The sequence below is a fragment of the Gadus morhua genome, chromosome 20, assembly GCF_902167405.1.
Source record: "Gadus morhua chromosome 20, gadMor3.0, whole genome shotgun sequence".
Taxonomy (NCBI): Eukaryota; Metazoa; Chordata; class Actinopteri; order Gadiformes; family Gadidae; genus Gadus; species Gadus morhua.
Window position 1 is genome coordinate 21,767,230 of NC_044067.1, and position 144,179 is coordinate 21,911,408.

The 144,179-nt window shown below is 44.6% G+C and overlaps 3 protein-coding genes across 5 annotated transcripts; all 3 read right to left on the reverse strand.

Moving 5' to 3' along the window:
- Positions 1-5,468: 5,468 nt before the first annotated feature.
- On the reverse strand, positions 5,469-102,476 carry man1a2 (mannosidase, alpha, class 1A, member 2). Of its 2 annotated transcripts, none has more exons than XM_030343324.1 (14): positions 102,221-102,476; positions 99,902-100,418; positions 70,428-70,689; positions 59,988-60,084; positions 34,126-34,247; positions 29,283-29,363; positions 25,000-25,094; positions 23,834-23,957; positions 23,061-23,154; positions 19,432-19,547; positions 13,203-13,422; positions 10,946-11,118; positions 8,927-9,042; positions 5,469-8,005 (listed from the first exon to the last, which is right to left on the reverse strand). In XM_030343324.1, exons 2-14 carry the CDS (start codon positions 100,213-100,215, stop codon positions 7,870-7,872), a joined length of 1,950 nt encoding a protein of 649 aa, XP_030199184.1. In that variant the 5' UTR covers positions 100,216-100,418; positions 102,221-102,476; the 3' UTR covers positions 5,469-7,869. The 2 variants fall into 2 exon arrangements, with proteins under 2 accessions (XP_030199184.1, XP_030199185.1); XM_030343325.1 differs by having other exon boundaries at positions 102,270-102,457.
- A 5,979-nt stretch (positions 102,477-108,455) lies between these two features.
- On the reverse strand, positions 108,456-120,972 carry trim45 (tripartite motif containing 45). Its single transcript, XM_030343964.1, has 8 exons — positions 120,207-120,972; positions 119,540-119,828; positions 115,614-115,759; positions 114,106-114,422; positions 111,762-111,891; positions 111,280-111,394; positions 109,916-110,042; positions 108,456-109,534 (listed from the first exon to the last, which is right to left on the reverse strand). Exons 1-8 carry the CDS (start codon positions 120,737-120,739, stop codon positions 109,377-109,379), a joined length of 1,815 nt encoding a protein of 604 aa, XP_030199824.1. The 5' UTR covers positions 120,740-120,972; the 3' UTR covers positions 108,456-109,376.
- Positions 120,973-121,074: 102 nt separating this feature from the next.
- On the reverse strand, positions 121,075-124,130 carry vtcn1 (V-set domain containing T cell activation inhibitor 1). 2 transcript variants are annotated; one of them, XM_030343966.1, is made up of 5 exons: positions 123,924-124,130; positions 123,700-123,764; positions 123,065-123,433; positions 122,519-122,617; positions 121,075-121,498 (listed from the first exon to the last, which is right to left on the reverse strand). In XM_030343966.1, exons 1-5 carry the CDS (start codon positions 123,953-123,955, stop codon positions 121,377-121,379), a joined length of 687 nt encoding a protein of 228 aa, XP_030199826.1. In that variant the 5' UTR covers positions 123,956-124,130; the 3' UTR covers positions 121,075-121,376. The 2 variants fall into 2 exon arrangements, with proteins under 2 accessions (XP_030199826.1, XP_030199825.1); XM_030343965.1 differs by having other exon boundaries at positions 122,366-122,617; positions 123,924-124,126.
- Positions 124,131-144,179: the final 20,049 nt, after the last annotated feature.

A 144,179-nucleotide genomic window follows, 5' to 3' on the forward strand; every position in this document is an offset into this window, starting at 1 on the left:
GTTATCTGATGTTCTCTCTCGTATCTTTATCATCTTGGAGCAGCTGAATGTTCATTCTTCTCTCTCAAAACCTCTCTCTCTCTCCATCTCACCACCGCATATGCTCTCTCTCTCATTTTCACAGACCACACTGTGGCTGGTCTTCCTTTGATGGGATCTGCCCTGCCACGATCTGAAACGTGTGTGTGTGTGTGTGTGTGTGTGTGTGTGTGTGTGTGTGTGTGTATATGTGTGTATATGTGTGTGTGTGTGTGTGTGTGTGTGTGTGTGTGTGTGTGTGTGTGTGTGTGTGTGTGTGTGTGTGTGTGTGTGTGTGTGCCTGCATGTGTGTGTCAGTTGCTGTAATTTGTGGTGTTCCACAAAAGGTCAGACCTCAGTCCCCTCCCATTGACCTATACATGTTCCACGTTGAGTGGATGAGATCTGTTGGATCACCTCATCACGTGTCCTGGTGGACCATCAGCGACCATCAGCATCTCCAGACACTAATCTGGAGATTGAAGAGCCCTTGTTTAACACCAAGATTTGATTGTTTTATCATTTGAAATCACCTCTGAGCTTCTCCCAATCCCACAGGTGTGAGACTCCTCAGAGTGGAGGTTGAAATCCTCCTGTTGGTATCGGGGTATCACAGAGGAGTTGCCCTCTAGAAACACCAAGCATCAGCCTCGTGGCCAAAAAGTCTCGCTATCCTCAACGTTTGCTTTTGCAAAGCACAGACAGCTCCCAGTCAGACTGTCTGCTGCAGTCTGCCTCATAGCATCTGTTTTTCAATGAGCTCATCACAGTGGTCCACCAACTGTATTAGTCACTTACTCACCGTGCATGCCTGTGCATGTGTGCGTGTGTGAGTGTATGTGTGTGTGAGTGTTGGGTTTGCATGCTTTTGTGTGTGTTTGCCTACGTTTGTGTGGGGCTTTGTGTGTGTATGTGTGTGTCCGTGGGAGAGTATTGGTTTTGCATGCTTTTGTGTGTGTTGCCTATGTTTGTGTGTGTCTTTGTGCTTGTGTCTTTGTGTGTGTGTATGTGTTTGTGTGAATGGATATTTGTGTGTTGAGTCAGAGAAGAAGCAGATTGCATAGTAGGAGACATATTCCGATGTCCCTGAACAACATTAAATCACTACATTACACCCACCCACCCCCTCATACACACCCACCCCCTCACACACACACACACACACACACACACACACACACACACACACACACACACACACACACACACACACACACACACACACACACACACCCCTTCCCGTTCCCATCCACTTTGCCTCATTTTGCAACATGTAGTATCATTTAACAGAATATGTCAGAAGAACATATTTCTTCTTACGACCAATCCAAACATAAGTAGGATGTCTTAAAGACATTATTAATCAAACTGAGATAGCCTGCTGTGAAGGACGTCTGTGGGCCGGAGACAGGCCCGTGGGGAAGAGACACCGACGGCCCCCTAAGGTCAACCAGACACACCTGTGGGTAATTAGCTGTTATCTGTTGACGTGCGTGAGGCTCTGACAGAGGAGTCTTTTTGACCGTGGACAGAGCAGTTTAAGGGATGTGTTCCATGATGTTATTATCCCCAAAGGAAGCTTAACTCTTATTGGAAACCCCTGTTACGAAGTCTGACGTCTGACCGCCCCTGGGCAGGGATGCTTTCTAGAGACTTTAGTGAGGTTGTTCTAGGTTTGTCTATTAGTTTCTGATAAATGGTGCATGGTTATTAGTAGAATGTCTTTGGGAAGTTAAAAGGACGAAGAGCTACAAAGGACAACGTAGAAAGCATTGAAGAAATTGACTCAGAATAGAATTCCAGTTTTCTAAGATGGTGGGTTTTTATGTGTCCCCTCCCAAATTCTAACCTCACAGCTGCATGCATCTTCATGTGGCTTTCAACACACACACACACACACACACACACACACACACACACACACACGCACATGCACACGCACACGCACACGCACACATGCACACACACAAACACACACATGCATACCCACACTTTAGTGTGCTGTGATGTTCCCACTGTGTGTTAGTTGTGAGTTGTTGTGTTGATGTTTATCTCGTTATTTATGAACAGACTCAGATGCCATTGGGGCCTGTGTTTGGAGCCTGACAGGTGAGTATGCTCCAACTGAGATGGTCTGAGTCATTTTGGATGGGGAAACTCCACCAGGTGTTTGGTACCGCTGTGTGAGTCACTGGCTCACTGCACGTCCTATTTGAAGAAAGAGACAGCGGATCCCAAATATAGTACAGTCATCCCTCTCTCACCGTCTCTCCCAAACTGTTTTCTTTCTGACTGTGTGCTGGCTATAAGATTGGATAATGTGTGGAACTCTGCAGTAGATTGAAGTGCCCACCTTTACTTCCTTACTGTCCTTACTCTAGAGGAGGGTCATGAGTCCCTCAACCCTTCCTGTGGGAGAGGATTATTGAGAAGAGGAGGAGGAAGAGATGGAGATTGGAGACAGGACCAGCTGTCACTCAAAATTAGTCAGCATCAGTCCAGTTCAACCTCGTCTCAGTGTATTTCATCATGAGGCAGTGGATCGCAGATTGTGCCGATTTTTGTAATTACTGATGTGTGGTGGAGCACACCCTACCCTGCAGTGCCTCTTGAAAACATCTGAGCTCCACACACACACACACGCACGCACGCACGCACGCACGCACGCACGCACACACACACACACACACACACACACACACACACACACACACTATATAGCCTGTGTGTGTGTTTGTGTGTGTGTGTGTGTGTGTGTGTGTGTGTGTGTGTGTGTGTGTGTGTGTGTGTGTGTGTGTGTGTGTGTGGGGCACTAGACACACACACACACACAAGCAAACACATGTTTCTTAAAATACTTTACAGCAACCAGGAAAAGGAATAAGGTTTGGCCAAAATTAATATGTACCGGACAAAATTATGGTCCATAGAACATTGTTATTTATATAGACAGAACACTCACACACAAACATATGCCACATGTATACACACGCACAGACACAAACACACTAGGATTTATTTTTTTAGGGAACACTTGGTCAGTACAGTCCAGTAAAACTAGGTCAGCCAAAGTACAAAACTGAAACAGACAAGCTTGAACCAAAATAAATGAACGCACGCACGCACGCACGCACGCACGCACGCACGCACGCACGCACACACAGGGTTGGGAGCTCAACAATGTATGTCTATTTTTCCAGGCAGACCATTTTACTTCATCTAGGGCCTCCCAGTAGGATGGAATATTGATTAATAGTATCTGTCTCAGGTCCATTGCTTTACTCCTCTAGAAGATTACTTATGGTCTTTAGTAAACTGAGCGCAGAGGAGCCCTTATGAAGAGTACTAGAGTGCACTGTCCTAAAGCACTCTCCCCACCCGTGTCTACAGCACACCAGTGCTCAGCAGCACTTCTACAGGGAGCCAGCCTACAGCTCGGCTGTCGGAGCAAGTGGGGAGCCAAGGATTTGAGAATGCTTTCTCTTAGCCCGGAACACAGGCGCGCCGGGGTGCTCCCCACGGACAACATCTGACAAGCTATTCATACGTTGCTTTTCACTCTCTGGAACCATATTCATTCATTCCACTTTCATTGTAAATGTCTTAATCAATTTAAATGTGTGTCTCAAAAACTTTTTTTACTTTCCAGGTGAAAACACAATTTCAGGATACAGTTCATGCAGTTCAGTGAAGTTTCTTTCTCTCTCTCTCTCTCTCGCTCTCTCCCTCGCTCTCTCTCGCTCTCTCTCTCTCTCTCTCAGGACAACCGCTCAGAAAGGCAAACGTAACGGGATATGAGGTGAATATAAGAGGAATATGAGTGTTAGACAGTGATGGTTGAGTCAATCGTCATGTATCCCCTCGCCCTCCCAGAAGAGGTGAGGGCTAAGACATTCCTCCAAGGAATCTAGAATAAAGCAAAAGAGAGGGACGGCCGAGGCCGATGTAAACCAGAGAGCTCGCTCAAATGTAAACCACCTCAGCTCTTCATAGACAAATATCTAACAACGGAAATGACGCAAGATGATGTGTGATTTCATTGTGTCCTTGACCACTAATTACACCATTCAGAGTTTATTCCAGGCACATTCTTATTTCAGAATTACAATGGAGGGAGCCATTTCAAAGGAGGCCGTGGTAGAAGTGTGTTTGTTTCACATGACCTATTTAGAGCGCTCCACCACTATGTAAACACGGGGAGATGCAGGGATTCACTCTCAGCGGCCGGCTCGCATACACCGACATGCCTCCTTCTCTTGAGTCGGTCAATTGGGTATTGATTCACAACTGTGGCCTTGATTGTTCATCATGTCTACCTCAACTGTCTGTCTTTGATGCCACTCTCATATGGTGTGTGGATAGGCCGTTATTTTCAGTACTTATCTTTTGCAGTTTTGACATTTAATTTGCTTGACTTTCTACTGTGACTGCAGTCTGACATCCAGTTATCTCATCTGGCATCTTGTCAGAGTATTCCTGTACTCTACTCTTAACTATACCTCAAACTCAATGTCAGGGTGAATAACGCTGGTCAAATCATTTGTTTGCTTTGCCCCCACATGAACAGATAGTTTTTACACTCCTACTTAGTAGTGACTGCATAATGTCCTCTTATGACGTCAAAGGACTGCAACTTAAACAAACTCCCAGGCGATGGCAGGAGCCACAGCCAGGGCAGCTCTTTACTCACCTGCAGGTCTGCATGTGAACAATAAAAACGAATAGATGTTGGTTTTCCTATCCACATAACCTATTGTACCTAGCCTGTTTCAACTCTGACAGCTGGAATGGCCATCAATGATCATTATGGAAATATTTCATAAATATCCACACTAAAATTCCTTGGACGATAACTTTCCCTCTCTGACACACACACGTGTATAATTAGAACAAGGTGTGAGCAGCACAATGCCGGTTAGCTCAGCCAGAGCCTTAGTCTGCCTCCCCTCCCCAACCACCTCACATTTAGTTCCACATCTGTTTCCCAAACCTAGCATGGGGCCAGGGAGCTGGGAACACTTTATAGGTCATGCGTGTGTGTGCGTATGTGTGTGTGTATTTGTATTCAGTAGACCTCAGGTTGAGATCATAACTGGAAGACAAGCCAATCCCAAACTTACGAGAAGTCTATCCAATAATGTGGCCAAGAAACACAACTGCACACATCACTATTGAACAGATACATCTCTTCAGTTGGAAATGATTTACTTTCATTCGTGTTTCTTTCTCTTTCATGTATTTCTTTCAAAAAACTTCTCCTGCATATAATATGAATATGTGCTGCCACCTACTGACAAACAGATCAGGGTAGAAAATTAAACTGACATGATTTTGCTTTGGCCACACATGTATAGGGGTGATTTCATTTTATAACAGTAACTGACATGTTGACAGTGGTTTGTGTTTGGCTCATCCACATACACAAAAGCACCACAGGGCAACACAATCTCTTAATCTGTTCACTTTTGATAACATCTTTATTGAATCTCTGCCTCGTTTTAAACATATGTACAGGTTCTTTTAATATTGTTCAGTAAAAATACAAATACAGAACACTCAATTTTTCAAAATCACCGTCGCTCCTAGCGACCACCCTGGGATTGGGGTGGGGGATGTGGGGCCGTTCACCTGGACCCGTCTCCCCATTGGTTACAGGTGATGACATCAGCATGATGCATGTCCTGTGTTTGGACATGAAGCTTGTTTTGTCCGTAGCCACAGGGGCCGACAGATAGAGAGAGGGCAAATTATGGAGTGATGATGAAGGAGGGATGGAGTGCTTGTGTGTGTTGTTAATAGTTCAGCAGAACCAACTCAGAACCAGTCGCACTATATGGTTTTCCCAAGAAACAACCCCTTGTAGAGGCGGAACCGCATGGACACATTAAGATGCACACATGAACAGGTGAAGCCTTGCTAGGAGCTCAAACTTCTGTAACCCAGGGTTCAACTCTAACCCTTAACTTAATTATAAAACCCTCCCTCCTCAGCTCGTACTCATACATAATGCCCATCAACCGCCGCAATGTGTCCACTCATCAGGGAATATTACATGTGAACAGGATATGCCTCCAAGTATCTCCGTCTCACTCTCCTGAAGGCCCCTCAAACACACACACTGAAACCTTTCCCCAAAGTCATGATATAGAGAGAGACCACATGGCGCGCATAGCGCCCGAGGTCTCACACAAAACTTTTTTTGTGTATTTTATACAATCAACGTGATCACAGTGAGAACAGAACAAACACCATAACCCGCCATTGGTTAAAGGCCTTGGACCCCGTGTGGTCATGATATGATCAGAGCGCTGGGGTTGGTCAGTGTGGGGGAGGAGGGGAGGGTTAAGGAAGGTTTCTGATGAAGGTCACCATGGCGATTGGGTCCATCACTCTGTTCATACATGGTCCAGTGGAACACTAACCCAGAACCCAAAGGAACCCTACCAAGAACTCAAAGAACCTTAAGAGACCCCATACAGAACCCTATGCAGACATATACCCTAGAACCAACACAGACAGAACCCTTAGACCAGGGAGAGCACCTACAAAGTCCCCACAAAAACCCTTGAGGAAAAACCACAGGACCTCCCAGACACTATAGACCCTGGATAGATTTAGACTCCATAGTATAGAACCAAAGACCAAACATATCATAAAGAACTCATTCAGAACCCTCTAGAACCTCAGTGGGAGCTGCTCAGAGAGCTAGAGGCCGTCAGGGGAGGTTCTGTGTGATCACTGGAACATGAAGAGGAACCACCCTACGATGCTAAGGTGAGGGGGATCAGAGCTTTAGCTCAAGGCGTCCAAATCAACACATCAAGTAAGGCTTTAAAGTAAATCACATGCTCTCATTAAGACTTGTCCCAGCCACGGGCACGCACACACGCACGCACGGACGCACACACGCAAGCATACACATGCACACACGCACGCACGGATGCACACACATGCACACACGCACACAAGCTCATGAAGGCAGAGGATGACGAGGCAGGGAATGATGTGAGTCGGAAACAATAGCAAAGAAACAGAAATTAATGGAAACAGTTACGCAGAGAGAGAAGGCGAGAGACACAGAGCTGGGGGGACTGGAGGGTGAAGAGGAGGAGGGGCTGACAGGTGATCAGGAGTTGTCCGAGGGGCGTCATCATCATCACGGTTCGTACTGTTCCATCTCTCAACCAACCCGAGCGGCGCTAGCGTCTCCCCGCTGGCGGTACCCAAAAGGTCCATATACAACCCCAGGTCAGAGGTCATGTGACCGGAGGGGGGGAGGGTGGGGGGGGGGAAAGGAAGGCCGTGATCCGGCCCCCGCCGCAGGTGAAGGAGAGCTGATAAACACCAAAGAAAAGGTTTGGAGGACGGCCCCCGAAGGTCCCCGGGGCCGTCCATCCGTCTGTCTGTACAAGAAGCACTAAACGCGCCACGGTCCGCTCAGAGGACAGTTTGGTCAACTTCATGATAGTAGAAAAACAAAAACAATCAAACAACATAAGCTTGTTTGAGCCTCCTGATTGGAGCTCGGTCCGACAGGTAAAAAACTAAAACAAAAAAACAACATCATCAGCCAATCACAGGGCTGAGTATCGCACCTCACTGTTCTCATGGTGTCCTCAGTAGGAAGAGAGAGGAAGAGAGAGAGACAAAAACACAAAAGAAGGTGGGTGTGTGATAGAGAAAGATAGAAAGGGACAGAGATAGAGAGACATTGAACCAGAGTGGGAGTCCTTGATGCTCTGGGTTTCCTCTCTCTTAACTCCTCCCCTCTCTGCAGTCTGGGAGATGCCACCGAGCGCTCCTCTCCTCATGAGCACTAACGTCCCCCCTGTGGAGGTGGTGGGGGGCGCTCTAGCGCTGGGCGGGTTGGCTGCCGGGCAGGGTGATGTTCCCCAGGTGGAGCACGGGCAGAGGGTGGGCCTCTGTGTTGAACACCCAGCTGTCCAGAGGCAGCAGGTCATCACTGGAGAAGAGCAGGTACAGGTACCTGGAGCCGGGGGGAGAGGAGGGAGGAAGGCAGGGGGAGAGGGAGAGGAAGGGAGGGGGGGAGAGGAGGGAGGGGGAGGGAGGGAGGACGAGGAGGAGGAGAGGAGGAGAGGGAGGGAGGGAGGAGGAAGGGGGAGAGGAGGGGAGGAGAGGGAGGGAGGAGAGGGAGAGGAGGACGAGAAGGAGTAGAGGGAGGAGGAAGGGGGAGAGGGAGAGTAGGAGGGAGGGGGAGGGGAGGAGAGGGAGAGGAGGGGGAGGGGGAGAGGAGGAGAGGGAGGGAGGGGAGAGGAGGAAAGGAAGAGAGGGAGGGAGGGAGAGAGGAGGAGAGAGAGTGCATGAGAGAGTGCAAGCAAGCTTCATTCACAGTTCCTAACACTGACCTATAACTGACCTAAGTGTTCTAACTACTGTTGTTGAGTGGCTTCCCCAGCAGGGGCGCGAGAGGGAAGGGCTATATGTGGGCCAGCTGACGGAGCTCTAGCGCCCTCTACCTGCCACCGATGATATCCAAACAGCAGGTTACAGGTGGAACAAGATAATATATAGACATTTACGATTGATTAATATCATGCTAGCTATGTTGATGCAAACAGTCGAGAAAATAAATGATAGTTATGTTTTGCAAGACAAAGTTTAAGTTTCAATGGTCCAGATAATTTATGATTTATTAATAATAGCACAAATATTGTTATACTGAATTCAAGCTGGAAGCATTCGGCTGTTAAATATTAACGCCTGCCTCCACCTTGCATCAACAAGTCTTTAAACTCACTGCCCCGCACACAGCCAATCAAATCCATCCGAAGAGCACCAGACACTTGCTTTGCTTACCCACAGCCAATCAAATCCACCCAGAGCACCAGACCCTAACTTCCCTTACTCACAGCCAATCAAATCCACCCGTAGAGCACCAGACACTTACTTCAGGGTCTCGGCCAGGAAGAAGCTCTGCTGCACGTCGTCGTAGGTCGGGTTGGAGGAGTAGACGTCCTTCACCCCCGAGAAACCCCCACTCACCCTGCAGTACTTATCGATAGCCTGGACACACAGGGACAGACAGACAGAGTTAGGGTGAGACACATGGCAGTACTTATGTATAGCCTGGACACAAACAGGGACAGACAAGAGTTAGAGTGAGACCCCCTGCATCATTATCTATAGCCTGGAAACACACACACAGAGGTTGCCTCATTTACTTTTTCATACACATATTTATTAGTTCATTAATTGTTTATTTGAACTCAAATGGCCTTCTATCTCATGTGATGAATAGGAAGCCAGAAGCAGGAGAGAGGGAGCAGGAGAGGGATAGACGGAGGACATGAATACAACCAGGAGCCAGAGGGGGGAGGGGAAGAGAGAGGAAAGAGAGAGAGAAGAGAAGAGAAGAGAAAGAGAAAGAGAAAGAGAAAGAAAGAGAGAGAGAGAGAGAGAGAGAGAGAGAGAGAGAGAGAGAGAGAGAGAGAGAGAGAGAGATAAAGGCAGGGGAGGCTTTAATGGGCTTACAGCAGCATGCTTTAATTAATGTCATTGCTTGTTATATATGAGACGAGGTCCTGAGGAGACACACACACACACACACAACACTGGGCAGAACAGAGATTACACTAACAGCCTCAACAACACCATCACTACATGACACACCACTTCTATAGAGTAGGGGGCTACAATGTTCAAAAGAGCCCAGCAGCACCAGACGTCTTTACAACAGAGAAACATATGATGAAACAGACATGGTCGATGATGGCCAGGTCAGAAGGACTACCGGAACAGACCTCCCAGGGTTTAGTTTCAGTGAAGACCTTCAGAATGCCTCACGTGTTAAGCTCATTTATAGCTCACCAACATAGAGGAGTAGTATAGTCATTTAAATATTCAGGGGAAGGCCAAATAACGAAGAGAGTCAAGGGTCCATGAGGACGAAGGCATAATCATCATCATCTTCATCATCCAGGCTCTAGTCTATGACAGGCTGGCTGTGCCCCACAGAGCCCCGGTGACGTCCCCCTGACATGGATGGCTACCAGGGGGTCCAGAGCCAGGAGGCTGTGGACTGGGGGCGGGGGGAGTTGAGGGGAGGTACGCTTTGTAAATAGCTCCGTGAAGCCCAGACGGCGGTCTCAGAAGAGGGGTTCCTCATTGAGCAGATGGGAGGAATCCATGAGGGGGGAGGGGAGTGGTGGTTGGAGCGGGAGGGAGAAGGCTTTCCCCCTGTTGTTATGGTTACGCTCAGCCCGAGGTGATGAGAGCCCAGCTGGTCCTAGTGTATTTACTAACGTGTTATGAATTCATGGAGAGGATGTGATTTAACTTCTAGAAGGCTTTTGGAAGAAAAGAGATCAGCTCTGTGTGATCAGTCACAAAGCACAACGTGATTACGTTTACGTCTTCATCATCTCTCTTTCTCCTCCCTAGGTCCCTACTCTCTCCTCTCTAGGTCTCTACTCTCTCCTCTCTAGGTCTCTACTCTCTCCTCTCTAGGTCCCTACTCTCTCCTCTCTAGGTCTCTACACTCTCCTCTCTAGGTCTCTCCTCTTTCCTCTCTAGGTCTCTACTCTCTCCTCTCTAGGTCTCTACTCTCTCCTCTCTAGGTCTCTCTGCTCTCCTCTCTAGGTCTCTACTCTCTCCTCTCTAGGTCTCTACTCTCTCCTCTCTAGGTCTCTCCTCTTTCCTCTCTAGGTCTCTACTCTCTCCTCTCTAGGTCTCTACTCTCTCCTCTCTAGGTCTCTCCGCTCTCCCCTCTAGGTCTCTACTCTCTCCTCTCTAGGTCTCTACTCTCTACTTGCTCTGTTTTGGCTCTTTCGCGCTCATAGCTTTAGTCCATAGTGTCTAGGTCATTGTTTGTTTATGTATTATGTCTCTCTCCGGTCTGGCCTAGTTGTTCAGTCAACATTTGCTAAACAGGGCGCTCAGCCTGGGACGCATTATTTAGTGACCTCACCTGCGCAGCCTCCCAGCCCCACTGGCGGTACTTGGGGTCGTGGGTGAAGCGCCACATGTACCAGTAGGTCTCGATGACCTCCGGACGCAGGATGTAGTACTTCTCGTTCTGTCGCACGGCAACCGCCTCCAGGCCACTGTCAAATTTAAAGGCCTCTGGTCCCAGCTTCAGCACTGGAGAAAGAGAGCAAGAGAGAGAGAGAGCAAGAAAGCAAGAGAGCAAGAGAGCGATAACGAGAGCGAGAGCGAAAGAGAAAGAGAAAGAGAAAGAGAGAGAGAATAAGGAGTAGAAGAGAGAGAATAAGGGGAGGAAGGAGAATAAGGAGAGATTGAGGAGACAGAAGAAGGGCGATTTAGTGTTTGGGATAGGATGCGGAGAGCAGGAGAAAGTGGAAGGAGTCTTGTGTGTTCAGTTCAATGTGTCTATAGGCCTGTGTAAAGTAAATATGTGGGTTGTGTGTGCCTGTGGCTGTGTGTTTGTTTGTGTTTGAATTGAAAGCCTTTTGCCTTTCAATTCATTGATTTTCCATGGCCTTGACAGTTTTTCAGATTTCTTGTTCGTTCAGTTTTATTCTCAGCCAATAATGTTGGTTTTTGCCAATGAAGACTGGCACTACGGCCAGATGGACAGACCTGGGCCCCGTTTCCCGAAAGCGTCGTTAGCCTAAGTGGATCGTGAAGTGCGTCGAAAGGGCATCGTAGAGTTTTCACCGCGTTTCCCGAAAGCATCGTTGGTCACGAACGTCTTAAAAAACGCTCGTAGCTAATGAGTACTCCAGGGGTGCGCGTAGGTACTCGTAGTAGCTAAGAGCATCGTCAGCTATAGCCTCAGTGGCGTCACCATCGGACATTCCGTATATTGGATGCGTTTTATTAAAACGCATTGCGCCTTTATGTTCTTAGTTTGGTAATTAATAAAGATTATTAATTAATTTATTAATAAAGATGTTAAAATGGCCAAAATAAAACGGGACAGTCCAGAAAATGTTTGCGCAGGCAGGGCACTCAAAATGTGTGAGAGAAAGTGGGGGGATTTGTGCAGACTGACATAGGCTACTCATAAAACGTAGCATAAAATAATGTAAAAAAAAAATTAAATTAAACAAATTTTAAAAAAATAAAAAATAACGAAATTAAAGAAATTAAAAAAAATAAAAAATAAAGAAATAATTTTTTTTATAAAAAACAAGCAAAGAAGCAGGCAAAAGGCTGGGATATGGTGGGGATTGGTCACGTTGACGGGAATGTTAAGTGACATGAGGGAGGGTGGAGGGGGTTAAAAAAAAGTCTCAATCACTATTCGACGCACATGAAAACCAGCCGCGTAGTCATGAGGGAGGCCGTCCTCACACCGATCTTCCTCATCGTCATCGTCCTCAACGTCCTCCGGTTCAAGCAATGCCACCCCAGCCTTAGCTGCAATGTTGTGCAACATAGCCGTCACACATATCACGGCGCATGACTTGGCCGGCGAAAACTGGAGCCCTCCGCCTGACTTGTGAAGGCATCTAAAGCGCAACTTCCACCTCCCGATCGTGCGCTCAACGATGCACCGGGCCAGACGGTGGGCTTCGTTGTATTCCTCATCATGGACGTCTCCCGGGTTATTCACAGGTGTGAAGAGGAATTATTTCAGGGGGGAAAATGCCGTGAAACGCACAGTGCATTCAGGATTAGGACTGATATATGTCGGTTTAAGCCTAATCAATTGTGTTTTAATGTCTTTAGCATTCATATAATTGCAGTCTATTTTTTTTTGTAGGCTACTCTGCTGTTGTCCTTGATGGGGATATATTTTAACCCTTTTTAACACAATTTTCCTGCGACATTCCTGCGTCTCCCCCTCCTACGGAGCCCATTTCAGCACCGTGTCAGTAGACAGTTACAATCCTACGACGTCGTGAGTGCAGCGAATGCGCGTTCACGTTAAGAGGAGTTTCGGGAAACGCTCCAAAGAAATTGACGATGGATCGCAAGATCCATCGGGAGAATGATCGTACGAGCGAAGATCCATCGTTATCGGGAAACGGGGCCCTGGTGGCCCATATAGGATAACACCGGGGTCAGAGTGGACAGAGTGCTCTCCTCTTGGACACAGCTAATGGCTAGGTTAGTGTGTGAGTGTGTGTGTTGGTATGTGTTTTAGTATGTGTGTTAGTATGTGTACGTGTGTATGTGTACGTGTGTGTGTGTATATGTGTGTGTGTGTGTGAACGTGTGTGTATACATGTGTTTACATGTGTACGTGTACGCGTTACCTGTGCGGTCGTAGGACTCGTGGCAGGTGTGTGCGATCTCGGCCCCCAGCTGCAGGTAGTGGCCGGCCTTGTCGTCGGGGGAGCCGTCTGCGCCCAGGGCGAACATGCCCCCGGCGAAGCAGGTCAGGTGACCCATCTTCCTCTCCAGGTGGCCGTTCTTCCACTCGCCGATGAAGGTCAGCCCGCCGTTGGACTTACGGATCAGGTGGCGCTCGATGGCCTGGAGGGGGGGGGCATGTGGGGTCAATATGTATGTACATATATATGTATATGTGAACATGTGTGTACACCAGAGATGGAAATTAACTTTTTTGCCCACTTTGGCCACTGTGACAGGTAGATTTAAAAATCGACCAGCCACTTTTTTATACGCTATATATTTTTAAAATATATGCGTACATTTTAAACAATATAATAGTAACAATAGATAAGAAAAATGTTTTTCTGATGGAAAAAAAATGTTTTTTTTTCCATCAGAAGTGATTTTTACTGTAAGTAGGTGCTACCAAGGAACTGAGTTGAAAACGTTACACTCTTACTGCATATGATAAACAATATACAGGTATCTACCATGTTAAGTCATGTTTATTTCAAAGGTGTTACGATGACAAGTTTGGGGATAATTCATCTTTACAAAATATCTTCAATAAAAAACAAATTGACAACTTAACAATAAAACAACATGCATGGCTACACCATCATAAGTCAATGGGATTTTTTTTTTTTTTATATTTACATGTGACTGCATACAAATGTATCAACAGACATGGTAACTAACGCATGATAGTAAGCATTATTGGCCCTTAACACTAATATTCAGAAAAAACATTGCCTCAAAAGGCTATTGGCTTAAGCAATACAGGTAGAGGCATATACTTGAACTTTATACCCTGAACTTTTGAACGTTGCAAACGTGCAAAAACATAATTATATATTTATGTGGCATTCAGTCCAATGCTGTGGTAAAGTATGACCAAGTGTTTCTTTCTGTTCAATAGATACAACTTTATCAATCCCCTGAAGGACAAATTTGTTAATGTTTGTTCCTATAAAACAATAATGGTAAAAAAATAAATACAAAACACGACAGTAACTGAGTAAGTCAAACCGTCCAATCTGAAGAGTCTACTTAACCACTCCCCCTACTCACTTCCTCCAATGCAAAGCGAACAGAACTGAGTAGGGGAGGGCGTAGCCTAACTAGTTTGTGAACGACCCAGAGAAACGCAACGCAAATTCAATGTGAACATGTATGAGGCTTTAATAAAATCCCGGACAAAAACATTTTTTTAAAGTGTCTCAAAAAGAGGGCATGTCCGGGCAAAATAGGACGTCTGGTTGCCCTACGTACGGGAAACCCATTTGATTCCTACCTGTAACACTATTAAATAGCGGCCCAAATTGGTGGGCGCTATCCTGGTAATTTCTCTGCGCGAGAAAGAAAGTGTGGCGTGTGAGCGTGTGCATGGGTTGAATTGTGTGCGTCTCACGCCGAATGCGTGAGACTTGAGAGCCCTGTTACCGGTATATTATCCCGGATGTTGACAGCCGCAGTTCAGCAAAAGAGGCGTAGAAGAAGGGGACCGGATGTTGACAGTAATGGTTGTGGAACTGTGCAGCGCCTTATGACGAATGTATTAAATATGCAAATTTGATCTGGGCCCCGTTTCCCGAAAGCATCTTTAGCCTAAGTGGATCGCAGAGTGGGTCGTACGAGCATCGTACAGTTTTCACACCGTTTCCCGAAAGCATCTTTGGTAACGAACGTCTTAAAAACGCTCACGAGTCACGAGTAGCTAACGAGTGCTCCAGGGTACTCGTAGGACGCTAAGAGCCTCGTTAGCCAAGTGTAGCCTGTGGCGTAACCAGCGGACATTCCTAGTATTGGATGCGTTTTATTATAACACATTGGTAATGGTGTATCACGTGCGTCTGAGCCTAATGTGGGCCATTATGTTCTTAGTTTGAGAGAGACAGTCGGAAATGTTTGAGCAGGCAGGGCACTTAAAATGTGTGAGAGAAAGTGGGGGGGATTTGTGCAGACTGACATAGGCTACTCATAAAACGTAGTCTAAAAGAATGTAAAAAAAATAAAAATAAAAATATTAATTATACAAATATTGAAAAAAAATGCAAAGGAGCAGGCAAAAGGCTGGGATATGTTGGGGATTGGTCACGTTGACGGGAATGTTTAGTGACATGTGGGAGGGTGGAGGGGGTTAAAAAAAAGTCTCAATCACTCTTTGACGTGCATGAAAACCAGCCGCATAGTTATGAGGGAGGCCGTCCTCACACCGATCTTCCTCGTCATCGACCTCAATGTCCTCCGGTTCAACCAAAGCTACCCCAGCCTTAGCTGCAATTTTGTGCAACATAGCTGTCACACATCATAGCGCATGACTTGGCCGGCGAAAACTGGAGCCCTCCGCTGGACTTGTGAAGGCATCTAAAGCGCAACTTCCACCTCCCGATCGTGCGCTCAGGATTAGGACTGATATATATGTCGGCCTAGGCTTAATCAATTGTGTTTTAATATCTTTAGCATTCATATTATTGCAATCTATTCTTTTCGTAGGCTATTCTGCGGTTGGCCTTGATGGGGAGATATTTTAACCCTTTTTAACCCCATTTTCCTCCGACATTCCTGCGTCTCCCCCTGCGTCATAGCCCGTTTCAGCACCATGTCAGTGGACAGGTACAATCCTACGATCGTCTTGAGTGCAGCGAATGCGCGTTCACGGTAAGAGGAGTTTCGGGAAACGCTCCAAAGAAATTATCGATGGTTCGAAAGATCCATCTTTCGAACCATCTTACGAGCGAAGATCCATCGATATCGGGAAACGGGGCCGTGGCGTGTGGCGGGTGTTAATTTCCATCCCTGGTGTACACATATACATAGGCTATGTGTACACACAGATATGTGTACACATATCTTTACATATATGTACACATCCCTTTTTTAAAAACAGTGCTTTTATTTAAAAAAAATTATGTGCGTACATATATATTTATGATATACGTATATACGTACATATATATTTATATACATGTATATATATATACTTTATTTTTTTCATGAAAACTCCATAAAAAAGCCTTTTAACACAGAAAGCAAAACATTGTTCCATTAGAACACAGGAGTGATGGTTGCTGGAAATAGATATTCCATTAAAAATCTGCCGTTTCCAGCTAGAATAGTTCATTTACCACATTAACAATGTCTAGACTGTATTTCAGATTTATTTTATGCTATTGAAAAAAACAATGCTTTCCTTTAAAAAAAAAAGGACATTTCTAAGTGAACCCTATGTACTTATGTACATAAATATGAACACATATAATGTATGTACGTGCATAAATATGAACTTATATGTATGTACATATATATGTATGAAGGCTGCACGGAGCGCGAAGCATGCTTCAAAATAAGCCAATATTCTCTCAGCGGGCCGTGCCCTTGTTTTAAACGCAATGCGGTTTTGGGGGGAGTTTGAGGGATCTCCATGGAGACGTGAAATCAGAATTCCAATTGCGGAATGAAACTAAATAAGTTAGTACAGTACAGTTGTTAAAAATAAGTACGATGCCTGGTTAAGGGGGGTGCTTGTAGGTGCATTACATTACAGTAGTGCATGAGCTGGTTTGTGTGCAAGCACATAATAATGGTTGTGGCGGTACACAGTAGGCTTGGCGGTATCCATTTTTCATACCTTCCCTTCCTTTCACTGGAGTATACGGTATATGACGGCATTTGTGTAAATAAATAAGAACATCAAAGCTGAGGTGCTAGAAGTATAAGTCATTGCAGCATGTACGACATTGTCTCGCCTACAGTAAGGTTTGTCGAAGATGCAATTTGCCAACTTCGACAAGTTTTGCTCGGTTTAAATAAAGTGCCCTTCATGCATCGATTCAGTCCAAATCTCAATGAGTACTTGGAATGTACGCACCATAGAATGTGGAATCTAAATTGCACCTGTATTACTATACAGTCTATGTTAAATCAGATTAACCTGGATTATATACAGTCTGTGTTTAATCAGTTAAAACTATTATATACAGTGAGTCAGTTGAACCTGTATTTTATACAGTAAGTCAATTCAACCTGTATTATATATAGGGTTGCAAAGGGGTGGACAAATTCCGGAAATTTTTCGGTAAATTACCATGGGAAGTTAAGCTTGGGAATTTTGGAAATATTAAAAATCAGAAAATTATGGGAATTAATTGAAATTAACTAGGAATTTAGGGTATTTTTAATCGAACTGTATCATATCCAAGCATATATATATATATATATATATATATATATATTTTTTTTTTTTTTTTTTTTTTGGTTATAAGTAGTAGTAGTAGTTGTAAGTAGAACATTTACAAGTTCTAATTATTTTATTCTTTCATTGGAGAACAAAAACAAGAATTTTGAAAATTTTTAAATATGCTCTGGACTTAAAACTGTGGTCCAAGGTTCCAGAAGTCATCAGGGCACATGTGATGAGGATTGAACAGTGCATGTAGGGGGTGTGGTCTCAATAGCCCTGTAGCATTGTGCTAGCGTGATTGAGGAATAGGATAGATATTCAAGTTTACTTGCATGAAATCTGGTTGTGTTAGTCAAGATTATGCTAAAATATATATATTTTCCTGAACTATATTTAAGTCCCCTGTTAAGAGCCAACCTTTAATTTTGAAAATTCCCGGTTTATTCCCAGAAATTCCTGTTAATTCCCATAAATTCCCGTTAATTCCCACGGAAAGTTTCAAATTTAGAAAATTCCCGGAATTTTGCTGCCCTGATTATATAAGGTCAATGTTAAGTCAGTTTAACCTGTATTACATACAGTCTATGTTAAGTCCTTTTAACCTGTATTATATGTACTATGTGAAGTCAGTTTACCTTTATTATATACAGTCTACATATTAACTCAGTTTACCCTGTATTATACAGTGGTAAGAATAAGTTTATGCACCCATGCTAAAGTTGACTAAAAATAGGAATAATAAATCACCTTTTGGAAATCTTAATGCCTTGATTAAACAAATGAAGAAAAATCCAACCTTTTAGGCCACCAATTTTCTTTGTGAATGAATAATGTATTGTAAATAAATAAATGTTCTTCAATCAAATACAGGGTGCAAGTATAGGAACTTTGGAATTAAAATAGCCCCACATCATCACATAGCCTTCACCATACCTAGAGATTGGCATGGTTCTTTTGCCTATCTCTAGGTATGGTGAAGGCTATGTGATGATGTGGGGCTATTTTAATTCCAAAGGCCTGGGTGACTTTATCAGGATGCATATTATCCTGGATCCATGAAATAAATGGCCTTTAAAAATAAAAACCTGCCTGCTTCTATGGGAATTTAACATAGGGGTTCCTATACTTGCACCCTGTATTTGATTGAAGAACATTTATTTATTTACAATACATTATTCATTCACAAAGAAAATTGGTGGCCTAAAAGGTTGGATTTTTCTTCATTTGTTTAATCAAGGCATAAAGATCGATTTCCAAAAGGTGATTTATTATTCCTATTTTTAGTCAACTTTAGCATTGGTGCATAAACTTATTCTTACCACTGTATACAGTGTTACACCTACACCAGAGCGCCACTGGCCATGCAGGATACAATTCTACACAGCAACATTAATCCATTGGGGATATTTTGAAATGTGATATGCGTCTGAGTAAATGGCATTTTAGTTAGGCTATTGTTTGAGGCAGGGTACTTTGTAATGCGCCCATTGTGTAGAACTAATGACCAAACGATGGCTCTATTGAGAGGATTCTCCAGGGCAGGTATACACCGTCTGCTAGACACATGACTCCTACAGGACCACGTCTTTAGTTCCCTGCATCACCTCACTGGGATTCATGAATATCTGTTTGAGTATCAATATCTTTCAGATTTATGTGTGATTATTTTAATCCACCACCCCAGCAGCAGTATGCTAAAAATAAATGTCCCTTTCAGTTTTAATGTTGGGACATTCCGGGCGGGAGAGCTTGTATTTTTGACGGCATTGAATCCTTCGTCTGTATTTCTACATACCCCAGTACAACCTAATCCCACCAGAGCCTAGTCTACAATATGTGTTAGATTGTGGGTCAAACAATGGGTTAGGGCCTGGTTTTACCCATTGATCAACATAGGGAATAACACAACCCCTGGCAGTATTGATGCCTTGCTATAGGGTAAAGTCGGCGTTATGTTGGACATGCACCTCGATTGCGTCGTCGTAGGTCTTGCGGGCCTCAGTGTCTGTCTTGTCGGACATGAGCCAGGCCTTCAACAGGTACTCATAGAAACTGTCTCCAAGACCCCCCACCGATGTGTGATCTGGAGAGAGAGATGGAGAGAGAGACAGGGAAGTCAAATAAAGATGTCACAGTAAAATTAACAAGCACAGAAGAGGCCAGGCGTGCACATTGAAGATCAAAATGATCCATCTAACATGTATTATTAGAGTGGACCCCTCAGTCGCAGTAAGCTCATTTATTATAAGCTGATGAAAAATGATTCAGCAAAATATGTCTAAATGTTTCAAGAAAAAAAGTTGACTTATTATTCAATTCAGAGAATGTGCTTTAACAAGCAATTACCCTCATCATGGTCTACATAGCTATTTGTTGATTAGAATTAAAAATATATATTACCACTGTTTATACTGCTGCTAATGATGTGTTTGTATGTTTCTATGGATCACGTTGCTAAAGTGAGATTCCATTAATAGGGTTTATTGATCAAGAGGTTATGCCTTGAGGAAAATGTAATTTATTCAATATAAATAATATATTATTATTCATTGAATTATGAACCATTAAATCCAATTCCAGTGTGCCCAATGATCCAATGCTAACATGAGCCATCCTAGCTGGGAGGCTCAAATAACTGTTTAAATGCAGATAGTCTCTTTTGAATGTTTAACAATCTAACAGGGCCATGTATGAGGCATAAAGAAGAAAAAAAAAAAAGCCATCTAGAGATACAAAGAGCGAGATGGAGGTACTGAGACCATGTAAAGGCAGGTCACAGTGAACCAGACCAGGGTTGGTTAATCTTCATCATGCTAATGTTACTTTCCACTGAGTCAGAGTGACGCAGACAAATCACTCACACACACACACCATCTCTCTTTCTCATGTATTCTCTCTCCTCCTTTTTCCTTCACCCTCTCTCCACCTATGTCCCTCTCTCAGCATCTGTAAGTGTTAATTAGGCAGCAGTTATCTCTTACTGATTAACACAGGGGCCTAGAGGACAAGGTGGTGCAGAGAACATCCCATAATTACTGTGGTCTTCATTAAAACATACCAAAATATCTGGACGCACGCACGCACACGCACACGCACACACACACAGACACACACACACACACACACACACACACACATGCACCCAGGCACACGCACAAAGAGAATGGTACATGACAAAGTGAAGAACAAACAGGCAGAGATACAAGATCCATCACCAGCTGTCAGGATGACTCCACACCTAACGATCCATCTGTTAATGTAGTCTGCATGCATCCATCACTCTGCCATGCTCTCGCTCTCCTTCACCCTGCAGTCCACCCACTGTCTGCATGCTAAGACAACTAGCTAGCCAGCCAACCAGCCAGCTAGCCGGCCGACCAGCTAGCCGGCCAACCAGCCAGCCAGCCGGCCAACCAGCCAGCCAGCCGGCCAACCAGCCAGCCGGCCAACCAGCCAGCCGGCCAACCAGCCGGCAAGATTCAGATTCAGAAAACGTAATTGTCTGTCGTAACAGAAAATCATCTTTGACTTGGCTGGACATACAAACAGGACAATGTACTGATAGGCACTCGTACAACATTGATTTCTGAGAGCACACATATTGTGTATTGATCTTAAAACAAGTATAAATATTAAAAACTGTAAAAATAACCAAGACCAAAGACAAAAGCTGTGGCTATGTTTGAAGTGTAAAGTGACCATGCGTCAGGGTTAATTTGTCCATTGTTCATTGTTTATTTAAGCTGTTTATTGCAATGGGTATGAATGAGTTTTTGTGTATGTTTTTCTTAGATAGGGGTACTCTATATAGGCAGCCTGGTGGCAGAAGTTGGAAGGACTTGTGCAGGGGGTGGCTGGGATCCTGTGTAATAAGGTTGGCTTTTCTTTTAACTGCCTGGCTGTGGAGTACTGGTAATTGATTTTGAGTTTTGCCAGTTTTTTTGCTTCCTTGATTGATGATCCGGGAAAGCTTTGATTTGTTTTTGACAGAGGTGAGGGTGAACCAGGATGTGATGTTGAATGTGAGTACAGAATATATGAGTGATCTATAGACAGCTGTTAAGATGTCCTTTGTGACATCAAAGCTCCTGAGTTTCCTAAGTAGGAACAGGCGTTGCTGTGCCTTTTTCTACACAGAATCTGTGTGCTGGGAGAAGGACAGGTGGGTGTCGATATCTGTGCCCAGGTATCTAAAGGCCTCTACCTGCTCACTTGTCTGCCCAGCCAGCTGGCCAACCAGCCAACCAGCTTGTCGGCCAAACAAAACCAGCTCATCTTTCAACACTTTTTTAACTAACGGACAGACAGACGAGCAGGCAGACAGAATGGAAATGCAGAGAGACACAATAGACATAGAGAGGTATAGAAGAGACATACAGATAGATAAGAGACATGCAGAGAGTTACAATAGACATAAGAGTGGTATAGAAGGGACATACAGATAGATAAGAGACATACAGAGAGTTACAATAGACATAGAGAGGTATAGAAGAGAAATCCATCCTCTGCATCTATTCCTCTGCATCTAAAGGTCAACTAAAGAAATTACAAACTGCTCAGAACAGGGCTGCCAGGTTAGTATTACATTGTCCCATACGAACAAACACTATCAGTATGCACCATCAACTCTCTTGGTTAACGGTAGAGAACAGGCTGGTTTTCAATACGACATTTTTCAGGAACATTGTCTTCTCGTCTCAACCCGTTTTCTTATGTAACCAAATTGTTAGATGTAGTCAGGTTCAGTCTCATTTTACTAGGTCAGCCGATGATGGCCAGATGATATTACCAAATCCAAAATCAAATGCTTTAAAGAGAAGTTATTTAACGGGCCATCAATCATTGGAATAATTGCCCACTGAATATACGTCAATTTAATAACAAATTCTCTTTCAAATATCGTTTGAGAATGCACTATTTAAATTTGCGAGTAGGGAATTGTCATACCTACTGTATGAATGCAATGATTGTAATACCCATGAATGCAATAACTATATCTGAATAATTTGTTGTTGAGGATGTTGATAATGATTTACTCCCTTTATATTATCATTGTTAGCTGAATTATGATTTGTGTCTTGTGTATTGTTATGTTTTGTGTCTTTATGTGTGGACCCCAGGAAGACTAGCTCATCCCACTTCGTTGACAGTTAATGGGGATCCTTTTAAACAACAATAAACAACAATACCGATAGATAAGAGACATGCATATAGAAAAAATAGACAGAGAGGTATAGAATAGACATACATATAGATAAGAGACATGCAGAGTGAAACAATAGACAGAGTGGCTATAAAAGAGATATACAGATAGATAAGAGACATGCAGAGTGATACAATAGACAGAGAGGTATAGAAGAGACATACAGATGGATAAGAGACATGCAGAGAGTCACAATAGACAGAGAGGTATAGAAGAGACATACAGATGGATAGGAGACATACAGAGAGATACAATATACATAAAGAGGTATATAAGAGACATACATAGATATTAACAGTATAAATACAGAGAGATAGAAGAGACATAGATATATAATAGACCGATAAAAAAAAGAGAAGAGAAAAAGAGAGAAGAGACCCAGGGGGTACTCACGCTGTCCCCAGCGCCCGGTGCGTGGGTTCAGGTAGTTGGGGTACAGTCCGTTAGGACGGTCCATCTTGGCCAGCAGCTTCCTGATGTGCATCACCTATGAGGAAGCAGGAGTGTGTTCAGAGCTCTGTTCAACCTCAGACCTTCACCATGTGTTCAGGTCTTCCAACATTCTGGTAGTAGACGGGAACAACACTCAAGACTTTCATCATGTGTTAGGCCTTCCTACATTCTGGTAGTAGACGGAAACAACACTCAGACCTTCAACATGTGTTAAGGGCTGATTATGGTTCCATCTCGACACAACGCAAGGACCACGCAGACGCGTGAACCTGTTTTGGTTCTGCGTTGGGTTTTAGTGAGCGGACCAATCACAGCCCTTGCTTCTGCGTTGCCTCGACGCAAGGATAAAGTTGTTTGGAGGCGCAGGCCCTTGTCAGGCCCTTGCGGTGGATGCAAGGAGCAGGGCTGATAGTAAGTGAAATTATCTGTGCCTGAAATTATCAAATACATTTGAATACACCATATAGAATTGCCTTTCTTGACAACAACAAAAGGAGCGGAACTTGCACACCATGTAGCCGATGCAACAATACGTTTTTGCATCGGCAAAAAAAACGTATCGGCAATCAGTCAATGGTAGCAGATGGTAACAACACTCAGACCTTCATCGTGTGTTTAGGTCTTCCTACCTTCTGGTAGTAGATAGGGTCTTCCTACCGACTGTTAGTAGACAGGGTCATCCTACCTGCTGTTAGTCGACAGGGTTCTCCTACCTTCTGGTAGTAGACGGGGTTCCCGGTCAGGTAGGTGAGGTGGACGAACTCCATGTGCAGCGTTCCGAACTCGGCCAGGATACTGCTGCCTGCAGACGCCCAGCCCCAGTTACGACCCACACCACTGAGGGAAGGGGGGAGGGAGGGAGGGAGGGAGGGAGGGAGGGACAGGGTGAGAGTTATAGAAACATTGCATATTCTGAGACACAGGAGTTGTGACCAAAGAATCCAATGTAAACTCAAGTTGTTTGGACTCCTGACTTGTATTGCTATATATACGTATAACTAATAATCCACACACAATACCCATGCAGACCTTGACAGAATACATTGGGTCACTGACTTTTAAAGTCCAGTGCATTTTCACAGCAAGAAGTAAAACAAAGGCCAAGTCAGGCCCTAGTTCATCGGCTGATGGTTCGTTTTTGTGTCGATATTCACTGACAACGTGACCACAGCCTTAATAGCAGCAGAGGTTTCCACTGTGCTGTGTTAGTGAGAAACAACAACCCTGAATGGAGACCTGCCCCACAAAGCGTGATAGTTGTTGCATGAGATCTTGGGGATTGTCGACCCCATGGCAAACAGTGGAACAGTTGGACCATTATGCAGATACTGCCTCTACTTCTGCCCATTGTCTCGTTTGCTTACCGCCAGTTGGATGCATCAAAATGAATGGAATTACTAGAGAACTAATGATACCCACCCTCCCAACCGAGTGGGAGGAGTCGGCCTGTGGTTTAATGAAGTCATTTGGTTATATTATTTATTTATTCAATGGATAAATAAATACAGAGCACAGACAGCCCTGGTGAGAGTAAAACACACATGTACACACACGCAACAAGCACCGGTAAATTAAAGAGGATCATAAGGCCTAATGAATAGGGACAGAACACATTACATTTTTATAACATAAAATATTATGTTTTCCCTTTTTTTCCCTATGCATGGTATTTTATATTTTCATTCACACATCCCTGGTCATTTTGAGTAAACTTATTTTAAAACTTTATAGTAACTTATACCTTAATTTTAAACAATGTTCTTGTTCATTTTCCCTAACCCTAACCCAATAAAGCTCTGAATTTTAATTAATTCATTAAGAGAGTGGGTGTGTCTCTGTATGAGGTGCATCATGGGTAATGTAGACGCTTGCTAATCACCTCTTGAGGTTTACCATGGCCCATGGGATTCCAGTAGGAGTGTTGAAGGCTGGCAGCAGCTTCTCTGCAAGCTGCACGGCCTTCAGCTTGAACACCTGGAGAGCGAGAGGAAGATGAAGAGGGACAGAGAGAGAACATTTGTAAATACAGGTTGTGTCTAGCATCCCAAATGGTATCAGAGCTCGCTACCAGAAGCAGGTGCCAGGAGCGATATTGCCGCCATTACTTCCTAGTACACCTACATAGTACTATCAATGTCGGTATGGAAAATGCAGAATTAGAGTTCAAAGCACAAATTGCAAGGAAGCACGCTGTCAAGCACATACTGATAGTTAATATATCCAGAGGCCGACAGAGATGAATGAAGAAAACAAAGACAGGAGACAGCCTGATGTCTGTGTGGTCATAGCCAGACTGCCTGGGGACCCTCCGTCTGTCATTCAGATGATGTTATTGAGACAAGATGTAAACCTGACTCATCAGTAGGACTTTCAGAACCTCCCATCAACTGGTCACACTACTGTTGCACCGCTCAACTTTGCACCGGGAACTGTTAGTTTGCTTTGAAGTACAGAAATACGGTTACATAAGGTAGGTTTGGTCTTTGTAAGTGGCTTTATAATAGTGTTTTTACATAATGCAGCCGATAAATAAGAAAAATAAACATGAACAGGAATAGTGAACTCTGTGGAAGCATCGTCTGAGCGTTTACTCCATGATTGTAGATGAGGGAAAGAAAGAAGAGGGAGAGAGGGGGGTTGATAAAGGAAGCAATAGACACAGAGAGAGGGAGAGAGAGGGGGAGAGACACAGGAAGAAGGAGACACAGAGAGAGAGACACAGATAGAGGGAGAAACACACAGGAGTGAGACATAGAGAGAGGGAGAGACACACAGAGAGGGAGAGAGACACAGAGGGAGAGAGACAAAGAGGGGGAGAGAAACAGGAAGGAAAGAGACAGGAGAGACACACAGAAAGAGGGAGAGGGGGAGAGACAGAGAGGGGGAGATACACAGGAAGAAAGAGAGGCAGAGAGCGAAAGAGAGGGAGACACAAATAGAGGGAGAGAGACCCACAGAGAAGGAGAGAGACATACATAGGGAGGAGAGAGACACAAAGAGAGAGGGAGAGAGACACAGAGGGAGACAGACAGACATAGGGAGAGAGAGAGAGAGAGAGAGAGAGAGAGAGAGAGGGAGAGAGACAGAGAGGGGGAGAGACACAGGATGTCTCTCCCCTTCATTATAAACTGTCATTGCATGAAACCGTGTTAACAGTCCAACAGGAACCCTCCTTATGCAGTGAGGAGAGATGAAACCAGCGACCCCAGTCTAGTGGGCTCAGTAAAACCAGGGCTGGGTTCCTGTAACCAGCGACCCCAGTCTAGTGGGCTCAGTAAAACCAGGGCTGGGTTCCTGTAATGGGCGTCAGCGGACCGCTCGGTAGCAGAGAGCGTAGGGGGGCACTTGAGCAGGGAGAGGAAGGTAATAACACCACTAGATGTGACGGCAGATCTCTGAGCATGTTTAGGTGGTATAATCCTCCATCTGGCTCAGTACAAATCCATCATCTCCAATGATCCTCAACAGAGAGTCTACCCCAACACCGCACTGCCAGGCGGGCGCGCTGTTCTCCAGCAGGGCAGGTTGAAAACACACTGAATCAGCTCCAGCTCATCATTCTGTCCTTTTAGACTGTATTTCAAATCTATTTGTCGTTACATAAGACATAGCCAGTCCCGTCAACAAAAAAAACGCTACTGGGTCGGTTCATGGGCCCCTCCCCGAAATGGTTTAAATGAAGATAGTTAGAACAGGAGGTAGACAGCAGCTGAATCATCGGAACATCTGTCAGGGCTTTGAGGCGTGTGTGTTTGAGTGAGTGAGGCAGACAGGGCTGTACAGCGCCACCGTTTTGAATGCATATGCTATTACTAATTATTGTGTGCGAAGAGAACATATGGATAAACTAAGGGTGGGCAGATTGATCCCAGAATGTCAATACTACGGATACTACGTCTCATTTTCGAAGCTAGGTAGTAGCGTCAATAGGATCGATACCAGTTTCAGTTTCTCTTCTCTACGTTGTGCCCATTTCATAAAGAGTAGAACTGTCTAATCTTTTTTGTTTCACATCTCACGGGCACCGTGAGGTGTATAGGAAAGCTGTGAAAGGACTCCATTATTACTGAAATCTCTAGCTACTAAATATATTTTGGGGAAAGGGAGGATCATAAAATCATCTTCACTTGAGCGTTGAATCCATCCGTCTTTTTAACCGGCACAATTATTATTGGAAAATGCCGCCCAGGGAAATCTCTGCATTCCTGCTGTAAGTTCCCTTGAGAAAGGTTGTAACATTGTATTTACATTTTAAGAAGCAAACGTATCCCTCTCATCTAACACATAGAAAACACACAGAAAAAGGGTTGTTCAAAGGTTGTGTAAGTAACAGAAGATGAGAGACTAGAGTAGATTGTTTTTATGTTCAGTGTCTGATTCATGAAGCTGTTGCATCTAAGCCATACACCACAAGAGTGTACCTTCCCTTTGTCCAAAGCGATGAGTCGGTTCTATATCCGGCACCATCATAATTTTTGTTGCATTTCCTTCTGAATCAGTGCAATATTTTTTATTCAAAGCTAATCTTGAGAGAATTCCATAAATTGATAAATGCCAAGCAAGAACCTTGTGATTCTGATTTAATCAAGAATCATGCATCCCTACAGGGGCGTCTATTACCCTAATCAAAAACGTATTCCCAATCAGTTGCCCCATGCGACAGCTGAGTGGTAGCAGTTGTCCTGTGTAGAGGTGATGATGCATTGACCTCAGAAAATCATGAAACACAGTTCTCCCGAACATGAAAATGCACATGCCGCTTTGAATAATGAAAAGTATCAGTATACAGTATATAGCGGCGACTGGTCCATTGTTACTTGGTATCGGTTTGAGATAATGTTTGCAGTATCACCTGCCCTTCGTTTAAACTTGCACGTGTGCATGTGGAATGTGCTGTCATTATATCTGTAAAAATTGGCGAAAAAACATAACCTTTTCTTGTCCTGGACAAGTACCTGCATCTTATTGGAGTATTTGAAAAAAGGGTTTACTCTCCATTCCAATGCAACTAAAAACGACATATCCTGGTGATCGCGTAAACTAAACACTACTGTAAACGGCTAGCATAGAAGCTGCAATATACAAGCGACAAGCAGGATATATAACTAAATGTTAAAAGCCTCAAAGTCATGCAAAGTTGTTGAGAGTGTTTGCCAAGTTAAACAATTTACATAATGACCGACCACCAGGAACAACCCAACATCCAAACTGAAAGTCAAATGTAATAGAGCTGCTATGGTGGTGTGTCCCCTAAAAAGCCACACCTATCAACCACAGTGTTTGCGAAGGGAACAATGTTTTTAGAATGATAGTGTATATAAAACAGATCCTCCTAATTAACAAGGTGACACTGTGAACAAAGACAAGATGGCAGGTATGAGACCTGTGTGTCTAGCGGTGTGGTTCTATACCTTCCCAGGAGACGTACGGGCAGCAATCCTCTCTAAATACGTCGATTGGTCCTTATTTATATACAATCAGCTAATTAAAAAGTACCCTGCCTTAAACAATAGCCTTAATAAAATGCAGTTTAACCGATACGTCAGCTCATTGAGAGACCGGAAACCGGTGAATTAACCTTTTGGACAGCCGCAACTTCCTCACTCTCATGCAATTGGTTAGTCGTATATAAGAGTCATGAACAGGTAAACAGGAACATTATATTTGTTACCTGAACTTCCTCTTGCTGATATTTTGTCCTGTATGTTGTTATCCTGGACTAAACCTTTTTACCGTTTTCAGTAGCCTATAATCTGTCCATCTTGATATTTATTATCATTAATTTCATTATTATTAACAATAAGCTATAAAAAAAATTAGTATTTGGTCTACTGAAGTCTACCAGCTAATAAATATGGCGTAAAGCCCTGGATGGTGAGGAATCTATTTAGATGGCGGCATTGCCGACATATGAGAGCGGGAGAGAGATAGAACAGGAGGAGGGAGGAGAGAACCGACAGGAGAGTTAAGAAACTATCGGCCGTAATGATATATTGAGAGACCTAAAATCATGTCCTTCCAGAGCAAATACGCTGACTTGGCATCAGCAGACACACACACACACACACACACACACACACACAAACACACACACACACACACACACACACACACACACACACACACACACACACACACACACACACACACACAGGAGGCTACCTCCTGTCCAGAGAGGTAGTAGGCAGCCAGCAGTCCTCCAATGAAGCGGATGTTGACCTCAAAGACGGACACCTCGGCATTCTGGGGAGGAAACAGGAGAGATCAATGAGACACAGCGGAGTCACTGGCAGGACACGCCCACAGATGATACAGAACATCTTTCCCAAAATAAGACGCAAACCTCCACCTTTCTATGCGCTACAGCCCTGTCTCATCTGCTAGTCAGCTGATGTTGCCAAGAGTGAAATTATCATGATGTGACAATTAATGCAAGGATATTTTTTCCATGACCCCAGATACATTTGTAAACTTTTTGAAATGTTGATGTCTTTAATGATCATCACAAAAGTAGGAAGTGATTAGCAAACTCAAGAGTAGCAAACTAAGATGTGTATATACATTTTTGAAAATCACGCATGGAAATGTACATAAAATCTTTTGTTGCATCGAGATGCATTGATAATCGTTTTAGAATCGAATCGTTGACCTAATAATCTGAATCGAATCGAATCGTGAGGTGCCAAGAGATTCCCACCCCTAGTGTGAGAGAGAGGGTGTGTGTGTGTGTGTGTGTGAGAGATAGATGCTGGTTTCATCCTTTACATTCCCCAAGCTGCACTACATAAATATGGTGACAGTTCTTCAGGTCTGAAGGAAAACAATTTCACAAACTGTCATCCAAGTGGCAGCCATCTTAAATGTTTAATTCTGAATCTCCTTGTCACTCAATAGGGGGTTAAGACCAAGAGCAGGGTAAACAGAGAGAGAGAGAGGGGGGGGGGGACGCCTTTACCTTGAAGAGACTAATCATGACTAACATGACAGGTCCTGCCGTATGGGAGCAGCCATGCAGGACCGGGGGAATTTCATATCAAAATAAAATGCAGCCAGATAGCCTGTCACTGGCTTCTCCCCCATCTCCTTTATGGCTGCCTTCTGCCTCGATTTGTGGACATGTCACATATTCAGCCAAACACAGCATCTAGTTTCACAGCATGTAGGGCACGGCCATACTGACTAAAATATGAAACGCCATTTTCTTGCCACAGCCAAATGTGTTGATATGTGAGCCCATAGTCAGTGCTAAACTGCAACTGCAATCGGCCTGAATACGACCCGCCCAGCTGAACGCAGAGCAATATCAGAGCAGCACATCGTTTTCTACAAGTTTTGCAAGACTTCCCTGCTACCTGTAGTGGTCACATTTGGTCACAGACAGAGAGATAGAGATGAAGACAGAGAGAGAGCTAGAGGGAGAGAGAGTGAGGCATAGGGAGGGAGAGAGAGGGAGAGAGGGATGACGAGAAAGACAGAGATCGACAGAGGGGAGAAAGACACTGATAGTCTTTCTCACAGAAACAGAAACAGAGACACAGAGACAGAGACAGAGACAGAGAGAGAGAGAGAGAGAGAGACAGACAGAGACAGAGAGGGAGACCGACGGAAGAGGTCCATGCAGCCTTCCATCTCCTCTGACAAAGGATAAAGGTTTATTAATGCTCTGACGAATGCACTCAATTCATTCAGCTTGGTCCTCTGACCATGGTGACAGATACCCAGACCCACTGCCATCCTTCATCAGGGGCCCCTGGACAGTCCAACACTGACTTATTGCTGGATTAAATAAGACAAGGCAGGCCATTACATTTTAAATAACTGTGTGTGTGTCATGAAAATAGGTACGTGTGTGTGAACACAATGTAGTATGCATTTGAATGTGTTAGGGTATGTATTGTTGGATACACATGCATGCATCTGCCTTAACAAACATAAACACAAATGCCAAGACATTAAACATAGCTAAAACCAATTTAAGGTCCTAATGTTTTTCTTTAAGGGACCTGTAAACGCTGTAAAAACTTGAATGGAGCCTGAGAGTATTGGCAGCACAGGTTAAGCTGGAGCTGCTCACTGTCCCTTCTAACAAGCTTGTTAGAAACACCTTAATCAGTTGGGCTGGGAGACACATCTGACGGCATTGCGCAGGGCCCTTAACCAGCGAACAATGAGAGTGCCTTTTCTGATTTGTAAGACGATTCAATCCGTTCTCACAAATGTTTTACAACACAAAAGTGAGTTCTGACGGGGGGAACAAAAAATGATAATAGTTCTTCAAACTATCAAACCAAAGATCGTTTCGATCGCAGCAATCGCTTCCCTGTCGTGATTGTGTTAAACCAGCCATTAGCGCGCAAGAGGGAAAAGGTGATTGGTGATTAGCTCCAGTAAAAGGGGATCGGAAACAGAAATCGCCGGGAGAACGGGCTGGGGGTACCCAGTCTAACACCGTAATCTATCTAAACTATAACCGCATTTCACATTAATCACATCGTTTGCTGCGTTACCAACGTTGTCTATGCTGACCTAGGGTGCGGAATGTTCAATATCAATAAGGTTGAGTTCATAAGGGTAACATTATCTTTTCTGAGTCAACAATAATTTTGGCCAGGTGTGTTTGAGCACACATTGTTAAACTTCAGATGTCGCCGACCGTCTTCATTGTGCCAAATATCCCGCTGCTACGGGTTTTCCTTTGTAGGCGCGTTGAGAGGAGGAGCAGGTGAATCAGCTGTCAGTGCGTGTGCAAGTATCAGTGATACGCAGGTTGATCCAATAAGTGGTAGTGCATACCCGCGCACCATTGGCATGTATGCGCGCTTGTCTCTGTGTGCGTGTGCAAACGAGAATGACAGGGAGAAAGAGTGCTATGCGGAGATGAATGAACAGAATGATATTTATATTTCAAAAACGCGCATTAAAAAAAAAAAAAAAAAAGAATCAATTTGTGGCGCTCTGTGTTGTTTCTGTGGCGATGCGCCACACATTGGTCTATGTATGGGCAACACTGTGAGCTACAGAATGCAAGTTATTTTTGCTTGTACGATGTCGTCGCTCCGACTTCTCTCTGGGTGACAAGTCTGCCAGAAAACGTGAATGCTTAACGGTCCGTTTCCTGTTTTGGATTAAGATGAATCATTGAGATCATGAAGAATGAATGCCATCTGTGTGACCCCCAGGCCAGTCTGGGGTGTGATGGGTTGGTTGCCATGGTAACCTTACAACTGTGCCTATGTAACAAGTGTGTCCATCAACCGCAAATGAATTCCCTAGTAGCTGATTGGATGGAAATAACATTTTCAAATGATTGTTGTTTTAAGAATGGTTTTCTGTCCCCCTCTCTCACCCCATCTCTTTCCTTTGTTGTCTTCACTATTCTCCATTCCATGGCTGCTCTGCTCCTGAATATCAGTTCCTCCCCTTTCTCTATTCCCTCTATTCCTCTTTCACCACACCATCAATTGGCCGTTTCTCACCCTTGTCCCACTCTCACTCTTCTCCTCCCTCTTGTCTCTCTCCCTTTTACTACAGAGGTTAATGAGCTGTCACAGCCTCAGCCAGAAAGCCCCCCCTGCCTACCTCCATCACCTCTGCCTGAGTATAAGTAGACCAGAGCATCAGAGAAAGCTGGTGATGGGGGAGGGCTGGCCATGGAGGAGAGGTGGTGATAGGGGAGTATCAGAGAGAGAGAGAGAGAGAGAGAGAGAGAGAGAGAGAGAGAGAGAGAGAGAGAGAGAGAGAGAGAGAGAGAGAGAGAGCATGCAGAGTTAAGAGGGAAGGTTGGAACGAGGGAAAAGTGGAAGGTCTAAAGGAGTAATGAGTGTCAGAATGAGGGTATTGAAGAACAAGCGAGAGAAAGAGAGGGAGTAATAACAGGGATAGAGTGAAGGGAGGAAAGATGATAACTGTTTAGGGCTCTATTCCTAGAGTAAGGCATATACTATATAAAAGTATTAACCCTTGAATGACTGAACTGACCTGACGACGAATGAGGTTGGTTTAAACATGGCCCCTAAAGTAGTCCTAAGGCCTCTTTCCATGAAGCTGTAGCCTCCTGCCTGCATGGTTACCATTGCGCCTGCATGATTACCATGGCTCCTGCTTTGTGTCCCGGTTACCACAGCAACCCTCCTTTCTGTCAATACTAAGGATCAAACTCAAGGCCGAACGCTCACAGCTTTGGGAAATGATAATACATTTGTGGCAGCGTGTCAGGGAGCGTGCATCCAGGTAAGAATGAGACAAAGAGAGAGACAACGACGTTTGTGTGAGGGAGAAAGGGGGAGGGAGGGGGAGGGAGAGAGAGAGAGAGAGAGAGAGAGAGAGAGAGAGAGAGAGAGAGAGAGAGAGAGAGAGAGAGAGAGAGAGAGAGAGAGAGAGAGAGAGAGAGAGAGAGAGAGAGAGAGAGAGAGAGAGAGAGAGAGAGAGAGAGAGAGAGAGAGAGAGACTCTCTCTACCATTGAAGTGTGTTTAGGAGGATCTAGTTTGTCCTTCTATCCCTCAGGGGGCCCAAAACTCAGGCTTGGCGATATGGCCACACTCTTAAAAGTTTCATCAAGAACACCTGTTAAAATTGTTTTGAATACAGTTGAGCAGTTATAGGTCCAGTCTTTGTGGCTGGAGTTATATTCCGTTTTTGCCAAGTTTGAAATGGAAGGTTTTACAGTTCAGATTTTTCAGAATGATTTGAAATCAGGCAGCAACTGTTAGTAACTCTAGTCTGGATGAATGTTGGACAGGATGGTGTAGGGTGTTGATTCCCAGCTGGTTCTGTATTCAAAGCCCATGCCCCGTTAAGCCCGGAGAGAGGTCCCGATGGTTTGATCACCCACACTGCTCCTTATTCCCGTGTGCTTTCATCTCATTCTATTCTTCTCAATGGGGGTCGTGATTCTGTATCTGTGCATCATATCTCTGTCTCTGAAAGCTTCTGTCTGTCAGTTTCTTGGATCAAGCTGTGTATCTGGAAGGTTGTCTGAAGCAAAGGTCAAAGGGCTCTACTGACCACACCGGTGAAGTCCAGGTTCTGCTCGATCCACTCCTGCCCATCCTTAAACTCCTCGTGTAGACCCATGATGTAAAGGGAGTCCAGGGCATCCACGATGGTGGCGCCCATCTGGGAGTTACCTGCAACACATAGACACACACTCTCAACTGATTATCCAAACAAACTGCATAGGGTCTCCAGGAGGCAGGACACTGTTGGCTGAAAGGCATTAAATGGAGATAATGCTTCATCTATTAACATCAGCTCAAAAACAACTGGTGAAGACACCCATTAGATAGGCATTACTAGTGTATTAGTGTAGTGGATGTGTTACCCGGTAACCAGCGTGAGACGCTGTTTCTAAAAACTGGAAGGTTGTCCTTCTTTCTCTTTCACAAATTCTTTCACCAACTGCTTATAGGAGCTCATAAGAAGCCCACACCAAACATGCCTGTTCCTCTCTACTGCTTCACTTATCCGTCGCTCTCCTCTTTTTCTGTCCCTAACTTCAATGAGGAAATAAGGCCAGGTGGGCTCGCGCGCGCGCGCTCTCTCTCTCTCTCTCTCTCTCTCTCTCTCTCTCTCTCTCTCTCTCTCTCTCTCTCTCTCTCTCTCTCTCTCTCTCTCTCTCTCTCTCTCTCTCTCTCTCTCTCTCTCTCTCTCTCTCTCTCTCTCTCTCTCTCTCTCTCTCTCTCTCTCTCTCTCTCTCTCTCTCTCTCTCTCTCTCTCTCTCTCTCTCCAGCTGACAAGAGGCAAGGGGCGTTGAGTGCGTGTGATGGTCTGGCGTTAGCCAGCTAGGCAGGGGGTAGAGAGGAAATGCAAAGAGAAAAAAGCAGAACAAGGAGAGGACAGAAGTTGAGTAGGACTAGGAAGTGATACAAGTAACAATCATTCTGCTTTAACCAGAAGCTTCTCCTCATCTTACTCAAACTGCTCTACTATCTCACTAGTTATTCTGATCAATACGTCCAGGGCCACCAAACCCAATTGACTAAGCACTATTGGCAGGGGTTACTTTCTCACACTTATAACTAATATGGAGCAATTCTACCTCGTCTTTAAACGCCACTAAATTTGCCATTTCCAGAATTGAGCTGCATTCAAAATGACCCCATAAGAAGTAATGGATAGCCGGGGAGGCCCGGTGTAACAAAAGTATTTAACCATGGTTGACATACGAAACCTGAAACCACTACTGTGTCCAAAGCAGAAGCCTACAGTCTCTTCCGAGAGAATAATCAACTCAAACCACTTTTTGAGTTGACTATTCAAACACTCTTAATCCTGTGTTCTATGAAGGGCTTACTGAAGGTGTTCATGGGGTCCCCATGGTTTGCACTTTTTCATTTCTTACTTCGCTTTAAACGTCCCCCGGGTATTGGACTGCACATGCTCACATTGGACTGCACATGCTCACCAAATACACGGATGTGTGTGCTCCTCTCGGTTCTACCTTATGTCTCTGACACATCAACAGAACAATCAGTGAGATATAAGGTGCCATTGGAGGATTGCTGCTTGTATCATTTCCCTGTCCTGCTCCTGTTGGACTTTAAACCAGCCCCCGCTCGCCCACGCACACCTCCATCTCCTCCTTGATGGCCTTGGTTGACCAGCCGTAAACTCACACGCCATCATGTGTGTGAAGTCCCGGGGGACAGGGGGAGCGAGGTATCGGATACAGGGGTTGATACGGGGGATGGCATACGGGGGAGAAGCAGTGGGGGGGCTTTTATCACTTCTCAGCACACACTTGTCACTGCCGTCATCCACCTGTATGCTTTTCTCACTTGACAAGCCCCATACTAACCCTACCTCCCCTTCCTGAGCCAACCAGAAGGCATTTCAAACGTCGCCAAGCCCACTGCAAATTAGCCCGAATTGGCACTTGGAGCCGATTGGCTGAGAGGTGGCAGGCGCCGCTAATCGGAGACGAATTGGCTGGGATGAGGTTTGTTTACTCTGGGTGTCATGGTGGAGCCAACGCAATATCCACAGAGGTCCATCTCGGCTGGGGAACTTAAATCCTGTTATTACTCAGTCTTGCATCATTTATCAGGCTCTCTCCTTCCCCATCTCCTTCCTCCAACCCCCCTCTTCCCTTACAGGTAGCCCTTAGCATGCCACCTCCACAGGCTCAACAACCTTTTCCAGTGATAACCATTATTTAAGCCGAGTCCCCTTTCTATTGTTGGCGTTATCAGGCCCATATTCAGTAGTCATTTGAGCATGTCCCTAACCCTTGGCCAAAGAAACCCTCAAACGAAGTGAGGGGTGATGGGCCAATGGGGAATTACTAGGGCTGTAACGATACGCGTATCAAACCGAAAATCGCGATACTCAAAGCCACGAACCTGTCTTGCGGTGTGAGAAGGCAGAAGCGCGATATGCCCTTTCTAACTCTTCGGCCAAATTGTCAGATTGAAATTTGCTAATAATTTGTCTAAATAATAGTCTGCTGACAGCGCCCCCTCCTATCGATGCCGTAAATATGTGACGAGATGCCCTCTCTTTGATCACAGCTCTCCGTGGCTACGGAGGATTGCATTTCTCCACAGCCGTCGAAGTCCTCATATGCGATATGAACGACATTTGTCCAGAGTGGGCCAAGCGCGAAAAAAATTGCCTGTGTGATCCTGTCTCTATTGTTTTGTGTGATTTGACTGGCAGTTTGTCTGCTTATAGGTCGGAATGAAGCGGCCACCGATTATTGATGGGTACTTTATTCTACCGGACTTCTTCACTAGACACACGCGCTACCGCTCGCTCTCCTCGCTCGTCCACTCACTCGCTGACGTCACTCACACACGCATACGCACACTGCCATTCTCGCGCACACACATATGCTACTCGTAACACTATGCCTCGTTATTGCGACGTTCATGTTTTTCCTCATCTATTGAAAGTTAGGCTATTAAACATGTTGCATTCTATACGGCCTGATTATGTCATTATTTAAGCTACATAGCCTATTAAGAAGCGCTAATAAGGATATTTGAATAAACCAACCAAACAGTTAAAGGGGCCCTATTATGCCTACCAGCAAAAAGCATCCTCCAACTGCAATCTTTGGTTATTTCTTTATTAATTTAGCTATACTTTAATAGTATTCTTTCGGTTCAAATCTGTTTGTTATTAAATGTTACATTAAGATAATTGGTATTTAAGTGTTGTTTAAATAAAATGCTTTTTAAAATTAAAAGAATCGTGGGATGTATCGAACCGTGGGTCAAAAATCGTGATACAAACCGAATCGTGAATATGTGTATCGTTACAGCCCTAGGAATTACAGATCTTCAGATTTTGTGGAATGATGAGAGTTGGTGCTAACCCAACCGACATGATGATTTTATCTTCTGGGGATGATTATATAGTGCTAATGCTCAAACCTTATTGGTCCAGAGAACCAGTGATATCAGCAGTCGGGCCATTTGGTATATCCTCCGTTGAGGAATCAGACTAGGAAGACTAGTTTCCTATGCTTCCTACTGCAAGGAAACTCGTCCACTCATATCCCCTGACATTACTGCAAATCTAGGAAGCATCCTAGCTAATGAGATACAGTTCCCCACACACACAATGCACCCAGCAACTACACACACACACAACCTCCCCGCCCCCCGTGGCTTCTCAATCTTCTTCTCTCTCGCTGCTGGCAGATCAGCAGACCGGGAGAGCGGAGACTGAATAGTGATATCAGCACGTCTCCCCTTGCTGTATACGTTTATACCAGACAGCTCATATACTTGTCACACACACACACACACACACACACACACACACACACACACACACACACACACACACACACACACACACACACACACACACACACACACACACACACCTATTGTCTTAACAGGATACAATTTTGCAGTGAAACGGGACAGAAGACCTTCATCGTTGATTCTGTTGGTTCTGCACACGTTCTCTCCCTCCCTCCCTCTATCTCTTCAATGTCTTGCATCTCCTCTTATCTCCCTCCAAAGCCCAGACCTTCAACCTCGTCATTTTAGAATCTCCTTGAGCAGTTGAACGGTACCGTTAGTAAAGTGGTCAGGTTTGCCTCAACTACCTTATAGGGGTGTAAATCTCTGGTTTCATCACGATACGATATTATATCGATTCATTGGACAACGATATGATATTTGCCGATATCAAAAGTCTGCCGCGATACGATTTCGATTCAGGGGCATGCGACCGATATGAGACGATATCATATGCCCATTTAACACAACCTCTTACAATCACATCAACTCACATCAACTTAATTATAATTTCATCATTTTATTTCTTTGCTCTTCCGGATATTTAAAACAAAAAAATCAATTTTTAATACAAATAGTAAAGTGCCACATAATTGCATTTAAGTGCCAAAGGTTTTTTATGGCTTAAATTAAAGAGCCTGTAATGATCTTTCATTTTGAACGTAGACCATTCCCAACCTATCTGTGTGGATAGTTTTCTTCTAAAAACAAAACATCCCTCGGGATCATCTTGGCTGTTACGCCTCGTTTCCACATACGTACATTCTCGTATGCGATCCAACCGTCTCCGACCGAAAGTCCATTCATTCCTTTGTGATTCTCCGTAATGTCCGTTTTTCCTCCGAGACTCCTCCCATCCGTAAAATTTCTGTCTGGTATGTCCGTAATATACGTTCAAAAAAGTTAACATTCGCCGTCGTTTTACGGAGATACCGTATGAAAGTTTTCATGTTTTTCACAAAACATGTAAGTACCTGGCAGGCCAAACTCCTTGCCGATCTCTTTCCAAGTCTGGTTCGTTTTGTTTTTATCTCTGTATATGTCGATCCTCATGTTCCAAAGTACCGGTCTCCTATAAACGGCCATTATCATACGCTCCCCCATCTTTTGTCCGTAAATAAATTCATGTCCGTACGTAAAACACTAGCGACTCCTTCCGTAAATTTACGGTAGCACAGATACGAAAAACATACGTATGTGGAAACGAGGCGTTAAGATAAGCCGTCCGTGTTGCCAGATTGGGCAATTTTTTCAGCCCGATTTGGCTACTTTTAATCACGTTAGGCTGGAAAAACGGGACATATGCCCAATCTGGCAACACAAACCGAAACTAGACATCCTCGCGCTCACACATGTGCTCGCTGTTGCCTCGTTTAACCGGTGAATGGATACGAGCGGCTTGGCGCTTTGCGCAGAAATAGTTTCACAAACACCCGCGAAAGGAGATATATAATAATAAAAGGGTGTAATACTGCGATATGCATCGATGTTTGGCCGTTGCATCGATGCAGTTGGATCGTTCGCCAATCAATCGATGTATCGATCTACATCGATGCATCGTTACACCCCTGCTACCTTAGTATCCCCCATCAGATATGTTTTTGTCTGGAGACATGAGCAGATCTGGAGATCTGCTCATGTCCCTCCTGATAGGCTTTAAATAAAAGACACTGGAACAAAGTAATTACCAATAAGCTGACAGCAGAAGAGTGGGAGAAACTATCTAGGCTTTAGTACGGTCTGGGCTCTACTTTATATACTGCTAAACCAGAGACGGTGACCATCCTGTGTCCCTTGAAAAGTGTGTACCATGCTCTTCTGAAGTGGTAAGAAGATTACGTCAGTGTGGCTGCGGGAAAAGAAGTGGGCTAGACTGAGAGACTTAGGGGAAAGATTCTCTGTGAAACAGTGAAACCTTTCAGTCATTTCTTCGCACTTTCCAACAGAGGTCAGTAAATATGAGCCTAGCGATGGCTACGTTCAGGGTGTTGTAACCTGTATAATCACCAGCCTTGACACACCAACCCAAACCTGGGCGTGAGCATCAGCGTCTTTTAAGATGTGGAGGGGGATTGGAAATGTTTGAGGGTCCAGAACAGGCTGTCCTGCTGAACAAGGCTCCATGCTGGGCTGTCTGAGCAGCGCCTCACAGAATTGCCTAATCTTGAGGAGAACACTCTGTCAGCTCATCAGTGTGGTCCAATTCAAACTACGAATGAATGCGGTTACTTCCTTGTTTGGAGATCTCCCCAAAATAACCCAAATGCAACAAAGCACTAAGTCCTGAAAGAATGGATTTCAGTCTTAGTATTTAAAAAACAGGGACCTTTTTAAACCACATTTCAATCAAAGGAATCTGTTTGCAAACCATACACAGTTTATGGACAACACGACATCGGGAGTGAATGTATGGTCACCAAACAATAGAGTGGATAGGAGAATTACCAGATAGAAATTGTAACACAACCAAATTATACAAATACTATTAACCCTCTGGAAATAAAGTGAGTTTTAATGATAACATTGATGTAGTCCTACGCCTAGAGCAGGCCTAGAAAACAATTGACCGAAGGAAGATTGATGATCTTCCATCAATGCGATAATTTGACTATGCTGTTTATTGCTCATTCAAGTGACGTCATGACATTATTTTGTATTAGGGATGGGCACGAGTAGTAAATTCCAAACTCGAGTGATCGAAGGAATTCCTCGAGGATCAATCGAGTAGCCTACTCGTTAAATCAGGAATAGGCCTGATGATGAACGGCAATATTACCAACCAAACATGTAATGCTTATTCTCCATCAGAACAGTCAGAGTTATCAGAGTATTCATTATTTATTTTTGCAAACGTTCAAAACACATTTTCCTTACAAAAATAAATATGCGTCCCACAATTTAAATCACGTCGAACCAAGGCCTGTAACGGTTTAAAAAAACCAAAACGAAACAAGTAGCCTAACCATTGCAAATAATTTAAAGCTGCAAATAAAACGGCAGCAAATGGACTATGGAAATACTCAGCGTTGTGATCTTCTCTACAAGCCCGGGATTACAGATGCGTCTTGCGGCGGTGAAAATAGCCGACACACTTGGTTGCTGCGGGTCTGCTTTCCCGAACTCACCGTTGTGTTTCAGGAGCATATGTTGCCGCATAGTACTTTCTGGTAGCTCAATTTCGCTTGGCATATTTTACATTTCACCTTATGATCTCCTATTTCTTTAAAGTATTTAAATTCTTCGCTGCGCTTTGCTCTAACCGCCATCTCTTAACTTTTTGAATTCTGGCGTGCCTGCACACGGCACGGAACGCGCCATGGAAATGGATGCATTTAATTTTCTTTGTGCCCAACGTCATGCGTTAGTGGCGCTGTCACACTAAATTTGTACCGGCTGCCAAATTTGTACCGGGCGCGTCATCCATACGTAATCCATTCCAAACCTGCCTGCAACAGATGATCGCGTCGTCCGTTGCCGGGCAGGTTTCAAAAAACATTCGCGCTCATGTTGCCAAAGACTAAATAACATAGTACAGTTAACGGATCGCTAGATAACACTTATTTTTACTTTATATTTGTATTGTATTTCAGTTTTTAATCAAATTTAGCTAGTAAACTGAGTGTTTAAAGTGGGTTTCAAAAAACATTTGCGCTTATGTTGCCAAAGACGAAATAACATAATACAGAAAACGGATCGCTAGATAACACTTGTTTTTACTTAATATTTGTATTGTATTTCATTGTTTAATCAAATTTAGCAAGTAAACAGTGTTTAAAGCAGGTCAAGGACGAAATAGCACAATACAGATAACGGATCGCTAGATAGAAGGTTCGCGAATGTTCATGAACCTTTCACGTCATTCGACGCGATCGTCCGTTGCCAGGCAACGGACGACGCGATGATCTGTTGCCGGGCAGGTTTGGAATGGATTACGTATTGATGACGCGCCCGGTACAAATTTGGCAGCCGGTACAAATTTAGTGTGACAGCGCCGACAGAAAATTGATACATTTGCTTCAGAAAACTTTGTTTGTGTGTGTATATGCAAACTCAAGTTTGCCTGTCCAACAACCAAGTTCATTTGTAACGAGGAGTACTCGAGTAATCGATTCCTCACGCCCATCCCTATTTTGTATTATTTATTTTAATGTGCATTGAATCACTTTGAGGTCATTAAGTTGATGAAAAGTGCGTCATAACTAAAATGTATTATTATTATTATTGCAATTGAAAGGGGCTGCAGGCCGCATAAGGAGAAGGGAGCATTTTCAGACAATGCAGTGTCCAAGTCCTATCCACCCTCAGGTTATTGGCTACTAGCCCGTTTCACTGAGAAACAGGAGATAAAGCAGGCGTTTCCAGGCTCTCACTAAGTAGTTTGATGCCTGCAGTGCTTGACAGCATCATTGCTATATGAACAGTACATTTAATTTGTTTCCATACACCACTGCATGACAGGCTGATATAAAGAGGAACTTCCGAGACAACACTTCCAAACATCAAAGAAGTGATAGACCATCCCATCAGGCAATGAATTCAATCATGTAAATAGAAAGGTTATGTACAGGCCAATGATTCTGGTAATGTTCATCTTTAGAGGACTTGGTCAGCCTCACTTATTCACCCACCAATTCGGCCAATGTGGCGAAACACGCATTCTAGAGCTTGATTTTATTGTGTGGGTTAGAGGGACTCTCTGTTCATGGACACACACGCTCACAGGCAACCTCCTAGAGTTTGGAAGGGAGCTTAGAGTCTACAAAGTACTTCTTTGATTACGATTCTGTCACAAATTCCATCTCACTCTGCGATAAATGTAATTTACTCGTTGGATACAACAATTGAATTGTCTGTTTCTATTTGTCATAATCATTCACCCATTTCCCGTGGAATTAAAGGGGATGTCTTGTGACCATCTATGGTCATTTATGGGTGTAAAAGTATGTAAATGAGCGTAAGGATAAAAAAAAGAAAAGTATTTATCTGAACGACAATTTTGTGGTACCTACATACATTCAAAATTGTATGAATACTATAGGATTTATAACTAGGATTTAGGCCCAGAGTAGTGTACAGCCATCTATGTAACCCTTAAACCTAAAAGATTGCGGGACATGATAAACAAAAATAGAAATGTGCTCGAATCTAAACCACTGGATCTCATTAGCTGTACCCTAAGCAACATTGAGGACAGTGAAAAAGTTACAGCGAATAAACCAAAGTTGAGATGCAACACCTGGAAAGTAATATTCGGCTCAGCCTAGCATTGAGAATGTTATTTATTCAATTAAAGCACAAACTTAAGTTGACATCTTTTCTACAAGAGATAACAAAAATGCACACAAACACATTTTCTTGGCAAATGCCACTAGAGCATATGTTGGAATACTGCAGTTCTATGCTATAATAACCATGCTAATAATTTGGTCTTCTTGATAGAGGTAGTGCGATGGGGTTTGTGTGGCTGATTACAGATGCAGTGCAGTCTTGTTTTCCCAGGCGCGGGCAGAGTCGTGCCGGTCGCCGTCAGAGGCTGATGAATATTTACCAAGCAATGGCGTACTCCCATCGCCCAGATCAGGGACGAATCACCAGGCTGTGCCGCACAGGGACCATCCCCCGGGGCACACACAACAACTTTTTTTAATATCTAAATAACCCACCATGCCGCTGGAGAGTGGCCCCCGCATCGTCTCAAAGCAGCTCCTTGGAGCCAGTAATAGCCCATTTATATCAACATTAATACACAACCTCACAGCGCCCGTTATGCTAGATGGATTCTTGGGTGATAGCTACAACTTGGCCGGTCCCAATTAGTCCGGACTATCTCTTCCCAGTTTGGGCAGATAGGGTTTCACAACAGAAGGGTTAGTGACTAACAAGGTAGCCTCAACTCTTGTCTTTGAAGGGCTTATTCACATTCCTGCAGCTCTCGGCCAATCCTCCACTTTCCTACCCTCCGATTGGGCGCTGGCAGCCATGTTTAAGCCTTAAATTGGTCGGAAAGCAGCGAATGACGACAAGCCAACGTGAAGTTTTAGAGAGTTGCGACCCTGTTGGAAGTGAGCCTTCCATTCACTGAATCCAGCCAAAGGGCTGCGATTAGGGTACAACTATACGCCATCATGCCTTTCTCCGGTAATTAAAAAGGATGGGTTTGGCTATTGGATTAATGATGCTTACATTTGGGAAAAAAGTTTGCTAAATTCTGGCTAATATAGCGAAGCAACTGTTGAGCAGAACACCCCAACAGAGACCGCTCCCAACAAGCTGGCTCAAACTACTGTCTGCATGCGAATGTGGATGTACATGGGGTTATGGGAAGCAGAACATGGATTGGTTTCTGAGTTGGCACAGGCACTGGAAAAGCGTTTTTTAACTGCACTTACAGCGGCATGCAGCCTCAATGTTATAATGACACAAAGACAGAGTAGTCGCTTTAACTGTGCATCTGCACAGTTTTCTCCCCCATTAGTCAGAATAGCTCCAGAGCAATTATAAACATGCTTATATCCCAAGCAGAACCATCGCATGTCTCTCTCCCTCTCTCTCGTAACAGGCTGCTTCAGGCCCTGTGGCATTTGCTCTAACCTCTCCCTAATGTCTAATCTCCCAGCCCCCGAAAGTACTCCATTCACGGCTCTGCTAACAAGCATATCTGCCTCTGTACAGAAGCTTCCGGATACTTCCATACTCTCAGTTTACCCCCGGATTTAGCGCGAACCTGTTGTTTGGCACGGAGTCACTGTCATCGAAAAGCAGAGAAGGTTGGCTCTGTGCAACCCCTCTAACAAGGGAAATCAACTCTTTCATTAAGATGATATTAACCTCCCGGGGTACACGACTCTGCAATTCACCGTGAGGATACGTGTGTGCGTGCGTGAGCGTGTGTGCGTGCATGCGTGAGATTTTATTTTTGCACTAGCGAAGGGGCTGAGGATAGTTTGGTGCACGAAGTGAAGGGGGAGGTAAGTGGTAATAAAGGGGGCGGATTGTGGTAATGAGGTTATGGAGCGATCAGGTGGAATTGGCACCCAGGCGGAGACAGAGTTTCATCTAGCCATTATCCCCTAGCGATCAAGGAAGAGGAAGGATCTTAATTGGCTACCAGGAAACACGCTACTGCTTAGGAATAAGCATCCCTTCTTGAATTAGGGGGTCTTCTAGAAAGTGGCATCTCTTGAATTGGGTTCAGTTTAACAATTGGTTTCAGTTCTAGTGTTTACGTCAGCTCTACAATGATCTGAATAAGCTGAATTGTCGGTTCATCACAAAGTGGTTCTCTGCCTCCTCATTCTGCAGCCCTACAGCTATTGAATACACATAACTCCCTTCTAGGAGAAGATGCACAGGCTGGGCTAGAGCCTAGAAGCTATGTTTCACACTCAGAACCTTTTCAGCTCAAAACATTACCTGGCTGGCTTCCATTTATAGATCCTCACATGAAATCACACACCCTCCATCTCTTTCTCTATCTCACACCAAACCCCCCCACACTGCTCACTCCCCCTTTCTCTTCTACCTCTCCTTTCACACTATTTTACCTTTGTTCTCTCCCTCTCTCTGGTGGAATCAAGGCTCTCTCTCTCCCTCTCCCCAGGTTCAGAAACACACACTTTCCTTCTGGCCTCCATACACATCGTCTCTCTAATGCTGCCACCAAATCATCAGCACAGTGCCGGGACGCATTACCATGGTGACCGCTTTGTCAAGCCTGGTCCTGGGTTTCCCAGAATGCACCACTACTTTCTGCCCTGGCAGGATACCACATTTAGATGTAGCCTAGATATTGATAATTAATGAGAACAACAAACACACTAATATTGGCAATGGTAGTAAAAGCAGTGTGTATGTATGTCTGTGTGTGTGTGTCCGTGCGTGCATTTCCACTACTACTAGTGGGTTCATATTGATGGTTGGTGGCTGGTGATCAAAGCTGTGTTTCATCATCAGGTGTTTGGGGGGTTTGTGGACTACAGTGAGAATGTGAACAACACTAGTCGAAAGCTTCATACAAATCAAACTATCATGGAATCTATTCCTTGCTTCAATGACAGCAACAGGCCTGCTTGTGTTTCTATGGTCAATACACAAGGCTTATTTGTAATTTGACCATGACCATTTGTCCTAGCTTGGTACCACCTGCTCTCCAACACAGCCCTGGCTCACCTTCTGTGATGGTGTCAATAGGGCTAGAGAGAGGCTATGTGGTGTGGGATGATGCTGCTCTGCAAGGTAGAACTGAAACCAGGAGATAATCCAGGAGACAGGACAACAACGTATACAGCTGCCAAAGCCATGCACCGACATGTCAGAGCAGAAGGTTTTAGAAGACTTAACACTAGAACTCCCAATGATTTCAGTTGGCTGAATTTAATCCACTGAAAGTAATCCAAGAAAAACACTCTAAAAAGGTCACAGATTAAATTCTTCAGTATAATCTTATTTAAAATTACTCCGTTTTAATAATACATCTTTAAGCTTAAAGCACATGGTTCAAAGTGACTCAATTAACCCACGTCAGAACCTTTCATGGTTGTGCTGTGAATGAATCCCGAAAACAAGTATTGTGGGGATCCCAGAGAAGGTGGCTTGGTCTGTCGGACCACAGAGGAACAGGAAGGAGAGAAAATAGTGACAGAGAACAGTGTGGGCTTACAAGTCTCACCGTATACTATAGATCTATGAAAACTGACCCGCTCCCCTGAGAACGTTTTTCCAGGAACAGCACATTGTGTGTAAAGGCCCTGAAACATCAATGAACGAGCTGCCATGCATAGGGTCACCCGTTTCTTGGCCAAAAAGTTTCTCTAGAACACAGCGCAAAGACTACAGCCAACGGCCAACTAGCAGGTAGGCTCTGCGCCTGCGTGAGAGGAAGTAAATTTCCATCCCAGCAGGTGCCCTCCTGACTAGGGATGGGCATGATTAATCGATGATCGACTAATTGATCGTTAAGAATTTCGTAGATTACGTAAATGTTTCATTGATTAAACTAATGCAGTGTGCAATTAAACATTTTACTACACGGGGGCAATATTTAAATTTGCGGCTCCTCCCCCGCAATAAACATCCCGCTTTGAACGGTGAACTCTTTACGCCTAGCAGGTGTAAAAAGCTATAAAAACTATAAAAACTACAAAATGACTATTAATGCAGGCTATGTGGAAAATGCGCCGACTTTGGCTCAGCCCTCTTCCGCCACGTAGCTAAGATGGCTGCCGTTGAGTACGAAAAGTGTAAATCGCCACACACTTCGCGATTTGACCGTTTTCAGTACACTTATTTTCGCCCGATCTGAATCGAACGCCCTACGTACTCAAACTTAGACTAGTAAGTACGGATAGTATGGATATTGGAACACGGCGATGTAATCATGAAGCGGACGAGGCCACGGCCAAGTCCGTAGACTGGTTGGTTAAGTTATAACATGATTGTTTTTTTTATATTATTATTGTTATTATTTTGGGATGAAACTAGGGTTGTGTTTATTTTTTGAGCACTGGCTTCGAGCTGCATGCTCCGTTGCTTAGAGCAGAGAAGCGCATAACTATTGAACGGATCTGGTTTAACTGAGTTGTTCATCTAATAATGAAAATCCCAATGAGGAAAACACGTTGCATTTGTATTTATTTCATTTTGAATATAATATTTTTTAATTTTAATGTAAAATATTAACGATTAATCGACTAATTGATCGTTAATTCTCCCGACGATCGACTAAGACAGTTTAATCAAATGCCCATCCCTACTCCTGACCTAGTCGTTTGCTGCTTTGCCCAATTCCGCTTATCTTCTCGTGCATTGATTCGCTTAAGCCGACAGCCAATCAAAGTGATTTCACCAATAGGCAGCTTCCATTCCCGACTTCCTGAATCGGCCGAAAAACAAGAGCGGGAAAAAAAACGCAGACACAGACTAGTGCCATAGGTGTGGGGCACGCCGCAGAAACCCAGGCTAGATGCTCACCAGAGGCCCCAGACGGTCACCAGAGGCCCTAGACGGTCACCAGAGGCCCCAGACGGTCACCAGAGGCCCTAGATGGTCACCAGAGGCCCCAGACGGTCACCAGAGGCCCTAGATGGTCACCATAGGCCCTAGACGCTCACCAGAGGCCCCAGACCCTCACCATAGCCCCCAGACACTCACCAAAGGTCCCAGACGGTCACCAGAGACCCCAGACGGTCACCAAAGACCCCAGACAGTCACCAAATGCCCCACATTGGAGGCGCGCCGACAGTCGGGCCGGTGCTTCAAATGCAGCCTTCTTTTCCTGGATTTGAAGGATCCACCGGCTGGATCCTTCACGGCCCAACGTATCCCAAGATTCATTGCGCGTTGGAATGCGCAATGAAATGGCGTCGGAGAGAGCGGAAGCGGCAGTTGCAGCAAATTACATATTTAATGTCAAAACATTTTTTTATATTAAATAAAGTTGGGACTATTTTAAATTTGTAACTTTATCGTCAAAGTTCAATGACATTAACACGAGCCATATAACGTTAAACTAATTAACGTTATATTTTATATAATTATTATGCAACCATAATTCTCCTCCGCCGTCCGGTTTGAACCGCAGCTGTCAGGGTTGCTAGGTGACAGGAGCGGCGCGTCGTCACGCAAGGTAAAGGGTGTTAACGTCTTGTTGCGCCAACTTGAAATGCTCCGTAGGCCAGACCGTTTGTTCAGCCTTCACGGTCTACAAAGGCCACACCTTCATAGACCTCGTCCTTCAAAGGATGCGTCCCCTGAATTGAGACACAGCCTCTTTATACGCTATATTCGAAATGCAATGACAATTTATTGTTAATTCTCCCACGTTTACATGGACACTTCTGGTCCGATTAGAAGTGGAAGAACAGCTCAATCGGAATAGAAAATGATCATTTATACGGCTAAATCGGAATACACGAGAATGCGCGAGAGACATACGGACGTACGCTGACCACTTTTGTAAGGGCCATATATACAGTACATTCGGATTGCATGATAGGAATACATCTATTCAGATTATAAATCTAAATCGGATCAGAAGTGTCCATGTAATCACGGCTAATCGGAATACAAATCTCTGATCGGAATAGAATTCCATGCGGAATAGAATAGAAGAGGTAGTGTAATCCGCTATAATCGACAAACACACTTATTCCGATGGTTTGGGGTGGGTGCGGCTACTATTTAACTTCGAGAGATGGCATCAGCAGTTGCAGTAGTTCGCAATTGGTCCGTCGGTACTTTTATGCACACCGAACTGGACCACTGACAAGGGAAGTGGATTTTTTGCCTGATTTCTTCTTCTTTCTTCTCACTCTGCAAGTAGTCTGGTAAATTATCAACCCCAGTGTGTCCGGTCGCTAAGCAACAAGAGAAATAGTCCGCCTTTGGCGGACTATTTCTCTGCTGAACAACACTAAGAATGGTAATTGTAAAAAGATATTTTTAGTAATAGTTTTTTTCGATGAGAAATTTACATCTATATATTTTTTTTGGTTTTTCTTAATTTTCTTAAACACAAAACAAAACATCAATCAAAACAATCACAAACCTCATAAACATACATCACAAGATGATAAAACTCACAGGACATTACAAGACAAAAGTAATTTTTTAATAAATTCATTTAAATGCCCAGTTTCTCAAATACAGCCTTATAAAGTTTTATAAAAATCCATAGATCTTCATCCCCACGGTCAAGATCATTGTCAGGAGATACATAAGGTCTTTTAACCAATTGTCAGTGTTGAAGCAATTTGGTTCCAATTCATCACAACGATTTGTTTAACCGACAAAAAGGCTAAAGCTATAATGTGTTGCGTAAGAGTTGACTCGATATTTTCTACTCTACTGCCCATAGACGAAATTCTTAATGATCAATTAGTCGATCGTCGATTAATCATGCCCATCCCTACTAGAAACCTAGGCTCACGGCGCAGGTCAAATGCTTTCAAGATGGATCAATGGCAGCTGATCAATGACCATCACCTCAGTGTAAGAAAAGAGTGAGAGCATGTGTGGATGAGCAGGAGTTTCTACATCAGACGCCATGAGATTATGAGAATGGTTGTAGAAGTCTTTTATCTGATCGATCACTGAAATGTAGGCCACACAATATGATCAAAGGCACACGTAACAGGAGACATAAGACCTTGTACAGATGGCCAGCGTGTCCCGTTAGTGAGGTCAGACCAACAGCGATTATATAGGAAACAATCACTCTGAAATAAACACCACCTGATTTCCAAACCAGCAATGTACACTGTAAAAAATGGTTGTGAAATTTACATAAAAACTATGTAAAATCCCTACAGAAGAGTATAGTAAACCCAAAAATATATATTTTTCGTAAATCACAGTGAACTTTTGTAAACTATTAAACAAAATGTTTTTGTTATATTTACAATAACAATATGTGATTATAATCAAATTTATTTGTTAAAACTACAAATATTGGTAACAAAAACAGCGAAATACTGTAATACTCTTAACAAAACAATTATGTTAATTTGACATGCAAATATTGTAGAAACTACAGTTTTAGCCAGTTGATTTAAAAATACAAAACATATATGTAATCATATATACAAGTCTATGCTGTACTTTTAACATGATCTTGATGAAACTATGCAAATTGAGATAGGCCTAATAAAAATTCTCACTGTGAAAACAATTTCATTGTGAACCTCGAGGTTGCCTATATATTTATAGGATACATAAAAATATACAATTATAATTCCAATGTTTTTTTTTTATCATGGCTATTTGTAGCCAATCTGGTGCTGAGCTTCATGATGCAGGTTTTATATTGGTGATATTGAGATTTGGTGAGTGAGATTGGTGAGCCAGATAAAAACATCCATGAATATTGGGTCATTTACGGAGGAACTGCACCTGTTTTTCTTTTAGCAAGTTTGATAAATCCGCCTAACTTTGAATTTAAAAGTGTGCAGCTCGTCTCTGATTGGATAATGACGTTAGGGCGGGAGGAGAAGCACGAGCTCCTCGTTCACGGCTTGACGTCACCAATGAGCCAGTAGTAGCGCCGCCGCGTCTGAAGAGTGGAGAACGCATCAGAAATCTTCGGACTACCGGACTACTTTGATTCAACTTCTTTTGGACAAATCCACGATTGGAAGATCCGTGGCTATTCAATCGGTGCTATTGCAAAAAAGTTTGCAAGGTAAGCTTAAAATGTCGGCTACTTTTCCTACTTTTTGCTGAAAGCACATGGTGTAAGCTAGCACCAGTTGATATTTAGCAGGCGCTAGCAACAGTTGATATGTAGCAGGCTAAAGACTAATAGATTGATAACTCAATAAAAATGATCACCTGCGTCTTTTGTAGAAAGATATTGGTTACATTAAGAGGCTATGTACTACATTGCAGAGTGCATAGGAATGAGCCTCGTTGTCTTTTCAAATGTGTTGGCGCCAACTGTAGTCAAACATTTACCACTTATGCAGCTTTCAAGGGGCATTTTTATCGCGTGCACAATGCACCTGAACCGCTAGCCACTCCTAGAGCTGTTGTTGCAGATTTAAAATGCGCAGTTTCATTATGTGCCGGCCATTTTCACGCAGTGAAAGAGCTAGTGTCTCACTTAAATGATCATATTGGAGAGGGCAGGTCTGTGTCATGTCCAGTAAGTGGTTGTAAGCACATGTTTACAAAAAAGTCATCATTTACTTCTCACATGTGGTTCGTACAGATGCTTGAAAGTCGGGAAAATGCTTGATTTTAACCATAGTGTTTTCAAGGTTTGAAATGTGCTTGAAATTTGAACACTCTGCTGGAAAATGCTTGATTTTCTCTATATTGATCAGTGTTGTATTTTAACAAATAGGCTACAAAATATTTTTATTCTGTACATTTTTTAAAAATTAAGTCGGAATGTTTTTTTCTCCGCCGTCTGCTCCCCCTGTTTTCTTTCCATGCGCATGCGCCTCACATGGCGATCACTTCAGCAATTATCCAGAACCACGTCGCTGCTCACAAGGACCTATCGCTCCCGAAACCACCATGCCAGGTTGCCGTTTCAATGCTCACTGGCTGGAAAATGATAAATATAAAAATTGGTTACGACGAGGACCAAATGACCGGCAGGGATACTGTACGGTCTGCAAAAAAGATATCAAGCTGTATACAATGGGGGAATCGGCACTTACAAGTCATGCGAAAGGTAAGTCAGTTGAGACAAAGTTTTCGTTCAATCATATCGGACAATTTCACTTTGGTTGACTGTTCATTCATGTTCTCCTTTGTAAGTTACACCAAATTCCGAGTTTGTGTGTGTTATTGACTTGTCGATACAAAGAAATAGCTTGCTAAATTGACGCTCTAATCCGTTAGCAATTAGCTGGTCAGCTGGTTCTGATTCATTGCATCAAAGTCATGTTGTTGGCTAGATAAGGTGTCATCCCTATGTTCCCCGCTCGGGGAACATAGGTCCCTTTTTCAGAAAAAGGGTCCCATGTTCCCCGGACAATGCGGTTGGTAACATTAGTTGCAGAACCAAGATCCAAAATGTTAATTTTGTGAAGTTGTCGAAGTCGAGAACGGTATTTGCTGGCTGAGACGTTGCGGCGTGCTGCCAAAAAGTGAATTCAGTCCACGGTCCCAGCACCATGTTAACGCTATGTCGGGCCCAGTTATGTGTACCGATGCTTTATTGGACCAGAGCCCACTTATGGCGCATTTCCACTAGCGCGGCACTACACGACACGGCACGGTATTTGCGTGTTTCCACTAGCACGTAGTACCTGGTACCAGGTACTATTTTGGTATCACCTCAGCCGCGGTTCCAAGCCAGCCGAAGCGATACTAAAACGTGACGTCAGCCGACTGCCTTCCACTGATTGGCCGACGAGTGTCGTCACTGGAAGCGTCATAAGCGCGCGACAACCGACTAGACTAAATAAATAAACACGAGACTCGACCACACCACTTTTTAAAACCCCGCTTCTATACGAGATGTCGCAGAAAAAAAACACGCCATGGTCGGTCGAGGAGGTCCAGACGTTCCTCTCTTTGGTGGCCGAAGAGAGTGTTGTTGTTGTTCTGGTCTTCCGGTTTTGTGCGTGGCTTGGCGCGGTGTAAATGACGTCACGGCAGCTTTCGCGCAGCCGTATTATGACGACCCCGCCCACGTCGAGGAGGTACTCGGGGGTACTCCGTTGTAATGGAAACACACCCGAAAACTACCGTGCCGTGTCGTGTCGTGTCCTGCCGTGCTAGTGGAAATGCGCCATTAGTCCCGTGTACGTACTGAAATCATGGACGTATTATGGCTAAAATACCTTTTTGGAAGAGGATCACTTTTTGGCAATACACCGACATACACAAACTATAACCTAGCAACCTAGCACTATTAAGAGTTTATGGTACAAGAGCTACTTGTAGCTCTTGTAATTTTTGCATATAATTTTTTTACATGCAATTATTCAGCCGGGAGAAGAGGGACTCTGTGCCAAGGCTTTATTTGCCCCTAGTTATTCTTGAAGTGTGACTCACACAAACACACACTCACACTGTGTGTGTGTGTGTGTGTGTGTGTGTGTGTGTGTGTGTGTATTTTTGTTTTGTTTTTAGATTTCTTTATTTAGAAAGGACAGCACACATTAATAAACATGAGCACCAAAGTTCAATGTGTGTGTGTGTGTGTGTGAGAGAAATAAGTTATTAATTAGCAAGTATTGCCTACAACTATTGATTATGAGTATGGCATTGATATAGTATTGCATACATCTAGAGCTATTGATTATGAGTGGTATAGGTATAGTCATGTTGTTATTAACCTGATAGATGGTAATTTTGCTCATATGAACTAAACTGATAAAGGCCTGTTGAGGGCCATACTCTTGAATTTGCTTCTCTCAATAACATTTGATTTGTTTTTCCCTTTTCTCAGGCAGGAAACATCAAGACCATTTAAAGCATAGGTCCGGTCCTTCCCTGGGGGCTTATTTCCAACAGCCACATACTGCATCTAGCAATGGAGACGTGACCTGCTCAACTTCAACATCAAACGGTGCAACCCAAGCTACTACAGCAACAGCCAGTTGTGAAAAGGACACCTCAGCAAACACCATGAGACCTTTCATTAGCACAAACCCAGCTCTGATGGCTGAGATTTGTTGGACGACAAAAATGATAACCAGCCATTATTCCTACAAGTCATGTGAGAATATTGGAGCGGTTTTCAAAACCATGTTTCCTGACAGTGAGGTTGCAAAACAGTTTGCTTGTGGGGAGAAGAAAGCAGCATATCTTTCCACGTTTGGGATAGCCCCTCATTTCCTGTCCCTGATGAAAGAAAAAGTCAAGAAAGATCAATACGTGCTTCTCTTTGATGAAAGCTTGAACAGGGAAATGAGGAAAAGCCAGCTTGATGTGCACGTGCGGTTCTGGCAAGATAACCATGTTAAAACAAGATATCTAAGTTCGGTTTTCATGGGTCATCACACTGCGGTACAAATGTACGAAAAACTGGATACTGTTTGTTCAGAAATTGGGTTCCACAACCTCATGCAGCTTTCAATGGATGGGCCCAATGTGAACTTAAAGCTTTTGAGACTGTTGCAACAAAACATTAAAGATCAAACAGGAAAGAACATGGTGGATGTTGGAAGCTGTGGTTTACACATACTGCACAATTCCTTCAGAGCAGGCTGTGCAGCAACTGAATGGGAGCTTGGAAATGCCTTGTCTAGCCTCAAGTGGTTATTTAAGGATGTCCCAGCACGCAGGGAGGACTATACAGAGGTAACTGGTTCCTCATCTTTCCCCCTTAATTTCTGTAGTCATCGTTGGCTAGAAAATGTTGAGGTGGCGGAGCGTGCACTACAGATCTTGCCCTTCCTGAATACATACATAAGTGCTGCAAAACAGGGAACTGTAGCAGAGCCATCCACCAAGTCGTTCAAGACTGCAGAAAAAATTGTTGGAGATGACCTCTTCCCGGCAAAACTCAACTTTTTTCTCATGGTTGCACGGGAAATCACTCCATTCCTGAAGTCGTACCAGTCTGATAAACCCATGCTCCCATTCATGAATGAGGACCTTGCCAGTCTGCTGAGAGGATTACTCGAAAAATTCATAAAGCCAAGTCTTGTCATGCAGAGTGCTACCAACACACTGAAACTCTTACAGGTTGAGTATGAAAATGCAGAGAACCATGTTGAAGGAACAAAAATCAAAGCTGGATTTGTGACGGAGAGAGCACTAGAAGAGCACAGAAAGAAGCACCCAAATGCTCAGAGGCTGAGGCTGGAGTTCAGACAGAACTGTAAGCTGTTTTTGATGAAGATGGTCTCCAAGCTATTTGAGAAGGCTCCAATCAAGTATCCTCTTGTGAGACATCTTTCTGTTCTGGACCCAAGGGTGCTCATCTAAAACAAGGGAACGAGCACAAGGAAGCTCACCTGTGTTCTTCAAATTCTTGTGGAAGCTGGACGCATCCATGAAAAAACATGTGATGAGGTTCTGAAGGAGTTCAGTCAGTTCTATGACCACAGTCTGAAGTCTGATTGTTTCAGGAGCTTCAACCCACAGAGTGAGAGGTTGGATGAGTTCTTCCATGAGATGTTGTCCACCAAAACAGAGTGGTGCCATCTGTGGAAGACAGTGAGGGATCTATTGATCCTTTCACATGGCCAAGCCTCTGTTGAAAGAGGTTTTTCAGTGAATAAAGTAGTGGTGGTGGAGAACATGCAAGAGCACTCCCTCGTGGCCCAACGTGTCATTCTTGACCATGTGAAGAGTGTTGGGGGATTGCAGAACATAGCCTACACTAAAGAACTACTACTTTCAGCAGCTTCTGCTAGACAGAAGTATCAGCTTTATCTGGACGAAAAGAAAATGTTACAGAGGGATGAGAAAAAGTTGGAAAAAAGGAAAGGAGTAATGGAGGAGATAGCAGCATTAAAAGCAAAGAAAAAGCGGTTGGTGGAAGACATCAGGTTCTGAGCACGTCTGCTGATCGCAATGCAGAAAAAGCAGAGACACTTGGAAACCTTAGCTTTGTTTCCAAGTCGAATGGACTTGGGCTGCAAAAGAAAAAGAGAGGTCTCTTGAGACTCTGGAGAGTCAGTTAGGAGATAAGATTAAGGAGCTGAAGGAGTTGCCATAGGATTGAAACAGTAGGCCAGTGTTGACCAAAGTCAGGGTTGTGTTGGTTCTGATCATAAATTAGCCATAGCCATGCATTATTTTGTTATCTAAATGCAAAGAAGGGTGTTATTGTCCCTATACAGTATGTTTTCCCATTTAATTGTGTTGCAGTGACCTATATTATAGTGAAGATAAGTGAATGTATTTTTTATTTGTTAACTGGGCATTATTTGCACTTATCCAGATTTTTTATGTTTGATTAATGTGCAAGTGAATGTACATGTGTTCTAACTGTAGAGAAAGGTGCTATTGTGTCTTTACAGTATGTTCATTGTTAACGGACTGTTTAATTAGTTTTTCGACCGAAAATGATTTACAATTGCACTTATTCCTTTGCCCATTGAATTTATTTTGAACTATTTAGATATAGTGCGGAATGTGATTGTGTGTGATCTATTTTTGGTGAATTTCCATTATTTGCACTTGAGTTCAATTACATATTGTTTAAATTTTTGCCTAATGTGCAAGTTAATTTACATTTGTTATAACTTTGCATTGTTTGCACGTAAAGTACATTAAATGTACATGTTTAATTCATGTTTGCTAAAAAAGTTGAAAGTAAAGAATGAATGAACTTAAAGTTATTGTGTTTGTTTATCATTCATAGAGGAGTTTTCCCTTGCTATGTAAATTGTTGTCATTTCTGCAAAAGAGCAACAGACAAATAGAAATGAAGGTAAACAGGGAGGATTATTTGTCATGTATATGTATATATAGTCTATTTAAAGCTTCAGGTTCCTTGAAAAGGTTCACATTTTATCTTGAAAGTGCTGGAAAAGTGCTTGAATTTTACACTTAAAAAGCTGTACGAACCCTGTTATGAAGCATAAAGCATGCTCCCCTGATGTGAGTGCAGTGCTTGTTAATAAAACCTGTTAAATAATTTGTTCATAGGACAGTCCTGCTATTCCTCAACAAGGTACATGCTGAGTCTGGATCGGAACCTTGTCAACACAAACATCTCCTCCTTCATTTCTGCATTGTGCCTCATGTTCGGGAGCTACTACATTTTCAACATCCATTATCCATCTGAGCTGGCTTCAACTCTGGAGTTCCTTCAAAGGTGAGTAATCATGGCTTACTAATTTCTCAGACCTGAGACTGTGGGACCTGGAGTCTGGCTCAGAGGTTCCCGTCTTAAAGGAGAATGCCGGCCGTTTGTAATCAATAGCCCTGTTGATTTGAGGCTACAAGTGCTGCAGTAGGAAAAATAACGTGAACATTTGGCTCAATATTTACCGAGTATCAGAACGACAGCTAAAGCAAACCTATTGGGCCAAGCTCCATTAAGTTTTACTTTTGGTTTGCTTGCCCCCATAGGTTTGCTTTAGCTGCCGTTCTGATACTCGGTCAATATTGTGCCAAATGTTCTCGATATTTTTTCCTACTGACAGCACTCGGTAACAGGGCTATGGGTTAAAAACGGCACGCATTCTCCTTTTAATCCAGACTTTAACTAACTGGGTCTGTCTCGGCCTTGGCTCTATAGGTGTGGCCTGAGTCTTGTTCTTGGTTCTTCTTGTACTTATTTTTTTAAATGATCAATTAATATGCTTTTTTTTTTTACAGGTGTTTCTTCTCGATAAACCCAGAAAAAGGAACCAAAGTAGAGAGTAAGAACAACAAGCGTCGTCTCAACCTGAACCCTCGAGTCCTCACCCTGATACAGGATCTCTCCGATCACGAGTGGCGTCAAGCCTAAATATGAACTCTATGTGGACTCTGACTGTTTGTTTGAGAAGAGGTACTTTTAGTTTTCGCTTTGTTAATCCTAAATGTGTATTATGGTAATTAAGGCACACTGTGTAACTTTTCCTGGTAGAGGGTCCGCCACATGCTTTTTTCATTATTTTATTGCTTTGTAGTTATGTTCCAGGTTGTTGTTTTTTACGGTGTCTTACTGCTGTGTTTCTAGATGGCTTGTTAAGGTTTGTTTCCTTACAGGTGGTTTTCCCCCGATGTGTTCTATGTCCCACGGGCACGGACGTGGTGACATCCTATACAGCAGGGTGCATATTGTATGGGGACGATTCCGAAACATAAATATATGTAGCTATCTTCTCAAGTTAATGCACGCACGCACGCACGCACGCACGCACGCACGCACACACACACACACACACACACACACACACACACACACACACACACACACACACACACACACACACACACACACACACACACACACACACACACACTCCCAGTGTGTTAGTCGGGACACTTCCAGTGCCATAAAGCACTGATAATTTTCGGCACATTAGGCCACGTTTTAGAGGGATTTAAGCCTAAATGTGGACTCTGTTTGTTGTGAGAAGAGGTACTGTTAGGTTTCGCTTTGTTAAATCCACAATTTGTATTATTGTTAAGGCAAAATATGTCATTTCTGTTTTAAAGTCTTGCAATATGTACAGGTGCATTATGTAATTTTTATCTGACACCTGCTTGTTACCATTTTGTATATGTTGGAAAAAAAAATCATCCAATTGTTTATTGCCGATGGCTGGTAAATAAATTTCCCAAAAGGGATTTTCCTCTTGTCTTTTCTCAAAATGTAATTTTGCATGTTTTGCAGTAGGAGTATTAGTAATAATTTTACAGGTGTATAAGTACATTTTACATTATAACTTGATTATTAAAACATAAAAATACAGCATATTATAAATAGATTTTATGTATAATATACAGAACAGCACCATTTAAAATACAAAGTTTTACTGCTGTTCTACCAGTTTAAATTTGTTTTCTGTATGATATTTCCCTGTTAAATTTACTAAAAAAATACAGGAAATAGTCTTTATATATACAACACTGTAATGCAAAATTAACAAAACAATTTTGTAGAATAAACAGTTTTTTAATGTGATTCAGCCGTGATTCATTTCACTGTAAATCAATTTACATATTTCGTTGGTTAAGTTATCTACTGTGCTGCTGTATTTTTTACAGGAATTCTCTGGTAACCACAGCTGCCAGCGATTCCCTGTAAAAAATACGATATTTTTTTTACAGTGTACTGAAGCCCACGTTAATCGTGGATTGGTTGTAGAATCACATTAACTACATTTTACAAAATAAGCAAATCAATCATGACTTTTTCTAAAGATGTACTAGGTTAAAATGTTAAAGGGTTTTGGTCTTCCAGAACCTGACTTAACCTTGCCTGTTCAGTGCATACCACCTCAAAAACAGACACTGTTATGATTGAGTAACGAGCATTGAGTAGGCGGATATAATTTTCTGACAACCATATTGTAACACTGTTAGGGCATCATCTGAGTACAAGCGCTGTTCAAAATCCAATTCCTCTATGCTAGCTATATAATTACCCCTGTAAGTGATTAGAGGAAAGTGTTGATGAACATGAAGCAGTCTGTTTCTATCTTTTCGTCTCGATTGTCACGCTCCACAACAAGAACATTGTGAAAGACTCATTGAGTATTCAAGTGCAATCTGAGGTCGCCTGCAAGAGCGAGCATAAACTACTTAGCTGGCACTGCCTGTCACTGTGTAGGGTGGTCCTGTCTCTGGTTCCCTCTGGTTTGATCCCTTCCTTCCTTCCTTCCAAGGAGATGCCTTATATCCTGTGCTGAATTGCTAACAGCTAGCTCTCTAGAGACAATGGCTCAGTTTATATCTGTCCTCCACATCAACATTATTGCTCCTCCAACAGAGGAGAGAGGGAAAGAGGAGAACGAAAGAAGAAAGAGAGAAGAGAGAGGAGATAGTGGGAGCCTGGTATCACTGAGAACAGTGACCAACACCCCTGGTTAGCATTCAGCCCACAGTGCTGCGACATGGGGTCCCAGGTAACCAGGGACTAACCCCCCAGGTTAGCATTCATCCCACAGTGCATGATATTTGTGATATTTATTTAATGGTACGATATCCAGTCAGATATCAGCTAGAAAAATGCATGAATTCTCTGTCTGTGTGAGGAAGTCTTACCGAAGATATTGGTGGTGTGTCCTTTCTTAGCCAGGGGCTTCAGCTCGTTGTGACCCCAGCCGTACTGTCGGTAGCTGTCCCAGGCGTGCTTCATCATCTGCAACACAATCACACACAACACTTGAAATGCAACTACTTTACAAAGAATAGACCCAGCCGCACATCAACACAACACGTTTTCAGTATGGGTTTGACTATAGTCAAAGCTAGTTGAACGTACACGCGTTCGACTAGGCGCCATGCTCATTAACATGCAAAGCACAAAGCCAAAGTGTATAAAGTGAAGAGATAGAACTACCTTCGAACACTGCCGTTAAACAGGGCACAATTCGGCCTGTCCGTCTCTCTTTCTACCTGCCTATGAGTTTGTGTTTCTGGCCTCTTCTTGGCCAAGGCAGCCATGTTGAAAATAACCTCCAGATCTCTCTCCCCTCTCCCCCCTCCCCCTCACTCCCCCTGCGGTGGGTGGCTAGTCGGGCTCACAGGGATCCGTGCCCGGGTCTCACTCTCTTCTTGGCGTTGGCATTTCCGTGACGTCCGCAGCGTGAACACTGAGGTCAATAAATCACGTTTACACAGGCTGGGACATGGACACGACACTTAGGCACGTGCTGCTACCCTTTGATACATGTTGATTGGACGCCTTATCAGACTCTGAGAGGGCCATATGCGGAGGCCCTGTGGGACGGTCCTAGCTTTGAGGATGTTGACTGCTCGGCTACAAGGATTTTGGCAGACTAATTGGACATTAACGCAGGGAGAGTGCGGAGAGATCTTGACAGCTCCTCCTTGCCATTGAGGCGTATTTGAGAAGAGGGAGAGGAACTAATATCATTTTTGTCCACTAGCCAAAGTGACAAGCTCTTTCCATGAGTCACTCATTAACCTGTCTGCTCCATCCTTAAAAAACAAGATGGCAGCCAAGATGAAACCATCAACGTCGGATTGCAATTTAATTAGATGGGTGTTTCAGATTAGATTTGGTTTAACAGTAGAAAGTTATCTCTACATATTCAAACTCCGTCAGAATAATGCTGGTGACGTCATTAAAATAACCATGAACACACATGTAGTTTGGTGCTTCAATGGCCTCTGAATCAGTGTGACAAAATATTCCCATGATGCAGTGTTTTCTCCTGGATCCTACTGTGACTTTAACAACGCAAAACCCTTACCTGAACTGAACCATCTTTAACCAAATACACAAAACTTATCCTAAACAAAACATACAACAAAGAAAAGGGATAATTCAGTATGGGAGATCACCACTGCAGAAATTCACAATCAAAAGAATACTGCTTAGCGCACACCGCCCACTGATATATGTACTGCCACCATTATCCACTGGGTCATAAAAACCTTCATCACCATGCCAACAGGGCCTACCGCATCACTCCTGTGGCGAAGTGTTCCTAGAAGCAGTCTGCATCAGTAGAGTTACAGTCCGCCCATCTAAATATAACCATCCAGAGATAGGCATCCGTGTGGTAGCCCAGGTTTAATGGTCTAATAGACGGTATGACCGAGCATACCCCAAAAGGGGGACGTCAAGAGCCTGCTGGCAAACCACACTGCCATCTGATAACCCAACGGCTTCCACTACAGCGCGTATGCGGAGGACGCCCGGTTGCTTGGTGACAGAAGCATGGAGCCGCTTAAGCCAATCCCACGGGCCGGGGGGGGGACAAAACAGAAGTCTCGGGAGTCACATGATCACACATTGTGTACTTTTACAACGGGAAAACTGAAACCATACGGATTCACATGGATAGGAGACCTACAAAAAACATCATGACACCTATCATGAGCTCTAGTGTCTAGCCATCAAGTGCACCCAAGAGCCATCTCTTCCAATTATTGATTATTAAATCTTTTGATACCCGAATCACTGCATAGTTGTAGATATCCAGCATAGCTTCAGGAACGCCCGACCACGCCCCTATCGAGTTGGCCACCTCAAACAGTGCCTTCACATCCATGACGCTGGCTGTACGTCGGTCGCTGGGTCGTGTATCACCCTGCTTGGTGGTGGCAATCTTTGGGCTTCACTTAACAGCCAGTTCAAGTATAGCTTCATCAGATGCTTTGTGCAATTATCTTGTTGGATATGGCAACATAAAATGTTATCATAAAGGGCATACAATATTATTTAAAAGAATGTGACATTGACTACCATTTGTGTTCAAGTAAGGAGTTTGTTTACAAAATGATAAGATATCTGTCCCTGTTGAGCATGCAATTAGTTTCACAGGGAACTTAATAGGAACTAAATTTAAAAGACATCCCACAGAACATTTGGCTCCAAGCTGCTCAAAGCAAGCTACATGTTTAGCCATCCTTCTATCCATACATCCATCAAACGATTACACATCTAGTGTAATCAGCATTCTGCATCTCGTTTCATTAAAGCTGATTACAGTTGGATGGATATTTCATAAGTAACTGCTTTAGATGTGCATTATTTGTGTGCATTATTTGCTTCACTTACATAAATAAACCACACTTAAACCTAATCACATTAAAAGCATCCTCACTAGAGGCAGTAGTAGTAGTAAACTGTACTATATATTTAATACTATATTTAATATTTTATAGAAAGGGCAGAACAGCTGGATACATATCTGTATATTATTTTTCTAAGCCGAAATTTCAAAGTTCTCAGTTACGTCTTTTTTGGGAGAGACATGCTGAATAAATACAACATGTTTTCAAACTCAAAAATAATTGTTTGAATAATCGTGATTTTAATATTGACCAAAATAATCGTGATTATGATTTTTCCCATAATCTAGCAGCCCTATGTACTATGTACTAACTATACTGAGGTCTGTTTCTGCAGACTTCCTTTATCATCTGGTCCGTCTATCTTTATTAATTTCATTGAGCCGACTGTTGATAAAACCAGGGTAGACGCAATAATCATGCAACATTATATGTTGTGCCTCGCCTTGGAATTGCCTTAAATGGACCCAAGTTATTAAGACAGAGTCTTGCTCTCTATACATCTCTGAGACTTAAATAAACAAAAACTAGAGCTGTGTTGACTGCATGCATGGCTCAAGCCTGGTAAAGGTCAGTGTGAGTTTAGCACATGTTATGAGTTGACCAGGTTGGCTGATGCATGCAGAGGGGAGCTGATGCAAGCTACCCTATCCTCTCAATTACCTCATTAACACTGAATGGCTATGGAAATTCCAGTTTAGCAGCAGTAAACAGGTTGCTAATATTACGCTGCAGAAATCCTCTGAATCAAAATCCATTCATCGTAAAGAGAACCTGTTGATCACCCGTCTGGTTATGCATTCCCATGCCATCCTTGGGCTTTAGCACTAGAAGGTAGAGCGTGGTGAAAAGATGAGTGCAGGCCTGCAGAATGCCCTGGTGGATGTGGAGCAGACTAAGGGTCCTGTCAACCGGAAATGCCATCAACTACCGGACACCTGGAGGGAGGGGGGGTTGTGTACGCTAGGAACTATGACCTTCTCAATGCCAGCCAAGTGCCCGTCAAACAGGTACCCGCTGTCTGTCCGTCTGCCGGGACTGGCACACAGGAGGCCTGATGTGACACCAAGCCATCCAGCCTGAGAGGGGAAAAGAACAGTAGGGATTCCCACAACCTTATCCTGATGCACCAAGGTCACACACACACTTGAAATATTCATAAGGAGGCTTTGAGCGTGCTGAGAGTGCGGCCAATACGTGTGCCACTGAGAAACGAGAAAGAAATCAGCTAGGCTCCCCGAAGCATCCATCTTAGGTCTGCAGGAGCCTTCTGATTGGCTGAGTGAAGCTGCTCTGCCCCGATTGACCTCCGCAGTCAGCCTGATTGATTTAAATAACGCCACCTCAAGCCCCCCTTTTCTCCTCTCTCTTAAAAATACGCCACCAACACCCTTACCTCCCTCTCTCCAACCCATAGAGTCTGCAAAGATGGCAGCTGGAATACTTACTTACCGCTTTTCTACCTTCCGCGATGCATGCCCCACATTCTCACACACAAACATAAACGCACACACGCATACACACACACACTGAAGAGGTTGCAGGGCTGAATACTGCCACCATTTATCATGTGGATGCCAGGAAATTTTTTCCTAAGTCCCATTGGTGCCAGTGAAAGAAAGGATATAGATTTATTGGAATAATGCTTTGAAAATCAAAACCTAAATTTCAAGTAAGGGCTGTAACTTTGGTGCCACGTCCCTAAACCACTGCTTTATCCTTTGCACATGCTTCTACCCTCTTCAGAGCTTTGTCTGCCGTTTGCTGTCTCTTATGTTAGTTTATTTTACATTATTCAAACAGCATCTCCGAACTGTTGATTTGTAATTGGACGGCCCTTTATGATGGAGGCCAATGCCATCACTTGGAAAGTGATGGCATCGGCATTCTTTTTCTCCGTCTTCCAGGCTGTCATCATCTGAGTAAACGTGTCTTGTTCCTTTTTACGATTGCCTGTGCTAGGGGTGGGCAATATGGCAAAAATGACATCACGATTTCTTTCAGGCAGGATCACGATCCACAATCTTATCACAATTCTTTTTCATGTTGGTTTTTAAGACTATTTTGCAAGTAACAGTATCACCAAAATTATTTCCCTATTTAAAAAAGTATAGCCCTACAAGGTAACAAAACTGAAAGAATAACAGACCATTTAGGCCAAAGTTTTTTTTCAAACCGATTTCAATCAATTGTGCATGTGCAATTCTGCAAAGTATGAACATTCAACAAGAATGTTGACGTGGTTTAGACTTGTATTCAAGTACAATCAGAGACTTTTGCATAACTCCCAAAATGAACATTGGTTTCAAAAGGTAAACAGCAAGTAAAGTGCACTCTTGCTGCATAACATTAAAACTAAATCTAGCATTGGTAGGAATCGTTAAATCAGGTAGCTTATTAGACACAATTCCTCAGCAAAAAATAGGGGGAGGGGATTCAATCCAAGGCACTACTTACTGTTTGCTATTATTGGTTTATTGGTTTGTCTCTCTAGGGAAGCCGTGTAACGGTCTAGCAAATTGTGTGATTTAAGATTAGGCTGAGAAAACAACTTTGGATGCGTGCATGAGCCATAGAACTGCAATAGAGTGTGGAACGGTCTGCATTTTTCTGTTCGAGCCCCGCCCGCGTCCGACAGAGAAGTAACCAAGCCCGACCCGAGCCCGACAGGCATCAAGATAAGTCCGAGCCCGACCCAGGCCGACAGTTGAAGTCGATTTTTCTCGCACTAGTATTGACACGTTTACGTTTGTACCGTGAAATCACGCCTATATTAAACAAATGCAAGGCGTTTTGGAATTGTCAACCGATCAGCGCAACAAGCGTGCGTTAACTGCAAGCACATGAGGCTAAATCTTAACTTCATAAAGTCACAAAAAAGGCCACGATAACTGAAAAAAATCTGACGGCGCTATTCTCTAATTTTTCTTAGTATCTTCTTAACGTCCTCAATCGCTCTCTTGCATTGCGTTGTCACATATAGTAGTCACTGAACGTGAGCTTGCGCATGCTGTGTGTCATGTGTGTGACACAAAAAATATCTATTAACTGTTGTAACGCCTTATCGCGCAGATGTGTCCAAGCCTATTGCCGCTTGTACAGGCCTTCACAACATCTTTTAGTTTTAGCAAAGACTGACGCTTGCATATAGGCCATATGTTCCTTCAGAACAACATCTTTTATTTTTAGGCGACTTATTTGACACTGCATACAAGGGCCTCATAGCTCTGGACTGGAAACGTCCCCCATAAGGGTTCTCAGCGCTTGGCAATAGACCCACAGCCACGGGGATGTCAGAGCACGGTGACCAGTGGCCTGTCAGCAGCAGTGAGCCACTTCCTAAAGGACAGGAGGAGTAGGGGGCGACCGGTAGAGCTGGTGACCTTCTTCTTGAGAGGCACCTCCATCTCCAAAGCAGCTGCTGTAGACCTGCTCTGCCGGCTGATCACATGCATTGTGGAGCCTTGTGTTACAGGGATCAATCCAAGTGATGTATCAGAGCCCTAGACAGCTGCAGTAAGGAGTGACCTCTGGAGGTCATACAGCTGTAAACACCAACCCCCCACCATGCCTATGAGGCCTGCCAGTAAATCAGTCACGACAGGAGAAGAAGAGTCTCTTAGAGAGTTGAAGTCACACTGGAACGAATGGGCTCAGGATTCCACTGGGCTGAACCCAGTACAGCAGAACAGAAGATGGAGCAGCCATACCAAACCCTCCGGCACCATTCCTAGCATCTGTCCCTGTAACCCGCGTTCCTGTTACCAGCTGACTCTTTCCCACTACCGTTTGGTTCAGTTAGTGGTAGCATTGGAAGTTTGCAGACACTCCCTTGGCGTTCCAAGAGCAACAGAGCCATGACTCTTCTTTTAAAAACACACGTTCCTTCCAAGCTGCGCTCTACCACCCTGCCTCTGAGAACAACTGAGGAGCGGGTGAGTCATGTAATATTAAGACTACCTAGCATAACGCCGCAACGCTCTCCCACCGAGCTCATTAAAAACTAAAATAACAGATGATTAAAATAGTGGCGCTATGGAGGATTCCCACAGAACACCCAGCCAAGACCTGTTCCGGAGCACCATACCAGACCTGCTGTGATGGGATAAGGCCGTCACAGGTTGTTACAGAGCAACAACACACTAAATTCACCTCTATTCATAAAATCCTCCCTTGTGCAGTCCATCCCAGCATAGGCTCAAGAACACAGCATTACCAAAGAATTGAGTTGAACTGCGTGCATCCGTAGAATTAATCAATATATAAGTGTTCAATCAGTATAAAATAATTCTGACTCATTTGGATCCCAAACCATTAGCAGTAGAGGTCATTTCAGCAGTAAAACACATGACGTGTCACCTACTGACGACAGACTTTCTCCATGGATAGTGGCTGTAGCTTTAAACCGTTATAGCGACAGTATACAGGTTACTTTTTAACCAAAAGGAACAGGACGTTGTAAACAGCCCAGGAATCATATAGGCCTACAGCTTTTTAGACATAAATGTTGGAAGCCTTCCAGTAAACTCCTTCTCGTGTGTATTATGTTGTATATTAACACACACACCCTCACACACAACCACACCCACCCAGCAGACATCAGTAAAGCAGGCCGCTGTGTGTTTAACAGTTACCGTGGCAGAAGCCCAGGGAAGGAAGAGCTTGGTGGGATGTGTGGTATGCTAGCTTCTCTGTTCCAGCCTCCCACTCTCTTCCATCAGCTGAGAACCAGCCTGGGCCTCAGCCAACGAGGCCTCAGTCGACATGTCCATCGCTCAGCCCCAGCCTGGGCCTCAGGCTGGGGCTGATCGTTGGGCCTCAGCCCCAATCGGGGCCTCAGACCCGGCCTGGTCCTCAGCCGACAGGTCAACCGCCCACGACGCAGCAGTGGCACCTGACTTGACGCAGTCATCACAGCGACCTGGAGGGGTGTGACTTGCTTATCTGGGTATTTGATAAACCGAAAATATGCTAGGCAGTAGATCACAGTAGCTGACAAACTTATTGTGCCTGCTGTATAAGTAAGCCACCATGCATGCAACTGTTCTTAACTCATCATATATTAAAATGGAAATGTTCTTCAACTCCATCATAAAATATATTTATTTATTGAATATTTATTTATATTTTATTATTTGTGTGAGAATCTGGTTAGCACTAGCATGCTCAAGTGTAAATAATATGGATTTACTATGGATGATATTTTGGAGTGTACCCTAACCTACTGTAAATGTATTTAAAATCCAGCTGATTAAAGCATAATATGGCAACCAACCCGTAATAAACGGCCTCATCGTATCCTATTAAAGCAGCTCCCCACGGGTCCTCTGATCTCCTTCTTCATAGAGCATCGTTTGATGTTAGCCGGGTGGAGCCATTCATTTGAACTTTCATTTTCTCTACATTTATGTACCGTGCTTTTCAAGGCTTTACGACCGCTTAAAGAACTTAAGAATTCCTCGCTTTGTGCTCACCGTCCACACACACACACACACACACACACAGACACACACAGCAGTATTCAGAATACTACATGAGTCGGGTAGAGTGCCAGATAGATATGTGGGACAGGTGGGTTGAAAGAGGCGGTGAGGGGGGTGAGAGCGAGACATTAGGGAGAGTAGAGAGAATAGAGAGATCAGCATAGAGGAAGAGCACAATAAACGGGATTAGAGCCAGGGGCAAGGTGTAGCGGGAGAGAGTGGCAGAGAGGAAGCCAGAGAGAGGGGGAGGAATAAGATGGAGTTAAAGCTGAGCTCGGCACGCACACAGACTACATGGCACAGGACCATAGCGAGGGCGAGAGAGGAAGAACGAGGGCTTATTGCCTTCTCGGCAGATTCTGTGCTTCCTCAGGGAGTCTGTGTCGTCCCTTTATGGGCTCGTGCATCTGTAGCGCACACGCGCACACACACACACACACACACACACACACACACACACACACACACACACACACACACACACACACCCCTGTGAGTCATGTAAAGTGTTTGGCTTGGGTATGCAGGGTTGTGGTTGGAGAATATAGTTACCCTTACGGTGAACTTTAAGGTAGGCCTCGGAGGGCCATACTGGTGGTCTCTTTATTTCCTCTACATCTTTAAAATGCATGTTTCTGATTTCACACTTGGTTACCCTGGAGCTCTTTTTTAAGTGGGCAGAATGTGTTGTGAGATGTTGTATGGTGGTGGTTAACCACCAGGAGCAGTAGAGGGTCAAAGCGTTGTCGTAGCGGAGCTTCTCTATGGGGTAAGAGGGCCCTGGTTCACAGGTAGATCTCACAATGACTGTTGGCTTGCGGTACTTTACGCAGGAAAAAGCCTGCTTGTTTGTCAAAGTCCATCTTGTTCTGCGGGCCTTTTTGCTATAGTTGATTCCATCCAATTACACTCGATTTACGCAGTTGTTTACCCCTGAAACAGTTTATTTACAAAAAGCACTTTATCCTAGCATGCCTTCCCCCTATTAGCGTATGCACTATCTCTTTGGACACAAGGCTAATGGTGGCTAATGGCTACTAGCAGCAAATGGATGGTAATGTGTGTGGTGTGTGAAAAGAAAATTACATATAGCTCTGGTCCAATGGATGTCATGAGGGTAACATGTCATTTTGTTCCATTCGGTCACTGAAATATATACATTACAAGACATAAGATGAGGCTGGAGGAGGATAAGGCTGGAGAGGCCTTCTAGGCCGACCAATAGAAGGCTTTTTACACTCAATATAAAGAGCATGCTTAACCTAACAAGTGCACCTCACTGAACTAATCAACTTGAGCACATCTAATTACTTCTTCTTTTTCCTGCCGATGCTATCATCGTAGATCATCATCATACTATACTCCTGGTAAACGTCTGATGCGACAGAGAGCACCGATGCTGACGTATCACAATGACATCACATGTGGAAGACTGTGAAACAACACGTGCGGTGTGCGTCTTGAAGCCGCTCGGTAATGAACCTACACCGCCATGCTCCATCGAAACATAATAGAGCTAATGAAACCCACGCCTCTGGCAGAAATATAAATAACAGGGTTGTTTGCATGAAAAACAATGCACTTTTGTACAGCAGCCTTGTCTGTTGATGACTCTTGCTGTGCAAAGCAACCAGGCCAACCGTCATGCCTTGCTGCAGCCGGTGTGCTGCTAGCTTCTGCGTGGTTTGGGGAGAGTGTAGCTCTCTCTTACTGAAGGACAATTATGACGGGAACAAAGGGTTTGTTTACAGACAGAAGGACGGGGAGGTATTCTTCTTGGGAATGCGATCAGCACTCACGCGTGGCCCCATAGCGAGACGCGTACATGATGCGAGGTAGTCACATAGCACCTTTTAGATGCAAAGGAACATGGGGTAGAAGCATATGGCTAAGCTCATGGAGATTTTGTCTGACACTCGCTCGCACACTCGACTAATACTACTAATAATAATCAGGCATATTATCATTCCCCCTGCGTTCCACACACACACAAACATGAATAAATCTAAAACACCTCAGATGAAAACAGCTCTCTCTCCCCAAGCCTGGTTCAGCCCTTCCCTCCGACCTGGAGACGAACAAACCTCCCACTCCTCCTGAACCGTGCTGACACACCCAGAGAGGGCTCCAGCACACTGCTGAACACAACATTCATCTGCTTTAGCTCGGTTCAGAGGTAATTGCAGTAGTCCTGCTGATTATGAAGCGTGGCTGTAATCTAGACGAAGTCTACACTGTACAGTCATGGTTAGCAAGAGATGGAAGGTTAATGAAGTCTGTTGATCATATTGGCCCAGCCTTCATACAATGCCACACTGCAACAGCCTTCACTCCCTAGATATGATTCCACCCATCAAGTTGCTTGGGATCGAGGATTTGTAAGAACGTGTGAAGGCCCAGAGTGACACATACCATCCCCCCCCCCCCCCCACAGACCCTACATCAGGGGGCTTACCTCTCGGATCTTGTCCCTCTTCTCCTTGACGGCGGGCTCAGGCGGCTCGCCGTCGCTGACGCCCACCACTTTGGGCATGGGGACGGGGGGGAGGGGCCTTGGCCCCGCCTCCTTCTTCTTCAGCTCCTCCACCACCCGCACCTTCTCCGTCTGGATCTCTGCTTGCAGCTCCGCCCGCGACTTGCGCAGCTTCTCCTTGGCCTCCTGCAGGGCGCGCTCGTGGTCGGCGCGGATTTTGTCCCGCAGGCTCTCCTCTTCCTCCCTGGGGGACAGGAAGTATGCAGGGGGGGGAGCGGACAGGAAGACGTTAATATCTCAGCATGATAAAAAAAATTCTTCATCATACTATTATATGCATGAGGTGGATTCAGAAAAGTGTTCCCAGTCCAGGTTTTTTGCGCAAATCCATATTTTGGGGGGGGGGGGGGACCTTTCTTGCTCAATCTTTGTAACAAGATTCTTTGCCATCGTACAAACAGCTAACTTGCTCGAGATCTACAGACTACACTTTATATTCTGTTCACTAAACCGAGGCTGTGAAACACAGATTATAAGGGGATAACATGACCCTCTTTCTGTCGTCATCACTAACCATCCTAATGAACCCTCAGCTCATCCCTGAGTCGGGGAAGTGCAAAGTTGAACAATAACAAACAGAAAGCTTTTTGTTTTCTCTACAGCCTTTAACAGTTAAAGGCTGTAGAGAAAACACAATGAGGAAGACTACACGTCTCGTATGTGCCGTCACGCTCCCTGCGACTGGCGTGGACAAGACTGACAATCTCCCCATCGGCATAACTGAAACTCTCCACATGCCCCGACTTATAATGGTTTTCACCTCTTTTGCTGCTTTTATCCTCCCTTGGAAAAAACCTAACATTATCAAACTTCTTCACGAAAATGGTTAGTTTTCTTTGAATGAAAAATTATCATTTAAATCCACAAACATATGTGTAATCCGGGGCATATAAAGACTGGGACCAGAAGATAATTACTTTCTCTCCATTGAAACCCATTCATATTTTTCGATCTCATAGGTCCCATGGGCTCTACCGGAAGGGGTGTGACTTTGCCACTCTATATCTAGGGCTGTACGGTACGGTATGGACTAAAATATATACCACAGTATGATTTGAGGCATAGATGGTAACGGTATTATATCCCAGTATGTTAATGTTATCTACTAATTTCGTTAGAAATGCTACTGAAGGGGTAAAATACTGGTTAGGCAGCAAAACTGCATGAAAAAAAAAAGCTAAATTACTTTAAAAAGTTACTTCCATCTCTGAAAAACACAAATGTTTAATAGTATGCATTTCTTTCTCCACTTGCTTGCGGACCTTGACGTACAGTTTTGACATCTCAATTTGGCTGAAGTATGTGCGGGCAGGTAACGCGTACCTAGGATCGAGTGTTTTGACCATCTCTTTAAAGCCCTTTCTATCGACATTTTGAAAGGGAACCATGTCCTTACACAGGTAAACAGTGACGGTGTTTGTTATCTCGTTCCAACGCTGGCTTTTTTGGTCTTAAGCACTGGCTTTGTAAAATGCCTGCGGAAGCGATGTCTGTGGAAGAGATGCAGAGACAGCTTCACGCTACCAGCGTCTGTCTCGTATGGGGTCAGAACAGTCTCATTAATAATGAAAGGATTCAGAAATGTATTTTGTGATTTATATATAAATGACTCTCTTCTCACAAATACATTTCAATGCACACACAAATGGATATCGCTATGTATAAATGTAAAATGTATCCATAAACAAAAATAAGTTTCACAAACACATTTCTGATCCACACACAAATGTACCTTGTTTTAAATAAATGTAAAATCTATCCATAAATATATGAATAAAAAAATATTATTTGCAATTTTCCTATTGCAATGTATTTGGATGTTGTTACATTTATATACAAACTGTAAAACTTGAAATTACAAGACTTCTTTCATTTGTGAACTCTTTTGCATTTGTGTGTGAACTGGTCTGTATTTATATGTGGATTTTTGACGTCGCTAGATTCACAAATGCATTTTTTTTCAACAAGGAACTCTCTGTAGCCAATCAGATGCCTCCCTCGTTTTCAGCCAATCACATGACTGCAGTGACTGGGTTTTTACATCGTCGGTGAAGTTTACTTTTAAAAAATGCATTTGTGAATCTAGCGACGTCAGGAGAGTCTCAAAGATCCACATATAAATACAGTCCAGTTCACAAACAAATGCAAACAAGTTCACAAATGAAAATCGTCTTGTTAATTCAAGTTTAACCGTTTGTATATAAATCTAACAACATCCAAATACATTTTTAATTAATATATTTATGGATTTATATTACATTTATTTAAAACAAGGCACATTTGTGTGTGGATCAGAAATGCGTTTGTGAAACTTATTTTTGTTTATGGATTTATTTTACATTTATACATATACCGATATCCATTTGTGTGCATTGAAATGTATTTGTGAGAAGAGAGTAATTTATATATAAATCACAAAATACATTTGTGAATCCTTCTCTGTGCATTCATTATTAATGAGACTGTTCTGACCCCATAGTCTCGTACGGTGTGGAATGTGAGCTTGTGAAGGGACTATTGCGCCTGTGTGCTTGCGCAATAGCATACTGCCTGAGAGGGCAGTATTGCTGTCAAATCTGTCCCTGGGAAAAGTAACGTTGCGCCGAATAGAAAAAGGAAATACGTGTCGTTACCTCATCTTCAGTAGTTGCGTGTAACTTTACTTTTTACGCAAAATAGTATTTACGTTGCTGCATTAACGTGTTACTTACTTTGTAACGTGTTACACACAACACTGTCTACCGGTCACACGGTAACGTCAAAATTCATACCGTAGCACAAATTCACACCTGTGTTTTATACTGATTATACCGTACACCCCTAACAATAGTCCAACAAAATAAAAATGTTGATCATTTAAATGCCCTTTAAAATCCTTTCCCAGAATCCAACAGGTATGGGGACTTGGTGGTTTAACAACAAGGCTATGAGCAGCAGACCCAGGCAGAAGTGGCCAGCGCCACACTCTTCCATCACCCTCCATGGGACAGGTGAGCCAATGAGGACGGTGGACTCGAGTCTCAGGCTGCCTCATCTGTAGAGCTGAGGGCTGTTGACTCCGCTCAGTCCCCAGCGGGGAGGCATGAACAACACACTGCAGGTTAGGACAAGGACATGGTTTCGGAGCAGATCTAAAAATCCACCCCAAATGATGTGGACTGGGCTGCAGAAGTTTAGGGACAACGCCCAAACAAACAGTCATTAATTTTTACTACCATAAAGTTGTAAGATGTTTGAATTTGTCCAGTCTATTTGTATTGCACCTTATGAAATGTAACGGGGCAATGAGCAACTGGGTGTCTTTAAAGAAGAATCTTTCAACCTATTTTAAACCTAATAATTTCCCCCTGTCAATGTTCGTCCTCTAAAATGGCTTGTTTTTGTCACTGATAGGAATGGATTATAATAACGGTCATTCATTATAGAAAAAATCCCTATAGAGAACGTTTCCTAAACAAAATTTGTTGCGCTGGATAGAGGCGTTACACGCAACTCGGCAAAGATACAGACTTAAACAGAGTTTGATAGATTTGTTTCATTTGTTGATTTGACTTGGCACTAATAAGTATACTTGTGATGCTGTTATTTTCAATGGTCATACAGTTGGTATTTTTCCTAGATTGGATGATTACACACACACACAGAAAGTTTGTGTGTCTGTGTACTCAGCTGTGGAGCTGCATGGTGCTTCAATGTGATTATTTATCTACCAGAACACACTCAGGACACCGCATCTGTTTTTTTCGAAGTGTGTTTATATCCAAGCCCGACATCGCCAGACCAATTCGCAAATGTGTATTAGTCTGGAACCCTCACATTTTTATGGGTCAGAACAGTCTCATTAATAATGAATGCACAGAGAAGGATTCACAAATGTATTTTGTGATTTATATACGAATTACTCTCTTCTAACAAATACATTTCAATGCACACACAAATGGATATCGGTACTATGTATAAATGTAAAATAAATCCCTAAGCAAAAATAAGATTCACAAACACATTTCTGATCCACACACAAATTTGCCTTGTTTTAAATAAATGTAATATAAATCCATAAATATATTAATTAAAAAAATATTAGCAATTTTCATCAAAAATGTATTTGGATGTTGTTACATATACAAACTGTTAAACTTGTATTAACAAGACGCTTTTCCTTTGTGAACTTGTTTGCATTTGTGTGTGAACTGGTCTGTATTTATGTGTGGATTTTTGAGACTCCTGACGTGGCTGGATTCACAAATGCATTTTTTTCAACAAGGAACTCTCTGTAGCCAATCAGATGCCTCCCTCGTTTTCAGCCAATCACATGACTGCAGTCCGACCTCTGAAGAATAAGTCCAGCCTCCGAGCCTCCCGGTTCCCTCGGTCAAATGTCTATGGGAAATAACATGGGGTTTTAAATGATCTTACATAACAATCTCTAGGTGGCGAAGAAGTAAAAGCTGCATCACGTTTTGAACTACACACTTTTACCATCTAGTTTCGACTAGGTTTTGTCGGTGCCGTTAAAGTACTAAACAATTATTAATTCTACTTTAATGGCACCGACAATCTAAAAACCCAGTCACTGCAGTCATGTGATTGGCTGAAAACGAGGGAGGCATCTGATACAGAGATTTCCTTGTTGAAAAAAATGCATTTGTGAATCCAGCCACGTCAGAAGAGTCTCAAAAATCCACATATAAATACAGACCAGGGGCCGTATTCACAAAGGATCTTAGGGCTAAAAGTAGGTCCTAACTGGCGAATTTAGGAGTAACTCCTAAAAATAATGGGCGTGTCACTCTTACATTTAGGACTCCTAACTTTTTTCACTAAGAGCAATTCACAAAGTATTTTAGGCCTAAAAGTAGCACCTAAGTCTAGGAGAGCTTAAAAGTCCTCAAGAGGACTCTTAACTCAGTAAGACCTATTCACAAAGAATCGTAAATGCCTGCGAGACGAAATGGTAGGGTATTAAACTTGTTGTGGAGTTAATCGCGATGCAATAACATCCCTGACTAACAGGAATAATCCGATCAGTCCCGAAATAAAATGTTTGGCCACACTACGTTATTTAGCAACAGGGGAAATGCAACTTTGCAATGCCGACGATTTAAAAATATCGAAACCATCAGTCAGCCGTGCCATAAACTTTCCTTTTGACATTCAACAATTACACAGGATCAAAGCCAACTTCATGGCAATTGCAGGTATGCCCGGTGTGGTCGGTGCTATTGACGGGACGCACATAAAAATAATTGCGCCATCAAAAGACGAGGACGTGTTCGTCAATAGGAAGAAAGTGCATTCCATCAACACGCAGGTTGTTTTTGATGCAAATTTTAACATAGCTTAATGGAAGATGTTGCAAAGTGGCCTGGAGCTTCAGCTACCCATGATTCGCGCATTTTAATGGAGAGCGGTCTGAGGCAGCTTTTTCAGATGTACCAGTTGGGTGTCACTTACTGGGTGACAGTGACTATCCATACAAGACGTGGCTCTAGACACCCTACCTCAATCCACAACCGGGAGCACAGTTAAAGTATAACATGTAAGTGATTACGCAGATTACGCTTAGTCCTATGCGTAAAACACATCGTATTGGCTCTTTGACGCCTTTTATTTGTTGAATCCATATTTATTATTGTTTACTGATTTCTTCCATATATGCTAGAGCACACAAACATACACAAAATGTTGTGGAGAGAGGAATTGGGCAGATGAAACGTCGGTTCATGTCCTCCACGGCGAAATACGCCTCACCCCAGAGAGGGCAAGCACAGTAATCACTGTATGTGCCATTCTACACAACCTCTGCAAGCGGAGGAACATTCCACAGCCAGACGATGATGATGATGATGATGATGATGATGATGATGATGATGATGATGATGATGATGATCAACATGACAATGAATTTGGCCGTGTGGAACCGAGTGGACTGGCATTTAGGGATCACTTTGAAAACACATTTTAGGTAAACACCTTGGCACAAATCAGTCAACGCTTGTGTAGTTCTTAACATTTATTTTCTTTTAAATTTTACGTATTTTTATTGTTTGCTTTCTCTCTCTCTTGAACGTGCAGGCTACAACGTCATTATCGTGGTCTGCACAAAATTTTAATCATGCGTGTATTCTGCTAACTGCACTATAACTACTTAATAGGAATTAATTTCTAGCCTTGGCTATTTCCTTGTTTTTCGGTGATTCGGTGGGCTCGTCTGAACAACCAATCACCTGCTTCTAAACTCGTGCACGAGAATTTACGTAATCCATAGCAACGGCGCGTCACTCTTAGTTCACTCTTTGTGATTTATCCTTAGTAAGAGTAGGTCTCAGCGGCTTTGTGAATAACTTTTAAGAAAAAAACTCCTACGTAAAATGTTTTAGCGCGAGTTAGGAGCACTCCTAGCGGTAAGATAAAATGCTTTGTGAATACGGCCCCAGGTCACACACATATACAAACAAGTTCACAAATGAAAAGCGTCTTGTAAATTCAAGTTTCCATTTTCTATATAAATGTAACAACAGTCATACATTTTTGATGAAAATTGCAAATATTTTTTTAATTCATATATTTATGGATTTATATTACAATTATTTAAAACAAGACACATTTGTGTGTGGATCAGAAATGTGTTTGTGAAATTTAGTTTTGTTTAGGGATTTATTTTACATTTATAAATACCGATATCCATTTGTGTGCATTGAAATGTATTTGTGAGAAGAGAGTAATTTATATATAAATCACAAAATACATTTGTGAATCCTTCTCTGTGCATTCATTATTAATGACTGTTCTGACCCCATACATTTTGGTTTCCAAGGGGCGTTTTCAATGGCTGGAGACAAAGATGAAGCCATGAATGCAAACTTAAACATTAGTAGAGTAACTACAGCCATAAGTTCAGCTATTGCAGAAATAGGCTCAATAACAACTATTCAACTATTAAAGAACAAAAGTATGCACTAGCAGAGTTCCTCTGAGGAAAATAGGTTTTAGCCGTTCTTCCGACTGGATTGTTACGAGGACTGAAGGTCAGTCACGTTCAGGACTCCCGCCCACTCGGAGATGTGGCAGCTAGAGATCCAGACTGATCCTTGCTAACCAACATAATTTATGAAGAAACGTGTGATGCATCAGCGGCAGCCATCTTGGTTGTTTATGAGAATGCCTCAGCTGTGCTCCCATAGGGCGCTCCCATAAATAAAATCATGAGCTTGCCGACTCATCAGGTAAATCCTAATGTCTTGATAAACCTCAGTACTAGTGTCTACCTCATGTATGGGGTGTTAGGGTGTTAAACTGCTTCCATCTCCTCCAACGTACTTCTTTGTTTCGCCAACAAAACCTGTCCAACCAGATCTAAATGTCATTCATCGCCAAAACACAGTCCAATCGGCTTAAGGAGAGCTCCAGTTACTAGCGTGACGACTAGTGAATGGTGGATCGTCAGAAGGGAGTTGGGAGGAACCCACGCCAGAGACTGAAAATGAGGATGCAAATCCCTGTCCGCGGCTTCAGACATATCTATGTAAACACAGGAAGGCAACAGTATCCAAATGTGAGGTAAGCTGTGCCTTCCCCTTCTCATGGATGTTGCTGCGTATAAGAACTCTGCATCGGACTAAGGGAAACATGGGAAGGAAAGAGGACTTTATGTGTGTGTTAGTGTGTGTGTATGGTCAGCCAATAGGAGAGACCTGTTATTATTGTGCCATTCTAAAAGTGTCCGAGAAGCTTAACCCTCTCTCAGACGCCGCAGTCAACAGCTGCAGAAACTCTACATGTCCAGTGCGTCCACACACACCTCGCCTTCAGCGTTACTTGGCTGGGGCATTGAAGGGAATAAGGCCTGACGCATCAACTTGAAACAATAACAAGGGAGGAGAAGGGGGGACAAAAGAAGCCCTCATCAGATGAGGATGCTTGATTTCCAACATCCAACAGGTCACAAGTTAAGGGAAGCTGGCTTGGTAACTTCCTGTATATCAGACAATACCAGCTTGCTTGGTGCATTTCCTTTAATAAAGTGGCTCTTCCACCTGTAAGAGGCTCTCTCTCAAACTGAACCCAGGCCTGTGTGCCTTTTCCAACTGTCCAAATTATCAGCCGCAACGCGAATATTCATCGTCTTCTAACAATTATTGCACAGGTGAAAATGACAGATGGACTAGTCAACCTCCATAGCCTTGTGAAGACAATCTTATGGTTCATCCTTTCAACAAAATATCCTTTGTATTTACAGGATTCAGTTATTCGCGAGTTTTACTTCCAATCCAAGTGTAAATTAGTGTAGTGCATGGCAATCCGTGGATGAGGGGGATTAAGATAAATGGTGGAGTGCTTTCTTGCACACATCCATGTTTGCCGCAAGAAAGGCCTCCATCGTTTTTTTCACAGTTATCCTCAAGGAAGAGCAGCAGATTTGCCTTTTTCCTATTCTGAAGGAAAGGAATTAATAAATGAATAACCCTAACACATACATTGTTTCAGAATACTGTTTTTTTTCTTTGCATGGCTTTGATGGCCTCCTGCCATTTCCCCTCCTCTTCCTCAAAAGGTGAACCTCAACCCATATCCTCCGTATAACCCATATCCTATATCCTTTCCTCTCTCCATCCTCCTTCCATTCTGCATCCCGGCGATTCTCTCTCCAGTTGAATTGTCAGACATGCAATTAATAGCACCATGGCAGCTGCCTGAATCAATTAACCTGACAGCTACAACCAGGCAGCAAGGGCAAGCAGGCAGCAGCACCATACCTCATCACATTCTGCAGGTTTCCCATCCCCTTTGGTCTTCTCGTCTCTCACCCTGACAGCGCCTTCTCTCTCCCTCTCTCCAAGACACCATCAGATGAACGGCATGGCACGCCCCCCTGGTTAATGCTTCTCATCATGTCTAGCTGCAATCACTTCCTCATCGTATCAGCCACTGGAATCTGCACTCCTAGAGCTGTTGTGGTGTGTCGCATGGTCACAGCAGCCAACAAAACCCACACATCCCCCCTCTCATACGGTCGCCATGGCGAAGCAGCCCTATTGCAATATGGGATTGCTGTCTATGATCCAAGACTCTTGACCGCACGAATAGTCATGGAAACATGGAGACCAAAAAAAGAAATACAGGCCAGGCACATTAAGTCTTAATTTGCATTTCAAATTTCAAACTTATTGTTGACCTTTTATTTCCGCGGAAAGGATGTTGAAAGGTCCTGGAGGCTTGGACAATTCGCCAACAACAGAAAGGTTGATCACACCGCTATTGAAGAAAATTATGCCATTCACCATCTCCAATTAGACACTTCTCGTTAAAAGTAGGCATTGAGATCATTTGCTTGACACACTGAACAGACAATGCTAGTAAACATGAGTGCAGTGAATGTGCACTGCAAGTGGATAATGGCTAATGACTAAAGCACATAGTATCCAGTCAGGTCTCTGCAGCCTAACATCCGTTTAACTAAGAGCAACAGTATGCAACATAACAAATCAAAAGGTTCTGGAGGTGGTGGTAAAGGACAGCCTCATAAAGAGCAGCGCTAATGCAGTGTCCAGGGAAAGACACCTGGTTGAGGCTCTAGTTACCTTCCATCCAAAACCTCTTCCTCTCCTGTCCTGATCTCTCTCTCCATCTCCTACTGGTATGGAAACCTTCTTATGTTATCTTATTTACTCTAAACCATACGAGCAAAGGGGAAATGGAGAGTCAGCTTTCTCCAACAGTGCACCATGCTCCCTTTAATCTCAGAATACATGAATACCAAGTAGTTACATTACGATTGTTTCCAGACCCTGAGAAGGTGCTAATTACTGTCTGAGCAGTGCAAGCAAATGCAAATGGCTGTATGTGGAGTGGACCACACTAATTGTGGGGGTTTAGGGCAAAGTGTGGTCAATATATTTGGCAATTTCCAGTGTATCAATGCCTCCATTCCAATTTTGCACTCCACTATTCCTCTGCACTGTGTTATTTTCTTCATTTAGAAGCGATAAAGTTTATTTATTTGAAAGGGCTCTGGAATTTACTCTATAGTATTAACGCTACTCGACATTACTTTTTACTTTTCAACGGCACTTATTTGTACTAGTTGCCAAATTCTATATAATAGTAGTAGTCGACTAGTCGTTATGCAGCACACGATACAACACCGAACAGGATAATAAGTCCAATTTTGTTCCCGATTTCACCCTTCCAACTCTGGTCAGCAAAGCCCCAAATTCTGGGTTGTTCTCACAATTTCTTAAAAGATTATCCTGTGGTGTGGGGTATGTTAAGATTGGATGTAACTTCCCCAAACCAGATTAGGGCAGCACCAAATTAAATAATATATTAAACATGATTAGTATGTCGACCAAACAAAACATGGTAAAAAAAAGGATTCTGCTAAAGCACCAGCCTGATCCATGACCAAATAGAACAAGGCGCACCACCACAATGGCTGACACTGTTTCATCTCTATTCAAGAGGACCCCGTCTCTTCGGCAGGCCCTCTCCCTGACCGGGGAGCCTCCTTTGTTTGTGTGTATAGGTGTATGTGCATGTGTACGTGCATGTGCATGTGCACTCACACGTGCGTGCGTGTGTGTGTTTTCCTGACTGTCAGAGGACTCTCAGCCAGAGAGCCCTCCAGGGAACAATCCTCACTGCTATCAAGTGATATGGGCAAGTCTAATAGACACTGGTCCACAGACAATAGGGAGGTAGAAGGGGCCAGCAGGGGGGGGTGGGGGTGGTGTCTGTGTTCCACAACCCGTCCGGGTTCTCCCAGTGACCCACTTGGTTGCGATGGGTTCAGGATACCTGTGTATCTGCGGGGGCCATCACTGCTCTGGTAACACAACAGTCTGAAATAACATCTCCCTCTCTTTCTTTAACGGGTCATTGGAAAGCCAGGAGAAACAACAATGAGCTTAGGGGCACGGTTTTCTGTCTCTGTGGGGATCCTTCGGTCTGGGAATTCGGTGAATGAATGGCATTAGAGCGACTGATCTTGTCTTTCTCATTCGAACAATGTGCTTTTTATGTATTATGTGAAGAGCCATACATTTGTTGTCTCCAGGCTATCCTGATCTACGTCCAGGAAGGTGACCTCCACCCTGGCCTGGCTTAATGTCCCCAGCTCCTCTCTGGCTGCAGAAAAGACAGCGCGAGATGTGTTTTTCCAATGCATATTTTTGTTAAGGAAATTTATATCAGTAATTATCAGGCTGTTAACCATTTATGGATCAATCATTTATGGAGAATGGGTGAGAACTTTTTCGAACAGTTAAAGCAAGTGTAAGACAGTATCTTTTAATTTCTTGTTTTCATTTTTTGTAAATATTACTTAATTGTAACAGTCCACCTGCTTCATCATTTTATTCGTATTGTTTGTCATTGCTTATTTTTTCTTTTTCTTTAGTTCGAAATAAAATTGTATCAATTCAATTCAAAGCCTGGAGGGACCCAGAAGATCAGAAACCACCTTTCCACATGACTTCACATTGGGAGAGAGGCTCCATCATCTGAGCCATAAGGTTTCATTGATTGGCGCGCACTCTCTTAGTCTAGAAGATTTGTAGATATTAAAAAGGTAACATTCCATTAATTAATTATCATTCAAACGCAGAGGCATTGACACACGGCTATTGCTGACCCGATAAGGAGAACTTGGTCTAGATCCTGCCCATATTGTTGGGCAGGATGATGTAGGCTATAGGTCTTTTTACGCTGCCAAGCCGGGTTTGTCGCAGCTTGGCACACCCGGCGATTTCACCTTCTTATCTCAAGTTTCCTGTGTAAAACCAAGGGCGTTATCCCCCGGTCGTCATGGCGCAGGGTTTCTTGGTTCACTGGAGAAGGCGGCTGAGCACGGAGTCTAGACCTCTTTAGAATAATTTGTATTATTGCATACTCCCGAATGTTTTAATTTTATGAATTAAGACACCCGCATGCAATAATGAGTTTGAGTGTAGACTACAAACGCGATTAACTATGGTCAGGGATGTTCGTTACTGTCTAGACACGGTCCAATAAATAGTGATCTTCATCACATTCTCACCGAAGCGCCTACAGTGCTTAATGCAAACAATCGCAACAAAATACACCTGCAGAAATTCTCAGACACCCGCTGGTAGGGGTGTGACGAGATCTCGTGACACGAGATCTCACGAGATTAAACTCGACGATATTACCCGTCGCGTTAAAAATCTGTCTCGCAAGATATGTGAGCTATCCAAACTTCTATTTGTGGCCTGTAGGGGCAGTAATGCGCCTTTGCTACGTCTAGCCTGCCAGAACCTAACGAAGGAGAAGGAAAAGAAGAAGAGGAGGAGAAGGAGGGGAAGCAGGGGAAGCAGCCATATGCAGCCAGAATGACGTCGGAAAATACCCGTATTACCGTCGAAGATGCCCCCGCCACTTTTAAATCATTTGTTTGGCAACATTTTGGGTACCCACTACCCAGCGGAAATGATGAATGGCAGTAGAGTGACTGATAATGATGAATGGCAGTAGAGTGACTGATAAGACACGGACAATACCAAGTTGTCAGTGACATACTTGGTCAGACTCTGTTTGCACTATTTGCACTCTGTATTGATGGAGTAGAACTTTGATTTGGTTTCGCACATTATATTGTTTGTACTTGAAAATAAGAGAATTATTTAATTGAATTTATTTTACTCCAACTTTAAAAAATTTAGTTTTAGTTTCAATTTCATGCATGTAAAGGGTTATAATAAAACATTTCAAAATGCTTGTGCAACTCGGTTAAATAAAAGTCTGTTGGTCCAGTCATATATTTTGTCATTGTAGTTTTCTTAAAATCTCGTCTCGTCTCGTTCTCGTGAACCGAATATCGTGTCTCGTCTCGTTTCGTGAGCTGAGTGTATCGTCACATCCCTACCCGCTGGTCTCAGCATGATTCATGTCTACAGTAGCCCATGTCTTCTGTCATTGATCAATATGAGGACTTTTTAACCACCATGGTTGAATGAAAATCAGAGGGAGACAGCAAGTGCAGCTCGAAAGCGACCTCCCACACAAGAGCAATGGAATCATTAGATTTTATTATATGCCTTGTGATGTGGCGATTGATCTGTCATTTCGGCTGCGCATGTATTTTTGGAATTTTAAATTGCTGCAATATATTATGTTGTTGTTGACTTCTAACATGTCTCTATCTTTGCTGTTTAAATCTAACAGTAGTCTATCAGTAATATATCGGCGGTAACCACTGTTTTTGGTGGCGAATTTGTGCCAGCTGGTCATTCCATGGTATTGGATGTGTTTTAATAAAACACATCCAATACCACGGAATGTCCGCTGGGGACGCCACTGAGGCTATAGTAGGCTAACGATGATCTTAGCATCCTACGAGTACCCCTGGAGTCCTCGTTAGCTACGAGCGCTTTCACAACGTTCGTTACCAACGATGCTTTCGGATAAACGGTGTGAAAAACGCACTTCACGATCCACTTAGGCTAACAAAGCTTTCGGGAAACGGGGCGCTGGTTACATGATGGGAAGAATGAAAACAAATGGCTTCCATTATATGGGACTTGGGAGCACATAAAATTACCATAAAACAAAAGAATATGTCTTTTTTTTTCTTTGGAATGCTGGGCAAAGTTTAAATTAAGTTGCACAGCAGGACAAGCGCTGTTCAAGAGCATGCAAACAAAAAACACACACACACAAACTATTATGGATGACCAACCAAAAAGGCAAACATCATAACTGGAGTCTATTACGTAATGATCAACCGGAACTTTATTATTATAGGTGGAGCTCTTGGATATATGATGATCAGTAAGTTTAAACTGAACACTCACTTTGATCCTGTTCTCTAATCTGACGGCAGCCTATAGAGTCTAGCTGTTGCCCTGGTTTGAGCAGAGGACATTTTTGCTTGATTAATTGTAGAAGTTCAGTAATCTCTCTCTCTTTATCGTCCTCTCAGGTTCTATTGTTTTTCTATATCAATCGTACTTGTCCTTGTGTGTGTCCATCTTTCTCTCTGCGGGGCACATGCTGAATTGCTGAACAGCCAGACCACAAAACAAAATGACAAAAACTCGCCTCTGATGACAACAGCAGCCTCCAATAGGAGGCTGCTGTTTTCATAGGAGGCAGGAATTAGTGAATGCAAGACAGACGACAGGAAGGTTGCTTCGACTCTGCTAATTTAGATTTTCATATAATTACAGGAAGAGCATTATCTTTAGACCACATACACAGATAACATTTCAAAACATGGAAAAAACACATTCAACTCAAATCATAAAGCCTCATTTAAATATCAGATTGTCTGTGTCCATGTAGCTGTAGCTATTCATCTAATGAGACAGAAAGGGCCTGTGGACGCACACACCATTTGGTACAGAGGCACTTAATTTCAACATGTGTTTTATCGGCTGTGGTTAGATGGATTGGACAGCAGTTGGCTGTAAAAGGGTGTGGTGGTTTGGAGAGGTTTGGGAAGCGCTGCAGTAGAGATCACAGTTCCTCATGTCACTGTGGTCTGGTAGAAGATGGTCGTATGGAAGCAGCCATGGCATCAGATTTAGCAGAAACATATCAGCCAACAGACATAAATGTGCACTGTTCATCAGTCGTCCGACCGTATTTGTAAAAAAATTGAATGTGTCATCTTGCCCTGTCGGTGCTGTTACACTATCTCAATTGGCTGAATGTGTTGCCTGTCAAGTCATGGCTTCAAATCAATTGATTTCAGCAAAGACCAGACTCTCTTAAGAAAGGGAGTGAAAATAATTTGCCAGATAGACTTGTAGAGCCGGTCTGCCACCTCTGCCTGTACCCCCACCTCTGAACACTGAGACCCACTCCAGGTGAATTCAAGCTGGTCAAGCACACAAACACACTACAATAATCAGCTCCTCCATTAGGATTGTTCTCCATCTCTCTCCCTCCCTGGGGGGTTGTGGTGTGATGCACAGCCTTTAATGGAGCGGAGAGTCTACTGGCAGGGCTGCTGTGTGCACAGTTTATCGCTACATGACATCAGCAGCTCCCAGCTGTAGTCCACTCAGGCGGGGAGAGTACCCTCATTAGGAGACGGCGGGGAAGGCTTCACCACCACCAGGATACAGACCAGAGATGTCACCATCATGTAAAGAGATGTAGTCTGTAATCTCAAAGCTACGCTCAAATGTAGTTTCTTATAATGCTCTTTCTCATGCATCGTGGGAAAAAGGGTGAATATAGTCTTCCCCTTTGTCAGGAGATTACCGTGTTGTCAAGGAGACGGGGAGGCTGCCGCCACAGTTCAGCAGTGTTTCGTCGGTCGGCTCTGTCCAAACTTTTGTTTGCAACTTTTAAAATAAGCTATTTCTGTCAATTTCAGTAAACAATCTTGTGTTTCGGACAGGAGCTGAAGTTAAACACGTATGCAGGAGTCAGCAAAATATATATATATTTTAACAGAGCCAAAAAGAAAATGATGATAACAGGCTTGGCACAAGTCAAGAATAGGATACATCTTCAGTGGGCCCACAGAATAAGCCAGCTAGAGGCTTGAAGTGACATCACAGTCAGTTAAATAGAGGCTCCAAGAGACAAACTCATAGTGCATATAGTTTGAAGGGGTGAGTGCATGGCACTCAGCAAAACACATTGGTAGTATGTTTGTTATTACTAACCATTTATATTTCATTAAATATGTCTTATTTCTCAACTTGTATTCAACCTAAAACATCCCTGTCCTCTGTGAAGGCCTCCCGCTGAAGCCGGTCCCCAAAAACATGTGACTAGCTCGCTTATTTTAGCAATAGGTCTTCTTAGCTTTTTAGTCATAGCCTATAAAACTAATTCATTGTGTTGGTTCTTGGTTGGACAAACATCGCCATACGCAGAAGCCCTGATGCACGTGTAGCACAGCGGGCCTGGCAGTGGCACGTAGTGGCACTCCTCAAATGTTTTAGCCCACGCAAGGGCGGGTGCACACAAGATGGACAGGTTGGCCAACCAATCCTATTATTCTGGCCAAATTGAATGGTTGGACTTATTCCTAGTCCAAATTTTTTGGACTTAAGTTTAGTTTAGCATTTTATGTATGTACCGATAGCTGTTCAGACAAAGACAATTTCAAGAAATATGACCAAAAAATAATCTTGATACCTTAGCTTTAATTCAGTGATTATTATTAAAATTATTAACAACGAATTACAAATAAAAAAATATTAATCTCAACAATTTCATAATAAAAATAAATGTCTATAAAACAGCTGTATGAATGAAATCAACAGAAGTTTATAACCAAAAGTTGGTCAGGGTTGCTGAACAGCGATACCATCTCAACCATATCCACCATGCTGTTTACTTTGTACTGAAAACAAGCTCACAGCACTATATAGGCTGGGCCTGTTCAATTGCTATGGGATATCCCTTTAAATCAGGTTGTCTAGTTTACTTTTTAAGTTATTTTCTCTCAAGCTTTAAAGGCCAACGTGACAGGTCCAACATTCAAAGACCCCTAAAACCCCTCAAAAGTCACTCAAGCCAATGTAAGCCTTTATATGGGCAAGGACACACTTCAACCCTAACAGGTAGAAAGAGAAACTTAAACCAGGCGCCATTTGGACAACATTCCAGGGAAAATCACAACATTGAGTCCCGTTTTTCATTATAATGTGTGGGTGCAGAACTGTCTTCATGAGCAGAAGAGGCTACATGCCGACAACACACTGCAAGGGGTGTGTTATTGCTCCCCAGGGAAAACCCATTTCTGTGCAAACAGAGTTTTACGTGACACTCCTCTGGACTGAGTTAATAGGATTTCATGATAACTTGTTCTGTAGGTAAAAAGCCTGAAGCCCCACACAGACACACACGCCAATTTTACTGTCTTGCCTTGGTAAAACTGAGGGGGTATATTCTGCCTTCTTCAAGGAGACGGCCTTCTTGGTTCACTCGAGAAGAGAGTAAACCTCTTTAGAACAATTTGCATACTCTACTCTTTTTTTTCTTCAAGACACTCGCATGCAAGAATGAGTAGACCACATCTGTGTGTAGGCTAAGAGTGCAATTAACTGTTTACAAGTGCAAAAACGCCAACATAATCTTTATTTTTGCTGACCACACGTTTTTTTATCCCGATGAAAGCCTTGTAAGGAAAGTTCCTCTGCTGCTTTCTCGTAGATCGCACCATCTTTCCCCGTCTTCGTTAAATGCGACTGCATCACCTTCTCTCCCATGATGGTTAGCAGCTCGCGGATTTCAAAGTCTCTCCAGTTCATGTTGATGTCACAGCAACACCTCTACCCAAGTCCCGCCCCTGGTACCGCGATGCCGTCGAATCAAATTACATGAAAATGAAACCACAAATATGTCTAGGGTTCGAGAGGTTAAATTGGGGTGCGAAATCAAGCCGGTATATTAACTCGGTCAGTGTAAACGTGTGGACCATGCCTGGAAAAAGGCAGGGAATAAGACAGCCATATTTGGCAGTGTACGCTTACACAGAGACACACACACGTATTTGTGCTCGAGTACACATAAATGGGGACAACCATCGGAGTAGCAGCTGTATGTTAGACTCTGATTTTTCAAATCTCAGCGGAGAAGAAACCCTGCTGTTTGTACATGCATCAATGCATTATTAATGAGTTGGTGCAGAAACTCCAGTTCCAGATGTACGCGTTAGCATAAACACCTCCACTGTTTGGCATTCCGTCAGTCAGCTGGAGGTAAAGACGATTGTGTTCTGCCGGGATTTAAGGAATGAGATGGTGTGTTACTAGTGGGTGTTTTGTACCAGTAGCCACATTTATATGTGGAAACATTACAATGACTAGAGTTTCCGCGCGTGCTTTGCGCTCGCTCAACCTCTAGTTGTAATTAATCCCATAGCAATAATGTGGAAACCCCAGTCGTTAACAACTTTGTGATAACATAATGTAACTTTTTGCCTATAATGTTACAAAGTATAACATTTTGGTTCACCTATTACGTAATGAAGCAAGCATAATAATTTCCTCCTTACGTTATGAAGCAAGCATAATAATCATTTTCCACAAATTTTTACCGCATTTGTATATCAGGAGATTCTACCCTGAGGGTGACCCTTAATGCTTTATATGCGGCCATCTATGTCGTTTAGACATCAGTAGAATCAACGGTTGGTAAGGAGGGTGGGCTTGCAAGGGGCTATTGCTCCCCAGGGAAAACCCATTTCTGTGCAAACAGAGTTTTACGTGACACTCCTCTGGACTGAGTTAATAGGATTTCATGATAACTTGTTCTGTAGGTAAAAAGCCTGAAGCCCCACACAGACACACACGCCAATTTTACTGTCTTGCCTTGGTAAAACTGAGGGGGTATATTCTGCCTTCTTCAAGGAGACGGCCTTCTTGGTTCACTCGAGAAGAGAGTAAACCTCTTTAGAACAATTTGCATACTCTACTCTTTTTTTTCTTCAAGACACTCGCATGCAAGAATGAGTAGACCACATCTGTGTGTAGGCTAAGAGTGCAATTAACTGTTTACAAGTGCAAAAACGCCAACATAATCTTTATTTTTGCTGACCACACGTTTTTTTATCCCGATGAAAGCCTTGTAAGGAAAGTTCCTCTGCTGCTTTCTCGTAGATCGCACCATCTTTCCCCGTCTTCGTTAAATGCGACTGCATCACCTTCTCTCCCATGATGGTTAGCAGCTCGCGGATTTCAAAGTCTCTCCAGTTCATGTTGATGTCACAGCAACACCTCTACCCAAGTCCCGCCCCTGGTACCGCGATGCCGTCGAATCAAATTACATGAAAATGAAACCACAAATATGTCTAGGGTTCGAGAGGTTAAATTGGGGTGCGAAATCAAGCCGGTATATTAACTCGGTCAGTGTAAACGTGTGGACCATGCCTGGAAAAAGGCAGGGAATAAGACAGCCATATTTGGCAGTGTACGCTTACACAGAGACACACACACGTATTTGTGCTCGAGTACACATAAATGGGGACAACCATCGGAGTAGCAGCTGTATGTTAGACTCTGATTTTTCAAATCTCAGCGGAGAAGAAACCCTGCTGTTTGTACATGCATCAATGCATTATTAATGAGTTGGTGCAGAAACTCCAGTTCCAGATGTACGCGTTAGCATAAACACCTCCACTGTTTGGCATTCCGTCAGTCAGCTGGAGGTAAAGACGATTGTGTTCTGCCGGGATTTAAGGAATGAGATGGTGTGTTACTAGTGGGTGTTTTGTACCAGTAGCCACATTTATATGTGGAAACATTACAATGACTAGAGTTTCAGCGCGTGCTTTGCGCTCGCTCAACCTCTAGTTGTAATTAATCCCATAGCAATAATGTGGAAACCCCAGTCGTTAACAACTTTGTGATAACATAATGTAACTTTTTGCCTATAATGTTACAAAGTATAACATTTTGGTTCACCTATTACGTAATGAAGCAAGCATAATAATTTCCTCCTTACGTTATGAAGCAAGCATAATAATCATTTTCCACAAATTTTTACCGCATTTGTATATCAGGAGATTCTACCCTGAGGGTGACCCTTAATGCTTTATATGCGGCCATCTATGTCGTTTAGACATCAGTAGAATCAACGGTTGGTAAGGAGGGTGGGCTTGCAAGGGGCGGGATATGGCGTAGGATTTAAATTCGCAAGAGGCGGGATAAGTGTGGCCGCTGTCCCTGTAGTTTGATTGACCGTAGACTAAATGGAGGCAGAATGGGCAGAACTCATCGGGATCATCTTAAATGTTGCTAAAATGATGCATCATATATTCCGTTGCATCCACAAAATCCGAAGCATTGACCGATGAAAGATTGGAGCATGAGTTAGAGACAAACAGAAGAAACGACGAAGAAGAAAGGCGTCGTGAACGACGTTACCGGAGAAAGAGAGCATATTTTTTCACTTCATTTCACATATAACCAACACTTGGACAAATGTAGTTGATTTCTGTGTTTAAATGCGAAAACAGGGAGTGGAAGGACGGGACCCTATAATGTTCAGATGACTGTTGTCAGTAATACTAATAAAAAAAAAACTTTTCTATACACGTGCAGCTGTGAACTCATTTAATGTAATTTTTTGTATGATGTGTACTTTTAGGGTTATGATAAGACCTATCTTTTAGCGTTCACTACAAATGACTCTTAAAAGCTGTGCCAACCTTTAAATGTTTTAACCATTCAGCGAACAAAAGGCAATGCTGATCATCATTGAGGGAGCCACTCAATGACATGCAGAAGCGTCATCAACACACCCACTGAAGTGGTGTGAGAAATATCGACTTTCTACTCCTCATTCACAATTCACATATAAGGTAATATCAGCCCATATCGGCCCATCAGGAGAATATCAGGACCTACACGTGTGTCTGTAAACAGCTAGTGTGTGAGCATTTGATTACATTATAAAATTTGTCAATTTATGGGTAACGGGGGTAAATGTTCAATGGAAAGTGTAGTATACTATGCATGCAAATCAATTATTAAATAGCTTTGCCTTTTACTGTTATTCAGGGCTGAAAAGTGCATTGACAATTTAAAATGCATGGCAACTACTATTGGTTAGTTGAAAAGAATAATCATCATTGAGATTAAACATCTCTTCAAGTGTCCTGGCCAAGACAGGCAGCAGTAGCCTACAGACACACATAGCATACACACAAAACATAAGAAAAATAAAACAACTAAAACAGTCCGCAGGGAAGAGGGGGGATATCAATATCGCAAGACATTTCGGGAGGAGAGTAAAATTACATTTGTGTAGTCTTGTGGTGGACTCTATAGACATAATTCACCATAGGTGTTATTGACATGTTTTCGTTCTGTGTACATTATGTCTGACATACACCCTGACACACGGAAACACACCAAGGAAATGAAGGATGTGACCACGTTTCCAAAGAGGGCTTTACTTTAAATTCTCTCTCGATTAAAGTAAATTAGATTTCAATCCCAGTTGAAAGAACTGAAAATGCTACATCGATTTAATAGACTTAGAATGTTTCAAAATATTTTGAATGAATGCTGCACTTAATTAAATTAAAGCACTACACTAAATATCAAGAAAAAATGTCATGATTTAATTACCTTGAGGCATAGAATCAAAACAAATTCTGAATCAGACCCGTTACATGTAAATCATAAGTAATTCAGGACGAAAACAAACTTCCGATAAGAGCTGGTTTTGACATGATCATTTGTCTGTACATTCTTTGTGTGCTTAACAACACCATGGTCCACAATACACACCCTTTCTAAGTGGCACTAGAGTTCAGACTGTCATACTACTGCAACTGCTGGATTTAAGAAACCCTGGTTGGCATCGTTAGCATAGCATTGTTTAGATTTACACAGCGAAACAAGACCATAGAACCCATGGCTCAACCATACATCAGCTTATATTGGTGGGGGAAAGAGTCATCCTTTACTCTATGAGTGACTGAGGGTTCCCAGGCTTCATAATCTTAAACCAGTTTGGTGTTTCCCCCAGGAAATGTCTTGTCAAGGTGGTTCAGGATTGGAGGGGGGGGGGGGTTGGGGGCGCTGCCGTTTCAATTCCATTTAATAAACTTTATGGCACAACTATTGTTGTGAACAGTATTACCAATGCATTATTGTATTTATTATTTGTACCTGATGCAAGTTTTGTACTTATATTTTGTAATTTAAAAATATATATAATTTATTTTTATATTATTCATTGGTAGTCAGGGCGGGGCCCTACTGTTGTTAAGGCGGCCGCCTTAACCCAACAGTGCTGGGGGAAACACTGCAGTTACAAGTGTTTTAGAACGCAGCTGGACACAGTTCTGTCTTGACAGTTGGGAGACTGTTACGATCCAGTACATCGTGTTTCCATCACAGACACCAAGCACACAGTACCCAACTTACACTAGCCATAAATACAGTAACTTCCTGTGCACTGCGAATCTACCCAGGAATATTTTAAAACATAAACCATTTAAAAAGGTCATCCGTGTCTCTATGGCAACAGTGTGAACCAGTCCAGCCAGCAGCTGGCCTCTGGCTGTTAATGGTGTTCTTGGCCAGCGACTCTGGCTGATAACCAACCAGCGTTTGGAGGTCGGTTCCACTTTATGTACACCACGCCTGCTAGCTGGTAAAGCCATGAAGGAGCCCAGATAATTATGCCGTTTAGCATGCCCCAGTAATCTCACGTGGCAAAAGGCTTCTAGAATATGACCATGACCACACTACGTCTTCACTTCTCAAAGTGCTTGTTTCAAATAAGCCCCATCCCATTGACCATGAAGAACCACTCATCCAGCAGAAAACAGCTCTATCATCTCCAAAGCATACATTTATCTATTAATTGATTTGTTTAAAAAATAAAATAGCTGTCAAGCCTGTTGTCAAATTAAAAAGAGACAGACTCATTGTACAACATAAATGTATAACTGGTGTAATGTTTTGAGATAAACAAGGGTATATATACAGTAGGTTGTGTGTGTTTTGTGTAGGTTTGGACGATAAATCAATATTAATATCTATCGTTATCAAATCTGCTGCGATAATGGTGATATGATTTTAAATACATTTGCTCAGTTCAGGTCATTTTGTCGCCTCAGACGAAGAAATTGTACCTCTAGTCTAGGTCATACCACTTCGGTTATTTGGAAATTGTTCTGCTACCTGAAGATTGACCAAGCAAAGACTAGCATAAGGTGCTAATATGTCGTTGAGAAGTCCACAGCAGAACGGGAAACACCAGCGACCCCTCCACAATCTAAAAAAGATACCAAATGGCTATGTGGCAGGTCATAAAAAATATATAAACATTTAATATCAGCGAGAAAAGGCTGCAAGTGACTTGCAGAGAATACAGGTCATTAAGGAGCAGGTAGGTAAAGGGGTGAGGTCTCTTGCTAAAGGCAAGCACTCTTACCTACAAGAAGACTGTGGACATGAGATAAATGATAAAACCCAGGCCCTTTCAGCTGGGAGCCAGTACATAATCCAGCCTCAGCCCTTTTCAAGCTGCTTGCCTGGAATAAACCTTTAGCATCATTTCATTTAATTCTTTGTTTCAAGATTGGGTAAAACATGCCCAGCTCCAACCAGGCTGGACACTTTTATGGAGAGAAAGTAACTGTTCCGTCAGCTCTCAACTGTCGCACTGCATTTGCAGCTGGCCTCGCCTGCATTTTAAATCAAATATGGATGGATGATAGTAGCAGTATCTCATGGGAACATGGAACCCACCCAGGCACCCATGCAGGGTTCTGGCCAGCTGAAGCTTGACTGCTTTAAAATAGAGGAAGGATGTTTGCATTAAAAGTAGGGGTGTAACGATATACGTATTTGTACCGAACCGTCACGGTACAGGCACTTCTGGGTGGTTACAGAGGTGGACCGCGATGCGTAAATGTGGCGTACATAGCGTTAATATGGCGAATGTTTAGGCTTTTTTTGCGATGCAGAATTTAAAACTTGAAGTCGAAGTATACTAAATATACTACTCCGACTCCGTAATCCAACTCCGTAACTACGGAGACCCCTCGAGCATTCGCAGTTCTCCGTTGGGATGTCGGATACGCAATGCAATTCGCCACCAGATCGATCTTATATGTTGACTACCATGACAAACCATGTAAGTAGTGTTGTAAATAAACTTCCAAAGCTTTTCAAATCTTATTTGGTGTTTTATTGGTCCTTATAATGTGCAAAGTAAACAATGTACAAAGTAAATAAGGTAAATAAGAAGTGATTCCGGAAATTATTTTGTTTCAGGACCAATCACGGCCCTTGCCGTCTCCGTTGATAAAAATATTGGATGCGCATGTAAGCTACGGAGAGGCTCTCCGACAGGCTCTCCGGACAGATAGGGCTTTGGGGTGGGAAAAAAAAAAGAAAAAGTGCAAACACACGATATTATTTCAACAACCCCTGTCTGGGAATTCAGAACGGGCAAATGCCATAACCAAGTTTAGTGGTGTTTTCATTGCGGCTGATCTACGACCATTCTCCGTTGTTGACGAACAAGCAGTTTTTTTAAATTTTTCCCGTAACTATGAACCGTACCGTGTCATCAAAACCAAAGGTACGTACCGAAACGTGACTTTTGTGTACCGTTACACCCTAATTAAAAAAGTGGTTGATTTTGAAGTCAGCCCCGGCCGCAGCTACTCAGATAATTTAAGAGGACATATTAATAAAAATGACCCATTCCTGGCCCCTCGACTTGTTAGCTAACCCTCTCGTTAACCATGACTTTAGTAGAGGAACAAATCAGAAATCCGGAAGATTGATCAGAACAGGCCATTTTGAAAATTCCCTGGCCTGGACGTCAAGGACGATTAGCGTAATCCAGCCCCTCTCAGGTGAATGACCACTCCCATTCCAAACACAGAAGATGTTCTGTTGAAGGATGCGTGAGCTCTGTTTGAGCAGCGGTTGACTGTGGTGTCCCAAAAAAGTTTAGCTTTTCGGACACTTATAACGCCATGGTGTGGATGTAGAGGAACCGTCTGCACAGTCTCTCAAAACCAGAAATTGACAGGACAGAGTGGATTCATTTTATTTTTAATGGCAACGTCCTGGCAACAGTCAGCTCATTTTTAGCTCATTTATGTGTGTGATAAACACTTCAAATCGAATTGCTTCCTCAATGAGTGCCAGTTCACAGCCACATTACATCTAATGTTTACGCTTAAACATGAACGGGAATATAGTATATACATGACGAAAATAATGCAGAAGAAATTGTCACAGCAGAATTGTTTACATCAGACGTGAAGTGAATATGTGGCAATTTCCAATAATAATGGCGCCGGCCAAATTACGGATGGACGTTCAACCTCCATAGCCTTGTGATCTTACACTCCCTCCTTTCACCACAATACCCTTTTATTTCGCATTTAAGCGTAAATTGTTGAAGTGGGTGATCATTATTAATTACATTCATGTTCGGAGACGTTGGTTTTTGATGTTGTTCCCCTGTTGTTGTTATCTCCTGTTAATAAATAAAAGATGGCTCACTCTTTTCGAGAAAGATGGTATCCAAAAGGAAACTGAGGGAATACAACTGCACGCCTCAATGTACTCAAAAGCAACCTATAGTCACGTAGAGTAGTGCAAGTAAACATTGGCTTGTAGCGCCGACTTCGAGATGAATGATCAATACAAATAACAGATAGCGATAATTAAGGGTTAGAAACATTAAAAGGCTGTAAAATCTGCCTAAATTTGCCATGGTGACTTTAACTAAGCTCCTGATTGTGATTGGTTAAGCAGCTTTATTCGCTGACTAGATACGTAAAAAATAAAAGAAAACAAAGAATCCACTTTGCTGCAAATAAAATGCATTTTGCTTTTTCACAAACCGTAAATCGCGTTTTTGTGTACAGCCCCATGATTTGTAATGTTAACAGTTAAATACTTTTTCTGGAGGGGCCTTCATGTTTACAGTTAACTACTTATTCTGGAGCGGCCTTCATGTTAGCAGTAAACAACTGGTTCTGGAGCAGCCTTCATGTTTACAGTTAACTACTTATTCTGGAGCGGCCTTCATGTTTACAGTAAACTACTGGTTCTGGAGCAGCCTTCATGTTAACAGTTAACTACTGGTTCTGGAGCGGCCTTCAGAGCAGTGGAAAGCAATCAATTAAAGATGATTATCAAAACTGTTTACCATACAATTCTCTCTTGAAAGACTATCAATTATCAATTTGAATCAATTATTTGACCAACGGTACAAGGTTCCACCAAGGACTGGCTGTCTTGGTCATCTGCTATCTCCTATACTAAATATATCAGGTAGACCTCTTAGTTCTCTACGATTGCTTGCTTTAAATCTGTGAGTTTATGAACACTGAGTTTAGTGTTCATCGTGGTGTAGGACCTCTTCGTACATCACTCCCCTCAACTTGCCCTGTAGCAGACCCTGTCTCCATCTGGTCTACTATGTTGGCATCGCTCTGCTATGTTACCAGCACCCACCAGCTAGCATTCCATTAGCCTACTTGCTTATCGCCAGCAAGTAGGCTAGCTTACCAGCCACCTAGCTTACCACGTACCGATAATCGCACTGCGTGTGGTAAACTTGTCGGTTGAGTCTAAATGTATCCATTATAAATAAGGGACCCCATGCATAATTCAGTATTCAGCTGCAGGGGCATACGGTTATAATGCATCAATTGGGCTTCATTTATTCATGATTTCATTCAGTCTCCGGTAAGCAAGAGATCCCCATTTCCCTGCTAATTGCCCTCTATAAATGAAGGAGGATAAAGGAAGATGCCAAAATGTGAAAGGCCAGCAAGGAGGTAGCTTGATAGGATATTGGACCCCTTTTAATCAAATAAATAAGACCGTACAGACATTTTGCAAACTTTACCAATACTGTGTAAACACTAAACAGTACAGCAAAAGTATGATGCTGTGATAGCGATAGCTCAATTAATAACGATCACATGAAGGCTTTCTTCAATCCTCAGAAAAGCACTGTAGACGCCTGTATACTCCATCAAGAGACAACTTTACAGAGATACAAGCAGGTTGAACAAGCAGGCTTAAGGCCTCCCTGCAGGTGAAATTCAATCACTGACACCAGAATAGATAGATGGGTTCCGGCTGAACCCTTGCAACAGTGGAAACCAAACAAGCAAAATCATATGTGACTGATCCAAGAATTTGCTCTTTCCAATCCCCCTGTAATGTTGCCAAAATCGAACACCCCCTCGGGCAGACAAAGGGCTGGTTGAGAAAGCTCTGTCCTCGGGCCAACAAAGCCAGGACGACCAGGCCAGAAATTTAGGAAAACTGGGCAGCATTCTTGACACGTTGCCCCGCCTTTATTGACCTCCTCCGTTATCAAGCATCTGCATCATCATCATCATCATCAACATCTTCCTACCCAGCTAGAACCAATGGAGGCAAGCCCTGTGGTAAGAGGGCCAATAGCCTGCATTCTCTCAGAATGAGGGAATAGCTTTATTAAGGGGCTTATATGGAGGCAGGGTGGTGTTCCAGGACATCTGAAATTAAGGTGAAACTGTGCCTGCTCCCATGGGTCTGTTTAAACACCAGCGCAGCTCTGTGTCCTCTGGTTAAGCCCCTTCTTCAAAAGTAACCAACAAGAGCCTCAGGGTTTAAGTATTAAACAGCTGAGTCAGCCACACACATGCTGCAATTAAGGCTTTTCCATAAGCTGCTACAAGCAAGGAGCGGTAGAGGAACAACTGGGACACTTATAGGAGGTTGACGTTTGAGGAGCACTATTCAAGACATAGCATTAGTATAAAACTAAATTCATGAGATCTCAATGCCATTGCTATTCCAGCCAATTATTTCATGTTCGGTAACCCTTCACTAACATCCACTATACTGTGAGAGTAACAAAGTCTTATATTGCCATGGACATCAAGTAGTCAATTAGTCAAATTATTTATATTGAAATTTAGACACATGGACTTGTTGACATTAATAACTTAACGACAGATGATAAAAGAAGTCACTTCATATCTAAATGTAGTACAAAGTGTAATCGTTGACACAGAGATTGTGCTGACTCTTGGGTTCCTGCCCATCAAACAATACCCTGCTCATTGTCTAGTTTAACAGAAAGCACCGAGAAAAAAAACACTTAAATCCTACTATCAAAACACTTCAGTTGACTCACTTCATAGTGACACAAGGACCTCTTCCTTCCTCTTATCCAGTAGCGCGTCTCAGCTGTCGTCTCCCCACGCTCACTTTCTTCTGACAATCACTAAACCAAATTTATCGATAATGGGCACGGACTGCGCTAGCGGTGTGAACCAAACAAAGACGTAATAATCACAGACCTCGCACACGGGTCTCACGACAATCTACCGATGTTTTTACATCGGTAGAGTGAAGAGTGGGCAAATGGAATTCCACTGCATCTGTGTGCAGCAAACTTCACAACCGGCGCCTCAAGGCAACAATACGCTGAAGTTAACTGCTGCAGAAAGCATGGGGAATCAGGGGAAGGCTCTCCATTGTGGACAGAGATGAAGAGGTGCCTGACCAACACTCAATGCTCGCTACCGAGTACCTGAAGATGGAAGCCCTTTAACACCTGTTGTTGCAGCAGCACAGCCTCCCCATCTGGATCAAGCAACAATATAATGGGCCTTTTGAAGCCACATTCAGATCAGCATCTTGCAGCCTCGTGGAAGTGAAACAGGATATAAGAGTCGGGGCAAGGAGTGGAGGGGTTTGATTTGATCATTAAGAATTATAAACTTTAAAATTACACCAAAATTACAAAAGTTGGACAGAGACAGCTTAGACATCTAATAGTTCACTGCAATAAAGTAGCCGCAAATAACAAAAGCTAATGTAATATATCATCCTAAATCTAAATGAGTTGAGTACTTAAACAGCTGTAGCTTACATGGCAAAATCAACCGTGAGGTTGCCAAGCACTTTTATCCATGGTACAAACAAAAGGTTTAAATCACTTTATGACGTTAAAGTAAGGACGTTGTTAGATCAGGAAACTGTTCTACCCATTAGCTTGGCGGGTGGCATGCGCCAGTTGTCAGTGAAATGCTCAAAGTAAGCTAGATCTACACAGAAATAACAGATAAATTCTATCCTAGATTAATTCTCCCTGTGTTTCCCTGGAAGTAAAGGGGATATGTTGGTATTGACAGTAGGGCTGTAGGCTCAAATTTCTACCAACTCTATGACCAATCGATTGATTGGTGATAGAATATAACAAATATTGGGCCACCGTGCACTGCAGTACCACTCTACCTGCTAGCCGAAACAGCACCCGAGTGCTGTTTGGCGAAGGTCACTCTTGGTCCGAATCCGATGGTTATGGTAGTGCGTCAATATAAAGTGGGTCACCACAGAGCGCCACGCTGTGCAGCCTCGCGTACTGTATAGATAGCACATTTAGGTTCTGTTCCGTGTAAAACATCCAAAATGTTGTTGGTGGTTTTTGGCCTCTAAGGTTGGCAAGTTTCTGCAGATAACATGACAGGAAATATATCACCATTGCTGTGCATGTGCACAGCTATGAAATACATGTCTCCTGTTGCATGCTAATCATTTCATGGAAGTTGCAAATGTATTTCAAATAGCCAACAATGGTAACGATGAACTCAAAATTGGGAATGTTAATGTTCAATGGGTTTGTCACATGACTGCTTTCAACATGTTTAAATGTCCTTTTATTGCGGAAAGGGGAAGGGGGCCCAGGGTGGTCCCTGGATGAAGAGATTAAGACAGCAAAAGAAATTACAAATGTATTCGCCAGCCTTAAATATTTGTCATACTCAAAACAGGGCTTCACTCCACCCTGAACTGTGATGACATGGATGGATTTTGTATGCCGGTCATATTGACACATATACTTAAACAGCAGGTGCAGCGACCTCATCCAGAACAGGCAAACAGTGAACAGCACAACGCAGCGTTTCTGCTTACCTGTGTCTGTGCTCATCGTGTCCTCCCTGCCCGTGTATGACCACCTGCCCCGCGGCGTGCTTCCCCATCTTGGGGGCGTCGATGTGGGGGATGAGCACGTCCTCCAAGCCCAGGTCGAATCGCTTGTGCTTGGAGTTGTCGGGCAGGAAGAAGAAGGCCCCGAAACACAGCGTGATGAAGGCACTGAGGATGAGGAGCAGGATGAACTTCTCGGAGAGCCTCAGCGTGGCGCGATGGTGCGGGAAGGAGGAGGCGCCAGGCGAAAGTGCCGGGATCCTGCGCCCGGAGAGCGGCAGCAGCGCGGGCGTGGTCATGATGTCACTGGAGGGGGCGGGGGTAGCTTGGGAGGGCTTTGGTGTCTACAGGTGGAGCCGTGGAGCTTGGTGTAGCAGCAGGATGAAGCAGCCAAGACAAGTTGTATTATCTCATCCCAGCGGTGCCCTGTCCACAAACCAAGCCGGGCTGATATCCCTTGCGGATGGGCTGTATTGTTGCCAGGGAAACGGTCATCTCGGTTCTGAAGGGGAACACAGCAGGTACTGAGTGGCACCAAAGCCTTGAGATGAAACATTCCTTTGCACATGTGCCATATGTGTCATGGTGAATGAATGGCAACCCATTACGGTAATGACATGAGATGGAGTGGTCATTGAGTTACCTTAACAGGTTTTTACTCCTTTCACATTGTATTTTACACTCAAGCTAAATGGGAAGTGAATGAGTTGCAGCTATATAATTAGAATTTATTTCGTCAAATATAAGGCAGTCATCTCAAAGTCGAGGATGGCATGTTATATTAGCAAATGCATGCCGTCAGCGTTTCAGCCTAGAACATTTTAAAAATGTCAGCATTAACATTGACAGTTCTCCTGAGTAAATAGCTATGATAGCCAAGATACTTGAACGGCGTGAAAATATGTGAAAGACTCAAAGCTCAAAGGGATAGTCTTCCGATTATTTTATTTTTTTAAACCAGTACAGTGAGTCGTGAGAGAAACTGTATGTCGGTGCAGCGTTACAGATTGTGCAACAGCAGAGCACCGACATCACCAAACACCTGCCGCCTCTCCTGTGGCGACGGACTTGAAGTACGGACGCCGCGGAGCGCTTAACTCAATGAACCAATATGGGTTCGTTGTAGATGTTGGTCGGATATGGTGCCACCATGGTAATACACATTTGAAAATGAGATCAACAGAACCTGGGGCGTGGTGTGTCCGCCTGTCGAAGACAAACCGTTTGATCATTCAGCTCCATCAGTGAGACTCAGACTACTGGACACGGATGCCCAATCCCGAATGTAATGAACATATATCAATGCACACATCGTTTAATGTCCCTCGCTATCCTCCAAGTCATTCATTAAAAAAAAAAAAATAGATCGCTAAACGTCATGCAATCATCACCGCAAGATATATCAGAAACTATGACGTTACTTATAGCATTGAAAGGAAAACACCGTGAAGATGATTTCGGTTCACGTTCATCAATTAAGCAAAGCTGAACGGAAACATAGCGTTTGCCAAGATTCTTTCATTTATTGAAAGGATATTATAGTATCCTGTCATTCGTAACAAGCTAATTTACGGACACGGTGTGTTGATCGAGGCCGCTGTATTTATGTATTCCGCTGGCCTCCCTCCCCCCGGCCTGCGTCGCTCCCTCTCCCCGGCCCGTCGTTCCCTCTCCCAGGCCCGTCGCTCCCTCCCCCGGCCTGCGTCGCTCTCTGCCTTGGCCAGCGTCACTCCCGCTCCCCGGCCTGTCGCTCCCTCTCCCCAGCCGGCGTCGCTCCCTCTACCCAGGCAGCGTCGCTCCCGCTCCCCGGCCCGTCCCTCCCTCTCCCCGGCCCGTCGTTCCCTCTCCACACACTACGTCGCACCCTCTCCCCGGCCTGCGTCGCTCCCTCTCCCCGGCCTGCGTCGCTCCCTCTCACCGGCCTGCTCCGCTCCGCAACTCCGCACAATACCAAGTTCATCCTCCGCCGCTAGCACGGCGCTAGCCTCGGCTGTGTTAACATAACACACAACACGGCTCATGAAATTACTGAAGTGAGTGAATCGCCGAGACTGCACAATAATTATTGTGCGCGCATGAATCTAACAGGGTTTTAGCTTGAAATGAATGCAATAATTCAGCTCTTCCCCCCCCCCCCATCTAATGTGATGTTGGTAGTAGCCGTGGAGCTAATGCTACAGGCTGGTGGTGTACCCGTAGAGGCGGTCCTCTGAGGCTGTGCTGCTAGCCGTGGAGCTAATGCTACTACCAGACGGGTCGTGGACCCGGAGAGGCGGTCTCTCTGTGGCTGTGCTGCGGCATCACCTTTCATATGCTGGACGAAAACCGAGGCGAGAGAAGCTTTTTAGTCCACCTTTTAGGAATTGACGTTTATCAGATGTCCTCATGTCCACAATGAAACGTTAAAGCGCGATATCCAGTCCCGATGCGCCCGTTGATATAAATAATTGGCGGTATATTGGATGTTGATGGTGGGTCACTGTCAGACAGCGACCGCCGACTACTAGAGCTGCTGCTGCTGCTGCTTCTGCTCGGTGCTCGAACATCCACTACTCATCCTGGCCACATTAGGGACCGTCTGCCAATTTATTCGGACACATTCTAATCTGGACGACTCGGGATTTTTGGCTCATGCAGACATCTTCAATATATTTTAGCCAAGATAACAAAAAAGGACTATACGCTGCCGTTTTCCCCATCAGAATCTTTTAATGTATTTGTGGACAAAGTGTACAAGGAATTCATCTTGGGGTAGTTGTCAGCATTCTCAGGGATGCATATAATTGCAGTATTTGCAATTTATATATATATATAGGCTATATATATATATATATATATATATATATATACACATACATACATACATGCATGCATACATACATACATACATGCATACATTTGTGTTCTATACTTCCACACGCTGGCCAAGGACCCCTGCAGATAAAAGAGCTTTATTTAACCTTAAACCAATGAATATGGTAGTGCTGTATTGTACATGGCTCTTTTTGGCTTAGATTTGGATGCAGGCCATCGGTTTTTAGAAGCCATTAAAAAGGAAATAAAATAACCCACCAAGGTCAAAGTAAAACTAAAATCTTTATTTATTTTTTAATTTTCAATTTTTTTTTATAAGTAAGCCCATTTGTTAAGTTGAATAGCACTTTTATCTCATATCCCTAGATCAGGGTGGCGGGGGGGGGGGGGGGGGGGGGGGGGGGGACAACGTTAAGCAGCGGTCATGGGGTCTGGGACATTTTGAGCGTCAAAAACCTCCTGCAATCTTGTTGCTTCTATGAACCAATTAAAGGAAAATAGAAAACGTACAATATTGATTATCGTGTGTGTGTGTGTGTGTGTGTGTGTGTGTGTGTGTGTGTGTGTGTGTGTGTGTGTGTGTGTGTGTGTGTGTGTGTGTGTGTGTGCGTGCGTGTGTGTGTGTGTGTGCGTGCGTGCGTGCGTGTGTGTGTGCGTGCGTGCGTGTGTACGTGTTGCTCTTCTCAAACGCATTGTTACATTTATGAGTAACGTTATAGCCTCTTTTTTTTCTTATCAGCCATACATACCAATAAACACTTTCCCTGTATCCCAGCAGTATCCCTAAAGAACCCTGAGCCACCATCTATAATACACCCATGAGGCCGTCGCTTATATGCACCCCTAAAGACCCTCCGTAAACCACCATCTATGAAACACCGTAAGCCACCATCTATACACCCATAAAGAAACGCTGTAACAACCATCTATACACCCAAAAATAACCACTGTAACACACCATCTATCTATAAAACACATCGAAAGAACCACTGTAACATACCGTCTAGCTATAAAACACACGTACAGTACCACTGTAACACACCATTTGTACATAGAGAACCACTGTAACACACCATCTGTACATAAATAACCACTGTGACACAGCATCTATACATAAAGAACCACTGTAACACACCATCTATAGAGCGCAAAGAGGCCTCCCTGTACCCCCATCTACACCTCCATAAACAACCCCCTTGTATCCCAGCATTCTGCTGATTCTGGGGAGCTGAGCTCCGCCAATCAGCAGGTCCTTGAGCTGTCCAGCAGCAGCCAGGGCTTGGGTTTTTTATACAGTCACGGCGGTGCACGCTGATTTACTGGCCAGCCCTTGGTGAGTGAATTAGTTGCTGTGCTGTGGTGCAGAATGGTACTTTGATCACCACTGAGTCCTCTATGAGGCTCCACCGCTGAAAGTCACACACACTCCTGGCCGGCAAGGCTGGGAAATAGGACGTCAACGTGGGTGCAAAAAGCAGACACACACACAAGCACGCTAAAGAGCTGAGCAGACAGAATCGGACTGAAGTTTTCCATAGTAGGAGCTGGGGGAGGCTTTACTTCATCTTGGATTATCGTTGTTATGGAGGACTGCATCGTTGGACTCAAGGTTTCTTATGCTGTTCACACCCACACACGGTGATGCTCAAACACACAAACAAAAGCTTCCAAACAATTCCAAACACCTCTGTGAGGTGAAGTTATGAAATAAACTGTGGAAAGGAATGTATAAGTGAGGGACAAGGGAGACAGAGAGAGCAAAAGAGAGAGAGAGAGAGAGAGAGAGAGAGAGAGAGAGAGAGAGAGAGAGAGAGAGAGAGAGAGAGAGAGAGAGAGAGAGAGAGAGAGAGAGAGAGAGAGAGTGAGCGATGCAAGCCCGGATCTGAGAGCCCATGAAATTAGCTCACAGGCTAGTAAACACAGAGACACAGCAGCATATGTGTTTGTTTGAGTGGAGTTTTACGAAGGGCTGCGTTAAACCAGATGAATGATGCGACTTCAAGGTCAGCGGATATTGCTACTGGCAGCCATGCAGGCCTTATTATGTGTGCAAGTACTGCCTTTAAAGGGCTGCTGTGTGCTCAGGCTGAAACTGTCAATCTTGCATTGGTGGATATTGTAGGGACCACACACATGCACGAAGGCAAAGGCCTCAAAGAGAAGCCTATCCCAGCCCTTTCTCTACTGGTGGCAGTCCTGTATCCAATTGTATTCTGTTGCAATAACATTGTAGCCTGGCTTCCTTCTTAGTAATGACCTAGATCTTCTATTGTATGTCGTCAGCATGAATCAATAAATATATATATATGTTACGTATTTTAAGAACCTGAGCTGCCCCCACATAGCCCCTAGGAAGCAGGACCAAACATATAAGCCGTAAATACTATACATAGCCACAAGGGGAGCAGGACTTTATTGAAGGCAGCAATAGCTGCTCCAACCACACAGAAAGCACCTTTAGGTAGGTGAAGAAGCCGAGGCTAATACGTCACATAGGCCACGCCCACTTCATATAGGCCACGCCCACTTGACCCTATCAATCTCGACAGAGAAGCAGAATCTTCTAGTTGCTACGAGACAAAGGGTTAATGTTTTTGATCAGCTGGGAGACGCTCAGCAAGTGTTCAACACGCTTCCACCTCCTTTTGCTCCGTAGTTACCATACCGAAATACTTTAACAAATAAAGTGTGTTAAAAGCTATCCCGGATTTGAACACTTTCTTGGAAGAACTCTGCATATAAAACACTTGTTTAATTAATGACATAACCTTTAACCTTTTAACTTAATGAATCCAAAACAAATGTTACTCAAGGTAAACATCTAACCAAAAACTCTCCCATTAGTAGTATATCCTGCCATGCCCATGCCAAACTTCAAGATTATTCTGTCCTCTTCACATACTATGAGCACAGAAATTATTTTCCTGCAGGAAGCTGTACATTATGGGTATAGTTTCATCGACAGACCCTCAAAGAGTCTCATAAGCGTGGATCAATAAGACCCTGTTGTGTACTGAGGAGTATATAATCTCATTATCTCACAATAGCTGTTCCCTCTTCACCTGGACAAGAATTGTGGCCATGTTAGCGGACTAGGCCTCACATTCTGCATCTGTAAACAAGAACCCAGTAAGCTGACTCCTCGTTATTAAGAGTGTTAATCATTATTTAACAATCTGCAACAAGCTGAAAGGTTCTGGGTTCGATCCCCAGTGTCCGCAGCCTAACTGTAGTCCTCCTACAGATGCCCTGAGCCCCACCTGCTCATTAAAGACCTGAATTAGCTTTTGTATTTCAATGATCGACAACTCTTTTACATACCATTTAAATGCCATCCCTCAACTCCTGTACGGAGGTCTGACCTCAGGGGTGGTGCCCTGAGAGAACGCTCCAGTTTCCTTTGTATCCCTGAGGTAAGAGTGCTTGGGCATGGATCAACTTAGGATAGTTTTTTTATGGAGACAGAACTGAGTCAGTAAAGGGCCGGTGGTTGGGGGGAGAACGATATTAGTAGCTCTGAGCCAATGGGGGCTCCTGGTGCCCCTGTGAGCAACTATAATTATTGAAATGCATCAAAATGAACGTAATTGTAATGGAATTTGTACTTAAACTAACATGACATGAAATTTATCAAAAGAAGTACCTAGCGATGGTCGGATGTTTTGGTGATGATCAATATTTGAAAAGTGAATATTTCATGCTGCACTCATTTGATTAAATTTAGATAAATTATTCAAACAAGATGAGAGGATAGTCTGAGGGTATTGTTTCAATGTGTACATGTTTGGTCTTGAAGCAGTATGCCTTTCTCTCACACACACACACACACACACAATCTGTTCGAGACCCGTCCCTCTGTCTCCATGACAATGAGATCTTCATTGCAAACTTCAATGATGATGAAGTCAAACACAGCACCTGCCAAGGATTGTATGCATGCTGTCTGTTTTGCAGGCTATTCTAAATCAGCTGTAGATCTCCGGCTTCATAAACAGGAAATTGCGCTCAAGAGACCACCTAACCAACGTTTGACTGACCCGAGATGTTTGATTTCCGCCTCTTAAGCACACTTCCGTAAGCCAAGTGTGCTTAAGAGGCGCTGGATGACCATTTTAATTTTGCACCATTCAGAGGGACTCGGGCGCCAAGAAATCAATGTCAAGTTGCCACTTACGGGAAATGGTACTCAAAATAAAGTTGTATCCAGAAATCAAATGAAGTGATGTGAGTTGTCCTCAACAAGTACTGAATGGGGGGGGGGGGGGGTCACTCACTCTCTGGTTGTCCATGATGGTTTCTTATTACAGCAGTAGAATAAAATCCTACTGGTGCAGTCGTTCTCATACCTAACTGCGTCTAAATGATAAGAGTTCACAATCCTTGAGCAGGAGGTGAGAAGTAGAGGAAGAGCAGGAGGTGCAGAGAAGAGGATTCAAGATTCAAGATGTTTTTATTGTCATATGCACAACAATTACAGAGCAGTCACTGGCAATGAAATTCTTTAGTCTTGGGCTCCTCCAACAGTGCAATATAAGAGAAAGTAAAGGTATATGAGAAACACAATTAGGAAAGCTGAGACTTAAACAATAAAAAATAAATATAATAATAATAAAAAGTAAGTGTATAAGAGGAACGGATGAGCAGGAGGTGAAGAGAAGAGGAAGAGCATGGGAAGTGGCATGTGACGATAAGGGATTTGTCAGTAAAGACGGCAGGGCACAGGGTCGTTGCTTATGCTGCTTACAAGGTACTCTAGCTCTGAGAGCTCAACCAGGAGTCAGCTGGGGAGAAGGGGGTTAATGTGGTCTGTTGGCATGAGCCCTCCTTCCAAGGCCTCACTTTGGGAACCAGCAAACAGATTTTAAAACAAAATACGCAAAAGATTGCACATGGCTTTGCTACATGGTTTTTAAAAGTCTAATCCGTAACAGTTAATTACATTTTTCCAAATATTCTACTATATTAACCAAACAAAACTTTGAGAATTTTAACAGTCAGATGTAGGATGTAATTTGCCATGGGCCTATGTTTCTTAAAACAAAATCTTGACATTGAATGATGCACTATGATGATGCATTTTTCAGGGGATAAAAACAGAAGGCAGACAGATAACTTATATAATGAGCATGACAGAAAGTGAACTTTAAAAGTAGATTAATCACAGAAATTTTGGATTTCTATGGTTGTTAAAGAGGCCAAGAAACATAAGATGAAAGATAAAACATACACAATTTAAATGCTGCAGTTTTATTTTTCTCCAACAACACCATCTGTGATTGTGTTTGGGTTGCAGTGGTCCTTCTTTGTAGACATACACGTGTTCCAATGTACCATCCCTCACCAACGATATGTGTCGCCAGGCAATGTCGCCACTCAAGCGTCTGGGTGATGGGTTTCAGAGGTTAGTGGCTCATCCTGCTTCATCAAACATTCATACTAAGAGTCGCAATCATTCCCTGCTTAAGGCATGTTTTATGATAATGCAGTATTTATTAGCGACTCCTTAGCTGGAAATTGCTCTAGTAATGGAACGGAGGGAGAATACTGATTATGAATGATTATGTAAGAACAAGCGTTGAGAGCTAAACGGTACATGATGATTGCCTTGAAGTCTACAGATGTTACAGGAACAGATTCTACTACAGCCGACTCGTTGTAGTCTGCCCCCTAGTGGATGAATGTAGAACAGTAGGCCATTTTAAGAAAAAGGATACATATTACAATATTGAACAATTAAAATAGGTTTATTTCATATTACAGATTCATTTTAACAGATACAAATGTTTAATATGTATGCCTAGACGTTTTGGACCAGTGGATAGAAAACATAGGATTGTGAGGGATTTTAACAAACATAAATAATGGCAGTGTTCATACATGTAAAAAAAACACTAATAAAAAATACTAGGTTTGTGTATATCTCTGTAGTCCTAACATTCGAGAGGGAATAAAAATGAATGGGAATCTCAGCCTTGTATATCCACATGATGACACAGGACACAGCAATAAATGTGGGGGGCCTGCATTATTTTTTTCCTTAATCACCAGTACAGTCTCAAAGGGCTTAACAGGCCATATATTTGCATGAGAGTGCAGCCTTCTATAAGGCTAACTGCTAGTGTTTGATTTGAACCCCAGTTCATTATCGGAAAATGCACTGGTGTCAAATCAAACACTAGCAGTAGAAATAATACCGTTTGTGTAGTTCCAGCCTTTTTTCAATTCCCTCCGTATGTGATACAGAGTTCAATATGTTTGACCTCCAGTCAATATTCTTCTAAATAAATTCAGGTGCAAAAAGTGACCACGACTACTGTAAAACGACTCATTAGCACTTGAAGCGTGTCATTCCCCAATGGTGTAAAGGACTGCTATTATAGTTAACAGACATATTTAATTCAGTTCACCTACTAAATACTAATCTGTCTGCTGGTTTTTAGCAAATTGAAAATTAATGAATTCAGAAGAGATCATCAATTTACTTTTCCTCACCTCTATAATGGTTTAGTGCTGTTTTAGCACATGTACTGTCTACAAAGTGGCCTCCTACTTTCTTTCCATTCACAAGCTTGTGGTATGGCTGTGATTAGCGTTCCAAACCTCCATCCCCCTGCCTGGCGCAACACGGCGTGATGATTCCATTGGCTCAGAGCTCCACTGTGCGCAGTTGGCCCCGCACGGTCGGCGTCACTGGCCTATGGCCAGGGGCCCGGCACTCAGACTGTTCCTGTGTGCTCCCGCAGCACGACCAGTGAGGCTGCCCAGGGTGGCCCTTATGGCCATGACCACAGCCCTGGAACCCTCCTAACGCACACACGCACACACACACACACACACACACACACACACACACACACACACACACACACACACACACACACACACACACACACACACACACACACACACACACACACACACACACACACACACACACACACACAAAAGGGGATAGAGGAATGAGGGATGGAAACAATGTTAAGGGAGATAACGAAAGCAAGATGATACTCATTTTCCAGGACTTGTGAGAAGATCCGCGCTGGGAACGATTTGACAACCAGAGTGAGCCTAGCACATTCCATCAAACTGTGCGTGTGAGTGTGCGAGTGCAAGTGTATGCTTTTATGTTATTGTGTGGGAGCGCTTTTGTGTTATGTTCTGCGTGTGTGAGTGTGTGTGTCCTACCAGGCATGGTTCCAGGACAGCCACAGCGGGCGTCTTTAGCCCCCCCGCTGGAGCAGAAGGTGCAGCAGTGGAACGTTCCGGCATGACGCCTCAACCGCCTGGTCACGGTCAGTGGGAAGGGAGAACCCTGGGGGGGAGAGATAGGGGGAGAGGGGGAGAGACGGAGGGGGAGAGTGAGGGAGAGGGGGAGGGAAGGACAGAGGGAGGGAGAGGGGGAGGGAGAGGGGGAGGAGGGAGGGCGGGAGAGAGGGAGGGACACACATGCATCTTTATTTGTAAACAGGATGTAGCATTATCCTGTTCATGGCTCAATGTTAGGGCGCACTCACACTAGGCCATCTGTACTGTGCCCAAGTCTGTTTGACACCTAGTGCGCCCCTAAAGTCTAGATCGTTTGGCCAGTGTGAGCACGCCAACCGTACTCATGTACAGTTCAATTCCGTGGCCTCAGGCCACGGTACAGATGCTAATGAGCCGACACATGCACACGCACGGACACACAACCTGAGCTGGAAGTGCAAAAACGCCAACATTTTCTTTATTTTGCTGACCACTTGATTTTTATCCCGACAAAAGCCTCGGGACAGGTCCTCTTCGTCTCTCTCGTAAATCGCACCATCTTTCAACGTCTTTGTTTAATACGAGTGCATCACCTTCTCTCACATGATAAGCAGCTCGTGGATTTCCCTTTCTCTCCAGTTAGAACTGCTCATGATCATATCACTGCATTGTCTCTGTGGAGACAGTGCAGCAACACCACTACCCAAGCCCCGCACCCCCTGGAACCACGGAGCCGTCGCATTTACAACAGAATGAAACCCAATAAACTGTCAATGTGTGCAGGGTAAATTGGGGTTCTAGCTCAAGCAGGCAATTTACCTTGGGGAGTGTAAACGTGCGGACTGTGCCATGAAAAAGGCGGGCATAAAAAGGCATATTTGGCAGTGTAAAAATGCTCAGTGAGAGAGGGCTGTATCTGAGTAGAGCGGCTCCAATTAAGCAACAAAGTCAGTAATGTGTCAATTGTGTTCTCTGTGTTGTTCTCCACTGTTGTTCTACTAAGCAGCGGACGCTTGGTGATGACGTATGTACAACAAGCAACCATCCTCAGGCCCAGTTGAGATTGCCTAGTGTGAGCAGAGGGCAGCGGCACAGCAAGGGGGGGGGGGGGGAAATCGTACTTACAGGTGCAAACGGACTTGGGCACGGTACAGATGGCCTAGTTTGAGGGCGCCCTTAGAGAGTTACTATTGATTGTTATCCAAAGATAGTTCAAGTCGGAGCAGAGCAAGAGAAAGGATAGTTTCTCGCTAATTGGGATACATGTTAGTAGTAGGACTAAAAATATGAATAAAAAGCAGTACCTTGACATGTTGTGCTTTAACACAGACCCACACAGAGTAGCTCCCAGGTTCTGCCGGCGTGTAGGAAACAGAGAAGCTACCGTCGTTTTTATCAAACACCGTAGCCTCCACCATGCTGGAGAGAAAGTCATTGATTGTGTATTGATTCTCTTTAAGCCAATATCCAATGCCGAGCAGCTATTAATGTGAATACTCAAAGAATGCATCTTTACAATCAAAAGTAAACTTAATATGATATGCTTTCAATTTGATTAAAAGTCAAATACATAAAAAAGGATCAAATGAATAATCGGATACACTACTATATGCTTATGGTTGAAAATATAAAATATAATTACGTATCAACGGGCCTGCTAAACGACTCGTTTTGCAGACCTATCTCAGGATTCATTTGAAACATTTCTAAATGTTACCCATCACCTCTGGCGCCCCGCTAGTGGGCCAAGGTGCAGTCAAAGGGTGGCAGTGTTCCAGAGTCATACCAGTTCTTCTTGTCCTTGTTTATGATGCTGACCAGAACGTTCTCCCCGCCGCGACCCAGCGGCTGTCCGGCGGAGTCCCGGCACACCAAGGTGAAGTGTCCCGGCTGCCCCTGCCTGCCCACCTGCACCCCTGGAGGGGTGGAGTAGCAGAGGAGACCGGTGAGGGTACAAACATTCACACAAGACAGGATACTGTAATGGTCGGGCTGTTCAACTCCCAATATCTGCAATCCCTATGCAGACAAATGTCCTACCCCCTACCTGCTCGTTTATGAAATGCGTCAGGCATATCTGTAAGCCTGACTTGGTTGACATTAAAGTGACATTAAAGCTTGCACGCTCTCTCTCAACCACTCATCTGCATACCCCTGCAAACCTTTTTGGAGTGTGGTTGTTCAGGTTGTAAGATCAACCGGTTCCGTACTTGGTTCAACAGAGTCATGCTGTCATGAGATCTTCAACCATGCCCTTCTTCGCTGGAGGGGACTTGGTGGTAGGTTTAATTCCAGGGGCATTTTGGGTCCGCGCCCGGGAATGACTCCCCTTGGAAATGGAAATTAACTGAGAGGTTGCAGACTAACAGGCTTTTGCGAATTGGACTGGCTGTGTCAGGCGACTGCTTCGGCATTGTGAAGAGAAACGGATGCGGCCGACATTTCCTATACCTGTTATTAAAGGAAAACCAACCCTCCTTGTTTGAGCTAGTCCCTGCCTGTCCGATTTTGTAAAATGCTTTCGCTCCAACTTTATTTTCGGGGGCAGTACTACATGGCTTTCGTCATCTCAATTCACACAATCAAATTTGCAGGGTTGTAGGCTGAATGCTTGAAGTTGCCTGGTAACCCAAAACGGACAGTAACAGGCATGCATGCGCTGGAGTATTCCAAAATAGAAAAATATAGTATATCTGTGGTTATGACAAAAGAAGCTTGTGAAAAAAAGAGTGAATACTCCTGCCCATCCACTTCTGGTAAAGAGGAATATATATCAATATCTGTTGAATACATAATATCTGTCTAACTTCAAAAAGGAGAAAACACTTTAAAACTCCATAAACAGCTATTGAGATGGGTCAATCTGAAAACAGCACCACCTTGCATACCAAGTCAGTACACCTGTATATGTAAATATTAAGTTTTCCTAAGCTGCCTTTTTTTGAAGGTTGGAACCCGGCTAAAACATATATTTACCAAAAACAGAACCAAGCCTAGTTTTTCATTTGTTAAGTATTACACTACAGGACCTGGAGACATTAGCAAAATCAAATATATTTAAAAGCCTAAATAAAGCCTTAGGAACATGGATTGTACGCAATAATAGATCAACCCCACCCTAACCCTTAATAAATAAGTTTAAATAACACAAACAAAGTATTGGGTATTGGGTTGCAAATTGATTATGAATAATGTATAAAATGCATAATTGATTATGCCTGTGATGTACTTTCATAATTAAATAAATACATATCTGTATTTTTAATTCATTGTTTGTTGGGTTCTTTATTTGTAGTTAAATTAATATAATTTGTAAATGGAGTGACCCAAAAGCACACAAACTAATCTTAACTGTCTCACCTCTAACCTATTACCTCAACTTAACCATCTCTAACCTAATAATGGAACAGACAAAAGCAAGAACACAAATCCTCACTGTCAGCATGTACACACGCACACCATTCTCCTTTACCCGCTAGTTATCCCCACTTCAAAGTGCCCTAGCAACGAGGAATGTCAGCTACAGCTACTACTTAGATAAGCTATAACTGCCTCGGGGAATGGCTCAATGAGGGGTTGGAGGAAGACCATACTCAACAATGCAACAGCATACTTGAAATGTTCCCGCAGGTCTATGATAAGGCAAAGAGATCAATAAAGTGTTCATTCTCAAATTAGGATAAGGATGATTAACGTAAAGTAAAATTTTCCTGGGTCTACCTCCCATCAGCCTACCTGTTCGCATTCATGAGTAAGATGCCAAGGCCCTAATTTCTCTTTAAACATCCCATATCATGCTTCTTTAGGGTTCATAATTGCATTTAGGACTACTAGACTAGGGTTACATGCCTGTATGTTAAAATACCCCTAATTATTCTCATACTGTTCATCTCTGCAATACCAATTTCCGCATCTTTCAAAAACGGTCAGTTTTGTATCATGTCGCTTTAAGGCCCGACCCCCGAGTAGTTCCCGGTGGGAACGAATACTCCCCCTGGCTCAGACTCAGCTTAGCTTAGCAGACGTAAAACATATAGACAAACAGTCTAAAGGGTAAAGTCGAAGAAGCATGATATCCCCTCTTTAATGGTGCTCATCTCTCTATGGTAGGAGAGCTCCAGTAGCCTTACCTTCCCCTTCGATGGTGCACCTGCTGAGGTCCAGTGTCTGCGTCTGGATGACCCCCACCACTGGGTACCCGTCCACCTCCCCTGCACCCTCCCCAGGCAGGAAGTGGATACTGCTGCTGTCGTCGGGGGCAACCGTGGCCGGGCTGGGGTCGTAGCCGCTCTCCACCAGGCTGGTGAGGCGGGCCAGCGTGACCCCCTTGGCGTTGAGGATCTCGGCGTCTGAGCCGCACGCCAGCAGCCTCTCGGCGAACCGGACGCCGCCACGAGTGTCGGACAGCGCCTGCTGCAGCTGCACCTTCTGCAGGTGGAGCTGGTTCCTGTGGAGAGGGAGCGCTGGTTCAGATGGCTGCTTCAAGCTGCGGTTTACTTTAAAGACACGGTGATAACACATACTTGGCTGTTGCACAGCTGTTTGTTACACACCTGGGTTAGAACCAGCACCACATAGATGCCTTTAATATGTACTACAGCGAGTTGCGTTTTTGAGTCCATCTTTACGGAGAAATTCCTGAAACACTGCCAAGGAAAACGGAGGGGAAAAGATAGTTTTCTGGGGGGGGCCTGAGTCAGTGTAATTAACGTGAGCGAAAGACCGCAGGGGGCCCCCCCCCCCCCCCCGTCTCCTCCTCTCAGGAAGACGGGCCAGGCATACAGAGGATTATAGGGGTCTTTCTAGGGGCCCATTTACAGCTTAGTAACTGAGGTTCAACTCAGGTTTCACTCGTAATTATGTAAATGACTGAAACTTAAATATCCCTCAGGATGTAGGCCTTCGTTGACATTCCTTCACATGGCTCCTTTAACCATATGGTAGATACTGTACATTTATACGGCCGGCAACGTTTCCCTTTAATTGTGACATTAGTTCACCTTAACATATAAGTTAACTGAGAAATAGACTGAGGTCATGGAATATAGAGATAAAAGCTTCAGTGGTCACCGGTCGCCCTAGGACCGGCTCTGACGTAAACATGAGATAAGGAGCTTCTTTCAGAGGGCTATCAGGAGGTGTAATAAACCACACATGGAATTCCCTTTGCTTCACACTGTTATCAAATATATAGGCATAATAATACTAAATTTCTTAAATATAACACACCAGGCTGTAACACACTAGGCTGTAACACAAATCGCCGTAACACACATTGCAGTAACACACCAGGCTGTAACACACCAGGCTGTAACACAAACCAGGCTGCAACACCAGGCTGTAACACCTGGCTGTAGCACCTGTAGCACCTGGCTGTATCCCCCGTAGCACCTGGCTGTAACACCTGGCTGTAACACTTGTAGCACCTGGCTGTAACACCTGGCTGTACAACTTGGCTGTACCACCTGGTTGTACCACCTGGCTATTTCACCTGGCTGTACCACCTGGCTGTACCACCTGGCTGTACCACCTGGCTGTACCACCTGGCTGTAACACCTGGCTGTAACACCTGAGTGTAACACCTGGCTGTAACACCTGAGTGTAACACCTGAGTGTAACACCTGGCTGCAGCACGTACCTGCGCTGCACCCTCAGCTCCTCGAGGCGTCGTAGCAGGGACAGACAGTGCGTCTCCACGGAGGCGGCATAACCTCGCGCAAACGCCCGCACATCCTCAGCAGTGGCTTCCATCCTTGCCTGCAAGGCATCCTGGGTGATTTCAACCTGCAACACAGTGGAACGTTGATTCCCACTCCTGAAACATTACAAACACCCGAACTCCACCGGTACTCTCCATCGACCCACACCTGAAGCCCATCGACCCACACTCGAACCCCACCCACTACACCGACACACACCTGAACCCCACCCTGTACTCTACACCGACACACACCTAAACCCCACTCACTACACGACTCACACCTGAATCCCTCCCACTCCCTTCACTGACACACACCCGAACCCCACCCACCCTCTAAACCTGAACCCCACCCTTTACACCAGGGAAGGGCAACTGGCCCGCATACGGCCCACATCCTCACTCAGTCAGGCCCACACATAATTTAATAAAATAATAATATATATATCCGCAAGCGGTGATTAACAAGGTCCGAGCAAAATTAAAAGTCAAGAACACACTAAATGAGGATATATAAATATGACAAATATTTATGAAGGAAAGATGTTGATGAAGAAGATGTTCCACTTAATGCAATACTGTGCCTCGGCTTTCAGGTGAGAAAAAAAAAAAGCAATGGCCGAATGTCATGTTCAGCTTGTTCATAATGCTATAATCGGGATTCGAACTTTGACCTAAGGAAACCTGTACACGGCATTATCCTATTGAGCCACTGATAAACCTGAACTGCAGCCAGATTCACTTGGTCAAAATGTCCATCGATAAGTTACAACATCCAGAAATCCTCCAAGCACACATTTCTCAAGTGAATTAAGGGCTTTCTTAAAAGCATATACCTGAAAAATCTTGGAAATTCTGGGGAAATTAATCCATTTTAGTCAAGAACACTAACGGAGGAAATATAAATATGACAGAGTTAATTAGGAAGGAAACTGGTTAACAAAGAAGATCCCCTAATGCCATACTGTGTTTTGGCGGTCAGATTCTTGGAAAATAATGAGTCGGAATGTTGATCGCCTGATGAATTTCAGGTGCTGTTCAATGTTGTGTTTCTTAAATGAGTGGCAATGACAGAATGTCATAATCAGCTTGCTCATAATGCTCTAATCAGGATTCAAACTCTCAACCTAAAGCTCACCAGTACAAGGCATTATCCTGTTGAGCCACTGACTTCCTGAACTGCATGTAGCCTCATTCACATGGTGAAAATGTCTATTGATAAGCACACAAGACACAACATCAAGAAAACTCCAAGCACACATTTCACAAGAGAATTAAGGGCTTTCTTAAAAGAGCACAGATCTGAAAATTTGCACTGTTAATGGTATTCACCTAATAATAGCCGTATGGTGTTAAACAATAACAAAATGGTCATATAGGCAAAATGGGTTGAGACTGTGGACGTTTGGCTTTTCAATGAAATTGTGGGAAAAGTAAACATTTTTAGAGCAGAAGACCAATTCGATTAAAAAATTAAATACAATACAAATATAAAGTAAAAACAAGTGTTATCTAGCGATCCGTTATCTGTTTTATATATTTTTGTCTTTGGCAAAATTAGTGCGATTGTTTTTTGAAACCTGCCTGGCAACGGACAACGCCTTAAGTAATCTACTGATTACGTACCCGGTACAAATTTGGCACCCGGTACAAATTTGGTGTGACAGCGGCATTCGAGAAAGATGTTTTCAGCATACAGCTGTCAACTGACAGCTGTTACTACATTGTTTTTACCTCTCGGTCGTTTGCGGTCCGCATACGACCGAGAGGTCGGAACAATGGAGTGTTGGAGAAATGACATGGACCCGAAGTGAACCGACAGCTGTCCCGCATATGTCAACGATCCCTTTCTTCTCCATGTAGCGTTTCAATCTTGCCTTCAGAGTCATAGCCAAAATTCATTTCCCCCAATTCCTTCTCCACCATGGCAGAGATAACCCCCACTACAAGTCTTTGTTGTGGAAGTACCAGAGAGTCGGAGAACCCGACGCGGTCTTTAAGATTCAAAATATCAGAGAATATCCCCGTCAGTTTGGTCGCGGCGCAATGAATGAATAAAGATCGTATACATATCAGAAGAAAAAAACGTTTATTTTTACAGATGTGCACGAAGTTACTATTTTACAACATTGTTGATGTTTAGGAAAACGTGTACATTAAGTTCAGCCTTGGGTGAAATCGAAGCGTAGTGTGTACTGAATGCATGTTGATGATGATAGGGGGTTTCACTTTATAGGTGGTAATGGCATGACACCGGCTTCCTCCATCTTCTACGTCACCTTTTTAAATAAATCGCCGTTTCTCGTTTTCCGACGGCGAAAACCATAAAAATATAAAGAAATAATTAAACATTTATATTTATAAAGAAATAAGAATTGTTTATATGTCTATGGCGATAACAACACAACTACCGTCTCCTTCTACTTCCGGCTCACGTTCCCCGGCCTCAAGATCTCGAGCATGCGCAGAATGCGAAATCCGACGCGGGTTTACATGCAGGTAGAAACCTTCACCTAGATAACCAAGAGTTATCTAGGTGTTCTTATCTGATTTCGCTTGTCCGTTCATGTACCGATTTCGGTCCGAAGTAGATCGGTAAAGGTGTTTACATGCATTTTAAAAGTCCGGTTGAGGTCTTATTCATTTCTTTATCCGATAATGACTCTGCATGTAAACGCACTGAGAGAATGATGATGTATGTTAGCCCTTTGCACTGATAAAAATACTAACCATTCATGTGGCTGTTTGAGCATGGAAAAAATGAAATTATGTATGTTGGTTCAATTAACATACCGCACACAGGTTATGATTCTGGACGATTTTTTTGGTAGTGGCCATCCCCAAAATGCACCAGAATACAGGAAATCCTATCGACCAAATTCAACATTTTGTGTGCGCAGTCATGTGGCCCTCTGATGGTTATAATGAAAAATGTGGTCCTCTTTATTATGAAAGTTGCCCATCCCTGCTCTACACGACACACACCTGAACCCCACCCACCCTCTACACCTGAACCCCACCCAATACACGACACACACCTGAACCTCACCCACCCTCTACACCTGAACCCCACCCAATACACGACACACACCTGAACCCGACCCACCCTCTACACCTTAACCCCACCCAATACACGACACACACCTGAACCCGACCCACCCTCTACACCTGAACCCCACCCAATACATGACACCCCTGAACCCCACCCACCCTCTACACCTGAACCCTACCCACCCTCTACACCTGAACCCTACCCACCCTCTACACCTGAACCCCACCCTCTACACGACACACACCTGAACCCCACCCACCTGAACCCCACCCACCCGCTACACCTGAACCCCACCCTCTACACGACACACACCTGAACCCCACCCACCTGAACCCCACCCACCCTCTACACCTGAACCCTACCCACCCTCTACACCTGAACCCCACCCTCTACACGACACACACCTGAACCCCACCCACCTGAACCCCACCCGCCCGCTACACCTGAACCCCATCCACGACACACACCTGAATCCCACCCACCCTCTACACCTGAACCCCACCCACCCTCTACACCTGAACCCCACCCACCCTCTACACGACACACCTGAACCCCACCCACCTGAACCCTACCCACCCGCCACACCTGAACCCCACCCACCCTCTACACCTGAACCCCACCCACCCTCTACACCTGAACCCCACCCACCCTCTACACGACACACACCTGAACCCCACCCACCCTCTACACCTGAACCCCACCCACCCTCTACACGACACCCACCTGAACCCCACCCACCCTCTACACCTGAACCCCATCCACCCTGTACACGACACACACCTGAATCCCACCCAATCCTCTACACCACTCCCACCTTCATCAGGGACTCCTCCAGACGCTGAAGGCGCGGCTGCAGTCTCCCGACGACCAAGTCCCGGATACGGCCTCCATGGTGATGGATAATGTCCCGTGCAGCGCTGCAGTCGTGCTCCCGGTGGAACGTGGCAGCGCACTCCAGACAGACGGGCTGGTCGCAGGACTCACAGAAGAGGCGGAGCTCCTGGGCGGGGTGCAGGGAGCAGAGGACAGGGCGAGACAGCCGACCCTGGGCCTTCAGCTCCTGGACGCTCTGGACAGTATGGGCGGACGTCCGTCGCTGCCTCCTAGAGAGACAGAGAGACAGACAGACAGAGACACAGACAGACAGACAGACATATGGCAAGATGGAGAAGGAGAGGACAGAGAAAGATATACAGAGATGAAGTGAACGGGAATGAGGCGAGAGATTAAGACCGACCGGGAAAATGGCGTGTTAATGTTTGGCTTTAAGTCAAGTAGCTGGACCAGGATGATCTTTCCATATGGTAAATACTAAATTCCATGGGTAAAGCATTGGAACTCGTGCGTTACATTCCTCGTCATGCGGCGCGGCCCTTGACAGCTTGAATGGGGGAGGGGGGTCCGGAACTCCGGGTAGGTAATGGTATCACATACAGGACAGGCCTAAACTGTGAGCGGAAAGAAGGGTTCAGAGCTCTTACCTGTGCGCTTGGCTGCAGAACTCACAGAGGTTAACGCAGCACACCTCGCAGCGCAGCTCCGCGTCCCCGTCACTGCAAAGGTCGCAGCGCACGGAGTTGTGAGTCAGGAGGGTCTGCAGAAACACCTCGTCCAGGGCCAAGTGGTCGGTGGTTAATCCGTCCGCTCCCGAAGGGGGAAGATCAACCTCAGTGTCACAGTCGGGGCAGAGGACGGTGGTCACTTTCTGGTCGACGGTGGGTGGCTGTCCGTCCTTACTCAACGTTTGTTTGACATTTGGTCCGGAGACAGAAAAGGGGTTCAGCTGCCGAATGCAGTCTGCACAAAACGAATGCAAACATGGGAGGATCTTGGGGTCCCGATACAGGCGTTTGCACACTCTGCACACAGCCTTGGGGTTTACCTCGGTTAAGCACTTCTGGTTGGAGTCCGACTGTCCTTGTGGTGAATGAGACTTAGAATCGAGGCTCTCTTTCTGTTCTTGTGGTGAATAGGACTGAGGATCGAGGTTCTCTTTCTGCTCCGGCTGGGACATTGCAACCTTAGTCGAGGCTACCAACAATATCGCCACAGCACTCTTTGCCCCTTTTCCAATCAAACCGCTCCGTCTGGCTACTTTTTTTTAACATCCTACTTTGTTCTCATAGAAGCTTCTTCTTTTTTAATCAACCGTGGATCCAAAACAATGATTTTATCGGGAATTAACAAAAAACCCACTGCAAACTAAAACTACTACTTTTCGTTCGGGAAAACTGGTCTAAAGTTACTGCTCCCAGACCTATGACGCCCGACGGACGGACCAATGAGAGGCTTGGGGCGTGGCCTTCAGGAGTCAGGAACGACACAGACAGATAGAGTGCTCAGTTTTCAAGGTATTTTATTAATTATGATGATCAATCATGTCAAGTCAATTAAGTTAATCAGAACATCTAGGCAGAATGTATCAAATTAAAATCGTGGGAAATCTCTGGAAATTGTAGTAGTTACATAGTAACACTATTACAATAACTTAAAAAACCTTTCAGTACACTAACCGTTTTTATACCTTTGTCATATGACTAGCATTATGTTTAGACAACCTTTAAAAACCTAAAAAATATTCTACAAGAAACTTGCCTAATAATGCATAAGCACCCCTTTCTGTGGCGTGTGTTTGTGTGTGTGTTATGTTGTCATGTACATCCAACAGCATACATGAGCAGACCAGAGAGAGGAAGCAGAAACCTGGAGGGCGAGAGGACCGGCACTGTGCTGCTGCTGAAGCTGAAGGTTGTCTTTTCTGTAACCCCAGAACCTACCAAACACAACATCACAACTCACATTAACTCAACATCACAACTCACATTAATTCAACATCACAACTCACATTAACTCAACATCACAACTCATATTAACTCAACATCACAATGCACATTATCTCAACATCACAACTCACATTAACTCAACATCACAACTCACATTAACTCAATATCACAACTCACATTAACTCAACATCACAACTCACATTAACTCAACATCACAACTCCAATTAACACAACATCACAATTTACATTAACTCAATGTCACAGCTCAGATTAACTCAACATCATCACTCACATTAACTCAACATCACCACTCACATTAACTCAACATCACAACTCACATTAACTCAACATCACAACTCACATTAACTCAACATCACAACTCACATTAACTCAACATCACAACTCATATTGACTTAACACCACAACTCACATTAACTCAACATCACAACTCACATTAACTCAACATCACAACTCACATTAACTCAACAACACAGCTCATCTCAACATCACATCTCACATTATGTCAACATCAAATGGACAATATCACAACACACATGTAATTCTTATTCTCATATTATATATTATCATGTATATGACCACCATACACTATCTCATCATCCCATGTATACGATCACCACACACATAATATCATCATCACATGGATAAGATTACAACACACGTTATCATATAACCACATTTCAATTGAACCAATGCTTACTTCTATTATGTGGTTTGAATCTGAACGTACTATAGATTAAAGGTTAACCAGTTGTATGTCCAAATCATACTGTATCCAATTGGATTTGAACAAATACACCAAATGAACGTTTGTATGGATACTAGTGTATGTTGGTTACCTGTTACATTGGTAGACGAGGTGGCTGTCACCAACAGGTTCTGCACCTTAAATGTGTAGGTCGTGGGCACGTTGACTTGCTTCAGACTACTGACGAAACTGTACATCCCTGTAGGATTCTCGGTGAACAGAGTTATTCCCTGTAGAACGGTACCTTTGGAGTCCAACCAAGTCACCTCAGGTTCCGGCTGCCATCTTGAACCCATGGCTGTCAGCGTGCCATCCTTGACGGAGAAAGTGGGTTTGGAATACGCTGGAATGGTGACGGGGACACACAGGGAACAAGCAGAGATTGGAGATCCACCCTGTGGTTTGAAATACTATGAAAGACTTGTTGCGTGGCTATGCCTTAATTACAGCACCAACTGATTATTTCTGACTGCTACACATATACCTTTGTAAGGTGGTGGGTAGAAAGAACATGCTATAGGCTGATCTTGGAAACTCACACAGGCACACATACATGCACACATGCACACACACACACTTTTCCTCGCATTACATTTCCAAGATCACTCTTCATGTATTGGCATTTAAAGAAGCACCATGGCCCAAGCTTAAATGAGTTTGGTAAACCAAATACATAACGGAAAAAAGCATATGCCATATGCATATATCTGTTCAAAAATGAATTAAATACTGACTCAGGCCTCACCAAACGACAGATTTTGACCCTACCACAAGTGGGTAAACTCCTGACCTGCTGTCCTGAGATGGATGTGGACACTCCCATCGAGGTTGGAGGAGCTGATGCTGCAGGTGTATACCCCGTCATCGCGGCTCGTCACAGCCATTATCAGCAGGGAGCCGTTTCCCCTCGCCACGGCATCGGGAAACACCTGGGTCCTTCCATCAAACTGGGGGTTTTGGTCCTCTAGCTGCGGAGCGCTGTCCTGGTATTTGTACACCTCGCCGCTCAGATAGGCCTTAGTCCAGGTGACTGCCACAGCACCCGTCACCTGCACGGCAGCTGCCACCGTCAGGTGACAGCTGAGCAGGACGTCCTGTCCCAGGTTGGCCAATGGGAATCTGTCCCTGCTCACAACGCTTGAGGTTGAGGAGGAGTCATCTGGAACACAGCAGCCACTTTGTTTTACTACCGACCATGACAACAGCACAGACAGACATACATACAGACAAATGGACAGGCAGGCGGACAGAGCCTAACCGAGAGACAGGTAGACAGACGTACAGATAGACAGGCAGACAGCAACTGACGGATAGACAGGCAGACATAAAGACAGACCCAAACTGGTAGACACATAGATGGTAAGCAGATGGATAAACAGATGAGTCGCTGCTGAGCAGACATGAAAAGGCATAGTGAAGACTTACTGCTCAAACTCAAGGCCAGGATCAAGATGATGAGGGTTGAGAAAGCTATGATTAGAACAATCATACTGAAAAAGAAGAAGACAGCCAGCGAAATCATGAGGCCACGTTGATTCACTTTAGTATGTATATAATTAGAATAGAACACGCTAGAATAAAAAAGTCTTAACAATACAATTCCTCAAGGACCATTAAGGTATTTTAAGTGAGGTTAAAATGGGACACACCTCCAGAAGATGATGTTACCCATCGTAGCCATGGTTGCCGACAGGAACGGAGAGAATGAATGATCCAAGTCTAGGTGAACAGCTCCGTTCTGCAGTCCACCTGCTCCAGAATGCTCTCTTCCCCTAGAACTGCTCCTGCACTGTGTTTGGACAGAGGCAGGAGGTGTAGTGCAATTTAACTCCCTGGGTAAATATTATACAATGGAAACAAAGGTTTTTTTAAATGTTTTGGATTGCTTCAATTGCCATGTATGCAAGGGAATCGTCTTTAAAATTATTCTTTACTGATTTTCCTAGGTTGTGTTAAAAATAAATCGTTATAATTTATAATAAATAATGTATTGAATATAAACTTCCAATGCATGTACACTATCCTTATCACAAGGCCTCCCACTCTGTTTACCCAGGGCTACTTCGAGGGAATTACGTCATCTCTGTCCGCTCCAAGGAGGAGCATCAGCTGCAGGCCTGGAGCCGGGGCCTGGGTCTAGCAGGGGCCTGGGTCTTAGCAGGGGCCTGTGGCTTGGGCGGACTGGGAATCGGTTAGGGGTCTGGGGCTCGGCTGGGGCTTGGCAGGGGCCTCTGGCTTGGGGGGCAAGGAGGAGCATCAGCTGCAGGCCTGGAGCCAGGGCCTGGTGTCTAGTAGGGGCCTGGGGCCTTGCAGGGATCTGGGTCTTAGCAGGGGCCTGTGGCTTGGCAAGGGCATGTGGCTTAGCAGGGGCCTGAGGCCTGGCAGGGGCCTGGCAGGGGGGCCAGGGGCCTGGGGCTTAGCAGGGGCCTTGCAGGGGCCTGGCAGGGGCCTGGGGCATAGCAGGGGCCTGGCAGGGGCCTGGCAGGGTCCTGGGGCTTAGCAGGGGCCTTGCAGGGGCCTGGCAGGGGCCTGGGGCTTAGCAGGGGCCTGTGGCTTTGGGGGCCTGGGGTTCGGCAAGGAGCTAGGGGCCTGGCAGGGGCAAGTCGAGGTCTTCGACTTTTCAACGTTTTGAGGCGGTCTGCCCCTAGCTGCCCCAGTCGTCTATTATACGAAGATAACCATTATCATGCGTATATTTCCTTGAAATCTTTTCAGTGTGTCAAGTTACTATGAATCAAATGTCCTTGTCTTCGATGCTGCTTTTTTGGTATGATATATCAATTAATGAATGATTATACTGCAAAAGAAGACAGCGAAATCATGAGGCCAATTTGAATCCCTTTAGTATGTATAGAATTATATTAACAATTCAATTCCCCAAGGGCCATTTAGGTATTTTAAGTGAGGTTAAATGGGACACACCTCCAGAAGATGATGTTACCCATCGTAGCCATGGTTACCGACAGGAACGGAGAGAATGAACGATCCAAGTCTAGGTGAAGTCCACCTGCTCCAGAATGCTCTCTTCCCCTAGAACTGCTCCTGCACTGTGTTTGGACAGAGGCAGGAGGTGTAGTGCAATTTAACTCCCTGGGTAAATATTATACAATGGAAAAAAACATGAACAAAAGAGTGAAAATGTTTTGGATTGCCTCAATTGCCATGTATGCAAGGGAATTTAATTAAAAATAAATCCTAATAATTTATAAGAAATTATGTATTGAATGCAGTGATGCCAGTAACGCGTTAATTAGTAACGCGTTACTGGCCTCGGACCACTTTTTTCAGTAACGAGTAATCTAACGCGTTACTATTTCCAAACCAGTAATCAGATTAAAGTTACTCATCAAAGACACTGTGCGTTACAATTTTTTTACCGGATCGCCGATTGGATTGGGAGCGAAGGAGTGGTGTGTGTGTGTGTGTCTGTCTGTCTGTCTGCCTGTTTGTGTGAGAGTGCATGTGGGTGTGAAGCGTTTGTCTCTGTTACGGTTGCGGACCGACGCCCAGCCCTCATGGGTAAAACCGTCCGTTCTATTTCATGTAGGCTACGCCGTTCAAACTATGCACCTATCAGCGTGGGCACCGCCCACATTTCCCACGGTATCGTGTCTATATAACGCGGTGTATACCGTCGCTCATCCTCCCTTTTCTTTCAGCACTTGTGCTTATCAGCGAGAAATTGAGAACTACTATTAAGAAGATGAGAACTTCAACACGGATCTCCCAAGCCGGTGGCAGCGGCTCGGGCGAGGCCGCCGACAAACGGCCCTTTTCAGGGCCACCTGAGAGCGCTCCTGGAGCTAGGTCCTTTTCAGGACTCCTATGCGCCTCCTATCCCGCCTCCCTGGCACCGGGTGACGGGGACTTGGCGTGCTTTCGGTGCCTCGGTGCCGACCACGCCGACCATGCCTGAAGAGGGGATCCTCTCCAGGCATCTCTTCTTTTCCCCTGCGGTGGAACTGGCTGACGCCATCGACCTGTTCAGGGCCGGCCCTGACGTCGACGATGGCATCATCGATGCCTCCCTGGACGACGTCTTCGGCGACTCGGCGTCCGGTTTTTCCCGCTCTCGGGTTACAACCGCCACCGTCATACAACACGAGGGTCCGCGCCGGATGACCGATCTCTTCCGGGAGATCATGGGTGAGGCGGCGGCCATCAAAGGGATTCCCATGTCGGCCCCGCCTCTCGCCCCCGTATCTGACGATATGCAGGGCGAGTGCTTTCGCACCCCATCTTTTTCCCGGCGGGTTACCCAGTGCCCCTTGTTCCCGCCTTTGCAGCACTTGTTTATTGCTGCAGGTGAGGACCCTTCGACCCTGAAGGCTCCGGTAAGATCCTACACGGATTTCACCAACGTGGAGGGGTGGGCCGATACTCAGGCGAGGGGGATCCCTCGCCTGGAGCCTCCCCTGGCAGCGCTTCTCTGTCCGGGCGCCGGATGGCTCCCTAACGAAAAGCCGCTGCCCCCCGGCCGCCTCCAGAAGCAGATTGTCGGCCTAACGGACAGGGTGTTCGTTTGTGCCTCTCAATCCGCGGCGGCGGTCAACAACATCGCCCTGCTCTCCTCTGCCATGGTCTCCTTGTCGGCTGACAGGGAGGCCTACGGCCCGGAGGAAGCCGCGAGTTGGCTGGCGGTTTCCCGCTTTTCCAGCGCCATCCTCCAGCTATGCCAGCCGATAGCCGTTTCGGCCGACCAGCATATGTCGTGGGCTACCATGATTCAAAGGGTCATATGGCTCTCCCACACTGCGGTGCCGGAACGAGAGCGGGCCAGCCTCGTCCAGGGTCCACTAGCGCCGGATGGCCTATTTGGTCCCAGGTTCTCCGAGGTGCTCGCGCACCAGCAGTCAGTCCGTGAGAATCGTTCCCGGTTCGGGGCGATTCTCACGAGCTCCTCCCGCCAGCAGGCTGGGAGGAAGCGGGGTCTAGGCCGGTCCCAGCGTTCCAGGGGGCCGCCTCCGACTCCAGCCCCGGTGCAGCAGCAGCAGCAGCCGCAGCCGCCGCGCACGGGGAGAGCAGCAGCGCCACGGACCGGGAAGTTTCGGACGCTTGCTCCTACTTTTTCTTTCCCTATTAAAGAAAAAAGTAAAGACCGTTCGGCCAACCGGCAGTACATGGTACCTAAAGAGGGATATTCCTCAGGCCAGACAGCGTGTCGGCAGCGGCGTACATCAACAGGCCGCTGCCCCCCGACCATCTCCAGAGACAGATTGTCGGCGGTGCGTTCTACCATCGTGGTTGGACAACACGTTGAGATGGGGCCATCCCATACAGTTCAAGCGTCGTCCCCCACCCTTTATGGGGTTGGTGGAGACCACGCTACGGGACCCGGCTGCGAGCACGGCTCTGGCAGCAGAGGTGGCCCGTCTCTTGGTGAATGGGGCCATCACTGTCGTTCCCCCCCCACGAGTCTCACCTAGGGTTTTATTCCCGCTACTTCCTGGTTTCCAAGAAGTCAGGGGAAAAGAGACCTATTCTGGATCTTCGCGTGTTCAACAGATTCGTTGCCGCGAGGAAAATCAGAATGCTCACTGTCGGAGCGTTGCTCCGGTGTGTGAGAGAGGGCGATTGGTTCACATACCTGGATCTCAAGGATACTTACTTCCACGTCCCTATTCAGCGTTCTGATCATTGAGGCGGCCCCCCGGAACGCTGGGACCGGCCTGGACCCCGCTTCCTCCCGGCCTGCTGGTGGGAGGAGCCCGTGAGAATTGCCCCGAACCGGGAACGATTCTCACAGACATTATTAGACATTGTTATTCCTTAGGACACCTGCGTCCTACGCTTGTGGTGCGTTCCTCCATGTTGCCTCTTTCCCCCCCTCAGCCCGGTGGCTGTAGGGTGGTGGTCGGACGGCGTGTTCACATGGCCTCTGGTTCACCTGCTTCTAAGAAGCGGCGTCCTTTGGAGCCTCGTGGACGGATCAGAGACTCGTTGCACAAGCCCTTGGATACGGTCGCTTGTACCGGTCTCCTGGTTCCCCACATTATCCCCTCTACCTCCCTTCAACAGTTTGTGGGAGGTGAGGAGACGGGTCCGCGCGCTGTGGCTACAGCCTGCGGACAGCGCATGCGCACAGGTGCGGCGGCCGGACGGCTCGCTCCCTGTTCAGCGGGCACGAGCGCGACGTCTAGACAGCTCGTTGTTTTTACAGCGGCTGGTTCTGGTACGTATCCTACGCTCGCTGAGCCTCCTCCCTTTCATGGGAAGCCCCCTTTGGTTCACACGCAGTGTGGAGACGGCAGGGGCCGAGGAATATGGGTTATTCCTGGACGGTCTTCCTCAGCTGTCGGCTCACCCTCTCTCCGACTGCTATGCGTGTTGGCAAGAGCGGTGCGTTCTGCCACCGTGGTTGGACACCACGTTGGGATGGGGCCATCCCATACAGTTCAAGCGTCGTCTCCCACCCTTTATGGGGTTGGTGGAGACCACGCTACGGGACCCGGCTGCGAGCACGGCTCTGGCAGCAGAGGTGGCACGTCTCTTGGTGAAGGGGGCCATCACTGTCGTTCCCCCACACGAGTCTCACCTAGGGTTTTATTCCCGCTACTTCCTGGTTTCCAAGAAGTCAGGGGAAAAGATAACTATTCTGGATCTTCGCGTGTTCAACAGATTCGTTGCCATGAGGAAGTTCAGAATGCTCACTGTTGGAGCGTTGTTCCGGTGTGTGAGAGAGGGCGATTGGTTAACATCCCTGGATCTCAAGGATGCTTACCTCCACGTCCCTGTTCGGCAGGCGCACAGGAAGTTTCTCCGTTTGCCTTTATGGGGATGGCGTACGAGTACCAGTGTCTGCCGTTCGGCTACTCCCTGGCTCCGCGCACCTTCTCAAAGTGTGTGGAGACGGCGTTGGAACCGCTCAGGCGTCAGGGAAAGAGGATTCTCTTCTACCTAGACGACCTGCTTATTCTGAGCAACTCAGAGGAGACCACGAGAAGGGACACCATGTTGGTGATAAACCATCTTTCCTTCCTGGGTTTTGCCATCAACTGGGGAAGAGCTCCCCGCTCCCCAGCCGGCAGACAGTCTACTCGGGGCTTTGCCTAGACTCAGCCACCATGACTGCGATGCTTTCGCCTCCTCGGCGAGACGCCATCCTGTCGGCGCTCTCCCGTTTGCATTCGCAGAAACGTGACCGCACTGTCCACCATGCGCCTGTTAGGGCTGATGGCAGCTGCCCACTCCGTGGTCCCCCTGGGTCTGCCTTTTATGCGCAGACTCCAGCTGTGTTTTGCTCGCCAACGGTTGGACCCCAGGCGACACAAGCTCAGGGGGCTCCTCGTTCCCCGTTCGGTGTCGCCAGACCTGGAATATTGGAAAAGACCCTCCACCCTTCTCAGGGGTGATCCCCGGGGCAGGGTGGCGTCCTACATAGTGGTCTTCACGGACGCCTCGTTGACGGGTTGGGGAAGAACGTGCCTCTCTCACTCGGTCGGAGACGAGTGGCGCACGCCCTCTGCAGCACACATAAATGTGTTGGAGCTCGACGCTGTGAGGAAAGTGCTGTTGCCTTTCTTTCACCTGGTGTGCGGCCGCCCCGTTCTGATCAGGACAGACAGTGTGTCGGCGGCGGCGTACATCAACAGACGGGGGGAAGTCCGCTCCCCTGCTCTCCACCGAAAGGCGGTCGAGCTCTGGCTTTGGGCTCATCAGTATCTCCTCAGTCTGAGAGCCCTGCATATCGCGGGCGCCCAGAACTTTGGGGCGGACCTCATGTCTCGAGGCAGTCCCCGCCGAGACGAATGGCGGTTACATCCCGACATTGTCAGACTGATCTGGCAGAGGTTCGGGACGGCGCAGGTGGACCTCGTCGCGTCCAGGGAGAACACGCACTGCAGGTTGTGGCCCTGCAGTGCGTCGGGATCTCCCCCCGTTGGGGGTAGATGCGTTGGCACACACACCTTGGCCGCGGGCTCTCTTGTATGCGCGGGCACTCTTGTATGTGTTTCCCTGATCCAAGCTGATCCTTCCTCTTCTGGAACGGGTCAGACAGGAGAGACTGTCCCTGATATTAGTGGCCCCGGAGAACCGATCAACTCTGTGGTTTCCAGAGCTGGCCGCACTCTCGCGGACGGCGCCGTGGCCGGTACCGTTCAGGCCGGATGCGCTTTCACAGGCCCACGGGACGGTGCACCAACCGCCCAATGTCTCGGGACGGCTGTTGGTTTGGCTCCTGAGAGGTTGATCCTGCAGGGCAAAGGTTTGCCTGAGACGGTTATCAACACTATTTAGAGTGCTCGTGCGCCTTCTACTGCTTCCCTCTATGCGGCGAAGTGGTGCGCCTTCTCTAATTGGTGTGAGAGGAACCACGCTGTCCCATCTCAATGCGAAGTGGGAAGCGTGCTTTCGTTTCTGCAAAACTTATAGGAGAAAGGTTTGGCCTTCTCCACTACCAAGGTCTATGCGGCAGCCGTTTCGGCTGGCCATGCAGGCTGTGATGGTGGACCGATCTTCAGCCATCCACTGGTCAAGAGATTCTTGCGTGGGGCTAGACGGGTTTGGCCTGTTTTCACGCGTGCTTACACCACGCTAGGATCTCCCCACCGTGTTGCGCGGATTGTCCAGGGATCCTTTCGAGCCTCTTTCTCAGGCCCCTTTGGATGCCCTGTCCTTTAAGACGGCGCTCTTGTTGGCCTTGGTTTCTGCCAAGCGGGCCGGTGAGCTAACCGCTCTGTCTGTCAGTCCGAGTTGCTTGTTGCTAAACGAGGACAGCTCCTTCGTGTTGCTCAGACCTAATCCTGCATTCCTCCCGAAGAACATTAATAGTGATTTTCGTACAAGGGATATTGTGCTTAAGGCTTTTCAACCCCCGCCTAATTCTAGTGAGGCGGAGGCGGAGTTGCATCTCCTGTGCCCGGTTCGGCCATTGGCTATGTACGTGAATCGCTCGGCTGTGTTCCGCTCCACACAACAGTTGTTTGTGTGTTATAGCGACGCTAGCAGGGGCCGCGCTCTCTCTAAGCAGCGGTTTTCTCGCTGGATATGTGAGGGTGTTTGCTTAGCCTACTCTCGGCAGGGCTTGGCGCCACCGTTGGGCGTTAAAGCTCACTCCACACGGAGCGTGGCCGCTTCAACGGCTCTACTCAAGGGCGTTTCGGTGGAAGACATTTGCACGGCTGCGTCTTGGTCTTCCCCTGGCCCCTTGGTCCGTTTTTACATGTCAGACATGTCCAGGGGTTCACTCGGCAACTCTGTGCTGGAGTCCGGGACCCCTTTTACGGCTTAAGAATATAGACATGTTCTTTAAAGCGGCGTGGTTGGATTTCCTCTCGCCGGCTGGCGAGTTGGACTTGACTACCAGTGTGATGGAAAATCTACATGTTGTATTGTTTTGGTCTATATGAATTTAAGTTTTGTTGCTATTCTGTGTAATTTTATATAGTGTCTGCCTTCTGGGCTCCTTTTGGGTCATTTAAAGTGTGAACGTTCGAGAGTCGTGTGAAGCATTTTATTGCCTGCCTGTACCTATCTTCGTGTGTTGTAAATCAGCCAATCGTAATGCTTTGATGTCCTCAACCCCCTGGCTAACGTCAACGAGACCAGAAGGTCACTCACGGCCGCCGACCCCTCAAATGACATCGGGGGGGGGCTTCAATAGAAAAGATTACCATCTGGTAAACAAAGGCTGTTGGTTTTATGGGGGGGACACCCCCTCCAGATGCCAACCCCAGTGAATAAGAACTCATTTCTTTCAAACACTCAGGGGACTTCTCCCCAGCGTACCTTCAGAGAGTGAAGTATCATGCAAAGAGAAGCTCTCATCTGAGGCCTCAGATTATTATTGTATGCCTGTTTTTTATTGTTTGTTGATGCATATTGAGATGTATCTTTGTTAGTACTTTTTAATACAAATATATGCGACCAGCAATTGCCTACAAGTATTGTGTGCTTTTTTGCATCTAAAGATCTCATCTGTCTCAGACGCAATATCTAATAGAGAAATTGCCACGACAATTTGGGGGCTCGTCCGGGATATCTAACCTGAAGATTCCACGAAATATCGCTCCAAAACAGGTCCGAGTCGGTCCCAAAGCTCTACCCCGCCTCCAGGTGACTGTAACCAGACTAATGGGGTCGAGGAGAGAGTGCCTGTGGGGGATAAACTAAGGCTTCTTCAGTACGGTATCCAGAAGGAAACAAAAGAATTCGAGCAGGTGAGATCTCAATACTTCTGTAGCTTGAAAATACTTTTAAGCTACATAAAATCCGTTATAAAAACGGTATATACTGTTTTGAAAACGTATATTCGAACAAATCGGCCACGTTCGAACTTTGTTATAGGAACATACGGTAAAGCAACTCCGGTGAAGTTCCGTCAATATATGAACTATATGTTATATATGTAACAGAAAGGGCAGGAGGGTCTGTCAAAACGGTAAAGGGAACCCCGTTATGCGCTGTTGGGGTCACATTTATATATAGATAATAATAATAGGTATACATTCGTTAATAAATATTTATATGTGTGTAGTAACAAGGAGGTTTCGGCGATATTAGATAATTTGTTAAATAATAACTAGTGTAAAAGGATCTAAAATATGGGGAACAAATCTGGAAAAACGGAGATAACGGGACCTGCGAAGGTGATGTTGGAGAAGCATGGTGAAGCGGCTCTGGAGGGTTTAAAATATTGGTGCAAACTGGGCTTTCCTGAAATGGGGAGTTTTAGCTTAAAAAGATTACAGGAGTTAGAGAGACGATTGTTGGAATCAGAAATGAAAAAGAAAAGTTCCCAACTATGTTGGTGTGCGTTTTATTTGTGGGAAAGAGAGGGCCAGGATAGAAAAAAAAATCAGCCAGGGACAGAGAGCGTAGAGAGTGTAGGGATTTTTAATCTCAATGTCACCCGAGATATAGACCCGGACCTGGACTGCACCGGCGGACCGCGTGCGAATCTCCCTTCTCCTCCCCCGTATGACAACGCCCCTGAAGCCGCATCATCGGACAATCTCTACCCTGACCTCAAAGATGAGGAGAAAGCACCCGATTGCAGCATGGCAGGAGATAGGCCTGCAACTCGTAGCCAGAGGAAAGCTCCACAGCAGGCGACGGCCACACCGACCAAGCGGGAGCCCGTCGCCAGCCGCTTGAGGAACCAGGGAATGGCGTTCTCCCCAACTCCTCAACATGAGGACGTGATGGATGGACAATTCCCCATGATCGAAGTACTGAACCCCCAGGATGGCAGACCAGCATACGTTTTTCGTGCATGGAGACCCAGTGACATTAAGGACATAGCGGAATGGCTCCCAGACCCATCTGTAGTGGGGGGGGCTGCCTTCGCCACAGCCCTTCAAGAGTTGGTCCAACAACACAAGGCCTCCATCAGCGAAGTTCGCCAACTCTGTACGTACAGACTGACCCTAAGGTGGGGTCGGATCCAAGGCGACATGCCCGGGAGGGACGAAGCGGATTTAATGTTCGATTGGGATCAAGGGTCCGTGTACCGCCGGCTGGTAGAGGGACTGTGTGAACGGGCCAGGGGGGCGTTCCCCATGGTTAGAGATTGGACCGCTATTCGAAAGATCAAACAAACAGAAGGCGAGACGGTGGCTGACTTGATGGACCGCGTTGAAAAGGTGTTTAAGATCCACGGGGGAGTGCCTGTACCAACCGACCGGGTGGTTCAGACTCCGTACGAAGAAAATCTCACCGCGGCCTTCCTGGATGCGTTGGCCGACAAAATATCGGAATTCATAGAGACACACTGCATTGGGTGGCGTACCGCCAGACTTGATTTGATTATAAGTCACGCAACCCACGCAGAAAATCTCTTCATGAAGAAAGAAAAGTTCGAGAAGAATAGAAAAGAAGAGATAACCAAGAAGCTCCAGCTCGCCCAACTGGAGGCCCTGGAGAATCCTAAGCCAACCCGTCGCGACAAAGACCAAGGAACCGACCGGCCAGAAGAGAGAAAGTCCCGTGGAGTAATCAACCGGGACTGTTTGTATTGTGGCTCCAAGGATCATTGGTTAAAAGATTGTCCCATTAGAAATGGGGAAAACGATGAAGCGGACGGCTGGGAAACCGCACCTTCCCGTGAAGTGACTGTGAATCATCCAAGAGGCGGAGGTGAAGGGGGGATTTCGCATTGACGGGACGCCGGAGCAGGACAGGTCCAAGGAGGAGGTATGAGCACCATAACACAAACACAACGCACACTACCACCACATCCAAATTAATGTTGTATGGTTCTCACCAGCCTTAAGCGAGCTAATCAGCTAAATTTAATATTAGATATGGTTATTTCAAACAACGGGCTATTGTAGACAGTGGACACTCGATTATTACAATCTAACACAACCATTTTAATGGTCAACCATATCACACAGCCATGACATGACCCCAACTGACCCAGACTAACCCCGACTGATCCCCGACTGACAACAGAAGTGTATTGCCTAATATTGAAAATGCAGATTTTTATATTATGATATTTTGTTAATGTTTTATGGCCAAATGGCAACAAGGTGAATTAATGAACGTATGAGAGAGATTGGAAGAAGTATGTGTTATGGAAGGAGAAGAGATAGATGAGAACGTAAGGCAAGACAAGATAAGGAAAGGGGTGGGGAGAGAGATAACCCATCTGCATCGAGTTTTGTTCAAATAGATCCGGACCTGGACAACGCTCCTCCTCCTCCTGCTTTCAGCCCGACCAGTGGCCCAATACAGTGCAAATACCCCACGTCACAACTCCTCTGCATCAGACTTTATGAAGTTACAGACCATGGGAGGCCCACCTGAAGAGCTACGGAACGGTCTGCTGGACGACACAAGGAGACAGTCCAGCAGGACCAAAGCACCAGAGTGGTGGCCTCCATGGTGCCTGTGTAGCCACATTGAAGTGGCCTGAACATTGAGACAAAGGAGGGTCTCAGAGACGGGAGAGACGTGGGGACAGGCACTTCAAAGGACAGCCCGTGATGCAAATGAGAGGCAGAAAGCAAAAAGAGAGAGGTGGAGGCGTGTCCAGGCGGATGGAGAGAAGAGCAGTGTCCAGGCGGATGTAAAGTATCGCACTAAACACAGCATACATATTACAAGAGAAAGATCTAATGTGTAACTAGGACTGTGTATAAATTGTGTGATAATTTCTTACATCTGAAAGGTTTGAAAGTCATCAGGAAAAGTGGTTTGAAGAAACATAGACAAGTAGAAAAGTTGAAGGTTAAAGAAATGTGTTAGACAGAGTTCAAATGTACGACAGCGGTAGAATTCATTAAGGCACAAAACGTTAAAATTGAACCCCAAAAAGCATAACCATGATGTATGCTACAATGTTTTTCAGAATTAAAGTAGAAGGTTTTTGGTGCGCTCGCAACAGCAAGCCATGCTTACAGGTCTGGGCTTTCCCTTATTTATGGTAAATTGACACATGGGAGAATCATGCGTCAAGAGGGGGGATGGGGAGCCCACAACAACAACCTTGGGTATACCAAAGCAAACCAAAGGAAATAATTACTAAAAAAAAAAAATTAGACAAACCCCATGTAGGTCCCTCAGAGACATCATGAAGGACAATGGGAAAGAGAAGAGGAATACCGTTTAAATGTTGGGTTATACTGTGTGTTATTAATGCTGACTGGATTGACAATTAATGTTTAGAGTAGTAAACATTAAGTGCTTGCCAACTACTCATGTGTTAGTATCACGGAAGCAACATTAAGGACACATCAAATAAGAATATTTTTGTTTAGAAATGTTTTAAAAGGTAGCCTTGTTTCTTTGTTTTAGTTTTCTTTTCTGTTTTTATTTTTATGACTTTTGAATATATGGAAACAGATGACTTGATTGTGATGTTAGGCGATTTTATGCTACCTTCTGTAAAAGCGAACGGTGGTATAAATAGTCTGAACAACCTCCTATAAAAGCGAAGAAGTGCTGATGGTCGGACATGATAGATTTTTGAATTTGTGATTATAAAATAATCAAAGGGGGGATTGTGATGGAAAATCTACATGTTGTATTGTTTTGGTCTATATGAATTTAAGTTTTGTTGCTATTCTGTGTAATTTTATATAGTGTCTGCCTTCTGGGCTCCTTTTGGGTCATTTAAAGTGTGAACGTTCGAGAGTCGTGTGAAGCATTTTATTGCCTGCCTGTACCTATCTTCGTGTGTTGTAAATCAGCCAATCGTAATGCTTTGATGTCCTCAACCCCCTGGCTAACGTCAACGAGACCAGAAGGTCACTCACGGCCGCCGACCCCTCAAATGACATCGGGGGGGGGCTTCAATAGAAAAGATTACCATCTGGTAAACAAAGGCTGTTGGTTTTATGGGGGGGACACCCCCTCCAGATGCCAACCCCAGTGAATAAGAACTCATTTCTTTCAAACACTCAGGGGACTTCTCCCCAGCGTACCTTCAGAGAGTGAAGTAACATGCAAAGAGAAGCTCTCATCTGAGGCCTCAGATTATTATTGTATGCCTGTTTTTTATTGTTTGTTGATGCATATTGAGATGTATCTTTGTTAGTACTTTTTAATACAAATATATGCGACCAGCAATTGCCTACAAGTATTGTGTGCTTTTTTGCATCTAAAGATCTCATCTGTCTCAGACGCAATATCTAATAGAGAAATTGCCACGACACCAGTCTAACTCTCCCACCGTTTTTCAAATGAAAAACAGGCTAGGGGGTTTTTCTATTGGCCCACCAATTGTCAGGTGGTTTTGTTTGCCAGTATGGCACTCCCGCCGTTTCTTTCAAAAGCAGAAATGGCCGAGAGAGACCCCTTATTGGAGAGCCGGATTCCGTAACTCCGCCCCCGGTGGTAGCGGACCTAATGGAAACCGTGTTGCTCTGGTTTTTCTTTTCCTTTTCATGGGTTCCATGAAGCACGGATTAGAGCCGGAGTCTTTATAGACTCACTTTTTTCTCTCTTGATCATTGCCTTGCTTGATCTAGGAGGAATTCGTTTTTTATTAAGCTGTTGTGTTTTACACTTCCTTGGCGTTTTTGAGTCTTAATGTGCTCTGGTGACTTAAGTCGTTTTGACTGGGGTCCAGCAGGAGTACATTGATTGGGCTCCGCTCGCAGCTTCACCTTAGCCAATAAGGCGTAGCCTAGACGGCGTAGCCTACATGAAATAGAACGATAGTTATGTTATTATAACTCTAGTTCTATGATTGTAGGCGTAGACGTCTAGTTTCCCACCTGCTGTACCCTCCAAATGCTGAAAGAAAAGCGTGGAGGATGAGCGACGGTATACACCGCATTATATAGACACGATACCGTGGGAAATGTGGGCGGTGCCCACGCTGATTGGTGCATAGTTTGACATTTTCAGCGCGCGTGCGCACGGGACAAGCCCGTAAGGCGAAGCCTAGACGGCTACGCCTACAATCATAGAACTAGAGTTATAATAACATAACTATCGTTTTGCCTCCTCTGTTAGTGTTTAATTGATTATCCCAAGCTCCGGGTTAAATAAGCAACTTTAAGTTAACCAACCTGGTTTTATAATAATAATAATAATACATTTAATTTAGAGGCGCCTTTCAAGACACCCAAGGTCACCTTACAGAGCATATAGTCATCATACATTTTTTAAAAAGCAAGACATTGTGGAAAAAATAAATAAATAAATAAACATAAGCAATAAGAAATAAATAAAAAACAAAACAATCAAAACAGTGATCAGTTAGACGTTGTGTGCGAGTTTGAACAAGTGAGTTTTGAGCTGTGACTTGAAGGTTGAAATGGTGTCTGACTGTTTTATGTGTGGGGGGAGGGAGTTCCAGAGCCTGGGTGCTGAACAGCTGAATGACCGGGCACCCATTGAAGTGAGTCGTGATGTGGGGATACATAGTAGTCCAGCAGAGGTTGAGCGGAGGGAGCGGGAGGGAGTGTATTCTTGGAGGAGGTCGCAGAGATAACTGGGGGCTAGGTTGTGAAGAGCTTTGTAGGTGAGGAGTAGGGTTTTGTATTGGATGCGGTAGTGTACTGGGAGCCAGTGAAGTTGAATGAGGACAGGGGTGATGTGGTCAGATGATTTGGTGCGGGTGATGATCCGGGCGGCTGAGTTCTGAATGATCTGCAGTCTGTTGATAAGTTTGGTGGGGAGTCCGGTGAGGAGGGCGTTGCAGTAGTCTATGCGTGATGTGACAAATGAGTGAACTAGGATTTCAGCGCTGGATTGGGTCAGTGATGGGCGGAGTCTGGCGATGTTGCGGAGGTGGAAGAATGCAGTCCGGGTGATGTTGTGAATATGGGGTGCGAATGAGAGGGTGTTGTCCAGGATGACGCCGAGGCTCTTGACTTTGGAGGAGAAGGGTACTGGGAATCCATCGATAATTATGAGTGGAGCTGGGGTGTGTTGTGATTTAGTGAGGGTGGATTTGGATCCGATGAGCAGGGCCTCGGTCTTGTTTCCATTGAGTTTCAGGAAGTTCCTGCTCAACCAGCTCCGGATCTCTTCCAGGCACGTGATGAGGGAGGTGGGGGGGATGGCAGCGGTGGGTTTGGTGGAGATGTAGACCTGTGTGTCGTCAGCGTAGCAATGAAAATGGACCCCATGGTGACGGAGGAGTGTGCCCAGCGGGAGGAGGTAAGTGGTGAAGAGGAGTGGACCCAAGACTGACCCCTGGGGGACGCCCAGTGAGACACCTGAACACCCAGACTTGTGGTTGCTTAGTTGAACAAATTGTTGACGGCCGGTGAGGTATGATGTAAACCAGGAGAGTGCAGCACCAGTGATCTTAATACCAGCTAGGCGGTCCAGGAGCAGAGGGTGGGAGATGGTGTCGAATGCTGCGCTGAGATCGAGGAGGATGAGAATGGTGAGTAATCCAGAGTCGGCTGCAAGGAGGAGGTCGTTGGTGATTTTGACTAGGGCTGTTTCAGTGCTGTGTTTTGGACGGAAGCCAGATTGGAACGGTTCGTGGAGATTGTTAGTGTCGAGGTGGGACTGTAGTTGTGCGGCAACCACCCTTTCAAGTGTTTTGGAGATGAAAGGGAGATTGGAGATGGGCCGGTAATGGTTAAGGTCAGTTGGGTCAGCACCAGGTTTTTTTAGGATGGGAGTGATGGCAGCCAGCTTGAGAGTGGGGGGTACAGTACCAGTAGTGAGGGAGGAGTTAATTATGTTGGTGATCATGGGGTAGATGGACGGAAGACATGCTTTGACAAGGGAGGTGGGAAGAGGATCGAGCTGACAGGTGGTGGTTTTGGCTTTGCGGATGAGTTCTGAAACGGTCTGTTCTGTTACTAGGGTGAAGTCAGAGAGGGAGCTGATGAGAGGTTGGCCAGAGGTGATCATCCAGGGTGGGTCATCAGAGGGGGTACGAGATGAGGCCAGTTTTTGGTGAATGGTGTTGATTTTAGAGCTGAAAAGGTCAAGGAACGCAGTGCATTGGGTGGTGGAAATGTCTGGAGGGAGAGATTTAGGAGGCAGAAGTAAGTGGCTGACTGTTGAGAAGAGGACTCTGCTGTTGCCTGTACCAGTGTTGATGAGGTTGGAGTAGTATGAGGTTTTGGCAGTGGTGAGGGCATTCTTGTAGTGATGGAGGTGGTCCGAATACATTTGGCGGTGTACAGTGAGTTGAGTCTTACTGTAGAGTCGCTCCAGTCGACGACCAGTGGCTTTGAGCTGGCGCAGATGAGGAGTGAACCAGGGAGCAGTGTGGGTGAATGAGACTGAGCGGGTTTTCAGGGGGGCCAGGGTGGTGAGGGAGGAGGAGAGGCAGTTATTGTAGTGAGTCACCAGGTCAGTCAGGGAGGAAGCTGGGGGAGGGTTGGGGTAGGAGCTGATCATGGTGGAGAGGTCTGTGGTGTTGATAAGTTTGATGTTTCTGAAGGAGATGGTCCGTTGTTCCTTGGTTTTGTGTAGTTGGGTATGAATGTCAAAAAGTACAGCTTTGTGGTCGGAGATGGGGAAATCAATGACATCAAGGTTAGTGGGAGTGATGTCAGTGCAGCAGATTAAATCCAGAATGTGACCTTTGTTATGGGTTGGGAGGTTGACATGTTGTGTGATGCCAAGACAGTCTAGAAGTGATGTGAAGTCATTAGCAAAAGTACAGGATGGGTTATCAATGTGGATGTTGAAATCACCAAGGAGGATAACAGTGGGGGACATTGCACATACAGATGTAAGTAGTGATGAGAATTCATTGAGGAAAACGACGGAGGGTTTTGGTGGTCTGTAAATGGTGACAATGATAGTGGGTTTGGGGCCTGAGAGTTTTACAGCTAGACATTCAAAGGAGGAATGAAGGGGGACTGTGACAGTGGTGACTTTGATGTTATCACGATGGAGGAGAGCAAGGCCACCCCCCCTCCCATTAACCCGGGGTTTACTAATAAACGAAAAACCTGGTGGGACAGCTTCATTTAGATGGAAGAAGTCATTTGGTTGTTGCCAGGTCTCAGTGAGGCAGAGAATATCTAGGCTCTGGTCAACAATAAAGTCATTTATCAAAAGGGCCTTATTACTGAGGGATCTGGTGTTCAGCAGACAGAGTTTCAGACAGGTGAGTGGAGTGTAGCAGGTTGCTTGGAGCAGAGGGGACAGTACACTGTGATTGACGGGACTGACCGTACGGGCTGTGCGAGGAGGGGGGCGGGGCCCAGTGGACCAGAAGGAGCGGATGTTTTTGTTGCTGGTGTGAGTGTACTGAAAATTCCGTCCAGAGCCTCGGTGGATGTATTTTGGTCGTTTGAGAATGTCCTGGTGGGATGCAAGCTGAGGTGGTTGGGTCCTTGAGAAGATCCGTAGACGTAACATCTCCGTTACCGAGTAACGGAGCGGCAGAGATGCGCTCGTTACGTGAGAGTCAAACATAGCGCAATCCAGAGGAACAGGTTAAAATCCACAGGTTGTGAAGTCGGAAGAAGCCAGCGGTAGATCCAGGCGATTATGGTGAAGCCACAGAGCCAGCACAGCGGAGGCAGAGGAGTGGAGCAAGCCGGTTATAGCTACGCTGGAGACGGGGAAGCCAGTTGGACGGCGCCGGGGGTTAACAGCAGTCTAGCCGGCCAGCAGGTGTCATCCACCAACAGCTGCACGACTCCACGCACAAAACACAAAACAAAACACGCAGACGTTTAACGTTCAGAAATAAATAAATAAATCAAGAAAACTGACGCAGTTACTTAACTTAACTTTGTAGTCCGACCCGAGGTCCAGAAGGGTTTCAGACAGAAGGTGTTGAAAGTAAGCAAAAGAAAACTGATAAAAAGTAAAAAGACTAGAAAGAAAAAGAAAATCGCGAAAAAAAAAAAAAATGTTCAGAATGACGTTCCGGTGAGCAGCAGCAGCAACAGCGTTCAAAAGGCAACAGCGTCCACCGTACGACCTCACGTATAAAACACGTAAAAATAAAGAAAACTGGCGCACTGACAATAGCGAAAAGTGACTATATATAACTAGTAAACTTAGCTAAACTACTAAAGACCAAAAAAAACGACAAAATGTTCAATGAAATCGTGAGAAATATTGGAAATACTGAATAAAAACAAGCCATACAGAGCGGCGTTAGACTCGCCAGCGTCCCCGTTACTAGGCAACTCCTTATGTTGCCACCCCTTCCCCTTGCGGGGGACGTAACAGTCTCCAAAGACTTCAATCTATCAGTGGCGAGTGTCGACCTTGACTCTCCAGAGTCCGCGCCACCAGTTGTTATTAGCGGCGGTATTAGTCGCGCGGTGCTGCGTGTGTGTGTGTGTGTTGCGCTGGAGCGACGGCAGCATAGAGAGCGCGTGGGAGCCTCTACGTTATCGCCAGAGAACCAAACCCACAGGGAGATCCGATCAGCTCGAGCGCTAGAACGCGCTGTTTACGTCACGCACGTGGAGATGCGTCCGGTGATCACCCCGTAAAGCGCACGGTGATATTTTGTCTAGCGGTTGAAAGCCGTGTGTCAGTGTGTGCACCCCAGGGCCGTAGCACCAAATTCTGGGCCGTGTATACAAGAGGTACTGATGGCCCTCCCCGAATTCCCCCTACCAGCCCCCTGCACAGAATTGTTGAGGGGGTGGGGGGGGTGGAAGAACAATTGTTGAGGGGGGGGGGGGCAAAAAGTTAGTTATGGCAAAACCGGTTGTAATTTCTTATTTTGAGGCGGCAGGGGGTGTTTTCGCAGCTAAATGTAACTAATAAAAGGTTGTATAGGTGATTTGCTTTTTTGGCCATTTTTGCAAAATTACTTGAAATCCTTATCATAACCCGCTTACAGCCACTGAGTTAGAAGTACTGACATGAAAATTAAACAAGTCAATCATCTGTGGAACGGGCAGGGCTCGAAAAACTCCAGCCAATCATTTCCATTGCCACCGAGTTGCATTGGACAGTAAGTACGTCAATCAAACGGTCGTACTGCACTCCCCCTCCCCCGCGCCCCGCGCGCGACCCCTTCGTGCAGTACTCGTGACCCAGAGCTCGTGACCCAGAGCAAGCTCCTGTTTGTTGTTATCCTGCGGTAGCTAATGGAACTAGTTAATCCACGTTTGGACCTAGCAGTAGAAGACAATTTCCATGGCAGACAAGACGCCACCATCCCCACCACCACCACCACCACCAGCAAAGAGAAGGAAAACTCTTTTTCAGAGAGTAATTGATAATAAAAACGCTGAAAGAGAAAAACTGAAATCAAGAATAATCCTAGGCGCTGCTTTCGAACGTTGGCGGCAACTGAAGGACGAGAAGGGTCTAAAAACCGATGCTTGTGTGGCGGTTGACCTAGTTTCAAAGTTTATACCGTTTATACTCGGTAATACCGGTGTGGAGACGAGTGTTTTTCATTCGGTGTGAAAATGTCCACACCGCGGCAACCCTAGTGAAAACCAGGACTTCCAATACAATTATATGAAACAAACATACATTTTCTAAAAATAGTAATGATTTATGTGACCGTTTAATGTTTATAACATCTGGTCCAACCATTGCAGCGAGAACGTATTCTCAGCAGGGGGTGCTGGGGAAAAAAAAACCTCAGCCTGCACTAGACTCGCAACTCGTTACATTGATAAAAAAAAGATGTATAGCAGCGCAGCTCAATTACACCAGTGCATGCGCGGACAGTTGAAAATCGATCGTTCACATCCAGCTGCTCACAGAACAAGTTTAGCGCACCACCGCTACCCTCACACTTTTTCATATAACCTTTTTTCAGCACTAGGTCATATGAGCATTAAATAAATGCTGCGTCTCAAAATGCCTTGGACAGCGCGAGGATGACTCGCTTTGCCACGGGCCGAAACAGTTCGGAGCGACCTCTGCCCCGCTGTGTTCCAGAGTGAACACAGCGGGGCAGAGGAGTGTCAGGAATAGTCTTTGGTGTACACATCAGTACGGCCTATTTGCACTACTGTTTAGTGGCAATGCAGTGTTTTATTCGATGCCTTTTTATTTTCGTATATTATTTCAATGAATACAATTTATTTATTCATAAAAAACGGATCTGGTCTTCAAATCTTTTTTCCAAATATAGGTCGTCTTACAATGGGGTTTGTGTTTATATTCGGACCAATACGGTACAGCGGGCGCTCACATGACGTTAAGCATTTCCTGGTGCATAATGTGACGCTTCAGAACCTAAAATCCCGTTTCTCCCCGTTGACACGACAACACATAACCGGCGTTTTCAGAAATCTCCACTTTGGCCGGAGTTTTTAGAAATGATCGTTTTCTGTGATAAGACAGGGCCTCGGACAGGGGGTGTTGCAGCACCCCCAGCACTCCTACTTCCCGCGGTACTGGGTGCAACTTACAGCTGAATGTAGTGCCATGTTGTTAAACGAAAACCTAAGCTAGCCTGGCTCGCTCTCGCGCATCTCTGTTCGCGCTCGTGCATGATTGCGCGTCCAGGTACTTGGAATGGGTGGAGTCAGAGTCAGCGTTGAAGGAGAGGGGGTAGGACCATTTGAGTTGTGTATTTTCAAAATCTGCTGGCG

Coding starts and splice junctions, on each gene's coding strand:
- trim45 (XM_030343964.1), bottom strand. CDS start 120,739: ATGTCCCAGCCGGAGCAGAAAGAGAACCTCGATCCTCAGTCCTATTCA. Junction 114,423..115,613: donor GAGCTGAGGGTGCAGCGCAG/GTACGTGCTGCA, acceptor CCCTCTCCACAG/GAACCAGCTCCACCTGCAGA. Junction 110,043..111,279: donor TTAAAGCACAACATGTCAAG/GTACTGCTTTTT, acceptor TCTCCCCCCCAG/GGTTCTCCCTTCCCACTGAC.
- man1a2 (XM_030343324.1), bottom strand. CDS start 100,215: ATGACCACGCCCGCGCTGCTGCCGCTCTCCGGGCGCAGGATCCCGGCA. Junction 60,085..70,427: donor AGAGGGACAAGATCCGAGAG/GTAAGCCCCCTG, acceptor ATTGTGTTGCAG/ATGATGAAGCACGCCTGGGA. Junction 9,043..10,945: donor GGGGCTGGGAGGCTGCGCAG/GTGAGGTCACTA, acceptor CTGTGTGTCCAG/GCTATCGATAAGTACTGCAG.
- vtcn1 (XM_030343965.1), bottom strand. CDS start 123,955: ATGGCTACGATGGGTAACATCATCTTCTGGAG. Junction 123,765..123,923: donor GGTAACATCATCTTCTGGAG/GTGTGTCCCATT, acceptor CTTCTTTTTCAG/TATGATTGTTCTAATCATAG. Junction 121,499..122,365: donor CTCGTCTACCAATGTAACAG/GTAACCAACATA, acceptor TGTGTTTGGTAG/GTTCTGGGGTTACAGAAAAG.